This window comes from Halichoeres trimaculatus, unplaced genomic scaffold, assembly GCF_033239565.1.
Source record: "Halichoeres trimaculatus isolate MK-OKI-2021-1 unplaced genomic scaffold, fHalTri1.1 fHalTri1_scaffold_18, whole genome shotgun sequence".
Lineage (NCBI taxonomy): Eukaryota > Metazoa > Chordata > Actinopteri > Labriformes > Labridae > Halichoeres > Halichoeres trimaculatus.
The window spans coordinates 28,877,006-29,021,184 of NW_027437196.1; the positions used below are offsets into that span (position 1 = coordinate 28,877,006).

General features: G+C 41.6%; 1 protein-coding gene across 1 annotated transcript; it reads left to right on the forward strand.

Annotated features, from left to right (window-relative positions):
- The first annotated feature begins 8,914 nt into the window (after positions 1–8,914).
- tgfbr1b (transforming growth factor, beta receptor 1 b) lies at positions 8,915–115,408 on the forward strand. Its single transcript, XM_074693031.1, has 9 exons — positions 8,915–9,013; positions 64,299–64,550; positions 75,292–75,561; positions 81,672–81,902; positions 85,588–85,755; positions 88,617–88,773; positions 95,480–95,604; positions 95,824–95,954; positions 108,553–115,408. Exons 1-9 carry the CDS (start codon positions 8,950–8,952, stop codon positions 108,676–108,678), a joined length of 1,524 nt encoding a protein of 507 aa, XP_074549132.1. The 5' UTR covers positions 8,915–8,949; the 3' UTR covers positions 108,679–115,408.
- The last annotated feature ends 28,771 nt before the right edge of the window (positions 115,409–144,179 follow it).

The following is a 144,179-nucleotide window of genomic DNA, read 5'->3' on the forward strand; positions in this document are numbered from 1 at the left end:
TTTTAAAGAATTGAGCAAACGGTTGATTTTCTGCACATTTTCAAAAAGGACGTGTGAATAAACGAGACATGGACTGTATCACTCTCGCTTCCCCCCAGTTTAAAGCATGTTGCTGACGTCAGGTGTGATACATTCAGGGACCGTCAGAAATGTGAAAATCTGACGAGAACACCACTTTTTCCAAGTAGGATAAACGGTTTGTAAATGCCCGACATTAAAAATAAGTGGGCTTTTGAACGCCCCACGGGTTTGGAATCCAGATTAATCTGTGTTAATTTTTATAACGCGTTAATTTGCGGTGTAATTAATTAATCTAATTAACGCGTTAAAATGACAGACCTAATCCTGACATTTATTTGTTCCTAATTTCAATACCAGGGGAACACACAATGCAAAACCTGAAAGCTACGAAAGCCCCTGGATGATTCAATTTACAGTATACCGTGGATTGACCCAAGTCACTGACATGTCTGACTCCTAGCCCCTGTTACAGGTTTCAAACAAAACAACAACAAAGAAATAACACCTCTGCTTGTTGATGGTCTTGTTTGATATTTCAGGTCACAAGCAGGCTCCAATATTCATTCAGCTTAAACCTCCTCACTGGACCTTTAAAGTGTGTGGTTTACAGCTGAACAGACTAGATAGAAATGAAATCTCATATTTATTGTGTATCACCAGAGCTTTTTATCAAACAACCTTCAGTGACAGGAGGAGTAAGCTTTTTATCAGACATCTGGATATCACTGAATATTCTAATGGAAGATAACAGAATTACTCTGATTCATAACCTCCAGACATGAACCCAAAAGTCAATCAGATGTTTTTCTCCAAACAGCTGTTGAGATGTTTCATAACGCACTTTGACCTGCCTCTGAGGAAAAACAAGGTCACTCTCAGTATCACGATCATCCGTTTCAGATTTCAGGCTTTCCTTTCAATTATTGTTGAAATATTTCAGGATTAAGTTCTGAGCCCACCAACACCAGAACCAGACCACTACCATGGATCACACTTTGAAGCCCTGATCCACCAAGCAGTTCAGTTCAGTTTGTCTTGGTACGGCATTTTGTGGCGTTTCCACTGATAACAGTGGCCAGGGGGTGTCAGATGATTTGCAAAAGCTACAACTCGAATGCAAGAGCAAAAACACAAATGCAAAAGCTGAAAATACAATAGAAGTACAGCCACAACCGAAGTTAAAGGTCAGTTATCCTAATGGATATAGAAAGGTTTTAAAAGCAAGTTAATGGATGTCTTTTTTAACTTCATCTATGATAAATATAGCTTCTTTAAATATAGCGTCTCACCTTGTAGTAAAAAATATCCTTCAGAGTATTTGTATCTTTTATTTGCCTGAAAAATATGTCATCTTATATTTAGCTTCATGGATCAATAACGTAAGCAATGAAGCTTTATAGATCAAAGCTTAAGCAGTGGCGTATCCAGGACATTTTTACTTGGGTGGCCAAGATGGGACACAAAGTTGATCTAGGGTGTCCTTGGTATCAGGGAATTATACTCTCTCTTTCTCTCTCTCTCTCTCTCTCTCTCACACACACACACACACACACACACACACAAACACACACACACACACACACACATATATATATATATATATATACAATTTGGTAAATTCATTATTTTACTATCAGTGTTTACTCAAATCAAGTTTTTATTATTAAGTATAACATCTCTGTAAAATCATTCAATTCTCTCCGAAATTGCTACTACTTAACTCTGTTTTAGTCTCCAGTGTTAGATTAAGACATTTGATTGTTTATGCCATCACTTTTGTTACCCTTTGTATTATTTTTCAGCCATTTGCTTGTTAGTGTTAACAGTAATACTGAATACAGATTTTTGTTTTACTGTCAGATCATTTTCTCCCATACGTCTGCCCTCCTTTATGTATCAATTTAATTATTTAATCCCCCACCTTACACACACTCAAACACTGCCACCACATCCTCACGCTTAATTTAACTAATTTACTGCCACGCAAATTGTTGGCTGTTGCAAAGTAGCTTGTTTGTGTTGACATCTTATTCTACGGATGACATGTGGTGGTTAGCTTAATTGCTGGTTCTGCATATTCAGTAGTCCCCTGTATATGAGTTCTCAGATTTGTGTTTGAAGTCGTTGAAGTTGACAGAAACTTTGCCTTGGGTTGGCACAGTAGGCATCTGAACATATAACTTTTCCCTGTTTTTTTTTTTTTTTTTTTTTACAAAAACTCATTTATTTAGGTAGGTGACTGGCTGCTCCTCATCTCCTTCCTTTTCTGCAGACTCTGTGCGACCATATTGTGGTAGTTAAAAGTGTAAAACTGACTCCAGATCAGTCAGTCAGCCATCACCATTGATTGACAGCGTTTCTCTTGTTTCTTGCGTTGACGAACTTGGCCAACTACCCATCAGATCTGAGGTGGCCAAAGGGGTGGCCAATGAGTTTTCAGGGGTGACACCGGCCACCCCAGCCTACTCCCTTCCAGCCCACTTTCACAACATTTCTGTGTCCATTAGAATAACTGGATACTGACTTCTTATCTTCCATTGCATTTTTGCTTTTGCATTCCTGTTGTGGCTTTTGCTTTTGTGTCGTTGCATTTGCAAATTGGCTGACGCCTACCGGCCACCGTAATTTTCTAAGCCTGGGACAGATCCCCAAATAACTGAGACAAACCATCCCACTTTTTGGGAACCCTTCTGTAGGGGGCCAGACTAAACCAATCTGACAGTCCATTGATTGGTGGAAAGAATCATCACTTCCTGTGTAACAGCAGCTGTTCTTTGTAACAAGGAGCCACATGCCAATCACAAAGAGGACAAACTGCTGATTGTCTCATATCATTGCTCTGTGTTTACTGTGTCATGTTTTTTTTATCTTTGCTGGACTTTATTAGAGGGGTACACTGTATCGTGCTGCTATGGCGCTTAACTGTCGCAGCTATCGGCATCCAGCTTACACGCTGCCCACCCTGAGGGGGCAGGGTTGGCTGTGGAAACACAAACATGGTCAGTCTTTACCAATCCAACACGTACCAAACTGTGCTGGTCTAAACCGGCCTGCTTGGTGGAAATGGGGTTCAAGTATCCTCGCATGAAAATGGACCAAAGTGTCAGTTTACTTCACGCTGACCTCAGGCACTCATCCTCCTGCTGGTCCTTTTGTTGTATTCAGTTATTTAGTTTATTTATTTTTGAATAACAGGGGTAGTGTGTTCAGAGTGTGTTCAGAACAACAGGGAAGTGGTGTGTATTTGTTGGCAAAAACACAAATAAATTGTGTGTGTGTGTGTGTGTGTATCTGGCAGTTCCCCTGTAATTGTCAGACACACACTGCTTATTTAACTCAGCACGCTGTCCAGAAATGTACTCTCTCTTCATAATAAAGACGGTAAACTGTAGCAGTCCCCGGCTGTGTTTCATGTTCTCCTTCCAGGCAGAATACAGTCCAGATTTCTCTCTCATACTCTAAAAACTAACCCTGAGGTATTTAACAGCCGTTAAGGACTCAACATGAAGTTGATTGTCTTAAAATACAATTTTAAGAATCTTAAGCTACGTCTTGCACACTCTTTGTGTCACAAATACATTTACTGGAAACATTTTATTAATCATTGATGGACTCAGGGCTTTCTGTGGGCTTGTAAACCCCTAAAGACGGAGCTGCCACTTCTAAATTTAATCCTTTGGTGTACTGGGACTTCTCCAGCACAGGGAGGGACTGCTGCAGCTGCCAGTTCACTTTCCCATCATCCCCATATCACAGTCTCTCCTGAGGATCAATAAGAGAAAAACATTAGCCCTGGCATCCTTTCCCAGGCGTTACGTGTTGCTCACTCGTCTATTTTCTCTGGAATAAGCAAAAAGTTAACAGTAAATAAGAACTCTCTGCTGTGTTGGATGAACAGGGAAAATCAAGGGAAAAGAGAAGGCAACAGATCTGTAGGTCTGGCTTCAAACAATTTGAAAATTAGAAAGAAGAATGATGAGATATGGTGTAAAGCAGTGTTACCTAATCCTGGTTCTGGAGGACCCCTGCCTTGCATGTTTTAGATGTTACCCCACTCCAGCACACCTGATTCAAATGAATGGCTCGTTATCAGGCTGGAGCAGAGCTTGATGACGAGCTGATCATTTGAATCAGGTGTGATGGAGTCAGGAACATAAAAAACATGCAGGGCAGGGGTCCTCCAGGACCAGGATTGGGTAACACTGGTGTAAAGTTTTTTTTTTTTTTTTTTTTTTAGTTTTCTTATGTAAAAAAAAAAGAAGCTGTACTGTAAAACATGTTACTTCTGCAGCTTTCACACCCATGTTGTTTGGGCCAGACTTTCAGACTTTTCTGTGTAGACCAAACTGTTACGTCAGGAATCAAGGGATAGAGACGGCGAACCTTTTTAGGGGACTTTATTCATTGATGTTTTAAATAGACAGACTTTCTTTCAGGCCTATTGGGACTCCAACTGGTCAGGTGGAGTAAGCAGCAGAATGCTCTCAAACACATTAAAAAGTGTATATCTGTCAACACAACACAAACCAAAATGACAGGTGTGAAACCTCCCCTGGACCATGGTGCTGACTTAACAGCTGGACTTAGGTCCCACCATAAGGGGTGGTAATGGTCAGGACAATGCAGGGCCACAGTCTGGTTACTGCCCTGTGTGAAGTAGGACATGACTGCCAGAAAAAGAACAAAAATAACCAGACACTTTTTGATTGTTCTCTGAGAGGATGAAAGACAGAGTATGAGAGGACAGGAGAACAGCGTCAACTAAGGATTAAAAAACTGTGACTGCACAACACAGAAAGCAGGGCTTCGGTGGTTGAAAGGGACACGTTTCCCTACGAAGGATCTTTTTTTAAAGGTGGGAATGATGGTTTCATTCATGCCGGATGCCCGTCAGCCAAATGACCAATCAACGTAAACTACAGAGGCATGTAAAGCATGCAGCTGGTGACGATGTCATGTAAGTTTGTCACGTAAACTCTGTAACTCTGTTTCCAATAATAATGGTGACAAACTGAACCAAATGTAATAATAATATAATAATATAACAAAAATGCAACCACAGACCTTGGGACCATGGATCAGACTTTCAGGTGTGAGAACACCCATAGATCTAACTTTAAAAAAAACTTTAAGGAATCTTTTCAGAAGCAATCCTGAGGAATTTCATGAACTTCTTTGGATTCCAAGTTGGTAAAACTCTGTAATATAGAGTTCACTCCAGGCTAAAAAATTATCTAAATACTATAAGAGGAAAAAAAATGTTTTGTCAAAAAAAAAAAGTCTGCACATGTATCACTGCCAAGTTAATTATATTGAGTTTAAAAGTTGATTTGTGCTTATTTTGGCGATTGATTATTTTATTAATTGATTACTCCATTCTTATTTATTATTTATTTTTTTATTTTTAAACATGATAAGCTCCATATAAATTTAAATTACTCTCATGATTTACTGATTCTTGCACAGAACAGGCATGCCATTAGTGGGCACACCATCAGTGAGGAAGAACTAGTTTCTTCTCCTTTATGTTTGAGACAGTATTCTTATGCAAAATTAGCTTTCTGCAGAAAAAGAATAAAACTAATTGGTGGATGATGATGAAATATTACATCTTAACATCAAACCTACCCGTGACTGAGCAGATAGCTAATCAGAATCTAGGGATTTCATTGTGGCGCCTTTGGAGGAAAGTTGTATATCATAGGGGCATATGTCACCTCTGGCCATCTCTCTGTGCACGCTCCTGTGAAACAGAATTAAACACTAAAAATGATAGAAAAATAACAGAAAAATGAATGTTTTTTTTTTCTTTTTTACATCTGTTAAACAGGCCCTCCATCTGACCAGGGTAATCTTATGCTTTTGCCACAAAGTTAACACAGTGCTAATTATAAGTTTCAAACAACACACGTGGGGGATCAGAGCCAGGTAGAAACAAAAACTGGGATTGCACTTTTTAAAATTCAGCTTTATTACAGAAAAAAATATCCAACCCATTATTAAAGATTTTATCCACTCCACTTCTGAAAGCCAGTGGAGTTGCTTTTCATCATTTTAGCCAGGGGTTGTAAATTTCTACCTTTCCTGGCTTCTGTCCAGTTACTGTGTCTCTGTGGAGTGAAGCAACTAAAAACACATGAATGGACAGATGGGCAGACTCCCACTTCCTCATACACTTCTCTACAGTGTGGATGCAAACTTTTTTTCTAATTAATGCTGTACCAAAAAAAAAAAAAAAATAGATAAATAAAAATAAGTCCAATGCTGCACCTTCAGCAGCACACTTAGGTTGTGTCCTTCAGAGTTTACTGAGTGGGATTTGGGGATTTATGTTTCAGCAATATTTCAAAACTGATTAAAACACATTTTCATCATCACTGGTTTTAAATGGATGACTTAATTAGATTTATGTTGCTTGTTATCTTGAATTTAAAGTCAAAATAATTAAACCCAAATGCACAAAGCATGAAGAGGAGTGAAAGACTCAGGGTTGTTGTATTTGATGTCAGTTTCAGAGAGCATGGTTTCATTTCTTGTCTTGGCAGTGTTATTTCTTTATGCTGTTTTTGTTTGTCAATCACATGTGGTTTGTATTTTAATGCTCCTAACAGAAAGAACTGTCTGGGACCTGGCCTGACCCAGGAGCTGGACCACTCCTGCCTGGGCTTATTATTCAGTTGCAGTGGCTGCCCCTTGCTCTCTGGTCAGATCTCATTTCTTGTGTCTGCCATAGCCTGCTTACTTATTCTTGTTCCACTTAAATTGTCTGAATCCTCCACCGACTGTGACACACCTGCACCTTTAGTTTTCAAGAGGCCACTTGCAGAGCAGGGACAAGTTTGAGTCTTAAACTGAAAATAACTTTCTGAGAACCAGGCGCCAGATAAGAAGTGTTTATCAGGGGAAACAGACCGCTGCAGGTGTGACTGAGTCTTCAGAATATTATTGTGATTGTCACCGTGTGACGTCATTGAAGCTGTGATAGAGTATTGACGGCTGAACTGTGCTGACTCACAGCTCTGAAGGTCACAGGTTGAAGGTTGGGTCTCAGTGAGGGGAGCCTTGGTTCCAGACTAATGGATCAGCACTTTGAATGGCAGCAGATAGTCTCCTGTATGAGAGTGCCAGGGGGAACATATTAAAATGACTAATGAAACCAAGCCTCGGTCGTCTGCTCACTCCCTCCTGTCTGTCTTCATGATAGAGAGACATTTGACCTTCCAAATCCAGACGTCACAACAGGGGGATGGAAATATGTATCCTGAGAGTGTGTTTATCTCCTCCTCTCAATCTCTGATTGTTTTTATTATTCTGAAAAAAAGGAAAACAATCTCTATCTCTGTCCTTCACTTCCTTTTCTTTCACCCCTGTCTTTACTTTTTTTCTTTGCACAGAAATAGATCTTCTCTGACCTTTACACTGCTAACTGTTGTTTGCTTGTACTTTTGTGATTAAATGTCTGAGTTCTTCCTGAATGCGTCAGCCAAATGGCAAAATTGTAAATGTAAATCAGGCAGGTAAAAGCACTTAGACACAAACTACATCTGATTACTGCTAAGAGCAGGTGGTTCCTTGTGTGGGTGTGTGTGTGTGTCCATGAGTGGGGTTAATGGGATGAGCTGTCCAAGTTTGTTTCATATTCAGAAGCATTTTAAAGAGGTAAGCATGAAATTTAGTTAAATTCAAGATGTGATGCCATGGATCTGGCTTTCTTTATCATTACCTGACAATGTGTATCCCCGTACAGTTGATCTGAGATATGATTTAGTATTAACCCACCTAGAGAGGGAGAGATGATGAGTGTGTGTGTGTGTGTGTGTGTGTGTGTGTGTGTGTGTGTGTGTGTGTGTGTGTGTGTGTGTGTGTGTGTGTGTGTGTGTGCGCATGCGTGGCCATGCAGGGCACAGTTGGACATCAAATAATAGGCAATCATCAATCTCTGTCACACTCTCCTGGGAGTAGCTGAGTGCATGTGTGTGTATGCGTGTGTGTGTACGTGTGTATGTGTGTGTGCTAGAGAGAGAGAGGGGACGCAAGGGGTGGGGGAGAGCTGGGCGCAGGTCAAGTGCATGCATGTGTGTGAGCGTGTCCATTCAAGCAATGGAGTAAACGTGGCCAAGACAAAGGGAGGGTTATAGGCTGGAGAACAATGAATGAGGTGTGTGTGTGTGTGTGTGTGTGTGTGTGTGTGTGTGTGTGTGTGTGTGTGTGTGTGTGTGTGTGTGTGTGTGTGTGTGTCTGTGTGTGAAAGACTGACATATGGACGATGCACACGGGTCTAACCACAGCATGTCATTAAGGACATCTTATCAGGGAGGGGTGGCAGCAGAGAGGTTGCTATCTATGTTTGTTTGGTGTTATTATTATGATGATCTGTTCCTTCACTTAGAGCCATGGTGACATGCTCTTTCTGTCTGACAAAGTCACATGAGTGTCACCTTCCTCTCTGTCATACTAAAGGTTTTTTTTTTTTTTGCCCATAAAGATGCACTTTTCTGCTGGATTTCAATATTATACTTTTTCAACATTTCCACGAAGGATTTCCAAAATTCTTTTAAAAATTATTATATGCCAGTAAAAATGAGAGGAGACTTGTTAAAAAGATGATACTGGGAGTGCTGTGACTACTTTTATCTATAACTCTACAGAGAAAAAAGAAACTCTTTTTTATTAAAGATGCATTACGAGTTTAAACTGATAAATGTATATTTTATCACTGTAGTGAATAGCAACAGTGTTTGTTTACAGCAGTGCTAGAGTTGCTCCAGTAGGTTGGAATGTGACAGGTTTCTCAGCCAATCAGCGTCGCCTATTTGACAAGGAAGCGCTCGAGAGGCGGGTCCTGTGAGTCTATTAGCCAATTAGCATCAACCTTTCTCAGCGCTGGGAGAAGTTAGCAATCGGCTGCCAGTCTGGTCCGTAGCCACGATGGATGCAACACCATGCCTTCTGCTCGTCCTCCTGTTCTGGACAAGGATACAAGAAAATACCGGTAAGTACTGTCACATGTCACAGCGTGGAGTTGTTTTGTGTTTTCCGCGTGTTTCTGGAAAGTTGGACCCCCGTGTCTGGAGAAGCTCTTTGTTTAAGAAGCCCGAAGAAGAAGAAGCAGAGTGTGTCTAACTAAGATGGCGCAGGGTCGGTGGCCAGCCTGCTGCTGCCTGTCTGAGGAATGTTTATTGTCTGGGAAGAAAAGGAGCAGGGAGCTAAAAGTCACATTGGACTGAAAAGGACCGACGGGATCAAAGCTGGCTCCTCTTCGGCCAGGTTGAAGTCTCTGGATTCTGCTTTGCCAACAAAGAGTAGAGGAGTCCGTCCCAAGGAGCAGTCCTCAGTTTCGCAAATACAAAGTTGGCAGCATCAGTGAGTGGATGTTTGTCAAACACTGGTTGTTCATTTACTTTGTGGTTGGGCCATGTCCTCTCAGAGTTTGGGTCGGGGCAGTGAGCCTAAGTTGGACTGTAAAAGTTAAGTTGTTGTTATGCTGTTGCTGGCTGTGTGGTTTGGTGTTCGTGCAGGTGACCGTTATCTGTGTTCGCTCTTCATGTCATAGACTTTTTCCTGACAGGGTCGTAGAAAACGGTTTGGAGATGTGTTTGGACTCGGTGACGTGAATCGTAGATATTTGAGTTTTAACGGATTAGTTTAGTCTGGTAACTTGTTAACATCCAAACATCCATCCCAGACACCCCCAGCCTGTTAACTGTCCTGTGTAACTTTAATCTTTCTGTTAACTCACAGTTTGGAGCCCCTCTCTGTCTGTCAGATACTCATCTACTCACAGCACTATCACGCTAGCCTGTTAGCTCGTAGCTGCTCCGCTGAACTAAAACAGAGTTTCGACATTTGTCTCTGTTCCTGTTTGATTCTGTCTAAACGACGACATGTGTAGTCATCACCTGTTTTAATTTGAGTGTGTGATGATATTGTTCTTCTCGGTTCAGCTCTAACTACACAGAGAGGTTTTGTCCCGTAAGATGGGAAACAGTCTCACTTCATCCTCCCCGTTGAGCTGAATGCACCGCGCCCGCATACACCAAACTCCATCCACATGCACCAGTTTAACGCTGCTCTGCTACAACTACGGGGATTTGACAGGTAGCTGGAGACTTTAGTTGACGAAAGCTGTTTGAAAATTCGTCTATTGAAGATAGTTTGGTTCAAAACGTGCAACTGCAGTGGAGGAGGTGCTGTGAAATGTTAAAGAAGACTCTACCAGTGTGTTTTATTAAAGCAGGGGTCTCCTGAGGAGCTTTGAGCCATGTGAAATACAAAATAGGGTGTGTATGATTACTGGTAAGCATTTCTGACTTGCATTCAGCATTAATAGCCCCTCATTAGAGAACTGCACTGATACACGAGTCACCGCGGCTGCTACCAGCCATGCTTTGCTCTTCTTATGCTGAGATTTGTGTTATCATTTTGCAACCGAACAGTATCCTTTGTTTCAGCAGTCAGCACATTTTAAAAGGGGAAGGTCTTTCTCGCTGATACAAACAGCCGATAGTGTTTTTTCCCTGTTGACTTGCGGACTCAACGCGTTTCCTTTGTGTGACATTCCTTTGTGTGCAGGGAGAGAGGCAGAGAGAGCCCGATGATGAGTGGAGGAGCATGCTCTTCAAACAGCATACATAAAGATCTCAGCACAACCCAGTCATGCCAAAAGCTCAAACGTGTCCTCATATACCCCCATCGCTCCCCAACATGCAGGCTGCTTATTAAATTGATATGTTGTCTCAAGGACACACAAGAAGGGAGGGAACCCCGCTTTCTTTGTCCAGCAATAGGATTGTCATGGCGTGAGTCCACGGCCGGAGCAGCATCATTAACATCAGAAAAGAAGCCAATATTTTAGATGCAGATAATCTGGCGCACAGATTAGAAGAAAGAATCAGTGCTCATGCGCTGATTTCTGCTGGAATATCAACGGTGTGCTGTGGGTCTGATGCAAATTCACAAAAGGAGGCATGTGTTGTCATGAGAGCACCTTCTTATACACCTTTACGTGTCACGTTGCTGTGCTGTGTTCACGACCACACCCCTGCAGCTCACACACACTTGCTTTTAACAGTATTCACATGCAGCATTGCACTACTCGCTCCGTGCACATCCCAGTGCTGGCAGTGGGCTAAATTAGATGGTGTCACTATTACTCTCCTCATCCCTGCAGCCTCACTCATCCTCCTGCCTAACAGGATCTGTGCTCATGCTCTGTCACTCATTTCTCTTTTTCTGCCCCTCAGCCCTCCCACCTTCCACTTTCATTTGTCTGCTCTCAGTGCCCCCCCTTCCCCTCCTAGGCATAGTAAGTAAACGGGCAACATTTAGCCAGAGTGGCTCGTACAGAGGATGAGTGTTGTGTCAGCACTCTGAGTCAAATGCAAGCCACCGTCAAGGGAGAGTTCAAATCAATCCCGACTGCCCCTGACGGTTCAGGATGTTATCTAAGCTCTTATTACTCCAGGGTTGCTCGGTCTGGGAGACATGGGATAAAGGGCAAATGCCTTATTTATTTTTCTTTATCAGATCATATTTTCATCATGCTGCTATAATGAATTTTTTACTAATGTTAGCTCCTGTTTAGCTGTGATTATGAGGCTTTATTTGTCTTGTGTGCCTCCTGGTGTAAAGCACGTACACTATGTGTCTGCATACGTTTGAGATGCTAAGTAAAAGGGAAGTGTTGCTTCCTCTTTAGCTTTAGATTCCAGAGAAATATTTGTGTGGGCAGGGTTTACCAGAGACTGGAGGTGACCTGTGAATCATGGACACATGTAAGATCATGTCAGTGTGAACCCAATTTATAAAAAGAGTGGTTCACTATGTTGGCTGTTGGTATTTATTAGCAGGATGCATGCAAACCTTGAAGAACGCTGTAAGTGTCTCACTCCTGGGGAAGTAATCGGTGCTGACATGATGTGCTTATAATCTAGAACTGGTTGATGCTTTTTTCCCAGGTTTATTTGTAAAGAATACTGTTTCCAAACACTGGGGAAAATGCAAAAAATACAATCACAGATTGCAGTAGTGGTGCAACAGACATTTTGTTGAAAGCAGAGCGTGATGTCAGAGTTTCCACCGAAAAATCCAGCTTCTTGTTTACAGGGTTAGCAAACAGTGGCTGCGGCGTTACAGAAAAACTCCACCTAGAGGCTGTTTTCAAGGCAGTGTCCTTGTAAATGAGGAGGGCTGAGCTATTTTATTAATTCTGCAGCATAAATTAATGTTTTTTTTCCTGCAGAAGGTATAGACTTTTCAGCCGAGTGTCAATACATTTAGTCTCATTCTAATCCCTGTTCTGCCTGGCATTCAGCTCGCTGCCCCTCACCCCGATTGCTTTGCAGGAGAAGCGATTAAGTCAGCCAGCCACTGGTGTCGCTTTTACCCATCTAGATACTGTCTTTACTCAGAAGAATCAGTTTTCAGTACGGTGGGAGAAAAAAATTCAAAAATTGGTATATCAGGATTTTTTTTCGACAAATCATAATTCTTTGTAAATTTTTTTTTTTTTCACATTCAAAATTCTTCATTCCAGTCTTTTTTTATAAACTGGATTGAAAAAAAGTTACCACTTTTCTCCAGCAGAGGATGGAATGTGTCTTTCTGACTCAAGTAATGTGCATTTTATGAGAAAATATGGTTCCCGATATAGTCTGTAGACATTATCTCCATCATTTAGCTTTTTTACGTGGTCTGGTGTTAAAAAAGCAAACAAAAAATTGCAAAAAGTAGAAATATCCAAGAATCCCAATTTAAACCGAATCAGCACCCCTAGACTTGTAATGTAATTAAATCATGAGAACAGCACATCGTCCCAGCCCTACATTTTAATTCAATGACAAGTCAATTGAGAAGTCATAAGATGTCACCAAAATCACACTGTCCCTTTAAAATCTTTCAACAATGATGTATTGAATCGTATTGTTGGCTGAGTATGCTGATATGTATTTAGTTTCGTGAGTTGAATATGATGTATCTTGTCGTACCAGAAAATTGGTGTATCGCTACAGCCCTATAAATGAGAGGCTGTAATGCTACAATGCTTTTGCGCTTTAACCCTAGGCCATTGTTGTGAAAACAGCCCCTCAGTTGTCAGAGTGTAGTACCCAAATCAAAAAAGCACTGTTTAAGGGGCTGTTTCCCCACAACGGTTTTAGGCTGAAAGTATTGTTGCGTCTCGGCCACTTGTTTACGCGGAAAACAGAGTTTAAGCTGACGCAAAATGCAAACTTTTGAAAACGGCATCTAAAGTGGGTTTTTCCTTTGCTTTGTAGAAGCCCATAATGTAATAACGAACCATAACGTAATAAAAGTCCTGAACCTATAACTTAATAACTTTTGACCAATAACGCAATAACTTGTTATGTTAATGGCTGTTTATTACGTTATGGGCCTGATGCAAAAAAACCCTCTATAAATGTAATAACTGAGCCGATAACGTAATAACCAGCCAAGAGTGTAACACGTTTGCCCTCTTTGACAATGTTATAGGCAAAACACATACTAACTGACCATAGTAGCGTATAGCGTATCAGTTGGCTCAAAAAAGTACTGATTTTTGTCATGAAAAATGCAATCTTTATTAAAACTCTGTAACAGTTGTTCCTTAAATCTACTATATTTGTTATGGCTAGTGTTCTTCAAAATAAAATGAAACAATAAATAACAAAATTGAGTTAATCCTGAACTGAAGAATAGAACAAAAGAACTGAACATATGTAACCCGAGCACAAAAATAGTGAGGATTACTGTTCCCTTTCTTACATTTAAACATAAAAAAGAATTGAATTGAAATTATTTTCTACATTGAAAAAACACACCAACTTGTCTCTAGCAAACAGCTCTTAAAGACCAGTTATTACATTTTCAAAGGTTTTTTTTGCATGAGGCCCATAACGTTAAAACTGGCCAATGAATTAATAAGTTATTGCGTGATTGGTCAAAAGAGGAGATCTTCAGAGGAGATCTATCAAAAGCCGCCAACACAGTTTTTTTCACTGCGTTTTAGCATTTTGGGATGAAACGTTATTGTGTAAACATAGCCTGACTGCTTTGATAATATGTCACTCTTTGCAGGGAGTGGTGTGTTTTTGGTCTCTGGCACTGACTTGCTTAGATTAGAAGTCAACTCTGTAAAATGATGCAAAAGGTGCCATATGCACATTTTAATGAGGAAAATGGTGAAACCATCATTTTACGTAACCAAACATTGTACTCTGAATGTAACAGAAACTAATATTTGTGTGTTTGTGGGGGTTTGGGATCACATCCCTGAATAAATCACCTAAAAGCCTACCTTGAGAAATAGCTTGTAGATAAATGCATGGAGACTCATTAGAGTAAAATGAGCATGCAAACATAATTTGGTGGTCTAGTTTCCAGCTCTCCACAGAACAGCAGATTTAAATTCACAGAGTGGTTTTCTGAAGCATTCTTAACTTTGTACTTTTCTCCATCATTAACGCAGGTTAAAACTACTCAGAAGTGACCTCTGAGGATCACGGCCATTCACACAGCTCATTCATTTAAAACTGGTCCAGTAAAATTTATCCAAGGCTTCAGAGTTAGAACCATTGAGCGAATGTGCTGAAGCTCCACAGCTTGAATGTGGTTCACAAACAGAGCTCACTCCTGCCACAAATCAGGAAGTAATATTTCACAGTAAGAGAACGGTCATGGGATTTTTCATCAAGGCCACGGTGGGGGCTCTGCTTCCTTCTCTTCTGTAGGGTTCACCAGATACGTTGTGCTGTTTTTTTTCTTTATCTCGCTGTAAAATTCCACAGAGACTGCTGCGAGTCAATATGTAGCTCCCACTTTCATCCTAACTGTATTTTGCCCCCCCTCCCTCCCTTCCCTAGCTGCTGGGGGGCATTTTTTATGTCTGTTGAGAGTTTCTATGAAATGCTTGTGAAGCGTTGTTTTTCTAGGTGCTCTGCGCTGCCGCTGTCAGTACAAGCAGTAGAGGAATGCCAGGCATGCGGGTGACCCTGGACGCCCGTTGTCCTGGCCCAAGGAACCACGACTAATTTGAGAGGTTGTAGCCATGCCAGTGACCATCGGATTCAAAGGCACCAATGCGTTAATGACCAGCCCCCCACTCTGCTCTTCTTCATGGGGAGGCCAGGGAACCCACTCGGCTTTACTGTTGATTCTGTGGTTGGAGGCTGGGTCATAACTGTACACCAGCTTTTCTTCATAAAAGCCTTTGGAAAAGAAAAACTAAGATGTCTTCAGAGGTTTAGACGTGGTGTGGCTGTACAGAAAATCAGAGTTGTGAAATGTCTTAATGCAGGAGATTCCCAGCCCTTTGCTGCTTTTTGAGGGTTGAATGCCATACAGACGGCGCTTGCACTGAGGTGCTGCATCAAAGGGAGCGACTTCAGTCAGGGCTCCACACAAGCACACACTCTGCCTCCAGAAGTATTTCTCTCTTTTTTTACATGATTCATTTTGGCTGGCATGCCACATTCAGGGGGTACTGAGAGGAATGAGGTCAGTGATGTCCAGGCACAGTGCAAAATTACTACTCCCTCTTTAAATCCATATTCAAAATGTTGTTTGTATCAGGCAGGGAGTGGTAGTTTAACCCAACACTTAAAGCTATGGTCTACGATCTGAAACCCTGTTTGGCTGATGAGACAGATTTGAAAAACACAGCCTCACTCACCCCTCCCCTTTGTGTTCCAAGATCCCCCCCCCCCCCCCCCCCAGCTTGTATGGTCCTTCTTCACCTCCTAACAACACGCCCCCTCTGACAGAGCAAGAAGCGGCTGGCAGAGAATGTAACAAACAAGACAGTCATCCTCCTTGTAACACACAGTGGTAGCTTTTTCAATTGGACCGGCGCGATCAAAACCATGAGTTAGCCGGCGAAGCAGGTCTGGCGTTGCCACTGCCAGCTGATCAGAGCAGAGCCGACTGTGGGCGAGGCTTTACCTTTCTTGGCGTGTCTTCACCAGCTCAGTTTACAATGCTAAAGATGTGTGGCTAACTTGTGCTAAAATCTGTTGACAGAGCAGACCCGTTCCGACCAGCAGTGTTCAGTCATTAGCCAGTACAGGCACAGACTAACCAGAGTTATTCAGCTGACATCTCCCACTGTGGTAAACAAAGTCATTACCTGTTGCGGCGAACAGCTGTTTGCCAGCTGATACGTGAAGCGCAGCCTCGGTTTCCCTGTGACGCGCGGAACACACAACCAAACTCCGTCTAAGATTTCTGTGGTTTTTAAGGAAGCACTCACCAGAGCAGGTAGGCACCTGTCTCCACCCTGGAGCGGTCCCGGTGGGTTTTTAAGTCGTTTGGCATGAGTCCGGCTACAGTGGGAGTAGTAGTATCCACTGTTAAAGCTAATTAGTTTGTGTTTAGCCCTATGTATAACTGTTGCGGCGAGCGCGCCCGTCCTGTCAGCTGGTGTGTGTTCATGTTAATTGCTCAGCTGTGTCGAATCAAGCAGGAGGAAAGGAGACGGTAAAAGTGAGCAGGTCAGATCAGTTCAGGTTTCTCATCAAGCTATCTACTGAGCTGTGTGTGTACCAAAATCCAAGAGCTGAACGGACAGCCGGTAAGATCACACTTATTTCTTTTGTGGATACAGCACGGCACTTGTTGTGGTAGTGAGGCACTGTGGCGTGGGGGAGAAATGTTTGTGATTGTGTTGGATCCATGGTGAGGAAGTTAGAGAAAGTGATCATTTTTCTGCCTGAAAGGTCAAGCTGAGTGTTTCAGTGTTCAACAGAAACTCAGCTGTCTCGGAGTGGCACCATGACGCTTCGGTAGCTGAGCAGCTAGCTGACGTGAGAGGGGTAGTGGGGACGGACGAGGTGGGACCATGGGCATGACGGTGCAAAGCGAGGGAGATGGGTTGGATGGACTCACCTATCCAAACCGTGCATGCCATGCTTGGTTCGTACTGGTCAACTAGTATGCAGCTTTGCAGCGGATATACTGAATGGATTTTTTTCATTCTTTTTGGTCTTTATATTGTGTAGATTGGACCATTACAGCCCTATAACCGTATTATTAAGATGTACAAAGCTTCCTAATCGTAGACCATAGCTATAAGAATGTCAACCCTGATATCCCAGATGTCAAAAAGCTTGTTAGTTGCAGTGCTTAGGTGAAATGATGAGAACAGTTACCACATTAAACAGTATCCCCATGATGGTATAGTTTAGAACAGCCCCCTCTACCTTGTCCAGGTGCCATCTTGTAAATGGGCGTATTTACACTTAACACAGTAATCAGTTCATGTCTTTGTGAAACTAGCCTACACTGACTATGGTAGTGTAAAAGCAGTACTCTGTTCCAAACTGATGTGCTGTTTTGTCTCTGTCAAGTTGACGTGCTTTGATTTAAACACAGAGGTGAAGCCGCAGCAGCAGGAGAAAAGGCTAAAGCATTTCTTCTCCACACTTTGGCTTTGTGTCAGAAAAAGAGAGCTGCATCTTAAACATAAAGCCTGCGAGCCTCCACCAGCACCGCCGCGCCTCAGCTCTGATTTTAAACAACCTGCTCACGTTTCTTTCTTTCACAGAGTGACATCATGTAGTTGTACTCGGTGCCTGTGTGGTGCACCAGTTTTAGTGAAGTTCCTGCCTCTTTCTAACAGTCTCTGTGCTGAGGAGCAGACTCTGAGGACACGCAGACACGGAGCCAGTCCATGTACTTCTGTTAGGGCCATCATGTACATGGCGTGTTGTGCCTTCTCTGGCACTGTTGAACTCTGCGACTCAGCGATTTCGGGATCAGTGCGTTTCTGTGCACTAGAGCAGAGCTCAGCAATTGGATGGAAGCAAGGGCCATTTGTTTAATGACCAAGTACAATATTTTCATTGCAGGGCTGAGCCATGGGATACTGTTTGCACACTGCTACACTGTTTTCTGCTTATTGGAGGCTTATTGCAGTAACAGGATTTAAAGATCACGTAATGAGAAACAATTTCATTTGTGTAACAAGTGAAAGTAGAGCTTACCATCTCCCTTTGAATCCTGTTTAAGTCGTGTCCTTTGTGGTTTTATTTCAATCTGGATTGTCACACTGAAACAGTGACTTTTTTATCACTTATCCTTCATTTCCTGTCTCATGTATTTCCACTTTCACTCAAAGGTAAGGGATGAATACAACATTACCTCCTAGTTAACAATTGCAACAGGTTAATTTTTTCTTGCCAAGTAATCCCTGAGAGTTTATATTCTTCCTTAAATATCTGGCTGAGAGTTTGTAAGGTGGACGTCTGAGTCACAGGAAAAGCAAACTGTTCTTGTTGGGAGCTCTGAGAGCTGTACTCTCTTTCTCACGCTCTTATCATTTTCCTGTTATTCATATTTTAAACACAGAGACCCATAAGTGTTTAAAACTGAACAGCCAATTTCTGCGTTAAAGAGATCGAAGTCAGAATCTGCATCAATCCATTTTATTAATAGTACATATATACCAAAAAAACTATTTATAGAAATAGAAAAATTAGAAACACATAAACCTGCTGAAATTTCAATTACCATGGGTGGAATTACCTCCTGTGGTGTTCTGTGGTGCATTTCAGGAGGATAACTATAGGGCTGGGTGATTAATCAGAAAATTAAAAAAAAAAACATTTAGCGCTTGTAAGCACTGTAAAAACTGCTGTGTCAGTTGCTGTACCAGGAAACCAGCAGAAGAACAAGATGGAAGCCATGTGGCACTTTCCCATCCAGTCAGGTACACTCTGTACGTTTACATGCAGAACAAGAAATCAGACCATGAGCTTAGTCAGACTAAGATGGGACTGAGCGTAGCTCCATCAACGTACACAGACAGGAAATTCAAACACTGAGCCGGCAGCCGGCAGCACAACATAAGCAGCTTGTACCCAAAAAGAATTCTGTGTCAGTTGTTTGGACACACTTTGGTGACAGTATCGATGACAACGACCAAATAGTAGTGAAGTCCCTTTTTAAAAGGTGAAAGTAATTTTCTACATTACCACCACAGAATTAAAAGTGATTTGTTTGCTTGCAAAAAATACAGGTTTTTTTTTCCTTTTTTAGTAAAATTTGATTTTTCTTCACAAATCATTTTCATTCCAGCTGATGTGCATCAGTTCCATTATTTCAATAGATAAACCTTAAAGAGGACATATCATGCTGATCCCTGATTTAATACTTACATATAATATAATAAATTTGAAAACAAGACCTTTCACCTCCTGAATTTTCAAAAAATGAGATATTGTATTTTTTCTGATATCCTAGAACGAGATTTGATGCCTCTGAAAATAGGTCATTGCCATTTAGCCACGAGATTTCAAACATCATGACGACACGAGGATCTTTTCTTTTTATTGGAGTAATCTGATAAAGCAGCTCCTCCTCTGTGATGCCAGTTAGTCACACAAGGGATACACCCACCAAGAGCCGAGTATAAATGAAGCTCCCTACCAGCTCTGGCTAACTTGACTGAGTGCTGGATGCAGGGACTCTGCTCTGCTGAGCAGCTCGGCTTTACATGGTGAATTAGCAGTTAAAACACTGTAGTTTTAGCAGACGTGGTAATACTTGTGAGACTGTGATATTTGCATGCTTGTTCTGACATGCACTGTGAACCTGGACCACAATAATGCTGTGGTAATAACATAGTGAGGAACTGATGGTAGAGGAGATCTTAAGACTACACTTTCACACTTGTGGTTGTTTTTAATCTTGTTCGTCCTTGAGTGTCCTGAAAGGCGCTTTTAAATTAAATGCATTATTATTATTATTATTATTATTATTATTATTATTATTATTATTATTATTATTATTATTATTGTTATTATTATTATTATTATTATCATTATTATTATTATTATTATTATTATTATTATTTCAGCATGATGGATAAAAAGGGCTGTGACGTTGCAAGGTTACTTGAGGTTATTCTGGAAACGGAGCGTTTCAACAAGATCTTCAGAATGGCCTAAACTGAGGATATTGAGAACGCTATTGTGGGGCAATGAAGGAACTAAATGACTTGTACTGAGGGCAGAAATGCTTTACAGGCATCCTAGTCTGGCATAGTGAAAAGGAGAAACAAGCATGATATGTTCCCTTTAAATGTTAACCTCTGCATGTTCATTTCAGTTACTCGTTTCAAGATTATACAAATATCAACGGGGTGTTCTGAGTTGGGAGTGGGGTAATGAAGCATGAACTGAAATCTGGTTCAGTTGATCCTGACTTTGATTTTTGCCATACTCACCCAGTCCTAATAAGTCATGCACTGAACATATGGAGAAGATTTATCAGGGGTCATGCAGTGGGTAGGAGACATTGTCCAGGACTGGGTTTATCTCTGACATGGCTGTCAAACAGTCTCCTCACCAGTCGAAGGGGTCTCAGGTTCTTCTGGTAGAGTTGTTTGTACGTTGAATTTGCCCAACTGGAGCCAAAGTCTAACTTTCAGACTGGCCTGGTTTTGTGTTTATGGAGCAGATCACACCTGTTATAACCTGTTTCATTAATTTCAGTCAGGGGAGCTCAGCAGCTGCTCTAAGACAGATCAGTCGGGGTTCGGTTACTTGAAAGAATTTATTACAACAACTCTACTAGACAGAAATCTGGTTAACGCAGATTAATTCAGGGAAAAAAGATATACATTTTTTAAAGTTTGTGCTTTGTAGAATTTATCATTTGTGGGTCATATATCTGCAGTGAGCTGAGTCTGTCATGGACAGGGTTCAGACAGGGTAAGACTCGTGGAGACAGTGGTGCGAAAAGCAGAGCAGTTTAACCTGGTTTCCCCTGTAATTCAATTCAAAGTCCACATTAAGCTAGAAATTAAACTAATAAGACTTAACAGGCTAAGTTCCCTGACAGACTGAGAGTTGTTTGTTGGTGGATAGACACATGCTCCTGCTCTATGTGTGATCTCCTGCTGCAGCTTCTCTCTGGTGGTGAGTCAGCTCCATGGCAGGCCTCACAGACCCAAGCAGGAAATGTGTTTGTTCGCTTTGGAACTGATTTGTTTTGTTTCTGAGCAGAGGAAAACAGAACTGGGTCACCTTTGACCTGACTTTTCCTCTGTAATTGATATGATCTGTGCACCTAACTTTATCCAAAAAGGTACAAAGGTTAGTGAAAAAAAAAACTTTTCACCACATGTTAATTCTGGTCAGTCTGCCTTTCTTCAGGTTTTCTGTTGGCTCTCTGTGTCACAGATTATACCAGAAAGCTCTGTGAGGATGTTTGTGCTGATTTATCCTTTCAGTCTTAGCCAAACAACTTGTCACATTTTTGACATCTGGGATTTGTCAAGTGGGAGCTGATCTTGAGACGTTTTTCATCTCATGAATGAGAGTAACTTAATGGTGTTGCTTGAGGCAAATAGATCTTATCTTCTTAAACCAGTCATGTCAGACAGAATCTGAAAACAGGAGTGTCTGTGTTAAGGCAGAGAGAAAATCATTAAGTCAATCAAAGTTAGAGGAGAAACGTTGGAGAACATTTTGTAGCATTTTAGGCTCAGAGAGTTGTCATTGAGTTTTTACTTAACAGCTGACGGTCACACATTAAACTTTTGAATAAATCAGAAACAGCCATGCCTTTTTGATTTTCTTTGAGTGTGTATTCATTTTTTAGTTTTAAGTAGGAATGTTTGATACCGCTTTTTTCAGACCGATACCAGTACAAGTACTCTCTCTTGCAATTTTTAGTTTGCATTTCTAAAATTAGACCATGTGAAAAAAGTTAAATGGTTATAATATAATATACATATACATATACATATACATATAATATAATTAATTTGAAAACAAGACCTTTCACCCCCTGAATTTTCAAAAAATGAGATATTGTATTTTTTTCTGATATCCTAGAACGAGATTTGATGCCTCTGAAAATAGGTCATTGACAGTTGGCCGTGAGATTTCCACCTTTGTGACGACACGAGGATCCTTTCTTTTTATTGGGGTAATCTGATAAAGCAGCTCCTCCTCTGTGATGTCAGTTAGTCACACAACCACCACCGAAGGATACACCCACCAAGAGCTGAGTTTTTATACAGCTCCCTACCAGCTCTGGCTAACTTGACTGAGTGCTGGATGCAGGGACTCTGCTCTGCTTAGCAGCTCGGCTTTACATGGTGAATTAGCAGTTAAAACACTGTAGTTTTAGCAGACGTGGTAATACTTGTGAGACTGTGATATTTGCATGCTTGTTCTGACATGCACTGTGAACCTGGACCACAATAATGCTGTGGTAATAACATAGTGAGGAACTGACGGTAGAGGCGATCTTTAGACTACACTTTCAGCATGATGGATAAAACAGACAGAGAAAAGTGAAGGAGCAGGATGGAGCCCTGTTATAGAAATAGTTTATTGGTGAAGTCTGCCTATATTTCCACGTATAAACTATACATGTTACAGTACCGCTTTGACTCACCACACTGAAGCGTCCTGAGATGATCTGTGTCCAGGTGGATTTTCTTCCTCCTGAGCTGCAGAACCGTCCGGGTCTGACTCGGGGTCCAATACAAAAGGACATATCTGAGGGCAGAAATGCTTTACAGTCTGGCATAGTGAAAAGGAGAAACAAGCATGATATGTCCCCTTTAACGTGGCGCCTCATACAGTGAACTGAAGTTACAGATGAGCATTTACCACCTGGTATTTCCTTTCACTCTATGACAACAACAATAAAAACAATAATACTATGCGTCAACTGTTAATATTCATGTTAATGAATTTTTACAGTTGATGTAGATGATTATGTTGACTAATCTTTGCAGCCCTAATCAGCAGTAGCCTTCACGAGTACTGATGCCTAAAATAAGACCGGAGTCAGCCCCATACCGGTACCTGGTATCAGAATCCCTTTTGAGGCTGGCTGCAGAAAAGACCAGAAGCCTTATACACACCCAGCCATAAAAACAGAATTTTTCTGCACTAAAAACATATCAACAGCCTGGTTCAAAAAACAGCTTGGTTCTAAAACGCTGATTTTACTATTGGCACACACTGTTCGGTGAGTGAATTGTTTTCTTACTCTCTAACATACAACCAGCGTCATAGTGAATGTGGCTGCGAATTGGCTTCATTTCACTGTTCAGGAACAGACGGGTGATGTTGCAGAGACTACGTCCATGTTTTATAGTCTATGGTACTCGCCCATCCATAGGCCTAAGTAATATTCAGAGGTCAGGGGAAGCCATCAGATTTTCTTTTCTTTTTACTCACCCCCATTGATGTTATATCGTCAGCTGTGGAGATATGTTGCCTCTGATCAAACAGCTGATCCAGTTTGAAAACTACAGCCTAGAGCTGTTTTATTCAACACACACGTCTGTATTCTTGTTCCTGAAACACACCTCAATAATTGTGGTATCTCACACTGCATTTACTTCATGCTGTGGGATTTCTGTGTCACGCTACATTAAGGGTATGACACAGCGGGATGGAGAGTGAATCTAGCAGCAGACACGTTGTGGAGCTGTTCTCCCTCACAGTCTTTCTGCAGGTAGCGCTGCAGCGCTGGAGCCTGTGTTCACAGAGCATGTTGTGGACGTAGCAGCCAAGCAGACAGTCAGCCGGTGGAGTCTGAACCGTGAGTCAGCTGCTTCAAACAGCACTCCCCTCTCTGGCCTTCATTAACGTCCACCCCCACCTTTTCCACTGTCCCTGCACCACACAGGAGGGGGTTCTCTCTCCCTGTGTGTGTGTGTGTGTGTGTGTGTGTGTGCACATCTTGGAAGTGATGTAGTCATTTATCTCAGGCTGCCCTGCTGTTGGTGCTGTCCAGCTCATATCACAGCGTGTAAAAGGAGAAAGGAGCTCTGCTTTGTTAAATTAGGCTACAATAGGGTTTGTGAGGGCTGCAAATTTATCATCTGAACCCACACTTTTCTCTTTTCAGCATTTGGCCACGATGAAATATGATCAAAGATTTTCATTGGGACAAATTTCCAAACTAAAGAGCATCAGGAAGAAACAGCTACACAGAATTGTCTGTCAGTGTAACCCCCCAACTGTAACACCAACTGACTGATGAGGCAGGAGGAAGAAGCTGGCTGCTGAGGATAAACAAAGAGTATATGGAGGTAGAAAAAGTATTTTATTTGTTAAAACTGTAAAAGTCTGAACAAGAATCTGCCCAAAAACTCACTTTGTGCCTTTAAATCTTTATTTATGTCACAGCGACTCACAATAAATGTCATCAAAAGATGAAGCTTTACATAAAGATCAGGTCTGGGTGGCTCTATATTAGAGCCCGGGATTTTTGGGGCTGATACCGATACTGGGGGCAAAAAAAAAGCCGATATCCGATATATCGACCAATGTCCGATATATCGGCTGATATATGATAAATTCATTGATATACACAGGATATATACTGTATATGAACACAAATTATTATAATACCCATGTGATTCAGGACAGAGACAGAACACTATTAAATTAAAGAAGTCAAACTTTAAACACAGTAAGTAGAAAAAAATGTCAAACTGTAAACACACAATGAGCAAATTACACGGCGTTAAAATGCCGTATCATGGTCTTCCATTAGATAATGGTGGAGGTGTGAAATAACAAAATAACAGTATCATTTATATCTGTTTATCTCTCCAAAAAGCAACAAACACAATGTTAAAACATCGTTCTATAGTCTTACTTTACATAATGGTGGACGGAGGGGGCGGGCACTCGGGCAGTGTGCAGCCCAACACACAGACACACAGGAACAGGAGTGACAGAATATCCGCGGAGCAAAATTTTCTTATAATCAGCTACATTTTGGCTGATGTTGATTAATCAGTTACAGGCAAAATCGGCCCGATTAATCGGCCTGATCGATTAATCGGGCCAATTAATCGGTCAGGCTCTAGTTAAAACTGTAAAAGTCTGAACAAGAATCTGTCCAAAAATTCACTCTATACCTTTAAATTTTTATTTATGTCACAGCAACTCACAATAAATGTCATTAAAAAATGAAGCTTTACATAAAGACTAGAGGTGTCCCATGCATGTTTAATACTGATATTGTATCAGATTAATATCGGTATCGACTGGGGATGGGTACCGAATTAGGTACAGACCGAATTCTGTCAAAAGTATCGGGTATCGATTCATGTAAAATCAAAAGGTACCATGTTTAGGTACCTAAATGCATCCTTGTGACTGTGAGGGAGAGGAAGAGTAGGTGATTTTCCATGCTGGACATAAACACAGCACTGCAAGATTATATATTGAAGAATAAAGTTGTTAAATTGAATTTTTTTTATATTTCATTATTCACGAATTGATATTTTTTCCACATAAACAAAAAAATACCGAAACTTGGTACCGTTGAGTACCGGTACCAACTGCCAGGTACCGGGCATCGGGTATCGTTTCAAACGTGAAAGGTACCCATCCCTAGTATCGACCAATACTCAATGCTGCAGTATCTGTATCGTATCGGAAGTGTAAATGTAATATCAGGACATCCCTAATAAAGACCAGGTCTGGGTGGCTCTATATAAAGATTTAATATCAAGATGTGATTCAGTCCCTATTATTTTCAGATCCAATCTTATCTTAATCCTCCTGAGCAGGGCACCGTGCAGTATTCAGGCAGAAACCTCCAACAAGACCAGACTCAAGTTGAACAGACACCAGCTGCTACCATCACAGATAAAGTCAGCTGGTCAACGGAGCCAGGACCTCAGCCACCAGACTTGGCTTTGAAGGTTTCAGACACACACATACACACACACGACCTGTCACAGTCAGACTTATCCGTCACAATTTCAACCAGAACTTTTCCCAGAAACCTCTGTCTGTATGATAAGCACCATCATAAAAAGAAACGAGTGGATGGTTTTCACCCTGATCTCTCTCCATCCATGTGGACCACCTCTTCCCTTTGACTGTGATGATAAGTCAGGGTTTCCTCTCTGCTGGAGTGGACCTATTAAAGCATGCTCTCACTTTAACAGCAGGGCCAGCCTTGCCCTGTCTGACTGCAGACTTCTACCATGAGATGAGATGAGTTGAAGGATGTTTGGAAACCATGGAGGACATTACACAAACGATGTTTATGATTATTTTGTTGGACTTCTTGATTATGGCTCTACCTTGACTCTTTCTAAATAAAGTGACTCTGCATGTGTGTGTGTGTGTGTGTGTGTGTGTGTGTGAGGTTGAACACCGTGTCTGGGATGGAGCAGCTGCCAGGGTGCAGGCTGTCTAACCTTTAGATCAAGCTGCTGCATATTTATAAGACCAGTAGCTCTGACAGATGTACGGCCTTCTCCCCTCCCAGCCCTTTCTGTTTGTCCCTCCATACCTTCCTCTTTGTTTTGGAGGAACAAAAAAGCAGCTTCAGCTGTATTTCATCTCTTGTGGTGGAGCAGGAAGGTTTGTACGCACACAGATTTCATGAGGTCATGTGAAATCTCTGAGACGATGCTGATGTTGACTTGGAATCAAAAATGATAACATTTCCCACAGAGTAGAATCAGATGTGACCAGCTCTGTGTGTTTTTCTCAAAATTCCAAATGAATGCAGATAACATTATTTTTACCCAGTATTAAACACCAGCCAGGTTTTTGGCTTCACTCCTTAAAATGCTTCAAATGAACTTCCTGTTCTCCCAGGTCAAGGACGGCGTGTTGTATCGTTGGTTAACACCCAGTCACAGAGCTGTGGCTCCAGCTTCAACCTGCAAGGACAAACAGTTGGGCAGTGCAGACAGCACTGTTTCTGGTCTGCTGTGTGAGGGGGAGGTTCATCCGGCTGTGGGGCAGTGGGCCCCTTCGCCAAACACACACACATAACAGAGAACACATCTGGTACGGACAAAGAGCCGGCCATAATGGAGCTGGGAGGGTGAAAGGGGGGAAAGGGTGGATGGGGGCGGGTGGGGGCATGACCTATGGAAATGACTCTGGGAGCTAAAAAGTCCTAATGAAATAGGGGGGAATCAACACACACACACACACACACACACACACACACACACACACACAGATCTAAGGAACAGAGTGGGGGCAGGGCAGCATGTGGACGGTGACATGTTGGTCTGTGAGTGTGAGGAGCCGTTTACACAGCGTTACACCTGAAAGCACAAGAAACTGTTAAAAAAAAAATCTGTGTTTACACAGAATACTGCAGGACTGAAAACGCTGCAGTAAGTATGCCAGGCCTGTAGTTGGTGCTATAACTGTATAGTCATTTGGTAGCACTCCTCAGTTGCAGTAAAGATAAGTTGATCACCTGGTGTATATGTTGGACGCGTCTTTGCTGATAGCAGAAATGGAGCAACAGCAGATTTAGCAGCACAAGCACAACACGGTAGTCCATCATTGTTCCTGTTACTGTTTTTTTCACATGGCAGTATATGGGCTTCTTTCCATAATCTGATGGCTTGATAACACTTGGTACATCTATTTCCAGCTGTACTTACATCATATTTTTTCTCTTATTTGCTTATGTACAGATACAGAGGATAAATGACTTCTTCCAGTCAGAGCTGCAGGGTCGGGCAGGGTTAAAGGGAAATATCGTGCTTGTTCCTCCTTTTCACTTTGCCAGACTAGGATGCCTGTAAAGCATTTCTGCTCTCAGTACAAGTCATTCACTTCATTGCCCCACAATGGCGTTCTCAATATCCTAATTTTAGGCCATTCTGAAGATCTGGTTGAAACGCTCCGTTTCCAGAATGACCTCCAGTAACCTCGCAACGTCACAGCCCTTTGTGCTCTGATTGGTCAGTTCTATCAGAGGGGTGGAGGGGGTAGAGCCAGGGGGCGGTTTTTGCAGCATGGCAGTATTTACAAAATCACCATATTGGATGGGGCAGACCGAGCGAGTTTGCTGTTTGTCAAAACTTCACCTTAAGGCATTGATAACACTAATAAAATGGCAGAGTGTAGGATACGTCCTTTTGTATTGGACCCCGAGTCAGACCCGGATGGTTCTGCAGCTCAGGAGGAAGAAAATCCACCTGGACACAGATCATCTCAGGACGCTTCAGTGTGGTGAGTCAAAGCGGTACTGTAACATGTATAGTTTATACGTGGAAATATAGGCAGACTTCACCAATAAACTATTTCTATAACAGGGCTCCATCCTGCTCCTTCACTTTTCTCTGTCTGTTTTATCCATCATGCTGAAAGTGTAGTCTAAAGATCACCTCTACCGTCAGTTCCTCACTATGTTATCACCGCAGCATTATTGTGGTCCTGGTTCACAGTGCATGTCAGAACAAGCATGCAAATATCACAGTCTCACAAGTATTACCACGTCTGCTAAAACTACAGTGTTTTAACTGCTAATTCACCATGTAAAGCCGAGCTGCTCAGCAGAGCAGAGTCCCTGCTGCATCCAGCACTCAGTCAAGTTAGTCAGAGTTAGTAGGGAGCTGTATTTATACATATATATATATATACTGACTAACTGAGATCACAGAGGAGGAGCTGCTTTATCAGATTACTCCAATAAAAAGAAAGGATCCTCGTGTCGTCACAAAGGTGGAAATCTCACGGCCAACTGTCAATGACCTATTTTCAGAGGCATCAAATCTCGTTCTAGGATATCAGAAAAAATACAATATATTGCTTTTTTAAAATTCAGGGGGTGTAAGGTCTTGTTTACAAATGTTTTATATTATATGTAAATATTAAATCAGGCATCAGCATGATATGTCCCCTTTAAGTGAAGCAGGCTCTGCTACAGATGAAGAGAGTACTTGTCTCGTATCTTAACCCGTGAATAATCTTGTTAATTTGTCCCTAGCGGCACACCTTTGTATGGTAAAAAAGGTTTCATCTTTTTACTCTGTGTTGAAGAATCATTTTTGTTGGTTTGAATATGATAATAATAAAACGTTGTTAACAAACAGAGAGCCTCTGAGCCAACAATGAAGCAATCCCTGCAGTGTTACAGTGCAAGCTGGAAATGAAATAAAAACCCATAACCGTAGGATTTTTAAGTGTAGTGTCCTACTGGAGAGCTAATGTCTCTGCTGAGATTGTGGTTGCCATGGTGATAAAAGTAATTAATTCAGCGCACGGCTTGGGTGAGGAGAGAGGTGTGATGTGTTGATGTGACTGCACATTCACTAAGGTGTTGCTTGTAGAGCAGATAATGGTATGCCTGAGGTGAGGTAGATGGCTTCTGGAGGAGGAGGAGGAGGAGGAGGAGACACTACACTCTCTCTGTGTTCACGTCACCAGGATCTTCATTTCAAGTATCCCCTGAATGACTGAAGGAACATCTTATCTGCAGACATTTTCAACTGCAGTTATAGCGTTCCCCTAGAACTATGTGCTTGTCAGTAGCAGGAACTAGGGTCTAAACGTCCCCCTGAAAAGAACCCAGCCTTAGGGGTAATACTTTCCAGATGTACAGAAATCTTTGAGGGCTTGACTTGGTTTATTAACTCTGCAGTGTTCTGGTGTTAACAGTGACCCTGTAAACTGGAGACCTTCAGCTGAATGTGTCGGTGAATATTCAGTTTACAACAGCTGCTGAAACTCACAGGAAGTCCCCCAGTTAAGTTCTGTATATGACTTATACTATAATACAGACCTGTTTGTAAAGTGAAATTTGATGGAATGAGTTAAAATGTTTGAATTTGGTCCTCCAACGCTGCTGCTTCTTGATAATTAACCAAAACACAAATGAGTGATATCCTCTGTTTTGTAGAACAGACTTTGGCTTTTTGACCTCACTGCACACAGCCCAGGTCAGACAGGGAGTGCTGTCAGCACAGGAACGACATGAAACAGTATCAGTATAAAAACATCAAAAGAAAACACCATGTAAGGGCTCATTATCATTCATCCGGTAGCGGAGTGAGTATCTGTCAAAAATGCTCTGGGGTGAAGACGGGGCTGCTCGCGCGTACACACGGAGAGAGCTGAAGCGAGCGTCCTGAGGGGTAAGGAGGAAACACACGCTAATATGAGTGATGACACGAAAGATACGGTTCTTAAGCCGCCTGCCACAGTCCCAGTGTGGGAAAATTTTGTTTTTGAAAATAGTGGCGACAAAGAAGAAGAAGAGGGAGGTGCAGCGGAGCCTTGTTCTTTGACAATCTGCTCTTACTGAGGCTTTTGGTCGGCAAAGTAAGTAGAAATAAAAATGCCAAATGGTGGGCGCTCAAAGACAGCTACATTGCCAAAGAAATGCAGCCCTTCAATATGGTTGAAAGCCAGAAATGTTCAAAATGTTTGACAGACAGTACGGATTGACTGGGAAAAAGGACATGTTACAATTTAGGAACTGTATAAACTCCCTTTTATTTAGCCTATAGTTTTTATTGCTGTTTTTTTTGAGTTTCGTTTTTTCTTTAGAGACAGGGTCTATGCTTTATTGTTTTTGATTGGTATTAATTATTTTCATTGACATGTATTTTTTTCTAAAAGAGAGTCCATTTCATTTTCATTGTATTTTTTTTCTCTTTCTTGTTTGTTAAATTTATATTTTCTGTTTAATTTATTTTATTTAAAAGATCCTGACCTTTTAATTACAGTTAAATACTCTTAAGAAATTAAAGTTTCTTGCTTTTGATATGGTGAACTCACTTTATTATCCCATTTATCATAATTACATCAATGAAAAAATTGGAAAAAAATCAAAGATATATTGACAATAATATTGTTTATCGGCAATAATATTTTGGAAAATTATTGTCTAGCAAAATTTGTTATCGTGACAGGCCTACCTTTGTTTATTTACAGCAATGAAATAAATCCTTCAGATTTCACTAGATGTTAATCAGTCTTCTCCTGTGGAACAGTGATGAAGCAAACATTTTAATTCTGTCACTGTCTGTAAAACTTAGAATTCTGAAACTTAGACATCTGTCAAGACCTAGTCACCCACTGTAGGAATAACAGATCTATATAGTTTGTACTCAAGGTCAGTGAGGGTTCAGAGGAGAGAGAAACAGAGGTGATAAGAAGTGATGAGACATTATCTTCTGATTGATTCAAAGCAGTTAGACTCTAAAAAACTTGAAACCACATCTACAGCCCTAAACATTCAATAAGAAAACTTACTTTGATTCTTTGCCTCTAAAGTCATGTCACTTCCTGCCTGCTGAATGTCTGTTCTTTTATCTGCGAGACAGGAAGTAGTAATGATTTAGCTGGTTTTGACAGAGTGTGGAAGTTTTACTTTCTTTTCATCATCTGCGTTTAAGTTAGCTCAAATACTTTTTTTAATTGTGAATAATTTGACAGGAAATCAGATTTGTTAAAGTAATGAATCATTACTGTACTGTCAGCGTTGCTCAGACTAGTTTTGGCCTTAAGTGTTGCTTTAAAGAAATTGGGTAATCCAACCAGGAGGTTTCATCAGTCTGTCTGTGATGAATAAACTAACAGTGACTCACAGAGAATTGATCCTGAAGCTAATCGTTGAGATTTATCTCTGTTTTGTGTTTTTCAGTATAAGTTTCTGAAGTTTGGTTGTCATCGTTCTGCTTGTTGTATAATTTAGAAATAAAACATTCTGTGCTTTCGTTGCCCTCAGCGGCTAAAGCTTAATTGGCACTAGTTTCATTTACAGAGGACGCCTTCCTCAAATGGTTTGTCAAGTTCACAGGCGTCCCAGCTGCTGTGATGTGAGCATGGTGACAGTACAGGCGGGCCCGTTGTTTAATTCAGGATGCTTGTTTGAAATCTCAGTACTGCTCCTACAGATCCAAGCCAGCAAAGCAGTGAGCGTTTTGATTCTCATTCAAAGTGCTTCATGTCAAACTTGGTCCCTGGTTTTTTGTTTGTGGAGCCTGGAAAAAAAAAGGACTTTGTTCCTGACACAAATTGACACAGACGCCTTGTCTACCTCCAGGGAGCGTGTTTCTCTGCAGACTTGAAAACGTGCAGATTTTGCTGCTTTGAAATTTTAATAATGGTGTCACATTATACAGGTTTGTGATTTAATTTACGCTGTATGTAGGCCCCTTCACATTCACCCTGAGCTCACTCTTCTGACTGTAAATCCTTAATAATACATGCTCCTAAAGCCAAGGTCTGTTTTGGGGTCTGGTTTGTTTTGGCTGACTATGTGGGCCAAGTGGGTGAATCAAGAATGCATGAGATCCCATGAGGAAAGGATGTTGGCCTATTTATTAGACAGCTGGAAACGTTGTCTGTTTGGAAAATAAAGACCTACACCAAGATGAAAACCGTGTTGGATCACGAGAACTTTGGCTTCTTCGGTTTGTGTTACACCGCCATGTTGACAAAGAATCCACAAAACATTTTTGGTTCCTCCAGAAACCTTGGCCTTAGATCCTTACAGGTACCTTTATCTGACAAATGATTGGTTGACTGGAGCAGCAGCACCTTTCCTAACAGCACAGACTGAAATGATTCAGTAGCGCCTGGAGCAGCTTTTAACACACACTAACCACTCTGACAAAGACTGTGGACACGTTACACACTCACACATTGATTGGAAAATATCACACCCTATGGGGCTGACGAATCCTGAGTCGTCATGTGCCTATTATTATCCCCAGCTAGTGTGAACAGGAAATCCTGAAAGACTTTGCACAGGCTTTAGCAATGTGTGCTAGGAAATAGTCATCCGTCAATTTTAGGGATAGACCAATTATCAGCCCGGCCAATTATCAGGGCCCATATTTGGCATTTTGAAGCATATCGGCATTTTGAAGCATATCGGCATCTGCCTTTTTTAAAATATTAAAAAAAAATAAAAAAATTAAAACTGCGATGCTGCAGCTCTGATGCAGCCGCTTCGCTGGCTGCAGTCACTACTCAGTCCCCAACACCCTCCCACCCACAGTACCATCTGATTGGTTACAAGAAGAGCCATGGCTTGGGAAACAGTTATTACAGTTATTGCTGTTACATTGACATTTTGTAAAACTTTATTTACTGTAGAAAACTTTAGCTAGTTTTTTTTTTTTTTTAAGCTATCATTTAACTTTATAAAACATGCTACTAAGCCTCGGAGCTGTTTAATAAACTCATGCTTAAAGTGATTTGAATAAGTAAGTGTTGGAGTTTGTATTGTTCAAAATTTTGACACCAATATTTGCACTTTGGCTACAAATTGACATCAGCTTCAAATATCGGTTATCGGCCTCCTTGAAAATAGTCAGTTATTGGTATCGGCCCCCAAAAATCCATATCGGTCTATATCTAGTAGGCCTGGGTGATATATATCAATTCCTTGCGGACAATTAAAAAAATTAAAAATTCGAATTTTTTCTCTCCACTATTGCGCAGCTTTTATACCGCAGCAAGCGCTGACTCGGCGTGTGTGCAGCGTGATTTAACAGTTCCCTAACAAAACAACAGAAACCTAAATGTCATAAAAATGTTCTTGTGCGTCTTTGAGACCCAGCACCTTGACAGACTCGTGTTCCTTATAGTCTGTATCAAAAGCCCAAAGAGGTTGATATAAACTAGACCTCACGTCAGTGAACGTTCAAATCCCTTTCCTGTAATACTCTGTTTTCTATCTGTCACTTTTCAGGGGTTTGTTTAGATCTTTGACTGAAACATTTACAAAGCTGGGACCCTTTTATGTTCACCTGCAGATTATTGATGATGTGATTGACGCGCAAAACCTGCTGCTCTTTAAAGCTAATACTCTGATCATTTTGAGTCATTACATTAGTTTTTCTCAGAACACCCTCACTCTACCGTAGAAAATCCCCTCTTATGGTGACATGGATGGATCATGATTTGTGAACATAGACTGCGGGGAGGGAGATGGGACAACGATAGGCGATGGAACAGAGCAGTGCGCTGCTCGGACAGATGTGACTGAGAAATTGTTGAACTTTTACCTGGGTAAAGCTGAGTCCCGTCTTTCCCTGCCACTCCCTCTGTTCCACCAACTAAATCCTCCATTCAGCAGTAATCCATCTGCTGACGAGCAGAGCAACATAATGAACGAGCATCAAGGTGCGCTCTTTCAATCAGGGGCGGACCAGACTTTTTAGACTGGGGTGCCCCGACCAGAGCACTGACTTATGCAGGGAGGCATGGATTTTATGAGTCCACACTTGAATAAATAGCATTTATTTTTACACATTTGTTTGTATTAAAATAAAGGATAAACAGGCTACAGCCTTAAGAAAATAAAACTAGACAGAAACAAAGTGTTTTTTTTTATCATTTAAAAGTAGAATATAATTGAATAGTACTGTAGTGCACTGAAACGGTACTGTACACGCTTTTCCTAGCAGTATTTTTAAATTCAAAATGTACAAAACGGTGCAGCTTTCACTGTGAATGTAAATAAGTCTGCCTCCTTTAAAACTACAAAGTGAAGTTACTGAAACAGAAGAAAAGGCTGAAAATTAAATTCCAAGAGTCAAAAAGAAGTTACTTTTATAAAGTTTTTTTTTTTACAAAATTAAAACAAAACTGGTTTTGAGTTATCTCTGTCATTTGTACTTATTGTTTTCTTTAAAAGGAAAAAAAAAAAAACGTCAAAAAAATCGTAAATCCAATTTTTGGTGAAAAAATCTGAGACTTTATTTTTAGGCCATATCACTTAGCCCTAATATCTAGTCATTTTACCTGTAATGCTTTTGCCTTTGCCATTTTTCCCCTCTCTGATGAACAGAAAGCCACACCTGGGCTCAGATAGATACAGGGTACAGAGTGGTGAGCTCAGCAGAGATGAGCCTGAGGTTTCAAAGGGAGTAAATGAGAATGCTCGTTTACCTTGAGACGTCTGTTTCTCAGGGAATAATTGAAGAAGAGGCTGCTAACAGGTTTGTGCTGGTGTTGGTGCATTTTGTTCTAACTTTTTAGAAACTCTAAGTACTTCAGGATGAAGGTTTTGGATGTCCTATTGAACTGTAAGAGTGTTGTTTTACTGCTCCTCAGATCAGCTTTGCTTCAAAAGAGTCATATTAAAGCTTGTTAGACATAATTAATGTGGCACCATAACAGGCTTACACCTTCTACCTGCAGCTTTTACCTGCTGATAGAAACACTATGCCAGTTTTATCATGCATTCACAAATTTCCAATGGTAGGTCTGAAAAACGATTTTTTCCCCTTAAGGGTTGTTTTCCTTTACTTTCTAAAGATTAGCTTCTTCATCTTCTGTCATGGGACCCCCCTTTGGCCCCTGCAGTGTCTTTCCTGCTGGGCTGCTGACAGCACTGGTCCAAAGTGGTTGAGCTATTTTCCCTGACAGTCATGACCAGAGCAGAAAGTGTCCAAGCAGCTAATGGACCAGAGATTTGCAGCCCTGCCTCACACTGGCTGCTGTCACTCTGCGCTGTGTTTCTGTCAGCCCTCTCCACTCCCAGCAGTTAGTCTGATGATTAATGGGGATTTTAGCTCATTTTGTGAAGCTAAAAGCCTTTATTCTTTGTTCTGGATTGCTCTAAACAATGGGTGTTTTTGACCAGAAGGTCCAGAAACTTTTAGCTCCTTTTGAAAACGTTCTCAGAAAGTACATGCCTGTGGCCCATTGTTTGTTAGTGTTTTCACAACTTCGACAAACAAAACATCTGACTGCTCTGCCATCTAAAGCACGACCACATCAGAACATGACTTTTACTAGGCCTGTCACGATAACAAATTTTGCTAGACGATAATTTTCCAAAATATTATTGCAGATAAGCGATATCATTGTCAATGTTATTTTCATTTTTTTCCCATTTTTTCATTGATGTCATTATCATAAATGGGATAATAAAGTGAGTACACCATATCAAAAGCAAGAAACTTTAATTTCTCAAGAGTATTTAACTGTAATTAAAAGGTCAGGATCTTTTAAATAAAATAAATTAAACTAAAAATATAATAAATTTAACAAACAAGAAAGAGAAAAAAATACAAGTCAATGAAAATCATTAATACTAATCAAAAAAAATAAAACATAGACCCTGTCTCTAAAGAAAAAACGAAACTCCAAAAAATAAAAAAACAACAATAAAAACTATAGCCTAAATAAAAGGGAGTTTATACAGTTCCTGAATTGTTTGTAACATGTACTTTTTACCGGTCAATCCGTACTGTCTGTCAAACATTTTGAACATTTCTGGCTTTCAACCGTATTGAAGGGCTGCATTTCTTTGGTAATGTAGCTGTCTTTGAGCGCCCACCATTTGGTGCTTTTATTTCTATTTACTTTGCCGACCAAAAGCCTCAGTAAGAGCGGATTGTCAAAGAACAAGGCTCCGCTGCACCTCCCCTTCCTTTTTCTTCGTCGCCACTATTTTAAAACAAATGCAACATATCAGCTCGTTGGTGTTCATGAGCTCACACTTTGTTCATTCTGATAAAAAACAAAATATTCCCACACTGGGACTGTGGCAGGTGGCTTAAGAACTGTATCTTTCGTGCCATCACTCATATTAGCGTGTGTTTCCTCCTTACCCCTCAGGACGCTTGCTTCAGCTCTCTCCGTGTGTACGCGAGAGCAGCCCCGTCTTCACCCCAAAGATCGCATTTTCGACAGATGCTCACTCTGCTATAAATCCGCTAAATCCGTTATAGAACCTATGCACCCCAATGTTAGGAAAGATAAACGTAGTGAGCCATCTTCTCATTCAGCCTCTTTGGTGGAAAGAGAGGAGGAAAACAAACATGCACGTTTTTATTTATCGTTCGGTTAAACGATTTATTGATTATCGTGACAGGCCTAAAGGGCACCGTTGAGATCTCTGCTGAGCTCCCATAAAACAGGGAGCAGAAACTCCACCATCCTCCTGCTTCCAGCCTGTTGAGACCCCAGACATGTAGGTAACATTTGCCTGGTGGCTGGATAATAAACTGTGGTACAGCTTCTAGCAGACTGAAAACTAAGCCCACACACACTCAGTAAAATGTGTGAGCTCCATTCTGTTTCACTGACAGCACAATTCAGGAGATCATATATCACAGGGACGAGGGAAACTTCCCCAATATCTGTAGCAAATGGCTGAGTCCTGCAGAGAGACAGTGGTGTTGTAGTTTCAAACTTACTTTTTAAAGTTATTTATTGTGTGGTCTGCAGGGTTTATGGAGGGATTACTTTACCAGCTCTGAGCTTATAGAAAAGAGAGTCACGGGCTCCTTAGGTTCTTAAGTTTTCACGCTTTGTTTTCATTTTGCATTAAGAAGTCAGAGGGCTTAATCTAATCTCTTTAAGGAGCTCCATAAGCTGCTCACTTTTATCAGTTTGAAAATCTGAACTTTCCCCTCAGCAGAGCCAATATGTGTGTAATCCATATCTCCTCATTTCCCCCAGCTGTCTAATCAATCCATGTGTCCACCAAAAGGTTGTTCCCTCACTGACGGGCTGGCTCAGTGAGGGAAAGATAAAAAGGTGCACATTCGAGTCATGGGTTCATTACCATCAGTTCAGTTGTCCTGTTTGTTGGGGTTAATAAAGGCTGAACAGGAATTTGAGAAATGTTTCTTTTGGAGCAGAGTCAGGATGAAAGAAGCTGAGAGAGCTGGCCTTCTTCAGGCCTCTGCAGCACTTCATCCTCTCCCTTTGCTGCATAGAGCCTGAGCACTGAACAGTGGATAATTCAATTATTGGACGTTTCAAGGCTGTGTGTGTGTCTATGTGTGTGTGTGTGTGTGTGTGTGTGCAGGTATATGTATCTCTCTTTTTTGTGTTGAGGTTGTGGAATTCAGTTGCTATTGATTTGCTCAATGTGAAGCCATTGTCTTCTGCCATGCCTCCCCCTCCCTCCGCCCTGCTTTCTTCTGTAAGTCGATGTATTAGATTAAACTTTATCCTTGCTTTTCATTTGAAGTGTCCACTGGGGCTTCCTCCCTCATGTTACACCAGAGCCACAAAAAGCCCGACCACAACAATCCGTCTGTCTTTCTTTCACTTTTCTCCCCCTCATCTGGGCAGTGTGATGGAAATGGCTCATCGAGCTATAATCAGATTGCCTGGATGGCATCAGGTTCATTTAGAGGCGTAATGGATGTTCACACTGCACCTTAATGCCTCCAAGGACAAGCTTTGTTTGTGGCTAGAATCACAGCAACCGTGTTTCAATAAATAGTGAGAGGTTAAAGTTAACAGTTTGCTTTGCAGCCTCAGTTCTGCACTGGACTGAACATTCAACTGGATTTCTCATGTGTTGGTGTAACATGTTTTTTGTCCTTTGTCTTTTGGCTTACTCTGGGCTGAAACGACTGGAACTCATGCCCTTTATTTCTTCTCAAAGTATTTTTTAAGCCCTGTTTCCACCAGGCGGTCCGGTATGGATCAGTACACTTTGATACAGGTTGGATAAGACAGCCTTATCCTGTTTGCGTTTCCACAGCCAACCGTGCCCTTCTATGTAGGCAGTTTGTAAGCCAGATGCTGATTGCTGTGTCAGCCACATAAAAGTGTAATGGCATTGCAGTGTAACACAGTGTGCACCGATAATAAAGCCAACAAAGAAGAAAAAAAACTTCTTAGCAACGAGGCACCAATCAATCCCCGCTACGTCATTACTTCTGGATGCTCGCTGGCTGTTGTAGGCAGAGCGACTGTTTCTTCCCTTCCAAGAAAAACACACCTTTACAAACTAATGATAAACCAATGTCAGATCAGGGTGACCAACTCTGAGCAAACAGACTCCACCAGCATGAGCCGCATCACATCAGTGACCAGACAGCTAAGCCATGGAAAGCAAATGTTAAGCAGATGTGACGGTATTTGGAAGCTAAATTATCTGTCTTGTGAATACCGTAGCAGTTGCCTTTCATAGCTTATGTAGCTGATGCAGCTAATCTGTCCAATCACTTATTAAATGCAGCCCACTGCAGTGAAGTCTGTCCGCTGCAAACCCGTCACCCCAGTCAGTTCAAAACATGGCTAATATTAACATGAAGTAGCAAAGAATTGGATATCTGATAAAATATATATATATATATATATATATATATATATATATATATATATATATATATATATATCACTATCTTAGGGAATTTGTCATACCCCTTGGTTTCATTTTAGGTCTTGGTTTGTCTTTGTTTTAAGGGCTGTGTAGCCCTTCACCTTGATCTTATGGAGAAATGGGACGCCCCTTCACTACACGTGTAAGTGCAAAACCAAGAGCTTAGGGGTAGAACTGGGATTGGCCCTTACACTTGGCAGGACTCTGTCAACTCTTACCACCAGTCCACAGACTGTAGTGTTTCTAGCTCCACCCTCTGGGGTTGGCTCACGTTGCGTACCCATCGAAAGCGTTGAGAGCGAATGTATTCGCGGGTCAAGTGAAATTGTGCCGCACTAGACGCCCAAGTTTTGACGCTGGTACAAATATGCAAAAAACGCTCACTGCTCGCCGCAGCTTCGTTGCACAAAAAGTCCGCCATCATCATTTCATCGTTGAACATGGCTGCGATCACCACCATCGCTGCTCTGTACCTGCTGTTGAGAAGTCAGCTGTGGGCTAGGTGCCGATGTCGGTACTGGATGCATACTACCCTACAGAGACTGTGTGAGTTCCACCGTCTCTTGCAGGAGCTGCGTCTGGACGACAGCTGGTTCCAGCGGTACTTCAGGCTGACTGTTGCCCAGTTTGAAGACCTGCTATCCAGGGTTGGTGCCAGGATCTCCCGCCTGGATACCAACTACAGGCGCTCCATTCCAGCTGCGGAGCGCCTGTCCATCGGTGATGATCTCCACGCTGATAGACTGTCCCGGCGCGTCAAGACGCTCAACTTGAAAAGTTCAATTATTTCAATTTGAGCGTCAAGCGTTGAGCGGTGAGCAGCCAGCGTTTCCAGCAAAAAACGCTCGCTGCTCACCGCTCGCCGCTCACCGCTCAACGCTCGCTGCTCAACGCTCAACGCTTGAACACTTGACGCCGCTCTATGCTTGCCCCAACGCAGCGTCAATTCGCGGTTTTAAATTGACTTTATATGTGATATCAACGTGCGAAAAATTCACGACGCTTTCGGTGGGTACACACTGTCAGTATATCTGGCACCCCACATAAGAGCACCAGAAAGTGGGACGGCACGCCAAAAAGTTTGGATACGTGTCGGTAATTTGGGTCCTAGTTTGCACAAAATATGTGACATACTGTGAAGGACCAAACTGAACCACTTGGTGGAAACCTACATCTTTCTCTTGTCTTCCTCCACTAATCTGTGATAACCCGCTCCACTGAGCAGTGTTTTAGTTATGTAATTAATTCAACATCCAAACAGTAAACTGGTTTGATTTGGCTTTTGTTCCATGAGATCCATTAGGATAGGAACCAGCCACATGGAAAGGGTTGGCAGAATCCAAGCAGACATTGCTTTTTGCTAAAACATCAGTTTCCTGCAGCTTAAAGGTCAGAGTTAATAGGTAGTTAATTTATTTTTACAGCAAAATGTCACATATTTGCTTGTTTCAGATTTTGGACAGTTCTCTTTCTTCCTTTGCTTCCAAATCTCTAAAATCTTTCTTGGTTTAAACTGTTGATTGTATCATATTGTGCTATGGAAATTTGACCTTATTACTGTTTTGTGACATTTTATAGTAACAGGACTGTTTGTAGCTTTCTCTATGCATAATTTCTGCTCAGTAATTGCTCTCCAGCAGTTTTGCCAAACCTTAAGTGCCAAATTGCTCTCACACATAACGCACTGTACCGAGCAGCCTGTTCTGTTCAGTAATTAAAGCCATTATGAAGAGGCTGACTTTCAATGCTAGCATGGGGTCCAGTTGTGTTATGGAGAAAGTCTCAGTGGGAGGTGTAATGCACAGGGCAGGTGTACAGGAAAGTTTGTTCTGATTCCAGCCCAGGCTCAGATCTAACTTTTAGAGCTGGTAGCTCTGAACCAAGGGTTTTATCTGAACAATACTGTGTGTTGCTTCCTGCATGTGTGCCAAGTTTCACATCTGGTTGGACTAACGGAGTCGTCATCAACATTTATAAGTCTGATGAATGCACATGTCCCTCACATTGTGCAGTGGACTGTCCAGTTTAAAGAGAGTGATTCTTCATCTTTCATATTCAGCTCACTGAAGTGCCACTGCTGTGCTCAACAGAGCCACTGGGTTAGAATCATTTATTGTGCAAACTAATTCCTTTACATGTTCACCTCCAGGTAAGACACACTCCAGCTCTTATTGTAGCTTTCTGCTTTCTAACAGGTGACTGTCAGGACTGTGAAAGCACAGGATGTGAAGATGACTGTAGACATCACTTCAATCTTTAATTAATTTCACCTCCAGTTCAAATTCTACAAGTTCCACTGGCCTTGTGATTCATCTCGTCTCTGTGGAGGAGCTCTGTGATTGGCTGCCTGCTGACGCTGAGCAGAGAGACCAAGAGAGACGTGAACCAAATGTGGCTCTTTTCTTACAGGCTGTTACAGGGTTTCAGCTCACGCTTTTCCTTCCCTGTAACTCTAAATACCATAACTGACGTGAATCAAGGAGGAGAAACAATGAAGCACTAGTACGTACATAGTCGGTGCATATTCAACTGTAGTTGTCGACCTTGTTCTGGCATTAAACACCAAAGAGCACCCGCTCTCCTTTCAGAATGTCTTTTATTTGGTTGGACCAGTTCCAGCAGCCAGCTTTGTGTACCAAGTTCTGCCTGGAGCTCTTCTACCAGCAAATATGTTTGTTTTCATAGTTTCTTTCAGAATATTCCTGATTTAGACTATTTTTGTTTGCTCTGAGGAGAGTGGGTGAGTGGTTTGTAACCTCTATCAGCTGCAGCTAAGAACAGACATGCACACATACTGTTACACCTATTGTTCATTTTTGATATAACCTCATATCTACCAGGGGCGGTGTTTGCTTTGGGCAACGTGGGCTACCGCAAAGGGTGCAATCTATGTGAGGGTGCATGAACACCCTCCAAAAAACAACCAACCAGACCACCGCTCATTTCTACATCAAGTTAGTGGAGAGGGATGCTATCGTGTAGTCTTTCTGCTGAGAGTCATGTTTAGAGGGGAGGGGGTTGGACGATGCTTAAGTTTCAGTTTCTCTTCTCTACATGCGTTCCCTGCTCACTTGCACTCCGCCCCTCCTCCCCTGTGAGTGTCGCCGCTCAGTCACATTACTCAGCAGCTCTCTGCTGGCTCCATTTGGCAGACAAGATCAATGTATGGTGTTATTTTACAGCTAAATACCAAAATACAGCAAGCTACAATGTTTTCAGGAAACAAATAAGAGTCTGAAGTGACACCACAAAGTGATACAAACATCTAATAAAGCACCAAAAAGAGGACTCTGAGCTGCAAAGTGAACAGAGGGAGGAGGACTTTTTTGATTCATTGGTGGAGAGAGGGAGGTCGCCCAGGGTGTAAAACTAGCCAGGACCACCTCTGGTATCTACAGCTTCTCTGTGTGGTTAAAAACTTCAGGTACTTGGTTACCCCAGCTTTGTGTGGTAACAAGAGCGTTACTGATCTGATATTAATCTGCAGGAGAATCATCAAATTGTTTGACAGGAATGAAAGGAGAGCCACATGCATCGGCAGTTTTTCAAGCTGCAGCACTTTTTTGTATTATATCCTACCACCATTTGAAGAAGTAAGTTCGATGACCACAGTAAGCTCAATTATTTACATCTCTGTGACAAAATTTCAAAGCTCGTCAAAGGCCGGACAGATTTTCTATCGACCAGGACAATTATAACTGACATTTTCACATTCTGAATCACAGAGCTGTCTTACTGCGCACAGATTGCTTTCTAAATATTATCTGAACAGTAACGCACATTTTTCAGTCATGCTTGAGGAAGTCGTCTCAGTAGCATTCAGAGGGAGGACATGTAAATACTTCTAATTAGATTTCATTTATAGACTTTAGCCAGAATGTGAATCACTACATGTACAAAAAGAAGAAACTAAAGCCCAGTAGCTCCAAATGTGACTGCTGTGGGACCTTTAATTTACCCAGTCACAAGTTTCAGGAGGATTAGATGCTTTTAAAGCAGGTTGGTTTTGTAGTCTATATCTGAGTCAGTGTTTTGCTGTTTTTTATGTTGACAAGGTTTGGTTTAAAGAGGGGATATAAGGTTATTTTTTCAGTTAATTTTCTTTGCTTTATATTTTAGGTGTGCACTGTCCCTCTGGTTCCTACATAGTAATTTGACATGATTTATAGCAAAAAAAATTCTCACACTGCAGTTCAAGAAACCCACTATTTCAGCCTCTGACTGAAACACCTTGTTGAGTTAAAGTCTCTTTAAGGCTCCCTGCTCCACAAACCCCCTTCCCTGTGATTGGCCAGCCCTGTGCAGGCCTGTGAGGGGCAGAGCTATGGTCAGGGTGTCATGAACCAGGAGATCCTTCTGTTTTGTTACTAGGGCTGTAGCTATCGTATATTTTAGTATTCGAGTATTCTACTGAAAATCCCATCAATTGATCGAGTAATCAGATAAAATACATTTTTGTTTAGTTAAAGAGCAGTTATTTTTCAAATGAAATTTTTTCTCTTTAGGAAATTGAATTTTCTGATACAGCATGTCAATAAGAGCACTTGCTTTGGTAGCTCCAAAATCTGTAAACACACTTTGACACATTTTTTTGTGCCTTGTACATCTCATCAAATGTTGTGGACCCAAATGGCACCCGTTATGTAGAATGACCCATTAGTCTCCAAACTCCAGAAAAGAAGCTTGATTTGTTGCTAGTTGCTATTTTGTATAAGAGGTAGCTTGAGGGGTCTGAACACTCTCTTAATATGGCCTCAGCTCTATTTGAAATACCACTCTTTGATATTTTTTTAAAATTAAACGATTCCTCGAGGCGGAGGAAATTACTCGAGTATTTTTTGTAATCGAGTACCTCGAATCATTCGAGGAATCGTTTCAGCTCTGTTTGTTACCTCATGATTTCAACAAGGATCCTGGAGCTCTGGTGAAGATCTTGTGAAGAACAAGGTGTTTTGATCAGTTTACAGACAGATTCAGGGATTTGTACAACACGTGAATATGTTGAGGTTTGAACATCAGTACATGCCCAGTCTGAACATCCAGCACTTAATGTTCAAAATATAAGAAAGCAGAATACATTCTCTTTAACTCAGCAGCCTGCTGACTTGGCATGTGGACAGTATTCTACATACCTCCACTGTATGGATGTGAAAACTGGTAGACTTTACTGCTCTCTTTATGCTTATTTCTGTTAACTTTCTAAAAAATATCTCCAACCACAAAAATGTAATTACTCCATTGAGTCGACTGATCTGTTTCTGAGCAGAGGTTTGTGCCTTTTCTGTGGTGCTGCAGATGATTTTTTATCTCTCTCTTCAAATCAAACAGGACTCAAGGCTGGCTTTCTTTAAAGAAAACATTTTTACCCTCAGAAGAGGTCTTCAACCTTTCTGTCTTCAAGAGCCACTCAAAATGTCATTAATTGAGAAAAAATGTGCTCTACCTTATCTAAACAGGAAAGAATTTGACCTAGCATATTCAGCAAGTTAATCCAGAAACCCAAGGATTCGATGCAGTACCATGGAAACAAAAATGGTGAAAATCAAATGAAATAAACAGTTTTCAAACCCTAATTAATACATCACTTAAAAAAGACAACAACAGATGGCTGTTCTGGTTTGCCTGAAGACAAACGTTATCTGATGTTTTATAACTTCAGGGGCTCCTGTCTGGGCTTGGTGCTGGTTCTCTCACCAGGGCCTCCCCTCACATTGGTTCTGCTTCATGCCTGCTGTCCCCACATGATCCTGCCATGACACGGTCTTACCCAAAGCCACAATCCTAGCAGCTGCTATGATTAAAGGGATCAACACTAATATATTCAAGCTCTACCCCCACAGGCAACTCAGCCCCTGAAACTGGGTGGCCGACGATAATGCATGCTGCATAACAAAGACTTCCTCAGCTGTGGGTTCATCATATATGGGAAGAAACTAAGACTTAAAATATGGTTAAACTGTGGAAAAAATGATTCTGGTTTAATTTCTCTGCTGTGTACTCATAACTCTACACCTCAGTTATCAAGGTGTGTTTTTCACTCTTCTGTTAAAGAGGACATATCATGCTGATCCCTGATTTAATACTTACATATAATATATTAAATTTGAAGACAAGACCTTTTACCCCCTAAAATTTCAAAAAAATGAGATATTGTATTTTTTCCGATATCCTAGAACGAGATTTAATGCCTCTGAAAATAGGTCATTGCCAGATGACAGCGAGATTTCAAATGTTGTGACGACACGAAGATCCTTTCTTTTTATTGGAGTAATCTGATAAAGCAGCTCCGCCTCTGTGATGTCAGTTAGTCACACAACTCTTGATACTAAGAGCCGAGTATAAATAAAGCTCCCTACCAGCTCTGGCTAACTGTTAAAACACTGTAGTTTTAGCAGACGTGGTAATACTTGTGAGACTGTGATATTTGCATGCTTGTTCTGACATGCACTGTGAACCTGGACCACAATAATGCTGCGGTGATAACATAGTGAGGAACTGGCGGTAGAGGTGATCTTTAGACTACACTTTCAGCATGATGGATAAAACAGACAGAGAAAAGTGAAGGAGCAGGATGGAGCCCTGTTATAGAAATAGTTTATTGGTGAAGTCTGCCTATATTTCCACGTATAAACTATACATGTTACAGTACCACTTTAACTCACCACACTGAAGCATCCTGAGATGATCTGTGTCCAGGTGGATTTTCTTCCTCCTGAGCTGCAGAACCATCCGGGTCTGACTCGGGGTCCAATACAAAAGGACGTATCCTACACTCTTCCATTTTATTAGTGCTATCAATGCCTTACGGTGAAGTTTTGACAAACAGCAAACTCGCTCGGTCTGCCCCATTCAATATGGCGATTTTGTAAATACTGCCATGCTGCAAAAACCGACCCCTGGCTCTACACCCCTCTACCCCCCCCCCCCCCCCCCCCCCCCTTGATAGAACTGACCAATCAGAGCACAAAGGGCTGTGACGTTGCGAGGTTACTGGAGGTCATTCTGGAAACGGAGCGTTTCAACGAGATCTTCAGAATGGCCTAAACTGAGGATATTGAGAACGCTATTGTGGGGCAATGAAGGAACTAAATGACTTGTACTGAGGGCAGAAATGCTTTACAGGCATCCTAGTCTGGCATAGTGAAAAGGAGAAACAAACATATGTCCCCTTTGAGCTGCAGTAAGGTCCTTGTTCATTATGTAGTGATATGATAAGCAATCATCAACCACATACAATATAGATTAAAACAAGTCATCAGAGCGCCTCTAACACCCTGCTGCAATATGAATGTTGAACAGCAAGTTCATGAAACATCAGGGCATGCATGTTCTGAAATCATCCTGAAAACACTGGAAGTTAATTAGTAAAATGTCTTCATTATACTGTGTCTCAGACAGTTGATGTGTTCCTCTTTGAAGCACTACCTCATGTCTTTGTCTCAAACGTCCTTCTTCAAGCTCCCAGCGCTCACCTGGAGTCCAAGGTCAAATTGTGTGAGAGAAAAAAACACCTACTTGATTTTTCAACAGCAAAAGAACAGATAAATTATGCACATCAAAAAGTTTCAGGTAATGTTGCTGGGATCTGGTCAGCTTCAGCAGGCTGGGAATTATCAGAGACACATGAAGGAATATTGAATAATTTCACTCTTGCTGCAGCAGTTCCAAAGCTAAAGCACTGACTCTTTCAAACACTGAAATCAGAAAAGTTTTGGGCTTGTTTCAGTCACAAATAAAAGTTTTGTTACATGGACACAGGTTTGTTCTGTTTAACTACATGCAAGGTCATCAGTGGAATGTTAATATAGAATCCTGAATTCAATCTGGAAAGATTAACGCTGTGACCGTGGTTGTAGAGTTAGTGTCTTTTTTTAGAGTCAGAGGCCAAAGTAAAATGAAAATATTTTAAATTAAAAAGTTCCAAATGCAGTATAGACGCTGCACCAAGATAAAATATGATGGCTGTTTTTGGTAAAATGTTTTAAATCTCTGGAGATTGTGTTGTATTCAGCAATGTGCAGTTTCTATGCAGATGTGTGCCTCTTTCTTGTACTTCTTGTACTCAGAAGTATGAAATTGAATCTCAAAATGCATCTTGCAAGCTTTCGAGTGGCTGCTAGCATCCTTGAGCTACATGCTCTGGACAAAAAAAAACAACAGCACAATAAAAAACCTCTTTTCTGATGAACTGGTGGCGCCAGTTTTGAGAATGCAACTCACTTTTTAGATGATAAAGAAAAAAGTTAAAAGAGTGCCTTTTTAGGGATTTGTTGGTGTTGCAGTTCATATGTGCCCCATGTACAGAGGCTATTGTTCTTACTGAATGAAAGATTAAATGACCAGAAAGGAATAATAACGTGCTGAATTTTAGATTCATTTTTCTGGCTGCAGCTTTAATTTTTGGTGGTTAAACGATTTAGCAGATTGGGACGTTGTGAAAATCTCTCAAAGTCTGAGGTTTCAGAGACTTGTGAATGATTTCATCAGCACACTTACTGATCCCGATGTATAGTTGAAAGAGATCTCTGACAGTTTTATTTCACATTGTTTCATGAAATCAGCTCAAACAGAAGTGTGTCTGTAGTAGGCGGACACATTCAGAGACATATTGAATCAAATCCTCAGGGGTCACGTGTTTTAATGACTGTCACTAGACCTCCAGTGATACAGAAAGACGAGTATAAAGAGCGACAGGGAGAGATAGGATTAAATCAATTTCTCCCCCGTTCAAGGATTCCTTCTTGAAGATTGAATCCATCGGAGAAACACCGTAATGAATAATTGATAGGAACTTTGATCCAGCAGACTAATTTTGTTCACCCAGCCTGTTTAAACGCCTCAGCCTCTGGCTCTCTCATACATCCTGTGCCGTGCAGCACACGGAGCAGATAGAACCACGCTGAGACATGATAATCGTTAAAGCGCTCTTGAAGTTGCACTGATAAGGCTAATGAAAAGTGTGTGAGGGAAAGCCAGGGGGAGACTCGGCTGGTAAAAGGCTAGATAAGGACAGTCTCTTTCAGAATAATTTGGTTTCAATTCATTGTTTCTTGTAGAGGATGCCATTCCCATGATGCTTCAGTGTGGTCTGAGGTGAACACAAAGCCTCCTCTGCAGTGATGGGAAACTGCGATCGATTAAGATTGGGAGATGGTCTGTAAATGGAGTCATTAGACAGCTTGTTGAGGACAAAGCTATAAAAATGTTTATGAATTGGTGCTAAAGATAGTTGGCTGCTTAATTCTTCTTAATTGAGCTGTGGCTGAGCTGAAGTCCAATCACAGAGCGCCATGTGGAGCAAAGAGGGTTCATTTCGAACACAGCTCAAGTGTGTTTTCAAACCTTCGCTGTGCATATTCATTCGTTGTTGTCGGTGAAGTGTTACCGAGGTGGTTAGAGATACTTTATGCTTTTCTCTTTTTGTTTAAATTGCTGTGCACAGCATGTTCTGTTCTTTCTTTTTGTCCTCGGTGGTAAGAGGAGAGGAATATATCTTCTGTCTGGAGGGCTGGAAACTCGTAAGTCTGCAGTAATTGTCATGTTTGTGTTTATACACAGAGTGATTCTGTGTTTATGTAAAAGTACCCCCTGAGCATCGATCCTAGCTGGCTGTGTGCTCGGCTTGCTCCGTGTAATGGAATACATTTGTTTACAGTTCTGCTCATTTCAAATGCTACTACAGCACCTGTGGGCTGTTATGGGCACTAAGGGTTGATGGGACTGCTGCTATAGGATGGAGAATACTTTCTTAATCATCAGGAGACGTATACTATGAGTTGTTAGTCTTTTGGGGATGTCGCTTGTCATCCCGCCCCTGGGAAAAAACTTCCCTTTTTTTTAACTAAGAGCATTTGTTTCCTGTCTTAAGAGTGACTCTAGTGTGTGGAATTTTCCCCACATATCAACATATGAGACAGACATCTTTCTTTAAAGGATAAGTACGTTTTATACAGCTTTTACATTGTTTGTAGAATGAAGTAGAACAAAATACTCACCCAGAAGGCTTTCCTGATCCAAGCAGTGCTTCGGGAGATATTTAGATCCAAAATCGTGCAGCGGACGTCCGTATAATGGGATCCATCAGGGCATAGACAGCGCCGCTTCTAAAACTGCATTAATCGTCCAAAAACTTGCGTTTTTCGCCAATATTCCATCATGGTCCCCTCCAGGTTAGTCCTCTGCTGCAGTCTGTGTCACTCCAGACAGCGCTCTGAACTGATGAAGACTTTGTTTACGTTTGCCCCTCTGCGCATGCGCAGTACTCTCTGGAGAGCTGACTCCTTTCTTTGAGGGGCAAACATAAACAAAGTCTTCATCATTTCAGAGGTCAGTACAGTAGAATATTGGTGAAAAACATGAGATTTTGGACGATTAATGCAGTTTTAGGAGGTGAAAAGGTGAACTGTCTATTGGGAGCATCAACAGCAGGGGTGGGAAGAAAAATCAGTGTAAAAACGTATCAGGATTATTTTTTCTTTATGGATTTTAAATAGTTTTTTTTCAAGTTTAAATCCTTCATTTTAGTTTTTGTTTATAAGCTGGGCTGAAAAAAAAGAGACTCACATGTGATGGGCTCCTGATAAACCCTGTATACATCTTCATTCAACTTTCTCTCATGGTCTGGAAAATAAATTAAAAATCAGAGATATCGAAAAACCGCAATTTAAATCAAATCTGCACCCGAATCGAGAGAAAAGCTTTTTGTCTCAGCCCTAATCATCAGATCAGCATATGGCTCATGGCACTTTAAACAGTGAACATTGAAGTTCCCTCTTACAAAAATAACAATTTCACATGATACATTTGTTTAAAAAGATAAATAAGATGCTCGAGAAAGTGATGAGTTGAAAGGTACCACTCAGTTTATGTGTATCATCAGGAAAATCCCTAAATATATTTAACTTTATGAACAGCAAAACAAAATCCCTTATGTTTGATGGAATGCTTTATTCATATGATACTGTAGAGAAATAAAACCTCATCAAGAATCAAATCCATTACAACTCCTGGAAGCAGTTTCATGAGCAAACAGTTGAAAGACACACACACACACACACACACACACACACCCTCATATCAGGTTGAAAAGACATCACTTCTACACTCATCACTGACGTATCCGATCCCAATCCTTCCTATCAGCAGTCCACTGAAGATACATCATCTCATTTACTCTGCAGAAGTGCTTATCCACGTCTCATTCACAGCAGAAGGTGATTTGCATTGACTCCAGAGACGCTAACACAGCTGTACACACACACTGTTTCAGTCACACACCGGGCTCAAGTGTAAACACAACTAAAGCCGGGCAGATTACACTGAATTCATTTCATGCTTGTATCCTGAAATATTGACTCGCACAGCCGTGGCTTGTAGATTCCTTTATTTTATTGTGCGCTTCACACTCGCTCAGCGTTTTCCACTCTATTGTTGTAGGAATGAGAGGGAGGAGGGGGGTAAGGGAAGGGGGCCAGAGATTGGAGGAGAGGAGGTTAAAAGGAGAAAAAAAGGGATGAGGAAGGGAGGATGTGACAGGTGGGGGATGCTATTAAGAAAGCAAAGCAAAGGGAGGAACAAAGAGGAGGGGCGCATGGAAGGGGAAAAGTGGTCCAGCCACTTAATGCTGACAGGCGGCTTACTAATGTATTGTCCGTCTGTTGCCAGGCTACTACGCAACCTACAATGCACAATGCCTAATGCATCAAAATGGTGTTTCATGGATCACTGATGCACAGACTGACCAGGAGGGCGCTGTGAAGCCTGCAGATGGCGCTGCAGCTGATTGGTGCATCCTTCAGCGCCCCTGACATTGGGTGGACTCACCCTTTTAGCACATGGATCAGTTTGAGTTCATGTTTTCCACACGCTGAACCAGTGACGCAGAGGTCAGCGGTGTTAAAGACCGTTATCATTCATGCACAGAGTCTAATGGACTGTTACCGCTCAGTGAGGGGATAAAAGCAGTGGTCAGAAATATTCTCATAAGCTCAGAAAAAGGCTGTTTTTCAAAGCCAGGGTACTCTTAGACTCTGACATGCTCTGAGTGCACATTTCCATCCTGCTGTAATATTTCTAAAAAACACCTTTTCCCTTTAGGACTGAGTTCTTAATATGAGTAAGACCTCAGAGCCTTCCTCTAAATCATTTGAAACTCTGTGTTTTACAGTTTAAGAATGAACAAGTGGCCTACTTTCCCCTTCTCCCCACTCCCAATTTTCTCTCTATTCTCTTTTACTGCCTCGTGAACCCAAAGCATGAAATTAGAGAGATCAGCTGACCAAAAATAAAAAAGGCTCAACCAAGGTTGTTGTAAGCTTTTGAGCTGCAGAGTCCTTGATTCAAATAAATTTCACTGTTTAGTCAGTCTGCTAAATGTGGTGGTGGTTCAGCCTGTGTGGGCGGAGGTCTGACATGCAGCACTGTAAGGTGGAGATGGCAGCTTACACTGATAATGCACAACTCTCAGAAATCAAAACACAAGCTCCAATAAAAAAGTTCAGCATCTATTTGAAAACAGACATTAATGAAAACCCATATTTACAAGAAATATTTGACGGTGCCAACACCTAAAACCTTCATTCCTTCTCATTTAGACTCCCATCAGTTTTTCCTCTAGCTATAGCTGCATTTAGTCCACACTGTTATTCTTTTGGAACGGGAATAAAGGACACTAATGCCAGCAAAACAGATGCTCGTGGCCAGGCACTATAGGCAGCTAAATTTGTGCCTGATGATAAATGGCATATTAAAATATAGAATATAAAAACATGCACATCAAGATATTCTTTTTTTTTTTTTTTTTTTTTTTAAAGCAATAGGCCTATAGTAGGCACTAGACATTACATTGATGGTGTCACTATTAGCCACTACTTTGACATCCCTTAAATGGATGGCCATTTCTTTTAAGTTATATTTATTTTAAGCAACTGTTTTGTGCTGTTTGCACTTTGTTTGCACTGGTAATTTTTTTGCCTAAATAGCTACCTTATTAAAAAAAAGATTGCACTTTAAATGTGGCAAATGTTAAAAAAAACAACATATTTTTGCGTCAAACATGCAATTTCTTGAATGCAATGTAGCCTAGCCATTTCCATCTACCTAGGACTAAATAATCAAACATGTAATGGATGAATATAAAAATCATTGAAGATTTATGCTGGTTTAATCCATGCAGAGTTTAATAATCTGCATATTTTTTGACATTTACTTAAGGAAGATAAGGTTTCTCTCTTCAGGATATACACATGAGATAAAGTCAGTGACTCAACCCAACAACCTTGTCACTTGTGGTGACTTGAATTAAAAACATTGTGACTTGAGTCGACCTGAATTGAAACATTGTGACTTGAGTCAACTTGAATTAAAAACATTATGACTTTAGTCAACTTGAATTGTAACATTGTGACTCAAGTCAACTTGAATTAAAAACCTTATGACTTTAGACAACTTGAATTGAAACATTGTGACTTGAATCAACTTGAATTTAAAACCTTATGACTTGAGTCGACTTGAATTGAAACATTGTTACTTGAGTCAACTTGAATTAAAAACCTTGTGACTTGAGTTGACCTGAATTGAAACATTGTGACTCGAGTCGACTTGAATTAAAAACCTTGTGACTTGAGTTGACCTGAATTGAAACATTGTGACTCGAGTCGACTTGAATTAAAAACCTTGTGACTTGAGTTGACCTGAATTGAAACCTTGTGACTTGAGTCGACTTGAATTAAAAACCTTGTGACTTGAGACCACTTGAATTAAAAGCACTTGAGTCGACTTGAATTAAAAACTTGTGACTTTAGTTGACTCGAATTAAAATCCTTATGACTTTAGTTGACTTGAATTGAAACATTGTGACTTGAGACAACTTGAATTAAAAACCTTATGACTTGAGTCCACTAGAATTAAAAGCACTTGAGTCAACTTGAATTAAAACCTTCTGACTTGAGACAACTTAAATTAGAAACCTTATGACTTGAGTCAACTTGAATTGAATCATTGTGACTCGAGTCGACTTGAATTAAAAACCTTGTGACTTGAGTTGACTTGAATTGAAACATTGTGACTTGAGACAACTTGAATTAAAAACCTTGTGACTTGAGTCAACTTGAATTAAAAACTTTGTGACTTGAGTCGACCTGTATTGAAACCTTTTGACTTGAGTCGACTTGAAATAAAAGCACTTTAGTCAACTTGAATTAAAACCTTGTGACTTGAGACAACTTGAATTAAAAACCTTATGACTTGAGTCCACTAGAATTAAAAGCACTTGAGTTGACTTGAATTGAAACATTGTGACTTGAGACAACTTGAATTAAAAACCTTATGACTTGAGTCAACTAGAATTAAAAGCACTTGAGTCGACTTGAATTAAAACCTTATGACTTTAGTCAACTTGAATTGAAACATTGTGACTTGACTTGACTTGAATTGAAACATTGTGACTTGAGTCGACTTGAATTAAAAACCTTATGACTTGAGTCAACTTGAATTTAAAACCTTGTGACTTGAGTCTTCTTGAATGAAAGACCTTGTGACTCGACTTGACTTGCCCACAATAGAGAAACTTGAGACTTGCTCGAGACTTAAACCAAATGACTTGAGACTTGCTTGGGACTCGGAGGGACTCGTACAATTGTCTGCTGATCATACATTGAGATGTTATGTCAGTTTCTAGTGTTTCAACATTACTTCACCTCCCCGCTGCACATGTCCCTGTTTCTGTCCAGCTGTTTTAAAAGATGATCAGAAGTGGAGCTGGTACATGATGTCATCATGGTGGCAGCCTCAAGAACACCTCACCTTTAAGTCCTACTGTACAGCACAACACACCTGATGTACTGTGGGCCATGTTGACATTACGCTCCACATTAAAGCCTTGTTTTCCTCATTGTCCTGGTTTCAAAGAGATTTCTGCCTCTCCTCTGGAACAACTGCACCATAAAAAGCCAGTAATATAACTGCTGCAAAGTGATCTGTGTCTTTTCACGCCATGGATAATTAGGAAAAGAAGCAGAATTAATGTGACAGTCAGTTGAATTCACTTAATGTTATTTTCTGGCTCCTCATTAATGCAGAATACTTTTGTCAGGGAATATTTTAATTTCTCTTTCTCTTCTTTTGACATTTTCTTCTCTGGTAGCAGAATAGATCAACACATCCTGACTTTTTGTTCACAGTTTGAGCCCTGCTCTAAAAGCCCCGGTGCTTTGTTTCCCATAGTGCATCTTGATCTTTTTAGCACCTTTCTTCTCTGTAAATGTCGTCTCTTGTTCCGAGCCTTTGCCATGTCTCTGTTAAGTACCTGCAGCTAAAGGACGATATTTGTCTATCGGTTTGTGTTTTGGCAGGCAGATTTCAGCTTTGTTCACTTCTCTTTGCAGGAACTCATTCAAGTGTTTATTTAGATTTTCTAAAATTTACAGACTACTCGCTTTTCATGAATAAGTTGAATACACATTTGCTTCTCCCCTTTTATCTGTATGAATACACACTCTTAGCTTAGACTGGTTAAGAGAGAAGTTCAGGTTTTTACTCCTCATAGTTCAGGGTGAAGGACGGCGGTGGCTCTTCCCCACTATGGTAGAGCTCCCACTGGTGTGGCAGTGGGTCTTCTGTTGCAGCCAGGGTGTGCCATAGCTACATCCTGTGATTACCAGGTGTGATAACACCTTTTCATGCATGAACTCTTGACATTTTCTCTGCAGTTTCCGAGCACTCGAGCCCTGGTATTTTCAGGATTTGACCTTTTCTGCATGCATCGTACAGCAGGAGAATATCTGTCACACGCGCTCTTATAGCCCAGTACACCCCTGCACTTCAGGTGTAGGGAAAGCACCTGTGTAAGCTTATAAGACTAAAGTAATGCTGACTGTTTCAGTATTGTGATCCCTGCAACAATGTTTCTGTAAAGTGAACAGACAAACAGAAAAACTCTGTATGAACCAAACAGCAGCTAAAGCCCACTCACTCACGGTGTTGTGGATTATTACCTGCTGTGTTTACACTTTGACTCAACCTGACCTCAGAGGCTCCATGTACCTCTCTGCCCCATGTTTTGTGCTTGGTTCAAACATATTTCCAGGAAATTAACCAACCTGGTCAAATTATGTTATTCCTGTCAGAGGGTTGTGTTCCAAAGCTGTTTGCTAAGCTAACCACATATCACAACAGGAGAAGAATGGTGACTCTTTCAAATAACAAACAGAGAAAATGTTGTTGAACACATAACAGAAACACAGAACATTGTCCAGACTGACAGTTATAGGTAGATAAGCAGCTAGCTGAAATAAGGTGCATTTTAAGGTGTGTTCAGATCAAAATCAGATCGAACTCTTAAGCCCCATTCCTACCAAGCGGTCCAGTTTGGATCACTACAGTTTTGTTCGGTTTGGATCTGATCCAGTGTGATGGCAAAGCAGCGCAACACAGTGTATCCTGCAAATAAATCCAGGAGAAGACAAACACTAGCCACGTTTACATGGACCCAAATATTCCGCTTGCATTCGGTTTATTTGCTCAAACGGAAAGAATTTAACCTTTGTATACACCTCATTCTGAAAGAAAAGTGCCGATCCAAATGGACATTTAACCGGTTTCACAGGGGTGGAATATTCCTTTCCCCTAACTGATTGAGGTATCATGTATCCACTCAAACAGAAAGTTGTCAGGGTGCGTTCTTTCAGCGCATGCTCAGATATGACGTAAGACGCAACTAGAGACGTTCCTCAACTTTAAAAATGAGCCATGGACTGCTGCGGAAAGTTTGTTGTTATTGCAACACCGTGATAAACAAACTGTCGTCTTCCAGCTTTGATAAATCTCGTGATGTTTACGTTTTTCTGCGCATGCCCCATTGACTATTTTGTTTGATTACAGCGGCGCATGTAGACCAGAGATTGGAATATTCCTTTCCATGTATACTATTGTTTTCAAAAAGTCATTTAGAAAGATTCCATTCGGAAAGACAAAAAAACTCCTCATGTAACCGTGGCTAATGTTTCATTTCAACAGCAGTTTCACGCTGTCTGGTGACACCATTTTCCAAAGAAACCAAAAGTTCTCTTCAGGAAGTTGACTATAGATTTAAACATGGCAGAGTTATGAGTTTTTCTTTCTTACCGCTGTCACACAGGAAGTGCTGATTCTTTCCACCACTCCATGGACTGCAATATTAGCTGGGGTCAGATCAGTATGGCCTTATTTCCACCAAGAGGTTCAGTTTGGTTCGTCTTGGTTTCCACTGACTAACCTTGGGACAGATCCCCAAATAACCGAAATGAGTCGTTCCGTTTTTTGGGACCCTCCCATAGGGGTGCTACACAGACCAATCCAATCCCAGAAGGTGGAGTGAAAAACACAGTCCGTTGATTGGTCAAAAGAATCGCCACTTCTTGTGTGACAGCTGCTGTATTTCTCCTGGCAGCACACAGTCTTCTCTGAAACAAAGCTTGATTGTTCTTTGTGACAAAGAGACACATGAAAATCACAAAGAAGACAAACTGTTGGATGTCTTCATCGTTGCTCTGTGTTTACTGTGTCCTGTTTTTCTTCTTTGAGTTATTTGCAGGGTGCACTGTGACACACCGTCACACTATTAAACTGAAGCAGCTATCAGCATCTGGCTAACACCCTGCCTTCCACAAGGGGGCACGATTGGCTTAATGGGATCAGGCTTAACTGATCCAACCTGTATCAAACTGTACTGATATAAAGTAGGCTGCTTGGTGGAGATAGGGCTTATGTCTGGCACCCCAACAGAAGGGTTCCAAAAAAGGGATGGTACAGGTAGGGATGGGTACCATACACATTTGAAACGATACAGTACCGCTGCCCAGTACCTTGCAATCGGTACTGGTACTCAGCGGTACCAATTTTAGGTATTTTTTTGTGTTTATGTGGTAAAAAAAATATCAATTTGTTTAATAATAAAATATATATTTTTTTCAATTTAACATATGAATTATCCAGTATATAACCTTTCAATGCTATGTTCATGTCCAGTGTGGAAAATCACCTACTCTTCCACTCCCTTATGGTCACAAGGATGCATTTAGGTACCTAAACATGGTACCTTTTGATTTTAGGTGAATCGGTACCCGTTACTTTTGACAGAATTCGGTCTGTAACTTTAAAAGTACTTAATTCAGTACCCATCTCAAGGTACAGGTGGGTAATTTTGGGACCTGTCCTGTTTTAGTCATAGGAAATGCTACAAAATGTGTGCTGTACTAAGACAGACCAAACTGGTGGAGCTGGTGTTTTTGTTGCACCTCAATTCGGTCTGCTTTTTATTATGGACAGTGGTGGGCCATGTTGGCTGTTGGTGTGTGTTCCCAGACTGTGCATGCTCTTACAGTCTGATACGGCATAAGCCACCAGCTATCATCACAGTCTAAGTTTCTGTGTGAAGTGTGACTCACAGCTCTTTCCCTGTGTGTCTGTAGCCAGCTGTGGATTCAGCGTGGCACAGGACTCACAGTCATGTTACTGTCAGAAACTGTTTCACAAGCCTGTTAGTTTGGTGGAATTGAGAGTTCTTGATAATTCCCGTAATGCATTATGATCCACTTGTTTTGTAACCTTTCTTGTAAGAGCACAAAATGTAACCAGTGATTCCAGTCATATGACTCAGAATCCACATATTGCTGGACTTTGTGTCTGACAGACATTCCTGATTTCGAGAGTGTCAGGCTCCACGCTCGTGTGACTCTGTGACCTGATGATGTTTAGAAACTTCTCCCTGATGAGTTCTGTTTTACTATGTCTCTACTCTGTCCAAAGACCTCTTTTTCAGAGAGGAGCACACACACACACACACACACACTGTAAATTTAAATAGGCCAGAGCAGCCTTGGGAGCAGCTCGGCAGGCTATTGGTTCATGTTGTGTGTTTAGTCTGGCTGTCTGCTTGCTGTCACTCTAAACAGTCTCCGCGTAGTCGGTCACATTCTGTCTGACCACATTGTAGGAGCATGCCCTTGTGTCTGTCTGCTTGCTCACACTTCCTCTATCATATCACACACACTGTATCTGTGTCGTGTGTGTGCGCCTGTGTGTGCTGCTCATTCTCTCGCTGTAACTGCTCTTATTTCAATAGAGACATACTTCAACGCCTGTTCTGCTTTTTTAGGATTATTATGGGATTTAATTAGAAGCTCCTTGTCCTCAATACTCATTCTCCATCTCCTCAAACCGAGCTCTCTCAGTCCCTGATGGTTACCGTTTCATGCGACGTGACCTATCACATTATATGTAAACACGCTCAGACGTTCAGCTGCTGCTCTGTTTGTGCGTTATTCATGTTCAGTGGTGAGAGCAAACACAAAACCACATCCATGGAGACAGACAGACAGACAGATGTAAAACAACACTGCTTTTTAACTGTTGGTTCACACACATTCAGCTGTCGGTCTCACTTCCTCTCATATAATCTTTTAAGGCTCTTTTGCTTTCACATTTGTCCAAAGTTTGAAATAATTCTGCATTTGCTGCAACATAATGAGGAAGGATTTAACTCTTTTTTTTCTTTTTTTTGGTACAATTTTTCAAACTAACAAAAGAAAAAGTACCATCTCTAAGAATGTGTGTGCATTAATATGAAAGGAGAAAATGTGTAAAAGACTTGTCATTATTTTGCAGAGCACAGGGTGACATCCTTAGATGACTCCACACCGCCTCAGCAATGCAGCAAACCCAGCAGTCTGTTTGAAGAAAAAGACACAGGATTAAACTTTTTTGTCTCCTCACTCAAAGAAAGTTTGATTCTTTTTCTTAAAACAAAAAAAAGCACCCTGAAGCCACTGCTGGGTATTTAAATCTCATTCTTTTTAAAAACACTAGCAGCAGCATCTCCACTCAGACACAGTGTGCCTGTTGAATGGTGATTATCCCCAACTTGCAATAAAACTTTCTCCTGAAGAAACATGTTTTTTTAGCACTAAAACAAAATAATAATCAGTCCTATTCAGGAACTGTTATAAAAAACGCATGTTTTTGTAGAATATGTGAGAAATGTGACTGAATGCACTCATGTCTGCCAAACTGACCCAAACACTCTCATACAGAGTGTTTTCATCACTCTGTGTCAATCATAAAGTTTCTTTTTGCTGTGATTCCTTGAAATAAATATCTTGATGCATCATATGTTCCTGAGTGCTTTGCTGCTAAGAGGCAGAGGAAGGAGCCGGCAGCAGCCTCAGAGGACGGGGTTGAGAGCGCAACATTATTATTTAGTTTCAGAAATAACATTTAGTTTTTTGTTTACCACTGCAGGGCATCACAATTTTAAAATCCCTGCAGGTGACAGCTTTTCAATAAAGTTAGTGTCACACTCTGACACCCGGGTCAGGCGAGCTGCACCGTGCATTTTTTATCAGTGCATGTGTAATAATAGAAGTAAGGGGTGTGTTTGTTTGTTTCCTCTGTCTGTCTCTGACTCATCTGTCTGCATGTTGAGACGTGTGTGTGTGTCTGCTGAGCCTTTTTCCTCCCTCCACACACTGATTCATAATCAGCTGATACCCAGTCTCAAGTTTGGTCCAAAAATGATCACATTACCCTAAATATCTTCATACCAGAGCTGAGTGATAACCAGGGATTGAGGGTCAGCTTGTACAACTTTGTAGTTCTTATCGTAAGTGTTAGTTTTTGTGTACACACAGTTTTGAGTGTGCACCTACTGAAGGGTGTGTATTCAACTAAAGCTGCAGCTATTGAATATTTTAGTATTCGAGTATCCTACTGAAAATCCCATGGATTAATCGAGTAATCGGATAAAATACATTTTTGTTTAGTTAAAGAGCAGTTATTTTTCAAATGAAAATTTTTCTCTTTAAGAAATACAATTTTCTGATACAGCACGTCAATAAGAGCACTTGCTTTGGTAGCTCCAAAATCTTGAAATACCACTCTTTGATCTTTTTTAAAATTAAACGATTCCTCGAGACGGAGAAAATTACTCGAGTAATTTTTGTAATCGAGTACTTCGAATCATTCGAGGAATCGTTTCAGCTCTATATTCAACAATAAAAGTTGCTCCACTAGCAGAAAGATGGTGGCAGATTTTAAATTTAGAGTGTTCACTTTGCTTAGATCCATCTTTTAAGTCCCAACACTGATCAGATCTGATACCACTCTTAATTTGCCGACCCCTATTCCTTCATGTGGGGATGGATTAACTTTTATCTTTTGGCGACTCAAGCTTTTCTAACCGGAGCTGAATGGATGAGCCCTACAGAGCCACTCAGTATCAGATCTGGCTTTTTGAGTCTGTATCAGACTTTTACACCATACCAGGGTCAGATCAGCACATCCCTAGAGAGCGTGTCACAGAAGTCAGACCCCTCAACACTGAAAAAACAGGAGTTAACATTTTAAAACTTCAGAGAAAAGTCAAATAAAGTTATGACACCAAATATTTCATACAATCATTTAAGAGCTCTAAAGTGATCCTGCTCTCAAGTAAACTTACAATGACAGCTTAGCGAAATAAGTGCCTCACACACCTTACAGATCTGCCCTGACACTTTCATTTAATGAGTTCACCGACAAAAAGTTAAATACCTGAAAACAACACCAAAAAATGTAAGACTTTACCCTGAACTGGCCCAACACTGGAAGTTTAACACCAGAAGAGTTGCTATGCAGTATGGACTAGGGATGGGTACCTTTCACATCTGAAACGATACGGTACCGATGCCCGGTACCTGGCAAACGGTACTGGTACTCAACGGTACCAAGTTTCGGTACTTTTTTGCGTTTATGTGGTAAAAAAAACATCAATTTGTTTAATAATGAAATATATAAAAAAAAAACAATGTAACATATTTATTCTTCAATATATTACCTTGCAATGCTGTGTTCATGTCCAGCATGGAAAATCACCTACTCTTCCACTCCCTCACAGTCACAAGGATGCATTTAGGTACCCTAATATGGTACCTTTTGGTTTTACATGAATCGATACCTGGTACTTTTGACAGAATTCGGTTGGTACCTATAAAAGTACTTAATTCAGTACCCATCCCTAGTATGGACTGCTTTCTCTGTAAAACTATGACATTATTGCAGAAAATTACACCATGTTTGAAGTGACTTTGGAGTAAAATTGAATGTCTTATAATGAAGATTTCACAGGTTAACAATGCTGTTGGAAATAGCATTGTGCTCATGCTAATTCAGCAAAGAAAAGCTGTTGATGATACTTATCTTAGATGTTTTTTTTTGTAAATAAGAAGGGTTTAAAACCGTAACATTGTCAGGTTCTTCTGTAATGCTGTTTATATTGTAAAAATTTTTTTTTACGATATTTCTCTGGTAATCACTGTTGCCAGTTTTTTTTTACCGTAAAAACTACAGTTTTTTTTGTTTTTTTACAGTGTAGATAACTGTATCTGTTAAACCTGCTTCTGGCACGTTTTCATGAACTGGGGTAAAATCTTCTCCTCCTGGCTTGTCTATTTCCAACATCTGGACTCTTCCAGTACTTTTGGTTGTCTAGACATCTGGGCCGTGTCTCACTGATAGTGATTGTTGGTGTGTGTTTTAGGACAGACTCGTCAGACTCGTGTGTTCTGTGGCTGAGTCACCAGTGTCAGCTGGCTCTTATTTATCTGTCTCCTGTCAGCCGTTACTTGATCCTTTTTTTATTTCCTTTCTTAAGAAGTATAACCACATGCATTATACACACGCACACACACATACACACACATACCCTCATGCGCACACAGTCTTTGTTGTTTAGTGTGTTGTTGTTTAGTAATTATATTCCCCTCCCTGACTTTGTCTGGAATTCACCTCCAGACAGTTCCTGAAATTCCTCTGGGGACAAAGCCTCCTGTTACATTAAATGTTGGATGATATCAGAGCATTCCCAGACTGGACGTGTATTCCCTCCTTTTTTACCCGGATGTTTGAACTGGGATCATTTCCCTTCCTAACAGTGCAGTTGTAGCTCCACAGGACAGATTTGCTCTGCTGTACCTTTCACACTGTTGCTACCATCTGCCTGTGTGTCCGTGTCAGGCTCCCTCAGCGCCTCTACTCCTCTGACTCTGGCCTGCCGTGTTAATTATTCAAAGATCTTGTCGTGGGAGGTGTGTGTTGCTTTAACCTGGCCAGCCATGCATGATGTGTGTCTGAGCTGCATAATGATACTAGACTCTGGGCTCTGTGTCTGCCCTGTGTTTGGGGGCAAGGACACTGAGGAGAGACGGAGAATGAAGGAGCGACCTGGTTTATTCATAGCTCTCATAACACCATTACGAATGGTTCCCAGCCTGAGGGATTGCTAAGCAGACTTCTCTACATTAAGCACATTCCTGACTCGGAGGGTGTCTGCCTCACCGTTTCCTGGTGTTAAACAGTCTTTGACTCTGACCAGCTCTGGTACACCCTGAACACAAAAATGTCTCTGAACCAGCTCCACGGTGTTTAGCACTGTTGTAGAGAAACTGATCTTTGATTACATATTAACCTCTGAAAATCTGCCGTACCAACTAACACCCGGAAGGCATATCAAAACATAACGTGTCTGGGTTTTTTCTGACTTGGAGTTAGCTTGAATCAGATAAATAAGTCTTCTGCCTGATGCATAATGCAGTATCAGATTAATTTATGAACTGTAGTTTCTTTCCTCTGAGCCAATTTCCTCCATCGTATCATCGGGTAACAAAGTGAAATAGTTTTATAAATCAGGGTGCTGCTCAATAAATTGAGTTAACCCTTTTTCCCCTTTTCACAGCTCATGTTGAACAGAACTCCAGACTAATGAGAGTTTAGGAATGATGATGTCAATAAACAGCACAGATGGAGACGGACAAAAAAAGGCCAGCTTATTTATTACACCAAGTGAATGTACCATATTAGGCCCAAGTGAGCCCAACATATTGATGTTTGTGACATTTACTTTTACAGACAGGAAACAAAGTTTTTGAGGATTTAAAAACAGTTTATCCGGCCTGGCTTACTGCCACTCTATAAAACTAGAATTAGTTTAAATCTAGAATTATGCTTTTTATTCTTATATCAGGATGGTCAAAGAGAAGCAGCCTCCCTTACTTCCAGAGTAGCTTTGATCAGACCAGTTTAAATGAAACAGTCTCAATTCATAACTGCTCACAATCTACACAGGTAGAATAGAATAGAGTAGAACAAAATAGAATAAATAGAATAGAATATACTTGTTTTTTTCAAATTTATTTAAAGGTGAAGTTCTTCCAATGTGGCAATCGTGTCCAGTGTTAGCTCTTTTAGCCATGTCTGTGAATAGCATATTGCTACTCTGCCCTCTGCTATTCCCTCTGGTGCTGGGTTAGCACGGCTAGCTCGTCAATCTTGATGGGGATAGATCTTTTCCCATAACAATGGAAGGACAGGTCGAGGTTGTCCCCTCCTTCTTCTCAGCTCGTGGAGAAAATTGGTCCTAGCACTGATTAGCATCATCATGCAGGCTGCTAACAGCTGAAATCTTGTGTGTAAACAATGTGACTGGCTACATGTAAGATCTCTGGACACATGCAGGAGCAAAATAAAAAGTAAAAATACCACTGCAGACGCAGTTTGGTGTCAACGATCAACAAATGAGACAAAAAAGTGATGACAGACACCTTGTTCGTTGTTCTCCAAAGGCTAAGAGAAATAAAAAGAACAGTGAAGAGAGAACTGTTGCAACACACTGCAACTCGAGCAGGGCTTAGCCGCTTTCAACAATAATCATCAGTTTGTCTGACTGACTCATAACTCTCCAGCAGATAGCAGGTTAACAAGGTAAACCAAAGGCATGTGTCCTTATTCATAAATCTTTTTTTTGGGGGGGGGCTTGTGACACAGATGAAAGAATTTAGACGTTTCTGTTTCAACAAACAGCTGTCAGGACTGGAGAGAAAACGATTACATTCCCAGCATTTTCCTTAGGTTTACCTCTCGCTGAACTGCAGCTGTCTTCTTTTTGTGTGTGTGTGTGTGTGTGTGTGTCAGTCTGTCTCTCTCATACGTGAAGAGTGCCAGCGACAAAGCAAACATTTGGAGAAAAATGAGTCAGTAAGTTTGTGTGCGTAAAGTATGACTGGAGTGATGTAACGTCTCTCATTCCCTAGGGGAGAGTTCCTTTCCAAGTACCCAAACACCACACACACACACACACACACACACACACACACACACACACACACACACACACACACACACACACAGGCACAGGCACAGGCACATAGGCACAGTGTAGATAGGAAGTGGGTTTCAGAAACCGAAAAGGAATGATTGTGTTGAAGTTTCATAAAAAGGAGCTCAGAGAGTGAAAGTTATTATTAGTGCAGTCATTAAGTTTGCTGTTGTTGCCGTTCAGGAATCTGAGAAAACATGTTGTTGTTTCCACTCAGGTGGTGAAAAAAAGTCCAGCTCTAAGTGTAAAACATTCTTTCTTTTTCTTCCAGCTCTCCAGTGTTACTGTGACCGCTGCAGTGCCAACTCCAGCTGCACTACCGATGGCGTCTGCTATGTCGCCATCCGTAAGTCAGGAACCCGACTAACCATCGAGCGACGCCAGTGTGTACATGAGAATGAACTGATCCCACGAGACCGGCCCTTCTTCTGCGCCCCGTCAGTCAAACACGACGAGGGCATTTACCCCATGTGCTGTACCGAGGACTACTGCAACAAAGAGCCCGACCTGGAGATCTTTCCTGGTAAGAACACACACAGTGTTTTCACACTGGGTAACACGCAAGGACACACTCTCTACATCACCTCAGATGGAACAAGGCATATTGTATTATTTATACTGCTGCATGATTTTAATACAAACTCAATCTAAAGAGTCCAGGGAGATGTGGACACAGATTTGTCCAACAGGTCTGTTTGTTTGTCACTTTCCACCTGCTGCATGGGAAAAGGACATGAGAAAACATAAAGGACTTAGAGCAGGAGCTAATACACGAGGTAAACTGTGCTAATGCTCATTCCAACCTAAATGCAGAAAACTCAAACTTAGGTGTGAATGATTTTATCTGTGCGTACAAAACTCAGGTAGTAAGACGACAAGACAGCAGCCACACTTCATGGACAGTAAGCTGAGAGCCTGTATACAGGTCCGACCTAGGCCTGGGGGAATAATCAATAAATCAATTAATCACATAGTTAAAAAAATCAACTCAATGGGCTCTAATTTCGTAGACCAGGCGCAAGCGCAGGCGAACCTGCACTGCGCCGGCCTTCGCAGCGCGGACAGGGCGTGACTGGCGCACTTTGCAAGTTTCCTGCAGTGCCAAGAGAGGCGCAGTACAGGCGCAGAGGAGTGCAGAGGTGCGCGTTCACACCTCCCTCCGCGCAAATGGCAGAGAGGGAGGAGAAAAGCCGTGAGTGGGTTTAACACAGCCGAGCGCTGTTTTCACCAATCAAATGAGCGCCTCTCCTCGCCTTTAAATACTGTTGTGGGCCAGCTCCCGGGACAGATGTAATCTGTTCCTTTGTCATTAAAAGGAGTAAAAAATGAAGAGACAGTTACACAGCTGGCTTATCCATTCAGAATACTTTTGATCCACCTGCACTCCTGGTTTGTCATCGCCAGATAGCAGAACCTTTGGTGATATACTGTATACTCTCCCGGTGTCTCCACCTCATCCTCCTTACAATAATGTACTCCATCTTTTTAGATCACTTTAAAAATAAAGACTAAAACTGAGAAATATGGGAAATCACAGGTAAATCCTGAGTGACATACATTTATTTTGTCTCTTTTTTTCTTCGTCTTTTCTCTCCCTCTTTTCTTTGAATTAAATGAAATGAGAGAACCAGATATACTCAGTATCAGATGTTAAGGCTGTTTATTGTTTAATTGTAAGATGTGCATCAAACTTCCAGCTGCCGTCAGGTTAACTTTCCATTATGACAAACGGCTTTAATCTGACATCAGATGTGACGGGACAGTTAATATAGATATAAATGTATATGCTGGTTCAGACAGTTACATTAAATAGTGATTGCTGTGATTGTTTACTGCATTAAATTGTGCCTGACACTCTGGAAACCTGCCTCTGAGGCTTTGATGACATGTGCGCACATGTGCGACTTTCACCAAATTACAGCTGCGTGGGGTGCGCTCCGCCTTGCGCCAGGGATAGACCAGGTTGGAGCTGGCGAGCTGTCAGCACACTTTTTTGGCACTAAATTGTCACTGCGCCAACATGAATCTGCTGACACCTCCCCCTGGTGCGCTGTCAACTCCCCCTGGCGGGCCGTCACACCCATCTCTGCGCTGACGGTCTACAAAAATTGTCAAATTGGCAGCGCACGGTGGTGCGCCGCACGAATATAAGGGTGCGCCAGGCTTGCACCCCCTGCGCCACGAAATTACAGCCCAATATCTCAACATGTGCATGTGTGTTTTTGTTTTCCACGTCTCATTTCCAAACAAGCTGGATAACAAAAGGGGTCACTGTGCATTGCTCTCAGCACCTGGGCGTGTTTGTTCCGTAGTGAAATGAACAAATCTTGTCGCTGTGGGGTACAGTGGCTGGTTGGTGTCAGCCGATTTGAAAAAGCATCAACATGAATGAAAAGCCACAACACAACGGAAGTGCAGCCACAACAGAAGTTAAGAGGACAGGTTTCCTAACAGACACAGAAAAGTGGTGAAAGTTAACAAATGATTGTTTTCATTTTGACTTCAGGTATGATAAATATACCTGTAATGCTAACATAATGACATGACTGATTCATAAAGCTACATATAAGATGATGTATTACCTGTTAATAAAGAAATATATAGGCACTAAGTTAATACAGACAGAACAGCGCAAGATGGTGTGCACTCAAAACCGAGACAACCAGACCGTTGAGAGCAGGGATCTCCAACTCCTACCCTGGAGGGCCGAGAGGCTGCAGGTTTTCTTTCCAGCCAAAAACTTCACCAGCTGATTTTACTGATTAGTCCCTGCTCTCTGCTTGTAGGTGAGGTAATCAGTGAAATCAGCTGGTGGAGTTTTTGGCTGGAAAGAAAACCTGCAGCCTCTCGGCCCTCCAGGGTAGGAGTTGGAGATCCCTGGTTTAGAGTTTGGGATGAAGCTGTTGAAGCCTCATGGATGAGCGGAGAAACATCCTCACAAACTCAGAAAGAGTAGTTTGCTACATCACAGAAGTAACACTGCACTTTAATACTGTTTTTTTTTTAATTGAAGTGCATGTTTTGCTACTAGAGACAGTCTATTTTTTTATGTTTTTTTTGTTTGTTTTATTTAGATATTTGAAAGTTATTGACATTCCATTTTAAATGGTAAAGACTACTCATGAGAAATAAACATTTATTGCATTTGAACGGGTGTATTTTATCATTATGATATATTATCTTTACATAAGTGGTTAATTTGGTCTCAAATTAATGTTGACAAAATTGTTTATTGGCAATAATTTGTGGGACAGTATATCTTCCAGTAAAATTTGTCACAGGCCTAGTCAGACGTCAGCTCAGTGAAAAGTCAAAGGCCAAACAGAAATGTGTGAAGCAGATGAGACGTCTCTGATGTTCCTCCACTGCAGTCAGCCCTCAAACAGCATGGTTTTAGCATGACGTTACTGCCAGGCCACATTTAGAGGCAAATTCATCTCGCAAGAAAATGGCTTTATAAATACAGATGTCAGCCTGAGAGGGAGATGGAGCCTGAAGGCTTTTCCTGTAAACACAATGCGTAAAAAGCTGATTATGTGAACCGTAGTCCTGCACTGAGGGAGCATCTCTGGCTCCACTGTCACCATGTGTTACCATAGAGCACATGATGCTACAGCTCCTCTTTGAGTTTTAATAAAAGAAAAGGTTGCTAACATATACCACCAGATTCTCTCCTTTTGATGTTGGATTTATTTTAGGCTAACTGAGAATAGTTCTGCTGCAGTGTGTCAGAGAAAAGGAGCCACTAAACAGGTGTGGTCTCATTTCTGGTTTTCTTTTGTCTTGGCTCTCAAACCGCTGTTTACTGAAGAGATCACTCAGGCCAAACAGAGATGTTTTAAATGCTGCTCATATCATGTGCTGTGATCCTTTCAGGAGGAGATCTAATCCCTCCAGTATTTCCTCCAGTCTTCTGAAGTGGGTACTGACAAACTTTTAAAGAGGTTTCATCAGATAACCCTCAGGTTTCCCCCTCAGCAGTGCCCCCAGAGTGTTCAGAGCCTAAGCCCTGCTTTAAGTTTGAAGTGGCTTCATCGTCGCCTTAAATACAAGACAGAGGATAACAGCTTTCCAGGGTCAACATTATTAATGTCCTGTTAATTCAACAGTGGCAACCTGCCAAGCTATTAAATGTGTAGGAAATAATGTCCTGATAGGAAGCCTCAGAGCAGGGGTTCCCAAACTGTTCAGTCCCTGACTCCCAGAATAGCAGCACTAAAGACCAGCATCCCCCCTGCTGCCACTGATCCTGGCTGAGTCACCTTAGGGGGCTTCCAAACACATCAAACACTTTCTGTACGCATGATTTCAGATCAAATTAACCTCCTGTTTTATGTTTTTACCATAATGGACGGGAAAGTCCTTTGGGTTTTAAAGCCATTTGGTGACATCCACAGGGGGTCCTAACCCCAACTTAAGCGAGCTGTGTTTCCACCAAGCAGTCCGAGTCGGTTCAGTACAGTTCGGGACGGTTTGGTACAGTTAAGCCTGATCCCATTTGCGTTTCCACAGCAAACTGTGCCCTCTAGTGGTGGGCGGCGTGTAAGCCGGAAGTCGGAAGCAGCAGCTGTTAAACAATAGCGTGACGCCGTAGAAGCTTACCCCGCTATTAAATCCAACAAAGAAGAAAAACGCAACACAGTAAACAAAGCGCACGGATGGAAGACATGCAGCATTTTGTCCTCTCTGTGATTGTCATGTAGCTCTCTGTTACAAAGTGAAATAAGTTTATGTTTCAGAGAAGTCTATGTGCCACCAGGAGACATGCAGCCGCTGTCTAAGCAGAGTAAGTTAGGATTCTTTTGACCAATCAACGGTCTGCAGTGTTGTAGCTCCACTTTCTGAGAGCAGATCGGTTCAGTCTGGCACGCATATGGAAGGGTCCCAAAAAAGTGGGACGGCTCGTCTCAGTTTTTAGGGATCTGTCCCTGGATTAGTCAGTGGAAACGCAGCAAAATGCGTGCCATACGGAGACGAACTGAACCGGTCTACTTGGTGGAAAAGCAGCTTTTGAGAACCTCAGGCTTAGAGGATGTGACACTACCTGCCTCTATAGAGTTGGTATGCCAGGATGTGATCTTAGGGGCCGTTTACACAAGAATAGTTTTAGGTTGAAAGCCGCTCCTTTACATGAAAACAGCATTTTAGCCAAAACTCAAACTTTTGAAAACAGTCTTCAGAGTGGATTTTTTCTGAAACCCTGCAGCCACCGTTGCCATGTAAACAGTAAGCCCTGGAAACACTGATGTCACACTCCGCTCCACGCAAGCAGATACAACAATAAAAGGGTTGTTACAACCGTCGTGGCTGCGTTTTTGCATTTTCAGATGAAACATTGTGTAAACAGGGCCTTAGTTTATTTATTTTGGGGGGTACAGTTCCTGAGAACTATGGGATGCACTGACTGTATAAATAAGGATGTAGTCTCCTATATTGTTAGTGAAGGTAGGTTTTGAAGCCACATTATGGCTTCCAAACCACCAAACTTCCAAAAGCACTTTTTTAAGTCTTTCTGGTCTCACTCACATTCACACACTGCTTTGGCAGGGGAGCATCAGTATCCACCCATCCACATTCACACAGTGGGAGAAACTTGGTGTTCAGTGTCTTGCTAAAGGATACTTGAACATTTGACTGCAAGAGCTGGGATCAAACCCCAGACTGATTTCTGACAGCACAGAGCCTGACCTACCAGTTCGAACCCAGTTTAATTCTGCAGTAAATGATGAGCCTTGGTGTCTTTTCAAGCCAATGTGAAGTGAACATATAGTGACTTCACATTTCTGAACCTCACATTAGCAGTAGACGTCAGTGTCCCCCCCTGGTGGACATCCATCAGTGTCTTATTGTTATGCCATGACTACTCCTAAACCATAGAAAACACACCTGCTACTAGTTTTTGCTTTTGGAAACACAAAACATGAAAAAACACCTTTATAAGAACACACAGAGATAAATGACTGCCTTATCTGATTTTCTGAATTCTTACACATTTGGAGTCTTTACGGGTATTTATTTTTTTGAAACATAGTTATTTTCAGCCTTGAAAAGAGTTTTTGTTTGGGTTAAGCACTGAAAATTTAGTTTTCAATTTGAAATCAACCTAGGAGGCTTTGTCAGCTTTTTTAAACATGGTGTGTTTTATTGAGCGGAGGGTTAAATAAATATGCTGTTTAATTTGCTCTGCCATGATTGTGCTCACTTTAAGATAGCAGCACAAAGACCTTAACAGCTGAGCAGTGTGTTCAAAGGGTTTGAACTTGAGTCCCAGGCCTGGATGAGGTCATTAATAACATCAAGGAGAGAAAAAGCAGGGGGAAAGTGAAACCCCACTCAGGTGGTTTGGTACATTCCTGGTTTGTTATTGAGGCAGACACCTGTTTTACAGAGCACAGATATTTTCATTAAGTTCTTCCCACAAAAAGACCAACCAAGACTAGCATATGGAGCATCAAGTACCCCATCTGCTTTACGATAACTGACAGCTGTTTACACGCCCAGAAACAGAGAGCTGTAATGATGCCTTCCAGTTACCAACAATGATCCAACTCTTTTCCTGCTGTGTGCCCACCCAGTCAGAAAACAGTCACTTTTGTTCAGATGTGTTTGATCTTTTCCATTTTAGTCGGTTTCTGCGTCAAGCCTGTTTTTGGCTCTTCCTCATGCCCTCTGTGCTGGCATCACTGCACCGTTATTATCAGCTGTGGTCCATCACAGAGCAGCCCCGTGGCTAAAGCCGTGAACCAGTTGATCCTGTTATTCCCTCGCTGCCCCGCACCCCGGCTCGGGGAGACTGAATCACCCAAACAAGTCAACAAGAGCCTGTGTGGAAGCTCTGCATATTAACTGGAAGGATGATGATGAAAGTTATTATGATGCAGGCCTGTGCTCCAGAGTCTGTGGGTACTGAATGGTGTTACAGTGTATTCATTGCAAAAAACAAACAAACAAAAAACCCTGTGTTTTGAGAAACAAAGTGCATACTGAAGCTTTAATTACAGTGGTTCAAGTGTTTGCAAATAAACATAAATACTCGTTAATAACACACTCCTAAATCAGACATTCTTTATCTGTGTGAGCTTTTGAAACACCTTTTTTTAATTTTGTTTTGCTTTGTGGTGTTCAGAAGGCAGAAATAAAGACAAATTGCAGGGTTTGAATGTATGCTGAATTTAGTTTCCTAAAAGCATAATTTCTGAATGAGTAGGACATTTTCTGCTAACCTGCAACGGGTGAAGAAATCAGACAGTTTTTGTTTTGCTTACGCCATCTGTCTCCTTGCCTCAGGATTGATGCTTACAGCAAAAAATTGGTCATAAAACAGAGACATACACTTATAGTTTATGATAGTTAGTATACATTATTTAAAATTGTACAATAGAAAACCATAAAATGTTAAATTGTATGTGTTTCTCTGTTCTCTCACTCAGTAAGTACATGCTGTAAGAATACTATGGCTCTTGTTCACAATCAACCATTAATCCTATATTTCTGAACCTATCATATGCGATACATCAGTTACAAAGACCTTTACCTCATCAACATCAACAATAGTTTCCTTAAAAACCTTTTAAAATTGTGTTCTGCCACCTAGAGGATAATCATCCTACTACGGACACATAAATGCTCTCTCATCCTTACAGTTGTTTTCATGAAAATCATTGATAATTTTCAAGAAGTTGAGGTGAGAAGAACACCAAAATTATTACTCATCTCACTCATTTTTACTCATAATTAAGTATTGAAAGAATGTGTATTTACTGAACACTCAAGTTTAAAAAAAATTGCCAAAACCACACAATTTATCAAATGTGACACAAAAAAAATGGCATCGGCAAGGAATCGATCAGTGTCAGGACCAGGAAAGATGGCTCGGTGCATTCACAATCCTCCACAACCTTGTTTGCAGGCAGCTTTCAATTAAATTAAACCAGACCACTCCAAAACAGTCCTGATGAACCAGATCAGCTGGGTTTATGTCTATCAAGGTCAGAATGAATAAAACCAAAATTCCGTTCTGCACTCTAATTTAGTATTTATGGTGAGGTTAGCCATCAACGGCCTCCTGGTTTAGTTTGGATATTATTCAGGGGTTTTCCAACCCCGCCCCTTAAAGTGATACTCCGGGATGGAACAAGTTGGGTCCTATCACAAGGTTAAGGGCAGAAATGACCCCTACAGCAGTGTTTTTGTGCAGCAGAAGCCCAGAGTGCACGCACCAAACACCCTTCCCTGCTCCTCTGCAGGTTTCCTCTGCACTCAGACGGGGCCATATTTTACTTGACCAAAAACACAAATAAACGGACTCCTACCGAAAAAAGCTGATATCGGTCTGCATTCACGCTTTATTCAGAGAATTTTCTAAATAAGGCTCTAGTTCTCATCGTGTCGTAAAACGGTGCTACCTTCACTGCAGAGCCACAGCTGGCTACGAGGCGCTCGCTGCTTAGTGTATCAGTCAGCGCAGCGTGCCAGATATAAACAAACACAGGTAGTCTGCCAGGACGAAAAAGACACGATGAGAACTAGAGCCTTATTTAGCGGTGTTTTTGTGTGAAAGTAACGTGCTGAAAATTCTCTAAATAAAGAGTGAATGCAGACCGATATCAGATTTTTTTGGTGGGAGTCCGTTTATTTGTGTGTTTGGTCAAGTAGAATATGGCCCCATCTGAGTCCAGAGGAAACTGGCAGAGGAGCAGGGAGGGGGTGTTTGGTGTGAGCGCCCTGGGCTTCTGCTGCACAAAATCACTGCTGTAGGGGTAATTTCTGCCCTGAACCTTGTGATAGGACCCAACTTGTTCCATTCCGGAGTATCACTTTAAGCCTGGTCCTGTTTGCGTTTTCACAGCTAACCATGCCCCCTTGTGGTAGGTGGGATGTAAGCTCAATGCTGATAGCCAAATCAGTTACACGATAGTGTGAAGCCATAGCAGCACAACACAGTGTACCCTGCTAATAAATCCAACGAAGAAAAACGTGACACAGTATTAAAAAAAAGAGCAATGATGGGGACATCCAGCAATTTAAGAAGGCTGTGTGCCACCAGGAGAAATACAGCAGCATTTGTCACACAGGAAGTGACAATTCTCTTGATCAGTCAACGGACTGCAGTGTTGTAGCTCCACCTTCGGGGGTCAGATCAGTTAAGTCTGGCACTCACGGAAGGGTCCCAAAAAGTGAGACCTCTTGTCTTGGTTGGGGATCTGTCCATGGATCAGTCAAAGGAAACGCCGTAAAATGTGTGCCGTGCTGATACAAACTGAACTGAACCTCCTGGTGGATACAGGGCTATAGTTACCAAACTTTTAACAGACAGGCAGTATATCTGAGGGATGAAACATTCATATGTGGCTGCTTTTCATTGTCATATGGTCTTAATTATGTTGCACAAGGGGCAGCAGCCAGCAGAATGTAAGCATCATTAGATTCAGTACATATTACCATTCACCATTACATCCATTTTTACTGCTTTTTTGCATATATTCTCAGCTAAATGCTTCTCAGCTTACAAGCAAAAAGAAGTGAAGTTAGGCCCCGTTTACATGACGCCGAAAACGGTCGATTCCGCAAACATTTCGTTGCATTTTGGCCTTCCGTTTAGACGAGACCACGTTGCGTTTTCAGTGAAAACGCAAACTTTTGAAAACGCTCCCCAGAGTGGAAAGATCTGAATCCGCTCCTCCATCCAGCTTCGTGTAAACACAGAGCGGAGCGTCTCAGGGTGAAACGCTGACGTCACCGCATGCGCACTCGCAGTTTCAGGTGAAGGCTCCGCGCTCAGCCACATTTCCAGTTGAGCCAGTAGGTGGCGGTAATGCGCGCTACGGTTGGATTGCCGACCATCTCACACAACAAAACGGCAGAAAAAGAAAGAACAGAAGAAGTGACTTGTCCTCCTGGAGTTGTATGAACGCGGATCATTTTCACGCCGTCCTCATGTAAACGCGGGTGGCTTTTGAAAACACAAAGGAAGAATCGTTGCGGGAGTCTCCGTGTAAACAGGGCCTTAGTGTGACCAACAAAGACCCAGTCATTTTCATAAAGCCTGGCCCCATCAGATCATAGAATAAATCCAACTTTTAACATTGAGAGCAATCTCTGAATAACTGTGGAGCGGAAGTTGTAATTAATTTGAAGTTAAGAAAAAAACCAACACAAAATCAATTTAAATTCCATCACTCTGTAACGTTATTTACCATCCGCTCTTCCTCTCCTGCAGTCTACATTAACCTAATGGAGACATTTGTTTGAATGCCAAAAAGCCATTTCTGTGATGAATACAGCAGATGAAGCAGGCGACGTTACAGATCCCATACCGGGAATCAGAGTTGATAGATAACATCAAGTCTCAATGTCACTAAAGGGAAATTGGCCATACATAGCAGAATGCTTGTATGTTTGATTAGTTTTGAAAGGTGATGGATAAATCAAAGATATGAGCCTGCTTGTGTCTGGATACCGAGCAGCTACAGGAGGAATTATGAAGCTCTGCTCAAACTGTTTGCATCAATTTACGTAAGCGTGTAGTCGCTGACACTCTTACACTTATGACTTTCCTTCAGCCGCCCGCCTTCATACATCACACAGACAGTAATGAACTATTCACTGAAGCTTTGCTCACCTCTTAAAGAAAATTGATGTTCATCCCCAGCCCCCTCCTCTGATGTTTATAATAAAGAAGAAGATGGTTTTAGGGATTGTCCTGGACTGATAAACACACATTTTGACTGAGATTAGCGGTTGAAATGATGAGAAAGTCGAAGAGTTTACATGTTTGTGTTGCTAATGTTTCTCTGAGGATAATTTAGGACAGGCAAACTGAAACAGGAATATATTCAGCATGCAGTGGGTCGGAGACAAAGATTTACTCTGACAGACAAGGACATTTAAAAATACAGATGATTCAGGCTTTCTGGGTCATCTGTCACTTCTCGGTTCACTTTCTTTCATCTTTATTCACTTTAGAGGATGGATAAAGACAATGGAGCTGCTTCTTTGTACCATGTTGCACCAGTGTGTATGTGTGTTTATGTTTATGTGTGTGTGTGTACTACAGGCCAAATCTCCCATCACTCGGGCAGATGGAATGTGCCCCCACACCACTTGGCCTGTTAGCTTCCTGGCTGCCGTGCAGCACTGTGGAGTGTCATGTGCCAGCCATCAGTATGCTTGATATGAACCTTTTAAAGAGTGTGTGGCCTCATATGTTTGCCACAGGTCACGTTTCTAACAGTCTCTCTCTGTCTCTCTTTCCTGTCCCACAGTCCCCACAGCCAGGACCCCCCCTCTGGGCCCTGTGGCCCTTGCAGCAGTGATCGCTGGCCCTGTCTGTTTGCTCTGCCTGTTGCTGGTCTTGGTGTTTTATGTGTGCCACAGCCATAGAGGTCTCGGGGCAGGGGGTGCTGGAGCCCATCATCACCATCACCACCGGGTGCCCAATGAAGAGGACCCCTCCATGGACCACCCCTTCATCACTGTGGGAACCACACTGAAGGACCTCATCTATGACATGACCACCTCGGGCTCTGGATCAGGTACTATCACTCTGTCTGTTTATCAGATATCAACCCACTGATGTATCACAGGGCCCAGGTGAGACCACTTTTGCTATGGTTCATTTATAAACTCTATTTGCTCCTTCTTAAAGGTTAGACTCTCTTTGTGCTACAGTTCAGCTCAGCAGTGATCACAGTCTCAGAGATCAGCTCAAGGAAATTACAGGTTCAAGTTTCAGGTTCAGTTTTTGTCTCACAGAGCAGTGACTGAGATTGAAGCGTTGTGCAGCAGTCCTCACAGGCACAATCAGTTCCCTGTATCCTTGACCTTTCCTTATGAGAGGCAATGGAAGGGTCCAAACATCTGTCTGTTTTTGAAATGCTGCTGCTCGCTGCTCAGTGTGCCAGCCATGTTAAAATGGAGCCTTTTATTCTGAATACAATCTCTTTACACAATAAGAGCACTCCACAGAGATCCATCTGACCAGAGGAAAGATCCCACAGACAGCAGATTGGTGGTTCTGCTCGACAGATGGGAAATGTAAGTGTGGGAGCTTTGCTGGACCAGCTGATTGGAAAAGGTGATTCTTGGGCCAGTGACCTTTACATGAGAAGAGGAAAAAAGTAGGCATGCAAATAATATGTATAATATTTTTGGCATGCAGAATAAATTTATTTTTATAAAAACTTGAGAGCTTCAGGAGCAGAAGAAGGCCTCCGATGACAAAGCTTTACGAGATCAGGCTGCTTTCAAATCTCCACAAGCCGATCACAGCGCCCTGCGCCAGAAAGACAACGGAAGCCATGACCAGAGAACACAACACCCTGCGTCAAAAGATGGCAGGAGAGAGCCAGACCTAACAGGCTAATCTCAAGTACGCTGGAAAGGTGCAACAGGCACTACAATGTGAGCTTCAACAGAAGGAAGGTTACAATGCTTCCAAGAACCAGTCAGCCATCAAGTTTTTAAACGCTGAACATCAAGCCACCTGCCAGAGGATGGCGCAGGAGATGACTGCCCTGAAGCACTTTGAAGCCCACAGAGAGCAGGTGTTCCTACAAGAGATGGAGAAGCTAAAAACTCAGCTTCAGGCCAAGAACAAGGTTCAAAAAGACTACGAGGAGCTTCAAGCCAGGACCAGGGCCCCTGAAGAAGAGTTCAAAGCCACCATACTCAAGCAGAGGAAGAAGAACGGCGCCATCACGCATGAGATAGAGATTTATAAATCAGCTCATCGGGGGCTCACAGAGAGGCAAATGCTCCTCTTCCACAACTTAAACCAATCCAGAGGCAATCGGGACCCCCTGCAAGTGACACAGCCACAGAGGTCCCCTCCTCCCCTCTCCACCTTCCCAAATCCATGTCCCATTCCCCAGACCGGTTCCACTGAACGTATTCTAGGATGACAAAGCACCTCAACCCAAAGTACCTGCAGCTGAATGCTACCCACTGCACTTCCTCCCTCATGTGGCAGTCTGAGTGGCATGTGAGGGTTCTTCCCAAACATCCCCCCAAAAAAAGCATAAAAAAATGATTAACTAAAAACTGAAAAAAAAAAGAGGCATTAAATGGTTGATTCAAATTCCATGTAGGGAATGTTTCCATGTTGTTGAGTGAGGTGTTAAAAAACTAACTAAAGCGCTGTGACCTTACTTAAATTCTAAAGTCTTCAAAAAGGAAACGTAGTTCAGCCTATATTTAGCTGATGACATTACCATAATGTCCACACTCTGTTAGCTCCATACCTGCTATAAACCTGTTTGGTCTGCAGCAAAGCTCCTTTCTGCACACATCAGGGTTAACTACCATTAGACGAAAGCTCTGACTCGTCATACATGTCTCATAATCATGTCAATACATGTCACATTTCGGAGCAATGAAAAACAGAGAAACCAACACTTCTTTCCAACAATTCAATTTGAATTTTATCATTCATGTGATCATGTGCTCCAAAACAGCGCCTCAGTGCCAACCTGTTGGGCAGAGAGGGGGACTGCAAGTACAGGAAAAAAAAATGTTTACATAGTCACATCAGGATCAAAAGTGATAAAAATATAGTGTATCATAGGGGTTTATTGCTGTTGGTTACAAAAACTACAGGCGCAGTTCACCTGTTAAACTGTGTGAAACTGTAACTGTGCTCAGCCGAGAGGGTCAGAGCACAAGCAGCGCTGACACACATACACATACGCAGCATGCAGAACCAAGAACCATACGCAGCATGCAGAACCAAGAGTCTAATGTGTCAGAGGGATGAAGAACGAATGAAGGATGAAGGACGAATATCCAAAACATTTTTCAGTGACAATGTAAGAAGGGTACATACTTAGAGGAGCCCACCATGTAACTGTGTAACAGGGGGTGCAGCCAAAGTGCACTGAGTTCAAAGGGGAGCTGAGCAGCCTGCATAAAGAGTGCATGGAAGGGGAATTATATGAGAAATGACAGTTAACCAGTGTTGTTAACATCCATACTGTCATCAAGCTGTCCGTCAGTATACACGCTAGGGCTGAACAATTAATCCAATTTAAACCGACATCGCAATGTAATAGAGTGCAATTTTCAAATCGCAAAGGCTGCAATTAAAAAAAAAAAAAAAAAGAATTTTAAAGTGCATTTCCTTAAGTTTGTGTTTTGTTACTGATTAGAGAGCAGTAAGATTTTAATACAATTATATTTATGTTCACACAGTGTTTCTTTTTCATTTTATAAAAAAGTGCATTCTACATGTTGACATATTTCAGTGATTGAGCCAGAGATTTGGTCCTATTTAAATTTCTGTACTTTACTTGGTGTGATATTCTTAGAAGAGAGGATTCATATTTATTGTTCATATTATTATTCATACCAGGCCTCTTGTTCTGTAGAGCTTTGTTCCTTTCTCTGATTTTATTTTAGGTAATTAATGATGATTTTATTACATGTCTACAAGGCTTGAAGTTGAATCAGTCAATATTCTACTGTGATTGTAGTAGTTAAAGATATGTTATTTGTCTCATTTCATGCATCAGTTCATCTCATTTCATTATAACATGTGGGCCTGGCACAAAGGAAGAAATGTTTGTAGGTTGACAGCATCATACTATGACAGGTCATACTATAGAGCGTTTTTTGCTTGTGTCCACTGAATAATGTAGACGATACACACCCCACCCCACCCCACCCCAAAATCACATGCTAAATCGCAATCGCAATATTGGTTCAAAAATAACGCAATTAGATTATTTTCCGAAATCGTTCAGCCCTAGTATACGCCCAGCTCTACATCCAATAGCTGCTGCCTGTTGTAATACAGCGGTCAATGCACCAGATAGTGAAAGTGTTTGAATGTGCGTTTGAAAACACTTGTTTCATTTGGATGCTTAGAGCCACCAGTGTTTTATGCATTGGTTTTAAAATAAAATGCGTATAGGAATATAGAAAATGGAACCAAATACAAACAAATGTAATATATGTGAATGTGTGTGTGTGTTTCTGTGTGTAGATGCCTTTTAAAGACATGAGAGTGCACACTGGGTACAGCAGTAAAAGCCTGCAGCTGCTCATATCTTAAAGTAAAGGTTGATCATAATGACTGGCTGGCTCAGATCTAAGCTGAGTTGCTGCATAAACACACGTGTACGCTCACACTCAGAAACGCACACACTCACACACATTGGCAAAAGCTGTTCTTTATCCCTGCCATAAATTAGCACCTCTCTGTGGAGACTGGCACCTCCAGCACTCTGCCAAGGAGAGTCTTGGATTCAGTTTTTCGAGCTATTTGCACCATATTGCACAATATGCAACTGTGTGTGTGCATTTGTGTTTCTTGTCTGTGTGTTTTGCCAGATCTGCCTGGGCTGATATAATCACTCTGCTGAGTCAGAATTTGTTTTTGGTGTAAAATGGATGAGCATTTTCACTCCACTATCATTTTCTGTTTCCTTATCAGTAATTTCATAGATATGGTTCCTGCTGTATTTCAGGTATTTCTCATCTAAAATTCAACGAAATGCACTTTTTTCAAGCAGAGAAAACTTTTAGAGCAGCCAACTTATACATTAAATAAACTACAAATGTTTTCTGTTACCTGAGAGAAGGTACACAGAAAATAAAGCAGTAGAGGTCGAAACAAAGTAGCTTCAAGTGAAGAGTGTCTTCATCGCTCTAACTGATGGGCTTGGATTAATTCACATCAGGACAGAGGGCATAACTGTTTGCTTGGTTGGAAGTTTCACATAGCTGCATGATGTGGATCTACCAACTCACAGGAGTCTGCAGGATGTGCAGGTTTCATTCAAGCAAACATTCATTGAGCACTGTTATTATTGTAATCACCATCATTATTTCTCTAGAATAAAAGATAAACACTCCATGTGTTTGTAGACACATCCTGTAATTCCTGATTGCAAAAAAAAAAACAAAAAAAAAACACCAATGTCATTTTTTTCCTAAAATCATTCAGCCCTGAATTACATCTTTTGCTAACAGTCTGAGTTAATTCAGGTCATAGTTTTCACACCCACTGCAGCTAAATTGCTGTGCCCTATGGACAAATGAAACAAAATCTTAACAAGCCATCCTTGAAAAGAAACACAGCATCGCATTTAACCAAGCATTAAAATGGCGAGCAACCAGAGATCTGTGTTTTTATCTGGATCACTGCCTGATCCATTAATTAGGCCTTAAGAAGACTCAAACTTGTCTGCTGAAGACAGTCAGGGGAAAAGATGGAGCACTTAATGCTGCTCTTAAATAATAAAAAAAAAAAAACAGCTGTAATGGAAAAAGAAAATGATGCAATGTTATGACCCACAGACATCTATACTGGAGCAAGTGAGATTAGCATTTTCATATTAGCAGATGAAGAGTGTAGACTGAGTGTTCAGAGAACAGCTCTCAACATGTCTCCAATGACATGAAACTGAAGAGCAAATGATCTTATTAACCTGTGTGTGTTTTATTTTCATGTTTGTCATGTTCATGTGTTGTTACAGTAGTGTATCTTTTAATCATGTCTTTATCTCATCTTTCCCACCTCTCCATTCTTATTTTCCTACTGATTCTTTGAATTGAATTGAAAACTTACATGCAAAAGGAAAAGGAAAAGAAAGAAAAACAAACAGTAAAAGTCATAAACAACACATACGTCCACAAAAAAAACAAGCCAAATCGGCAAAAACGGCCCACAGTATCCTACATGTGTTCAGGTCATGCTTAAAGGATTGGACAAAAGAGACTTATTTGGTCATACCCTTTTAGGTGACACATTATAGGGTTAATAGTACTTCATTTTTCATATAAATATAATTCTCTTTATATAGCAATAGACATAATAAAACCAGGATATATATCACTTGATTTCTTTGTATAATTTTCATTTAAATTAGTTGCTTAATATACCAATATACACATATTACCCCTTTATATAATTCTTATTTTCTTTACATATATCATTCATATAGCTGTTTCTATACAAATCTGCTCATATTATAACCAAAATATATATAATTACCTATTTCGTTTTGTGCACGTTTTGTGCATTTAATGGGACAATATGGCTCCTGATTTAGTCTGTAGACATTACCATTTAGTATTTTTTCACATAGTCTGGGGTTAAAAAACTAAACTTTTGTAAAAATCTTAAATCGCAAAAATCAGAATTATCGAAGAATCGCAATGTAAATCAAATTGGCACCCCAAGAAACTCAATAGAATCAAATTTTAAAAATCACAACATCGTCCCGGCCCTATTAATTCACATGTGCAGTTTTTGCTTTCTTAAATTCATTTTTAAACTCAAGCTGATGCAACAGTTTCAGTTTTTGAAGCTTGGTCTTTAGCCTCCCACTCAACAATATAGAGATGAGTTTAACAATGCCCTGTTATCTCTGAGTGTTATATTTTCATCATCCTCCCTCCTTCATCGCCCTGCTTCTACATTTCATCATGCTCCACTCTCAGCTTTTAGGGACTCTCCATTTTTAACATATTAACTAGGGGTGCACTGATCACAATTTTCTGGCTGATCACCGATCTTTGAAATAACCTCACCTGCTGGTACCGATTTGGACCGATACCGTTTTTTGTTCTTTATTTTTCATGACTGACATCATATACCGTCAATGTTCACATCAAGTATTAACGTGTATATGTTTTTTTCCAGGCCTGCCACTGCTGGTTCAGAGAACCATCGCCAGGACCATCATTCTTCAAGAGAGCATTGGAAAGGGGCGTTTTGGCGAGGTGTGGCGAGGAAAATGGCGTGGTGAGGAGGTGGCTGTGAAGATCTTCTCCTCCCGAGAGGAGCGCTCCTGGTTCCGTGAGGCTGAGATTTATCAGACTGTCATGCTCCGACACGAGAACATCCTGGGCTTCATCGCTGCAGACAACAAAGGTAAGAGACCTGTAGGAGTCCGACTGAGACGAGGCTGCACTTTTAGTGGTGGGCAAAGGGTTCGACTTCACACACAAAGAGCAAGAGTGAAACACACAGCAGAGCAGAGCCAGGAGGGAAACACGAGGCTAACGTGACAAAAAGCAGGAAGAATAGAGAAAAAGTCATTGGGCTTTAATCAGAGACGTCAATGCCAACCTGTGAAAAGATCTTGATCAGGCTGATGGTCTGAGGATAACAGTGTGGGCCGCTGTGTTTACTCTGAACCTTGAGCTGTCAGGGCAGTGATACAGCCCCGCTGAAGTTAAAGTCTGTGCATGCGAGTGTTCAATGTGAACAGACAGGCTGGGAGACAGTGTGGGGGAGTAACAGTTCACAATGAAGGCCAAGCACACATTACACAGTCTAACAGCTCCAGCAGCACACACACACATCACACACACACACAGAAACCCCAGATCCTTATGCCCCGGGAGCAAATGGATTTTTTCTGTCCACCACAGCTTCACTGACTGGAGGTTGGGTAGGTCTGTAAGCTCTGTGGTATGTAGGATATGAAACATTCATGTGAAGCTCGGTTTGCTCTGTCCCAGTGATTTGTCCTCACAAACAGCTCCACGGAAACAAAAACTCCTTTTAACAATGAAAACAGATGGAGCAGAGATTTCACTCAGATTGATGTAGCTTAAACAGAATGTCGCACTTTGCTTTTTGCTTCTCAGCCAGAACAAAACACACAGTTATACGATATAAACTGCTCCCTCACAGTTTAAACCAGTCTGATTCTGTCAGAGCTAAGAATGTGAAATTCAGCTCAGATATCATTGAACAAAAGTTTAACTTAGATTTCCTCATATAACCGTTTCCTTGCCTTGATGCTCAGTACTTGGCAATCAGCATCAGGAATAAACAGTACCAATTTTCAGTGCTGTTGTCTGTGTGTGTAAGTGGCAATGAGTACTAAGGATGGGCAATGATTTTCAAATATTCAAATAGTCGTTAACATCAAAGAAGTTGAATAGTTCATGTGACAATGGCTTTATCCTGTCTGCGGCAGATCGCAGTTTTATGCAGGATGCTAGAGCTGTTACAAAACAGTCAATTCCACAAAAAGCAGGTCGAGTGGGACAGGAAGTTGTGCACCAAAACATCTAAAATACACAATGACTTTCAAAATAAAACACTGTGTCCAACCAGATTGTGTTTAACTTGACCACGGCAATAAACAGGCCAGAAATGAACAGGTTGGAGGATTTACAGCCATGACAAGAACAAGGAGATGCTCAAAAATGGATTGGGGAGTGTGAGAGCGTGTTCGAAAAAATGTAGGAAAATGAGGTACAGCAAAGTTAGGCTAGCATATCACAGGTTGTTAACAACTGTGCACAGCCATGTGAGAGCAAAGCATGCAGCGAAAGTACAGCGTTCGGCTTTGTCACCCATAGAAGTAAGTTTCATGATCGACGTGCAGAGCATAACAGCCCTCTCCATCTTTGTCAAATGATTTGAAATGCCCATCCCTTATGAATATTAACTTTGTTTTGATTTGTCAACGTTTTATTTTACATATTTATTCTCAACTCATAATGCTGTGTTCATGCCCAACATGGAAAATTATCTTCTTTTCCACTCTCATACAGTCACAAGGATGTGTTTAGGTACCTGAACATGGTACTGTTTGATTTTATGTGAATTGATGCTCAGTAGTATAGATGAGGCTCTAATTTCATAGACCAGGTGCAAGCGCAGGCGCACCTGCCCTGAGCCAGCCTTCGCCGCGCAGACAGGGCGTGACTGGTGCACTTTGCAAGTTTCTTGCAGTGCCAAGAGAGGCGCAGTCAAGGCACAGAGGAGTGCAGAGCTGCGCGTCCACACCTCCCTCCGCGCAAATGGCAGAGAGGGAGGAGAAAAGCCGTGAGTGGGTTTAACACAGCCGAGCGCTGTTTTCACCAATCAAATGAGCGCCTCTCCTCGCCTTCAAATGCCCTGCGGCTGAGGCGCAGTGTCTGATTGGTCTGAGTGATCCCAAGCACCCTGGAGACAGTGTGCTCGAAAGACCCGGTAGCGGAGACGGTCAGAGCCGCTGTCCCTGCAGCAGGAGAATGGACAGGGGGGCGCATCAGAGGACACGACGCGCGTCACCATGTGGGCCAGCTCCCGGGACAGATTTGATCTGTTCCTTTGTCATTAATAGGAGTACAAAATTAAGAGACTGTTACACAGCTGGCTTATCCACTCAGAATACTTTTGATCCACCATATACTCAGTATCAGATGTTAAGGCTGTTTATTGTTTAATTGTAAGATGTGCATCAAACTTCCAGCTGCCGTCAGGTTAACTTTCCATTATGACAAACAGCTTTAATCTGACATCAGATGTGACGGGACAGTTAATATAGATACAAATGTATATGCTGGTTCAGATGGTTACATTAAATAGTGATTGCTGTGAGTGTTAATTGCATTAAAATGTGCCTGACACTCTGGAAACCTGCCTCTGAGGCTTTGTTGACATGTGCGTACATGTGCGCCTGTCACCAAATTACAGCTGCGGAGGGTGCGCTCGGCTTTGAGCCGAGGATAGACCAGGTTGGAGCTGGTGAGCTTTCAGTGCACTTTCTGCACTGTTTGTGGCACAAAATTGTCACTGCGCCAACATGAATCTGCCGACACCTCCCCCTGATGCACCGTCTACTCCCCCCTGGTGCGCCGTCACACCCATCTCTGCGCAGACGGTCTACCAAATTGTCAAATTGGCAGCGCACGGGGGTGCGCCGCACGAAATGAACACTGTGCAGGGTGCGCCAGGCTTGCGCCCCCTGTGCTGCACCACAAAATTAGAGCCCGTGGAGTTTGGTAGGTATTAAGAAACGTACCTAATTTGGTACCCATCCCTACAAAGGCACTGTCAAGTTTTTCTGCATTACTCAGACTGAGCGTGGGACACAGTTTCACAGTGTTCCTTAGGTGGTAGAAAGGTGGCATTATGGATCCACCTTTAATACATATAATCAGGCCACAGGCTGTTGTGTCAGTGGGATTATGATAGATCTTTTGGCTGCTTGTGTGAGTCCCTGGATGCAGGTAAAAAAAAAGATTCTCAAAGCTGTTTTATTTCCTCAGATGTCACCAGAGGAGCTCCATACATATCACATAAAACTTTATCCTTACATTACTCCTTAATCACATGTTTAATCATATGTTTGGAGCACAGGATAACTTTCTGTGTGTTAACCTGTTACACTAAAGACAGTAACTCAAAAATAAATCATCTCAATGAACTTTATGTTTTCCACTTTTGTTTATCAAAGTAGCATTAACTGAAAAGATGATAGCTGGTGCAGATTCAAAGAAAAGTATATAATATTGGTTTAAAGAACAGGGCTTGTGTAACCTATGCTCCCTGTTTCCATGGTAAAATGATGTCTCTTGTTCAGCACCTTAAATGAACCTCCTTGAGTTTGACGTTTAGTGTCTACTAAGGTAAAAAGGATATAGTGTATCTGTGCTGCCTATGGTCGAGTATCTTGCATGCAGACCTGAAGTGTGTCGTGACGACTGTCCTAAGATTGCATCAGTGAGGCACCCTGATTATACATTGATCTTTATTTCTGGAGCAGAACAGGGACTGAGTCACCTTCATCTTTAACCCTTTATCTCCCCGCTCTTCTTCCTGCCGCGTGTAGATAACGGGACATGGACTCAGCTGTGGCTGGTGTCAGATTACCACGAGCACGGCTCCCTGTTTGACTACCTGAACCGCTACACAGTCACTGTGGAGGGCATGATCAAGCTGTCCCTGTCCACGGCCAGCGGCCTCGCCCACCTTCACATGGAGATAGTGGGCACGCAAGGTGAGAAGACACACACAGACATTTACCTTCACACAAACCTACTGAGTGTATTTCTAACTTTCATTCTTTTATATCACAACATACTTGTTTTTATCACTTTATATCTCAACTCAAACTTTATTTATTGAGTACATTTAAAACAACTGGAGTTGACTGAAGCGCTGTTCAGATTAAAAGCAGCAAAAATAACTGAATACAATACTAAGACACATAAAAACATAAAACCGAAGCAAATATAAAATGAAATAAAATAGAATAAAATAAATTAAGATTTAATTAAAAAAATATATTAAAGATCTATTTATTGACCTGTTCTGGACCAAATTATGTCTTTACAAAGCAAACCAGGGAAAAAAAGTGCCTCCAATAAAATCTGTTCCCATAAAGATAAAAAAGCATTCAGAAGCAGACACAGGCTCTAATGCTACCAGAGCTGCTGTTAAAGTGCATTTTTCATTCTAAAGCAACTCTCAGAGGCAGCAAAGACAACAAATCCAGCTGTAAGATGCAAATAGAGGCGAACACATCCACCCTCTGCCCCAGACGGAGTTTGAACCAAGGTCTGCTGGAGTTAGAAACTGTCAAGAAAAATTTAAGATGCTTTTCCTGAGTTGTTAAGATGCACAGGAAGAAGGGAAATAAATGGAAACACAGTCCCTTTAAGTGTTGTCAGAGGTCTGAGCAGGCAGTACTTGAAGTCCCTGGGTAATCCTACATTGCATACATACGGCTGGAGATGTATATCCTACTGTATATGCATGAGGTAGCTGTTGGCTAGTATCAGATAATTGTCAGTGCAAACAAGAGCTGCATTATTATCTGAGATGGACTGGTGCCAAAAGCAGAACAGGGGTGACTCTAAAAAACCACGCAACACTCGTTTTATTAAGTTAGTCATGTTTAAAGCCATTACACACTCAGTATCAGGGGACGTTAGGGATTCTCTTTGTCTTTCTGGTCGCCACAACAAGGTCTGTCTAGGCAGGCTACTAAGGCACAAAGTAAAGCAAGTAACTAAGTAACATTTATCAAGACTAGATCTATCAATAGGCAAGGCAATGTATTTATATAGCTCATTTTGGCAGCAAGGCAGCTCAAAGTGCTTCAGAGGGATACAAATAAACATTGAAAAGGTCAGCAAAAAATATGAATAGAAAATAATTCAAATCATTTAAAGAGCAAAATAAAATACTATACAATAAATAAAATGAAATGACTAAGAAGAAAGTTAAAGTATGTTAAAACAGCTTTTAACATACGGTGCTGAGGTGCACAAAATAATAGATATCAAAATGATTTGTTAAGTAACATGTGGAGCTAAAGACACAACACGTTCTTATCTTGTAGTGGAGCAAGCTGCCACTGAACTCATGGCCCTTGTGTTTGAAGAATTCACTAAATTCAGGTGTAAATCATTTCAAATAGGAATATGTCTGAAATGAACAGTTACATAGAGAATGCTGCCTCACAAACAGCATGAAATGAACATACTCATCAGTAAGCTTGATTGGCTGTTTGTTTTTTTTTCTGTAGAATACACTTTAAGTGTCTACCTTTTCAATCCAATGTAAATTTGAAGCCTCTGCCTGAGACTGAGTGTACTTGAAGTCTTTTTTTGTCAACACTTTTATTATCAGTTGTACTTGTTCAGAGTTGAACTGCACAGGCAGATTAAATCTGTTCAAAAATGTACTTTTTGGCTTTAATGCTCCATTGTTCCTTTTTTGAAGGACATTTTTTTTTTCTTTCCTTTTTTTTTTTTATTAAATAAGTAAATTAGTTTGGTTCGTACCAATCAGTAACTTGTGAAAATAGTCTCAGTGTACACACATGTACGAGTTAATCACCTCCTGGCCTTAAAATGTAGATTTGTTTTTTGTTTAAAATTGTATAATTTTCAGGAACAAGTACTGCAGCTGAAGACAGCCAAACAACCCTTTACAAATACAAAACATGACAATTACAAAATATGACAAATACAAAAAATAATAAGTGCAAAACTTAACAATGACATTTTGACATTATCGTACCAAGATCAATACTCAGCCATGAAACGTCACATGACGTATAGTTAACAGAGGTAGTGTAAAGCCCCGTTGCCACCAAGCAGTCCGGTTCTTGGTACAGGTTTCTCTCCATTTAGCTTGGTCTTATTTGCGTTTCCACTGCCAACCCTGCCCCATCATGGTAGGCGTGTATAAGCTGGATGCCCATAGCCTCATGTAGCGCAACACCATAGCAGCACAACACAGTGTACCCTGCTAATAAATCCAACACAAAAAGAAAAACATGACACAGTAAACAAAGACCGTAGATAGACGACATCCAGAATTTCATTCTCTGTGATTAGCATGTGGCTCTTTGATACAAAGAACAATCAAGCTTTGTTTCAGAGAAGACTGTGTGACACCAGGAGAAATGCAGCCTTTGTCCCACAGTAAGTGACGATTCTACTGACGAATCGACAGTCTACAGTGTTGTAGCTCCACCTCCGGACAGCGAATCTGTTCAGTCTGGCACCCATACAAAAAGTGGGACAGCTTATCTTGGTTATTTGGGGATCTGTCCCGGGATAAGTCAGTGAAAACGCCACAGTATACGCACTGTACTGAGATGAACCGAACCAGACTGCTTGGTGAAACGCGGCTTATCAACACACTCACTCTAAGAAAAGAAATCTGCAGTATTGTAATATACCACTTTGTGCAAAGAACTTTTTACTCAAGAAGCACACAAAATAAATGAATAGATATAATCAGTAGAAATTTTAAATAAGAGAAGGAAATGTGTTTTATAAAATGTTTTACTGTAGCTCTCAGAGCGTGGAGGTCTGTACTGAAAGCACGATGCTCTGTCTGCAGGTAAGCCAGCTATCGCCCACAGAGACCTGAAGTCAAAGAACATCCTGGTGAAGAAGAACGGGACTTGCTGTATCGCTGACCTGGGTCTGGCTGTTCGCCACGACTCAGCCACCGACACTATCGACATCGCTCCAAACCACAGAGTGGGAACCAAAAGGTGAGTTCATGACACATGGACCCACTTCTTCATGAATAAACCGATTTTAGTCATATTTCAGGATGAAATCCTCTCTGCCATCTGTATCGGTGTGCTTTGTAGAGCTGACCGGGAGAAGAGCGATCCTCTGGCTTAGCCGCCTCTTTGGCCGTCTTTCATAATGACTGTGGTGTCCTTAGAGACTGTCACTGTGAGGAGAGTTGGTGTTTCACAGCATCCACCATAGAGGGTTGGGGTGTGGATAGAGGAGTCAGACCTTTAAAAATTCAGGCCCTCTGCCCTCCGTTTGGACTCCGAGAGGTGACTTTAGATTTATCAGGCCTTCATCTCAGATCAGATCAATCCTGTCCCTTTTGGCTACCCTCATCGTGTCATTGGTGCTCAAACAAGCAGTGTTTACATGGACAGATTGTGAAACTCAGGACCTGAGGACATTATGGACCTTGGAATGAATCCTTTGCTAACTTCCCAAACTCTGTTTCAGGGGAACTAAAAACTGTCCTTAAGGCTCTGGCTCTCTGCCTCCGACCTGATAAACCTTATTGAAATAATCCTGTAGTGATCCCAGAGATGTGATGGTGATTTCTGTTGGTTAGTTACAGATGCAGTGCTGCAGGAGACAAAGGGATGTGCTGGCATACGATTCACCACGGCAGATTTGATTAGTTCTGGTCCTAATTAAGTTTCTCTCCACTGACGGGAAATGAATCAGCAACAACTTGGGAGATTATTAAACAGTGTCTCCAAATTGATCTATGAAGAATCTCTTATTTTTTCATTTATGAATGAAAATAACCGCTGTCCAAACCTTCTGTTGGCAAAATGATGGAAACTGCATAAAATTGACATTTCATCAAAGAGAGAGAAAAAAACAGCAGCTTAGCCCCTCATTAGTTGACCTCATGCAGTTAAAGCAGCAGCAAGTTGTGTTTAAGGCAATGATTCAAGCTGCTGGAGCAACAACAGAAGTGTGTCCGTACAAGAAGAGAGGCTGTGAGAGTGTGTACGGAGAGCTGTGGACACTCAAAGAAACTTCAGTTTTCCTTTTAATGTTACACATCAGTGTGTGTGTGAGGAAAGGCGTCTCAGGTCCACACACAGCCTGATGTACTGTGATGTTGTATGTCGGAGTGTGACGGATTGGTTGGTTTCAACAGAATCTGACTTGAATAGATCTGAAGTTCCTGACTTCTCCAAGCGAAAGCTGATAGAGAGCTTTTGTGTTGAAGCAGCCACACACACTCATTCTTCGCTCCCACCCATTCCACCTAGCTTATAATTCTCCAGACTGCAGGTGGCTCTCACTGTCACTCTTCTTTTGTGTTCCTGTGTGTGTGTGTGTGTGTGTGTGTGCCTTGTGCTGTTATGCAGACTTGTCTAGCTGCAGGGCTGGAATCCTCCTTTTTCACTTTCAGCCCGCTGCTCCGTCTCTTTAAGCACTCTTTCCTTTCTCCTACCAACACAGGCACAGAGTTCATCTTCTCTCCTTTGTTTTATCCTTGTTTACCACTCCTCCTCCTCCTCCTCCTTCTCCTCCTTCTTCTTCTTCTTCTTCCTCCCTCCGTGTGGTGGTTTGATGCTGCCGGCGTATCACAGGGCCACTAAATGATTCAGTAAGCCCTGGGGTCAGTGCGCACAGACGCTCTGGCCTTGGCTGAAATTCATGCTACATACTGATGATCTGATCCAGGGAGTGTGTGTGTGTGTGTGTTTTTTTAAACTTTCCAGTGAGATGCCAAACTTCCAGCTCAGAGAAAGTTCAACTTCAAGTTTAATTGACTTTGACAGTTTGTTGTTGGGTTGAAAAGTAAATGCTTCGTGCCTTTATTTAACATGAGCATTTAGGGATGTTTGAGTTCATGTTCCAAGAATAGTGAAAGACATTCAGTCTACTGGTGAAAGCCTCCTCTTTAGATTCTCAGAATCCCATTAAGCCGATGCTTATCAGAAGCTTATACAAAGCTCAATGAAATCAAGGTTGTACACGATGCTTGGAAATGTTGAAAGAGAAATGAACTGCATGGCTTTTTAATTCTCCAGTCACTGAAAGTGCTCTTACTCTGCACGTCAGACTCACCTGTTCACTCATCGTGCTTTAATGACAGGGGGCTACAATGCTAACTGCTAATCTGCCCGTCAGGAGTTTACGGGGTGTGTTCAAACACATTCACACTCAAAGCTGTGCCTCCAGGAGGAATCTGGGTCTCGGCTTCTTGCCCAGGTGCCCGAGGCTGCAGAAGCCAGAGGTTATATCTGGCTTCCTGAATAAGAAAAGCATCAGTCCATCACTGAGATCTGCAGCCTGAACCCAACAGAGCTGAACCAAAGACGATCCCTGAGTGCCTTTTCTGTCTGTTAATCTTAAAAGATTGTTAATTTAAAGACTGTTGGCTTATTAAATTACCTCTTCTCCCCATGTCTGCTGCATACTCCCTCTCTCTTCTTCCTCTGAGTTTGTAACTAACTGTAAATTAACTGAAGCAGCATTAACAGTTCACAAACAGATGCTCTTAAAACCACCATTTTTCCTCTTCTCCTCCAAGAGCTCTCTGTTCTTTTCTCTCCACTGTTGAATCAACCTCACAACAGGTTATTAGACACTCTGTGCCCAGGGGCTCAGCTGTCATAGATGGATCTGTGTTGTCAAAAACAGACCTGGTATGCAATAGGGATGAAATGATCCATCAATATACATCGATACATCGATTGGTTAAGCAATGATCCAATCACATCGATGGAAAGTTGAAAACATCGATCAACATCGTGGTCTTTAATGTACGCCTTTATTTTGAAATCCCGACCGGACACGCATGTCCGTTTCCGGCCAACCACTGTACTGTTTAGCGCCCACTGAGTCACACCGCTGTAGGCGAACATGTAGCAAGACGCTGTTAGCATCACAGAGCTAAAAGGGAGCCGGACATACGGCCAATCATAAAATAGCTCTCCTGTATCCGGGTAAGATGCGGTCGACCTGACTGCAGAGGATGCATGCTGCACAGACGACAGGAGTGCATCATCACACGACTGCAGTGAGTTATCTCATAATTTGATTTTGTAGCCACTGATTCATGAAATTTCATAAAGTTAAAAAGTAAAACGGCGAGAGCTTAGTGTCATTCCTCCTCCACATCAACTATTACACAGTGAAACAAAGTCTGATCACACTGACATACAAACTGTGGTTATCAGGCATCACAGTAAAAAAAAACTATCAATGTTAAGTTAGTTAAGTTGATAGTTCTAATTTTGAACAATAGAAATGTTTGGGTTTAATTAAAATCAAAGCTTCACATTTTTTGGTTTGATAGAAAATGGTCAAATGTTGGAGGTCAATAATAAAGTTTATGTAATCAGTAGTTTTTAATTATAGTGTTGCATCATTACTTGATATAATAATCAAACATTACAGTATAACAGTAAGACCCATAAGGTCATTGTGGGGCAAAAAAGCACCTTACCTGGATTTAAGCAGTTTTAATTTTAAAACATAATTAGATCATACAGATGGCTATAATCCTCTACAAACTGTCATACCCAAAGGTCAGCACATCGTTCCACATTTCAGTAATAAACTATCAAAATTGTTTTGTATTTCTTTCTTTCCTCAGGTGAAATGTTGCTGATTGTGTTAAGTGAGGACATTATATCGTCTTAAATTGATCGAAGGCCCCTGAATTGTATCGTATCGTATCGTAGCGTGACAGACTTTGTGATATTGGCATATATCATATCGTTGTCCAAAAAATCGATATTGTATCGTAACATCATGAAACTGGTGATTTACACCCCTAGTGATGCAGATCGGGGGTCAGAAATGTAGAAGTTCTCGCCTGTTCTTGTAACCTGGTTTCAATTCACTTGGTTCAGTTAGGGAGTCAGAATAGACCACTTAGTGTAATGGGTCAGGACCACAGTGTGGCACTTCTCACTTTGTAGGCGGACTGATCTCATCACTAATCTTGTCTGCCTTCAGATGGCTGCAGGGATTTGACAGAACGTCTTACTTATTTAGGGCAGAAAGCCTCTGCTGTGAATGGTAATGTCCAATCTGAGATACATTTATAGACTCTGTGATATCATTACGCTGCCCCCTGTCTGAACGTCTGATGGCTCCTCAATCTGTGTGACTCTTTCCCCTCACAGAAACTAGAAGACAGTCGGTCCTGTCATTAGCTTTCATCAGGTTTGTTTTTAATTAAAGCTAATTAAGAAGTCAGTGGATGGGTTAGGTTGATGGAGCACAGGCACTGACCCCTTATCTCTGGGGTTTAATTACAGAGGAGGAACGTGTTCTCCAGCGTAGCACACACATGCTCAGCTTCTCAGGGTTTGCTGCAAATGATGCCACAGATTACACTAAACAACTTCAAACCTGTGAAAAATGAGTATTTCATAGTCGCTGCTCACTCAAACTCACCTTCATTGAAGTGCTGAGACGATACACTTTTCTCCCAATTTAATTGTTTCATGATTTTTGCGGTATTAATTCAATTAAAATTGTAATTCTTCAATATTCCAGATTTTTGTGATTTTTAGTTTGCTTTTTTTCCACAACAGATCATGTAAAAAAGTTTAATGATGATGGTGATGTCTACAGACTGTATCAGGAGGCACACTTTCACATAAAATGTACACCACATATGAGTCAGTTTTTAGGATTCTTTCAGGGGATCTAACGTCTCAACTTTTTTCCAGTCCAGCTTATAACAAAGACTAAAATAAAGGATTTAAATTTGAGAAGTGCTATCAATTTTTTAACAAAAAATCCTGATACTACGATACATCTTTTTTTCTGTCTTTAACCCCAATTATCAATCTAGCCTTTTTCTGACAGTCAAACATGTGGCCCTAAGAGCTTCAGACAAGAGAAGAGAAACCATAAAAAGACAATGGGTGAGACGAGTTATATAAAATCCTTAAAAGTAAAAATAAGATCAGTGAAATGAAATCCGAAATGATCTGATAAACTTTGTAGACCGAGTAAAATAAACGAATAAAATCAATTAAAGTGGACTGAGTCAAAAGAAAATGAATAAAAATGAACAATTTAAAATTTGATCAGGGAAAATTGGTGATAACTTGTTGGAGTAACCAGCCAAAAAACAGTTCAGAACTACAAGATGTTAAATAAAATTTCAGGGTTTTTATGAGTTGACATGATTAAATGGAATTAATGTAATTTATATGAGTGGAAGCAAAATTGAATAGTTTAAAATAATAAAAAAGAAAAATAAATGAATTCAATTTAATTGAAATGATTTAAATGAACTTCTATATTTAAGGTTAAATAGAGAAAAATGTTGGGATAGAGGTAGCATGTAATGACTGAAATAGAGCTGAAACGATTCCTCGAATGATTCTAGGTACTCGATTACAAAAATTACTCGAGTAATTTCCTCCGCCTCGAGGAATCGTTTCAATTTTAAAAAGATCAAAGAGTGGTATTTGAAATACAGCTGAGGCCATATTAAGAGAGTTTTCATACCCCTCAAGCTACCTCTTAAACAAAATAGCAACTAGCAACAAATCAAGCTTCTTTTCTGGAGTTTGGAGACTAATGGGTCATTCTACCAAACGGGTGCCATTTGGGTCCACAACATTTGATGAGATGTACAAGGCACAAAAAATGAAGTGTGTTTACAAATTTTGGAGCAACCAAAGCAAGTGCTCTTATTGACATGCTGTATCAGAAAATTATATTTCTTAAAGAGAAAAATTTTCATTTGAAAAATAACTGCTCTTTAACTAAACATAAATGTATTTTATCCGATTCCTCGATTAATCGATGTGATTTTCAGGAGAATACTCAAATACTAAAATATTCAATAGCTGCAGCCCTCAGCTGAAATTCCACATAGTGTATGAAGAGAAATGAAGAGCCAGCAGAGCTGCAGGCTCTCTGATCTCCAAACCATCACCCTGTAAAGAAAACTTAAAAAAATAAAAAATAATAATTAATGAATAAAAAGTAAGCGCTGCGAGTACAGGTAATAAGTGAGGAGGTTATTTAGTTTCTCTACCTACATGCTAAACACACAGAGACAACAGACTGTAACTGGAGGGACATAATCATATCAGCAGCTCATTCAGCCCCAGTGTTCGCTCTTTCAATGAAACCTGATGCTCAACCAATCATTAAAACCTTCACTGTGAGAAGGAACCTCCCATCATCCTAACATGAAGGTTCAGGTAGAATAAAAGGTACACAGTCTAATAGACTCCACCTTTGTCCATCACTGTGATTATTACTGTCTGAATGATGGGAATGCATCATGACCAGCTGAGCAGTAAAAGAGTTTGGAACAGTCCAGGTAAACAAAAGCAATGAGAGCTGATCCAAAGCATGTAACCTGTTGGTCCTGCAGGTTCAGAGCTTTGTGTGATGGTAGGAGAGAGCAGAGGCTCTAATGTACCCTGACTTCCCTGACTTAATCAAAGACTTTAATGAAAGGTTTGTAAAATGGATTTTATCATCACTAAAGAGGCTTTCAGGGAAATGCAGCAGCGCCCTGGCTGCACGTCAAGACTGGGATCCAACCTATTCCTGCACACCAACATTTCACTTCACTTCACTTCCCCTCCTCAGCTGATGGCAGCATCTTCTGCTCTACTGGCCAGGGTCTTTAATAATGTGATTACACCTTTACGCCACATGCACAGAGCAATATCATGTTCTCTAACAGCCAATCGTCTCTCTGCTCAGGTATATGGCTCCAGAGGTCCTGGACGACTCCATAAACATGAAACACTTTGAGTCTTTCAAGCGGGCAGACATCTATGCCATGGGCCTGGTCTTCTGGGAGATCGCCAGCCGCTGCTCCATGGGAGGTAAGGATGAAACCAGCTGGATGGAGGAAGATGGATGGCTGATGTCTGGATAAAGAGCCTCTCATGAAGCTGTTTCTACTTTAGTGTCTGTGTGGATCTGACTGTGTGTTTATGTGTGTGTGTGTGCTGGTCCGTCTGATCATGAAGAAGACAGACTCATTTCAAAGCATCAAACCATCCTAGCTATGAAACAGAATCCTGAATCTGTGTCTCTGACAGGCATCCACGAGGACTATCAGCTGCCCTACTACGACCTGGTTCAGTCAGATCCATCGGTGGAGGAGATGAGGAAGGTTGTTTGTGAGCAGAAGCTCCGGCCCAACATTCCCAACCGCTGGCAGAGCTGTGAGGTAGGTCACATGTCAGCTGAGGACTGTAAGACTCACCATGGGGGCTGTACCCAAACCTTTTAGGTCAGTTTGGCTTCTGCTGGTCAGTCCAAGGTTAGGACAAAATCCTTCCTTTCTCAGCTCAATACTACACTTAAGTCCAGAATAAGCCTACACTACATGTTTTTCAAAACCTACAAATATCAGTTTATTGACAGAATATATCAGGTGTGTTTAAAGTCATAGACTGTAGAAAAAGATATATGACATGACAGCTCCTCAAAAGTGAAACCAAAAGCTTTAGTGTTCAGATCAGGGTCTCTAGCAGGCAGCTTGCTGGCCCCCAGAAGTAGCTCACCAAGCAAAGAATCAACACAAACTGTCTACCTACTACATGTCCCTGTGTTCTCTTCCTGGGCTGGAAACAATTTTGGAAAAAAAAAGAGTGTAGTGGAAAAATTAAGTTTTGGTGTTATTTAAATTAGCTGCCAGCCTCCACAGTGCAATAAAACTATTTTTAAAAAGATTCTTCTACAGAACGATGTCAAAAATTGTTCCTCTAAACGAGCCGTCCTCGGCGCTGGGGGACTTTCTTTGGCCTTTACAGAGCAGCTCTTGTTTGAGTGAAACTTCTGCAGATTGCAACAGCGATAAAATATGAGACAGAAATATGAAATGACTTCACCCAAAGGTGTCGCTCCATCAAAACCATTTTACACATGTGATCCCATGTTTTTCAGATCCGATGTTTTAGATCTTCTGTGCGCCCAGCAGCCATGTAGAGTAACAAGTTTGATCTAATGAATTCATGACTGTATTCTCATACATTTATGAGATTAATCTGTAAATTTACTTTTTTTCTTTAACCTGACCCTAACCCTTCATCATCAATTTTCCAATTAATTGTGAACAGAATTATTTTAATAACTTTGTATTTTATTTCACTGTGACTAAAGCTCTAGTGTCCTGTTTGAAGATAAAGAATGACTGAACCAGATCCATCCAAAAAACATTCAAATTATAAGGCTGTGTTCAACAGCCAACAGGCATCAAATTAAAGTTAAAGGATAGGTTCAGTTTATACAGCTTCTACACTGTTTATAGAATGAAGTAGAACTAAATACTCACCCAGAAGGTTTTCCTGATCCAAGCAGTGCTTTGGGAGATATTTAGATCAGAAATTGTGCAGCGGACGTCTGTATAATGGGATCCATCGGGGCATAGACAGCGCCGCTCCTAAAACTGCATTAATTGATGAAAAACTTGTGTTTTTCACCAATATTCCATCATGGTCCACTCTGAGATAGTCCTCTGCGTCAGTCTGTGTCACTCCTGACAGCGCTGTGTGGCTGTACTGACCTCTGAACTGACAAAGACTTTGTTTACGTTTGTCCCTCAAAGAAAGGAGGAAGTGGAGTCAGCTCTCCACAGAGTACTGTGCATGCGCAGAGGGGCAAACGTAAACAAAGTCTTCATCAGTCAAGAGGTCATTACAGCCACACAGCGCTGTCTGGAGTGACACAGACTGCAGCAGAGGACTAACCCGGAGTGGACCATGATGGAATATTGGTGAAAAACATGAGTTTTTGGACGATTAATGCAGTTTTAGGAGCGGCGCTGTCTATGCCCCGATGGATCCCATTTTAAGGACGTCCACTGCATGATTTTGGATCTAAATATTGTTTATTGTTTATTTCAAGGATAACTCCTTGAGATGCTCATCTCATTTTTGAGGGGGTCCTTACAACACATGATATGATCATCAGTATTACAAAATCATAATTAGAGATAAATATATCTCCTGAAGCACTGCTTGGATCAGGAAAGCCTTCTGGGTGAGTATTTTGTTCTACGTCATTCTATAAACAATGTAAAAGCTGTATAAACCCAAACTTATCCTTTAAGCCCATTATAAGGTTCAGAATTTATACCAAGCAAAAAATAAACGAGGAAAAAAACTCAAGGTAGCTCACGACTTGTTTTCCTGTTGAAAGAAGCTCTCATCCTAAAACTGGTTGGAGACCCCTGTTCTAGCACCAGGGAGGACAAGGTGGAAAAATTATTATGTTTTATGATGTGCAAAGCAAACCACCAGTAGCAACTCCATACTGTGAGAAGAAGTGGAGAAGGAGGGAGGTGTTGTTCAGATACTGTCTGTGGTTTTGTGGCTGAATTGCAAACTAGATATGCCGGTTGTTTCTTAACCTCCAACTCCTGGAGTCCTTCTCAATAACACTGCTAAATCATTTGACTTACACACAGACACACACACACACACACTCACTCACTCACTCACTTACACACACACTCAGGAGAAACTCAGGCAGACTTATTTTCCCACAGTCCCCAGAGAGGAAACATCCACTCAGCCGTTGGAGGAGAAAGTGTGTGTATGTGTGTGTGTGTTGTATCCATGCAGTCTCTGGTTTCAGAGTGAGCAGTGTTTTCACAGACTCGGGCTCACACACACACACACACACACACACACACACACACACACACTTGTGGTATTGGTTTGTTTACTGGATCAGAGTCTATTGAATTGGAGCTGATTCAGTTAAATGAAATCCTCTGCAGCGTGAAGGCAGAGCCGTGTCCGTCCGTCAGGTTGGAGGATGTCTGCAGATCAGCTCAGATCATCTCTCTGATCTGTCCCTGTCTTAACTCTTTGGTGCTGATTGAAGCTGCTTGATTGTGGACCTAACTTCAGCTCTCATCAGTTCACTTTGTGGGAGCCAGAACTGACTCTCTTCATCTCAGCAGCTCTGAACAGACGTTTTTTTTAAAGCAGCCTTGCCCTGAGCAGACAACTCTGCGCCCACACACACTTTGTGAGCTGGATGTGAATGCACACATCACATAATATCAGAACTCATGTATATTTTGACCTTAACTGTCTTTTTGTCTGGCAGCCTCTAGATAACTGATATTTTCTGATCAGGAGAATATTGTGCTGGTCTTTAAATCTGAACAGCTCTTGATCTTTTTCCAAATTGTGGTTTACATGAGGTGTGTGTGTGTCTTTATAATCAAGTGATCACACCTCTGGGAAATTGCCCTCTAAGATCAGCTAATGAAACCTTTCTCAACCACAGGCGGCGTGATTGATTCTGTTTTCCCCGCTCAGTGAGTGGAGAAACATCATTACCTTGTGTTTTAATCAAACAATGGAGCCTTTCTTCCTCTAAAAGTTTAATCGTCTCTATCTCAGGGAACGCATGAAACATCCTCGTCTCCTGTCTCAATAGAGAGCTGCTGTTCAGGGTTCACTCTGCTTTTACATCTCTCAGCGTCTTTTGTAGCTCAACAGAGCTCAGTGCTGTGGTTTGAAATGTATTGACCAGCGATGCAGCAGAATATGAAAACAGCATTGATGTCTTTTGTACCACTGGGTCTTTTCTCAGAAGCATTACTCAAACTCTATTTACGTGTGCCGGCTATATTACAGCTCTAAGTTTTCAGAGAAGCATGAGCTCTGAGGAACTTCTGGTTATCAATCCAGAAAATGTCTCCTCTGCATCAAGCGGACTGATTTGAATACTTTGAGTGTTGATGTAAACACCAGCTCAGACCACAGAGCAGCTCTTCTTCAATTTAAACTCTAACACCAGTTTTCATACACCTACTGCAGTAAACGTAAAGACCAGAGCTGCATGAAATCCACTTCCTTGATACACACAATTGACCTCTGGCTAAGCCCCGCCCCCTCCACTCACCCCAGTTGTCACAGTAGGAGACATTTCACAGGATACTGTTGATGATTTTTGGAGACAAAGATCACAGATCATCTTCAGTCACCAAAAGTCTCTGAAGTCCTCATTGGAGGGAAATATGAATCATTTTATTGTTGAGAAGGTTGATAAAAAGCTTCAGTTACAGACTAAATGTACAGCTCCCAAAGCAAACCTGATAAACTGCATCTGGTTAGCATCAGAATCTCAGACAACAAGACAGAGGATCAGCATTGGTCAGGACAAAAATATAACCTCCTTTTTACCATCTTTACCAAGAGTGAGTCTCTGTTAGTTTGGAGCTACAGGATTTACACTGAATCATTCAGCACAAAGTTTGACAACCTTTGTTATCTCAGCTATTACAGATAAGCTAATGAAGCAAAGCTTCAGAAGCTAACGTTAGTTAGTGATGGGTACCGAATTAGGTACTTTTATAGGTACCGACTGAATTCTGTCAAAAGTACCAGGTACCGATTCACATAAAAACAAAAGGTACCATGTTTAGGTACCTAAATGCATCCTTGTGACTGTGAGGGAGTGGAAGAGTAGGCGATTTCCCATACTGGACATGAACACAGCATTGCAAGATTATATACTGAAGAATAAATATGCTTAGTTGAAAAAAATCTAAATTTTATTATGAAACAAATTTAGATTTTTTACCACATAAACACAAAAAAGTATCAAAAATTGGTACCGTTGAGTACCGATGCCAATTGCCAGGTACCGGGCATCGGTACCATATCATTTCAAATGTGAAAGGTAACCATCCCTTACGTTAGTTTAACATGAGTCCTTTGGACAACAGCTAATAATGATGTATGATCACCAAAGTACAAAAACTAGAACAAAAAAGGCCAATGAACTCTCAACAAACAAAGAGAAATGATGAACAACACAGCTAGGAGCTAACGTTACGCTAACTTTAGCTAACGTTAGAGAAAATCCCAAAGTGTTCGTCAATATTTTTGAGCCAATATTGGCCAATATCGATAACCTGCCGATAATATTGTGCATCCTTACTTAAAGTCTCAGAAAACCTTCATAAAACCAAATGAAAACCGACCTTCTGCATTTCAATGGACGTCAGGCAGAGGTTGTCTGAGTGCATTGTACATAGAAATGGCTGTAGGCACTGTGATTGGATCAGTGTGTTTGAGGGCGGGACTTAGCCATAGGTCAATTGTCATGCAGAACACTTTTAAGCAGCATTTTCTTGCTGTAAGAGTGACATGAAATGTGTGCTGCACCTGTGTGTCTCCTGTCTTTGCTCTTACATTAGATGTAGCCTCAGGTTTTCTGTCACTTTCTGCTCTGAGGAGAAACATTAGACTGTGCTGAAGGAATGAACATTTCTCCAACACAGAAGTGAAAGAGAAAAACTTTCAGCAGGTGAGATGAAGACGGCACCTGTCAGTGATGAAGTGTTTGTGAGCCAGGAGCAGTTCTTTATTAGCATAAACAAAGCTTAGAGGAGAAAGCTGATGTGGCCCTGTCTTAAAAATCCAGCGCTGTCTGTTGTGTTTCTGGTCCCTTACTTCTCTTAGAACAGTTTTAGCTTTTGAGTTGTGTTTTGTCAAGTGTTAAGTTGTTTTGCACCACATTGTTTGGTGCTACAAAGAATTCAGTCCTTCGGCAGGAACATGTTTCATTGCTCACTGGGCTTCAAATGTAAGAGAAATCCAAAGCCTGTTTTATTCATTTTGAGACATTATTACTGCGTCCTGAAGCACTCACCTGCATTTGAAATCAGTCCCAGAAAGATTTCTGTTCTTGTTGACTGGACCCTGCATTTCGTGTTTTGTGAGTGTGTGAATGAGGAGCACAAACTTCAGTATTTCTTTGTGTTGTTTTTCAAAGACTTCGTATCCAAAAAGGTGCAAAACTAGATTAAATCCTTTATCTGAGCCCTGAGAGCTGAAAACACTGGCTGCAGCTACACGACCCCTGCTGTCTGCAACAACAGTGTGTTCCCAACACAGCATACAGATGTTTATGGATGAGAGGAGGGAGTAGAGCTGGACATCTTTGCTGCCTGCTCTTCCTCTGAGCAGAGACTAAACATCACTTGACTTGTATAATCGCTGACAATAATAACACACTGATGGAGTCCAAAAACCTGAGCAAAGCAGGAATTCACTGAGACAAGGAAAAACCAGTACAGGAGCACTTGACCAATCTGTCAGACTGTTCAATGTAAAAGCAATGTTGAAATACCTCATCCGGAGTCTGTGTGGATTTGAGCTCTGAAGCCTTTTGTTGAGACGGGGCCGTGGAACATTTGGTGCTGCCTAAATGTTTAGAGCCAAAGCTCAATGAGGAGAAGACAAAATTTAAGACAGTTTTTTTTTTTTTTGGTGACCAAAAAGGTCCAATCCAAGGTTCAAAATTGTTGGTTTAAGTGCTTTACACAGATTGAACCCACTGCTGAAATACTCTTAAAGAAGAAGAAGGACAGGAACAAGTCTAGGGTCATTGAACCCGTTGGAATAGTTCTGTGAATCTGATGTTTTAGTCATGCTTTTCTTAAGAAACGCTTTCACTTCCTTTTGCACGTTTATATGCACTCACTGAACTTTATAGATGCAGTGGTGGAAAAAAAAAAATTGATCAGTGATTTTTTTTTTTGACAAGGAAAACTAAAAAACTAGATTCTTGAAGGTTTTAATCTGTCAGTTTTCAACATTGCCAGTGTCAGTCAGTCAACAAAAAACAGGGAATGTGTTCAAACTGAACAGAAAATTAATAAACCATCTCATCATCACATTGATGTTCCGTGGTCCTGCCATCAGCACACAGCAGAGCTCTGATCCTGACATGTTCCCACCAGACTTGGCACTTCTGAGAGCTCATCTTGCCCAGTTCCTCTTGAATTGCTGCTGTAATTCTTCTAAAATCTTTGGTTCATGCTTTGAAAGGGACCTTTAGATAATCCACCACAGATTTTCAGTGGGGCTCATGTCCTGGGATTGAGCTGGTCACTCTGAGACCTGGATCCTACACTCTAGTGGCCAAGTTCCCCTGGACCATTAACTTGTCAAAACATCCAGTTTGGACCTGTACAGAGCAGAGCACATGCAGAATGATGCATGTGTGTTTGGAGAAAGGCTCAGTCCTTGTCAGGGTTCAATCAGCTGTCACAAACGATGAGAGAACCACCAACAGCAGCAGCTCTCATGAACCCCCAAACCATGATCCTGCTCCACCACGCTGACAGTAGGTCCTGAACCTGCTGGAGAAGATGCTTGACCTGGTCTTCTGGGTCCCCTCATATCAGCAGGAGAAAGATGAAGCTGGAAACTGGACCCATCTGACCCCACGGTCTTCTTCCTGTTCCTGGTGGTCCACTTCCTGTGTGCTTGGGGCTAACCTCTGTCTCTTGTGGATCAAGGCTTCTTAAAGCCTTGTAGGACTTGAACCTGTGATTTAAAGTGGGCCACGTACAGTGTGGGGGATCACTGGACACCAGTTTACTGCTGAAGCTCCTGTGATGTCATGTGGTGGTCTTCCCTGCACATGTGGATCAGGATGTGGTCTTTCCTTGCTGAAGAAACCCTTGAACACCCATATCGTGGTTTGTCCTAGAACTAGGGTTGGGTACCTTTCACATTTGAAACGATATACTTCTGATGCCCGGTACTTGGCAATCGGTACAGGTACTCAACGGTACCAATTTTTGGTACTTTTTTGTGTTTGTGTGGTAAAAAATGTCATTTTTTAATGATCAAGTATAAAAAGTTTTTCAATTTAATATATTTATTCCTCAGTATGTAACCTTGCCATGCTGTGTTCATGTCTAGGATGGAAAATCACCTACTCTTCCACTCCCTCACTGTCACAGGGATGCATTTAGGTACCTAAACATGGTACCTTTTGTTTTTATGTGAATCGGTACTCGGTACTTTTGACAGAATTCGGTCGGTACCTATAAAAGTACCTATTTCGGTACCCATCCCTACCTTGAACTGCTTTAGGTCTCTACCTAAACTTCCTGTCTGAGAATCTCTATCTTGAGGCTTGTTTCCTGCGTAAGCTTCATTGTTTTAAACATTTCTATCTCTGAAGAACTTTCAAATGAGCTGGATTTATCCAGACACCAAGCGCAGCCACAAAAATGTGTCTTGTAATGAAAAGCACGATCCTTATCGGTGGACCTCTGGTACCAAAATGACTTAACTTCAGGTTGTTCTCCCAGATTAGGTTGCACCAACAGCCAGCCAGTAAAGAATCATTGCAAATGGTATAGAACAACCTTACTTCACTTGATGAGGATGTCAGAAGGCTTGCACACCTCAAACCCATGCTTGATCAAGTGTTGTGTGTGAGCTTGTTTACACTCACGGTTGCACACTGACCTTAGAGAGACATTCAGTGAGTGTTCAGTTCCTCCTGAGAGCTGCAGGTTGTTTGCTTGATGATCAGTATACCAAAGGAGAGCTAAGTAAGAATGATGAGTGACACTTCTTTTCTTGAGCATACCCTTACACCGTAAAACCACTTGTACAAGTCAACCCTGATGACTCAAATGTTTCCACATCAACCTCTCAGTGAGGTCATGTCTGAAAGCTCTTACATAAGAAAAAAGGCACCTTCAAGCTCTGCAGAAGGAAATACTATTCACAGTTTATGTTTGTGCTAAAGCAGTGAAGAGTTTGCACCAACACACTTAATGAACTGCTGGAACGCGTGGCTCTCTATAGGAGCGGTGTAGGAAGTCTCAGTGAGGAAGCAGACAGACACTGAGGCTGAGAAACACACACAGACGTGTTGACTCATACATACCAGATGCTGTTTACTGCCCCGCCAAGAGAGACATGAAGGAATTTGTGTAAACTCTGGAGGCTGTATCCCTTAATCAAAGTCTTCTCACAAAGTCTTGTCAACAATCTCCACTTTAATTAGGCAAGAGGAAAGACTCCATGCTGCAGAAAGTTTGATTTGACCAAATTTGTCACAAAGAGATGTAATTTAATAAGGGAATGATCAACATCATATCAAATATATCTGTTTGTGGTGTGTAGAAGGAACCAAAAGCAGAAGTTTCATAACTTTGACGTATCAAGGGTTGGATCAGAAGTCTTTGAAAGGATTCCCAGAAGTGGACTACAGAAACAAATCGATGGACTGTTGCCAGGCTGATAAAGATTTCGAAACATAAAGACTTTCCTCATTTCATCTCAGAGTGAACTCTCAAGACAACCCAAAAGCTCTCTCTGTTTTCTCATATAAAAAAGAATAATCTACAAAAGCACCAAAATAACCCAGCAGAGTGAATATTCTATGAGGCAGCTGAAGCAGCTCAGCATATTTGATGAAGATGATCTACGTGCATGATTCTTCAGTTCTGGGATTGTTTCCACATGGTTGGATGCAGTTTCTGAGTCGCTTCGGATAAGTCTCAGCTGAATGAAAGTTATGTAATGTAACACTGTGTGTTATGATATCCCGTGTCCCATCAGCAGAAGGTAACTTCCTGTGAGCAGCGGCTTGAATTCTTGTTTAGATTAAAGGTTCAAACGCTGGTGAGCGTTAATATTTAATTTACAGAAGGTTCAGCTCGGGTTTTCTCCGTGGTCTCACATGTGTAGACTGTATATATTAAAGTTTACCTATACTTTAAAAGAGATCAGGCGCTGTAAGGCTCTTTGAGTATGGAGCAGCCCAGAGAGCAGCTCAGCATGCTAAAGAGGACTTACTCAGACTCACAGTCTCCCAAACAGAAGATGAAGCCAAGTTCATAATGAGACAAATTTGTAACATCTGTGGACACTGGGGAAGCAGCTGCTGTCCCTGAGCCAGCTGATCAGCACCCACATGATATGTAAACACAGTCCAGTGAAAGCAGGGCGACAAACAAGACAGATCACAAGGACTTGTTAATACTTGGAGCAGAATAAAGCTTAAAAAGTTGATGAACTGGGAATAAGGGAAGAGCATGCTGAGCTAAAATACCATTTGAGAGTCACTGGCATCCACTCAGCGTTGGTAGACTACCAATTGTTTAATAGATTTAGGTTCTGCAGCCTGATTCTGTTTACATTTTACAGTTTTGCTCGGTCTCTGCAATGTTCTGTTTCCTAATCCAAGCACTACAGCCCCTACTTCCAGCAATGCTTGCTGATGTTTTCTTTTTCTTTTGCTGTTTGATGCATGCACCATTCTTCTTCTCCTGTTATTTAATGAGTGATTAGTGCATCATGACCAGGTACCTGGGTAGAGAATGAGAAAATGTAATTATTTAAAGAGATATCATTCATAATATTTGTTCATCACCCATCTTGGAGTTTTTTTTCTGTCCATAAAGCATGTGCATTGTAAATGTAAGTGGACCAGGACAGGGGCCTTGGGGAGTGCCAGACGAGAGTTTTACCCTCAGGAACTTTCTCCTGTGGCTACCTGTTTTTCATTTATAGGTTTAGTACCTCCTAACCTCCTTTGAGCCTGCAAGTGTGAAAGTGTCTCTGTCAGCTCCTGGTGTTTCAGTTTAAAGAGTGACCCTGTAAACTGGAGACCTTCAGCTGAACATGTCTGTGGAGATCCAGTTTACAATGGCTGTTCAAATACAGAGGAAGTCCTGGGGAAGTGAACCTAGTTTAGTTTGAAACACCTATAAATGTGTCAAAATGTCAGATATTCTTAACATATGAGAAGGATGCATCTCGCTGAAAGTTGTCAGTCATCAAGGTCATTTTTTAAGCTGAAACATGGCTCCGTCTCTTCCTCTCTGCTGTCGTCATGTGTTAGAAAGCAGAGAGGAACGTTGTTTCACCTGTTGAAGCTGTTCCAGGCTCTGACGCTTCAGGCCAATCCAAAAGCTGTTTATTAGCTGTCTATCCATTCATGAAATACACTTTATTGTAGTGAAGTCCATTTGCTGTAAATTGTATCACCCTGGTCTAACATCGGTGTAGCTATTGTTAGCAGTAGTTGCCGCTATGGCAGTTTTAGCTAGATCACTATAATGAGCGAATTTAAAATGCAACTAACAAATCAAAACAGGCTGATGTTTATGTGGAGTAGCAAAGGATTGGATATCTGTTAAAAACAGGAGTATCATTTTTCCCTGCAGTTTTGGTTTCATGGGAAATGTCTCATACCCCTTCCTTTCAAGTGATGTCCTGGCTTTTCTTTGTTTCTAGGGCTGTGTAGCCCTTACCTTTAGCCGTCCAGAGAATCTGGACACCCTTTCACTAGATGTGATGATACATTTGGGATTGGCCTTTAATCTTGTCTCCTCCTGAAGGCCCATTTCTCCTCCCTTTATGTACAAGAATGTATATGTCCCTTTCAAACAATGGCCACTGTGGAAGAGGTATTGCTAAAGTGACTTTAACATAAAAGACCAAAATGGAGGCAGCAATGTTGGAGGCGGTGGTTAGTGAGGCTGTTGAATACATAGAAAAAGTTCTGCAATTGTTATTTCTTCTTCATGTCTCACTTAAAGTGATACTCCGGGATGGAACAAGTTGGGTCCTATCACAAGGTTTAGGGCAGAAATGACCCCTACAGCAGTTTTTTTGTGCAGCAGAAGCCCAGGGCGCTCACACCAAACACCCCCTCCCTGCTCCTCTGCTGGTTTCCTCTGCACTCAGACGGGGCCATATTTTACTTGACCAAAAACACAAATAAACGGACTCCCACCGAAAAAATCTGATATCAGTCTGCATTAACGCTTAAGTTAGAGAATTTTTAGCGCGTAACTTTCACACAAAAACACAGCTAAAAAAGGCTCTAGTTCTCATCGTGTCTCTTCGTCCTGGCAGACTAGCTGCGTTTGTTTATATCTGGCACGCCGGGCGTGCGGACTGATAAACTAAGCGGCGAGCGTCTCGAAGCCAGCTGTGGCTCTGCAGTGGAGGTAGCGCCGTTTTACGACACAATGAGAACTAGAGCCTTATTTAGCGGTGTTTTTGTAAAAATTGTATAAGTAAAAATTGGCCCCGTCTGAATGCAGAGGAAACCTTCTGACGGGCAGGAAGGGGGTGTTTGGTGCGTGCGCTCTGGGCTTCTGCTGCACAAAAACACTGCTGTAGGGGTAATTTCTGCCTCAAACCTTGTGATAGGACCCAACTTGTTCCATCCCGGAGTATCACTTTAAGCTACATACCTGGTAGTAACAGCAACACTGCCCCCATGGTTTCTGGTGGTACTGCTCTGTTTGGTCTGTATCTGTAAGCTACATGGAAATGTGCATTAATAGGGACAAAATGAACACAGAGTCAGACAGAAGGCTCTGTCTGTATCTAGAGCCATATGTAAGGTTGAGCTTGAGTGGGCCTTCAGTGTCAACAAATCCTTCAGTAGTAAAATAAAGCACCTCCAAAACCAGCACAGGCTGAGTATCCTTCATGCTAACGGCTAACTGTAGTGTTGCACATAGCCACACCTGTCTTTCTTTTTTATTTTTGTGGATTAGTTTTACCTGAATGGGCTCTGCGGTTGTCGTCTTCCTGCCCTCTCATGGTCTGGTGGTGTTTTGCGATAACCTTTTTTTCTTCCGTAGATCATTGAGCTGACTCATAATCTCACCTGGGTCCTCTGCCCATGGTGGACAAACATTTGGCTACAGGAACCAGGTAGTTCCTGGGGATGCTGTATGGTCTGGTTTAAAAACACCTGTATGTGAGCAGTGTGCTATAGGAACCAATCGATTACATGATCCTCGTTCTGCGTATGCCGGAACAAATATCCGCTGTTTCTGTGTGTATCAGATCAATCAGTCAGTTCCTGTTTATTTGGCGCTGAATCATAACAGACGTCCCCTCTGGACACTTTCTCGAGTCATTAACAGGTCTCACCAGTTATCGTTAATAACAGAGAACCTCCCAGGGCATCGTGTTGTGATTAACTTGAATTAACGTGTGTCGTCTGTCTCTCCTCTGCAGGCCTTGCGGGTGATGGCGAAGATAATGAGGGAGTGTTGGTATGCCAACAGCGCCGCCCGACTCACCGCCCTGCGAATCAAGAAAACGCTGTCTCAGCTCAGCCAACAGGAGGGGATCAAGATGTAGACACCACCACAGAAGACACAGACGGACAAACACACACTCACACACACATTAAGACTGTCATCCATATCGTTAGCATTAAAGCATCATCATCATCATCATCATCATCATTATCATTACTCATCCAGTGATCCTCCCCTTTGGCTGTGAAGGGATGTAAGGACGTTTTCCCCTCTTGTGCTCTATTTCGTATCCCATTACATTCACAGACAAACTGCTGAGTCCTGTGTGTGTGTGTGAATGTGTGTGTGTGTGTGTGAGAGTCGCTCTGCCCCCACACTTACACACACACCACTGATGGAGTGATTGATGGCTGTGCCTGAACGGGGATAAGAGAGATACAACAGGAAGCCTCCACTCTTTTTCCACCATCTTCCATATTCATCACATGAAGTTTCTGAAGACCCGCTGAGAGACCCGAGGGTCTAACGTAGAGTCCCAGACCGACTGCTCATTACACACCAAACCTGTGAGAGCTCAGACCGCGTTAGGTCAACTAAAGGCCAGGGCAGGGAATCACCTGAGGAACCTCTGAGCTGCCGGAGCTTCGCTTTCATCTCCTCTCATCTTCCTCATCGCCCCCTCATCTGTAAATTAGCATTCAGAGTTCTCTTCAGAGAGTACGCCGCTCGTCAGTGGGGCTGCAAGTGGAAATGAATCAAAACAAACGTACTCAAACTGTAAAATGACCCGGTGATGACATCTGTTACTGCACGGTACATTCTGACATGAATGTAGTGACGTGCACGCCTCCTGTAACACTAATCTACTGCATCTGTCTTTACAAACAGAAGAATAATTTGGAATAATTTGGAAGTACTTGATCCTGATTGGTCAGTTTCTGCTTTCTAAGGTCTGCTATGTGTCATCAGCAGACCACCACAGAGGATCAGGAGGACTCCAGACTCCTGATGATCTGCTCTGTTCAAATCACTGAAGAGAAAGAAATCAAAACTTAAGTTAAAGAAGTTCCAGCTGTTAACGTTAGGAACCTGTTTCTAAAATAATCATCACAGGAGGAAAATCTGTCTGAGTTCATGGATCCAGAGTCAGGATTCTCGCTGCATCAGCCTCTGATCAGAGTTGATGAGTGAGCCACTGAAAGGTGGTGTTTGCAGCCCTACTCCTGAGTGGTGTTACAGTAGCATTGGGAGCGTGGACCTGGGGGTCATGGGACATTGTGTAAGTCGCTCTGCGTGGTTTCAGACAAACATCAGCTTCATCTGCTCTCCATGGAGCAGAATCTCATCTCTGCAATGTTTTTGCACCTGTTTTTTTTTTCTTTCGTTACTGTTGTGTTTCCCGCCTCCCTCTGGAGCTGGACAGGTCAGTTTAACTTATTGTGTTTTATAATTTTCTTTCTGGTGGCAGGGGATTTTTTTTTTCTTTTGCAAAACAAAACTGGACATGATGACCTCATTCATTTTTGGCAACATGCTGCAACATATGCAATATACAGTAGATAAATGTGTCTATTTTCTATACTCTGCTCTGCTAAAACCACAAAACAGCAACAACAACAACAACAATCAGCTGCCACCATGCCTTCCAAGCCAGCGGTTACCGGAAAGTGCCAGTGCTTTAACAACCCAACTCCTCTCACGTCGGTGGCTGTGGAGTGTGTTTGCTCTCTGGAGTATGCAGCTCAGTGCACGTGTGTGCGCCACAGGTCGTCTGGAGGAGCCATACCGAGCACACAGCAAGCTCGTACTATGCACACCCAAGAAGGAGGGAGGACACTTCAGAAAGGGCGCACGCTGCACGTCTCACAGCACCCACAACCCAGCCGACTCTCTGGTGCCATTTCATCAAACCCTCACACCTGAACACCGGACCACCTCAGCAGCAACTCATCGAACAGCTTCTCCTCCTCGCGGACAGTCTGAAACTGAGCTCCAGCACCTCAAACTGTGTTTAGTTGGAAAACAAAAACAAGCCGCAGCGAGCTGATGGCGGTTTGGAAAAGAGACACAGAGACTCGTTAAGCATTACTGATGTTGCCCTATAAATGTAAACTCTTGGATTTCTGATTCTGTTTCTTCTTACGTGTTTGCGCCGTCATCGACTGCGCGGCAGTGCGGATCAACCTTTCAAGCATTTTCTCTTCTTTGTAGGATAATCAACAAAAATTGAGGTACATTCATTTAAATATAGCAAACAAATACTTACTAAGCCATAGGTTTTTCCAGGTTATGTATTATTTTTTTCTTTTTCTGTGGCAAGGTCTTTTTCTACCAGAATGTACATTTATGAAAAACAAAACTTTAAAAAAAGAAAAAAAAAGGTAAATTTGACAACTTTGTCATTTCAGCTTAGCAAGCCTTAAGGGACCAACGCATAAGAGTCGATCTGCTCTTATTGTTTCTTCTTCTTTCTTTTGTTTTGATTGAAAAAAAGATGATATATATTATTGATTCATATGGTAAAAGTAGTGTCATTATTATATCGAAAGGACAAAAAATATATGTAGCACCTGATTTTAAGGTTTGTTTCAGTCAAGTGTTGGTCCTTTGGCCAAATTGCTGCACATCTAAACCCGCTCTGTGTCATTTTGCAGACTAGCTGGTGTCTCATCAGAAGCACTTCAGCTCAGATCCTCTCCATTCGAACAGTCGACCTGCACCAAGCTTCAATAAGCCAAACATTCAGTTAATCTGAGTCAAAAGAAAAACCCCGGAGTCTCTTGATTGTTCAGCAATAAGTGCACTTCTGAACCCCTGCTGGGTTTACCTGTGTGGCAATTTGTGCGTCTGTGCGTCTGCCTGTCTTCATACGTTTCTTTATGGATACATAATGTATTGATGTGCTGCTACTTAGTTGTCCACCTCGCTTTGGAGAGTGGAGGTGAGAGCTGCCGTTGGATGTAAAAACCTCCTCAGATTGCCTGAATCTGATCTGATCAGTGTGCCATGTTGCTTTGAAGCAGATCCAGCCCATCGTCATACGGTTGGCAGTCCTCTTTTAGGTCCTCAGTGAAAGAGTTGTCTTCGGCTGACGTCCGTGAAGTGCAGGAGTCCGCTCTGCTGAGCGCTGTGGCGGCTTGTTCCACCGAACAGCTCTTCAAAGTGCCGCTCGGTTCAATCAGCCGCTCTCGGGCTCTCAGAGCGGGCGCCGCAGCCTTCAGGGGCTCTGCTGAAAACCGAGGTGCCAATCTTATCAATGGGCACTTGAGTCGCTACTTCTCTCCACTTTAATGCCCACACACAAAACACAGCTGGAAAAGCTTTTAGACATATTTTCCTCTACTTGAAGGCCAAGTGTAGAGGAGGAGGAGGGGGAATTTATTTGGAGGTTGTTCCAGAGAAAACGCGCTCTGTTGACGCCCTGAGAGCAACTGATGATGTAAGACAAGATGGATAATGTCACACATTATCCCTCAACATGTGACTCAGTCTGCACAGACGGTTTCTGATTGATTTCCAGACCAGGACTCTGCAGGTGTTAAATTTAGCTCATTGATCGGCTTCATTTAAAAATAATCTTCAGCGCTAAATTAAAGAATGTATCACCAGCAATACCATAATTGATCTATTTACGACGTGTGTCCATGAAAACTACATGAGCAGTTGCTTCAGGCTCGTGGTCCTCTCAGAAAACTAAGAGGAGGATAAAAATCAGATTGTGTTGTATCCAGCCGGACTGTTCAGAGTTGTCCCCGTGAATGAAGTATTCTTAGGTATTTAGAAACAGTCGGCAGTGGCAGAAGCAATGTGTCAGCCTTGTAAATATCTTGTGGAGTAAACTAAAAAGAAAGCTATCCTGATATCTGGAGAAAATGAAGTGGATATCGCTGCTATGTGAAATACAAAAAGGGGTGACGGACTATGCTGAATTTAGTGTTCAATGTGTGCTATTGTGGTCAGACTCAGAGAGAGCAGGGCTGTCAGGACAGAGCAGATCCATAACGCTAAGCCATGTGGGAGTGGGGAGCCCAGGTCTTCATTAGTCTACCTTTAAAGGAGCCCTGGCTGGCCCTGTATGGATCCAGACTGTACAGTGTGTGTAATCCACAAGCAGCATCATTCTCTGGGACATAAACAACAACAAAAGCTCAACTCAACAGCACCTCTGGTATGCCTCAACAAGGACAACCTTCATTCTGTCTTAAAGTCACCAGCAGCCTTGTACTTTTTCTTTTCTAACCCGAGATGACTTAACTGTAAAAAGACATGTTTGCACCCAGCTCTTTTTCTCTCGTGCTCTTTATACAGCTTTCTATCTCTCTGTCTTTGATTCTTGCCTTCCTCTCTTGTCATTCCATGTTATCTAATTGACCTAACAGATATCTCTAAGCTACAAGGGCCACGTGTCACTGCAGCCGGTCTCTGTGGCTTCACAGCTCCATATCACATCGAACCAACTCAAAACCATCCCCGACGACAGCCTGGGGTGAAAACTTAGACCTGAAACATTAAAAACATTAGGCAACAGCCTGACTCTCAGACAGTCTCTCCACAAGGAGGTTTTAAAAAAAGCCCCATTTCCACCAAGCAGTCCGGTTTAGATCAGTACCAGAAGGCTGTGTGCCACCAGGAGAAATACAGCAGCCACTGTCATACAGGAAGTGACCATTCTTTCAACCAACCAATGGACTCCTGTGTTGTAGCCACACCTTCCAAGATCGGATCCGTTTTGTCTGGCACCCCCACAAAAGGGTGCCAAAAAGTGGGACGGCTCATCTCGGTTATTTGGGAATCTGTCCTGGGATTAGTCAGTGGAAACACCATAAAACCAATGCTCTGCTGAGACGAACTAAACTGAACCGCTTGGTGGAAACAGGGCTTAAGTTTGCGTATCCAAAGTTGCTGGTTTATTTCTCAAGCTTCCCGTGATGCTAAAAGTGACGTCTATCTTTGTGGAGAAACTGTGAGAACATGACTCTGACATGCGTAGAACGTAGAACAACAGCTTTGTTTCACCCTCTCCTAAGGCCGACCCTCACCTGGCCTCAGGCTCGTCTTCAGATGTTGCTCGTCGTCTGTTCTGAACATACGTCAGCCCTGTAGCTCGTCCTTTTGTCTGAATGTTCAGTATTGAACCTGTAAATGATGTCGTTCCTCCCTTTTATTTGACACTTCTGTGGGTTTGGCAAACTTTTACTGGCCGAGGTATCTCTGAAAACCTGCTGTACCTCACCTTTGAGAATCCTACCTTTGCCTTCTTCGTCCTAAGCTCAGAATAAAACGGGGGGGAGGTCATTGTACCCTGATGATGAACAGCCACCATGAAATTTAAACCTAAAGGTTGCGTAAAGAAGCAGCGATGCTCCTGAGCCATTTGGTGACCCATGAGTCGACTGCTCGGTAAAATACGGCGCCGTGTCGTACACGTCTGATCCACGGAAGGGTTGGGGACGAAGACAACCTTTTCCTTCTGCTCTGTTAGCATCTACGGAGAGCAAAAACAGGGAGGTGACAAAACTATGCCAGCAGCTCTACAGCTCCAAACCACGCACTGAGTAATCCCCACAGCTGTGAATGTATCGGCCCTCTCAGAGTCTCCACCAATCTGAGCACAGCCTGCGTAAACTCAGCCCAAAGGTCACGGCAGCAACTTTGTCAACATGCAACTTTCCACCGCACGGGTCTCTCTCTGTCTTTCTCTCACTCTGCCTCTCTGTCTTTATCCTCTTCTTCTTGTTATGCAAAGCCTGGGCCAACGCGTGCGCCCGCTCAGTCGTCCCTCTGGATCACACAGGTTCAAAGACCAATCTATGCTAGCATGATCCACTCACTGTGATGAGGAGCGTGTTAGGGTCGAAGGGTTGTCACCACCTGCCTCTCCAGAGAACCGCTCCGCCCTGGTCTGTGCTGGACTCGCCGTTTCGGTTTCTGCTCGACGGGTTTGGGTCACCAAAGGGTTCAGGTTCTGCTGGGTTCCACACCTTTCCTGTCCGATGCTGCAGTGAGGCCTTTGTGGCGACAAAGGGTAGCAGAAAGCTTTATCACATTTTTATTTGGTGCCTCAGTTTGACAAGACTTCTTTTACTTTCACCTCGAATGACAAGACTGCATGTGATTGTGTCTGCATTGGTGTCTGCATTACCTGCTTTATAGATGTCATCCAAAAGCTGAGAAGTATCTAAAAAAAGCATAATTAACATATTAAAAAGGTCACTTAATCAAAAAGAAAATACCTCCTTTAAAGACCAATGTGTTTTACCTCACTGTATATATCTTCTCGATTTGTTTACTCCAGTTGATCTTTCTCTTTTGTTTCTATGAAATGCTTAAACAGTTGAAGAGAAGACGTTTCTTTTCTTTTCAATGGTACTTTTTGTCAGATGGCATTGTATTGTGTTTGTGTTGTGCCCAAGCAGTATACTATTCCTCTTTTACCATGCTCTGTATATGACCTGTTGGTTGTGTTCTGCGTGAGCTGTACAGTCAAAGCGCTTTACAAATGTCCAAGCCCCCTTCTGAGCTCTGGTACAAATGCCTTGTTAGATATGTTCTTTTTGTTTAATGACATTAAAAAAAAGCAGAAAAAAGGAGTCAGACGGGAGGTCGGAGGAGGAGGTCGGGGGAGGAGGTGGGAGGAGGCTGGAAGTGAGGGGAGGGACTGTAAAGCAAAAACCCCTCCACAACTGTTGAACCCTCCTCACCTGGTGACCCTCCTGGATTTCTAAACATATTATAATCATGACTTTTTTATATAGTGTGTACAGATGAATGAGATCGACATAGGAACTAGAGGATTGACACTTATGTTAACTTCTAACATAGCTGGAGTAGAAAATGGTGTGAATAAAGAAACCAAGTTTCACTACAACATCCGTCTCTGTCTGCTTCATTCCTCCTTAAAAATAACTTCCACTCACACATCTGTCAGACTATAGATTTTAAAAAATGATTAAAATTAATCTTATTTTGCTCTATCTTCATTTTTATACTATAATTTCCTTCCTCATCAGCCTGATCCTGATTGGTTCAAAGTAGAGTTGTCAGGCGATTAAAAAAATTAATCTAATTAATTACAGGATTTGTAATTAATTAATCCAATTAATCGCATTTTAATCTCATATCTGCTTAAGGTCCCAAAATAAAGAATTTGAATTCCAGGACATTAAAATTACATTAAAAGACATTAAAAACCTTTAAAAATAAGGAGGGAATATGTACAACACATTTTTAGGTACCCTGAGGCATAAGGAACACATGAAAAAAGTTTTATGGTTCTATCTTTACAAAATCTACACAGTCCTGCACCTAAGATAAGCTGATGTGATTTTAGGACGGTTTTTGCTTCTGTCACATTTTTACTCGATGTGGACTCAATTTTCACTGCAATATGAACTTCTATACTTCTATGAGGTCAGGAGAACCAGGGCTAAAGGCTAAAAACTGTGAGGAACTATGTACAAAACACTTTTTTCAAGTCTTGGATCAAAGAAGAGTGAAGTATTTTCAGTTTAACATGCTCGGAACACACAAACTGTTGCTGATTGGTGCAGAGCAGCCCCAAGCTGAAACATGACACCAGGAAGATGAACGGAAATTTTCAAAGAATTCTTTAGATTTAAATACAGGACAAATATCAATCACTCAGGGCTTGTTTAATGTTGTAAATAATGTAGAATTATCTGTTTTTTACAGAATTGAGCCAGAGCAAACGGTTGATTTTCTGCAGATTTTCAAAAAGGACATGTGAATAAACGAGTTGTGGACGGCAGTCCCCCAAAAATCACTCTCGCTCCCCCCCCCCCTTTAAAGCATGTTGCTGACGTCATGTGTGAGACATTCAGGGACTGTCTGAAATTTGAAAACTTAGCAAGAACACCACTTTTTCCATGTAGGACAAACGGTTTGTAAATGCCAGACATTTGAAAATAGGTGCGTCTTTCAACCCCCTGCGGGTTTGGGATCCAGAATAATCTGCGTTAATTTTCAGAACACGTTAATTTGTGGTGTAATTAATTAATCTAATTAACGCATTAAAATGACAGCCCTAGTTCAAAGCCGTTAAAGCTGTTCTTCATCTTCGAAGACGACCTGATCCATTGTGTTAATGAGTCCAGCTTGTTGACACTGTGACAAAAACATGTTAGCTTCTCTTAGCATCATCGCAAGAGATGTTTTCACCGTTACATCTCATTTATCTGGAGAGGGCTGAAAATAAAAGGGGAGAAAAAAAAAACATATAAATGACAACAGGCTGATTTACAGAGACAGGGACGTATCAGGCTGTTCATGAGACATGGTGAAACAGACTCTGTCTCCCTAATCATGTATGTAATATCATGTAATACTTGTGTCCTTTTACTTCCTGTTTTGAGTGCTTAGCCACACTGACAGTTTGGGAAAACACAGTGCACTTTGATTTCTCAGCTGGCGTGCCCGACATGGTCAGAAGGTTGAGTGTGTAGCACTGGACACTTCTAACACTCAGTTGTCACCATAATGGTTACATAGAGGAAGGGGCGGGACCAGATCAAATATGGTTGATGAGTGTAATCAATGAAAAGCTGAGGAACAACTGTGAACAGTTGTGAAATGTGGCTGTAGTTTCCAGTAAGTGTAAAGCTGCAGTGTTTGAGTTGGGACAACACCACCCCGTAAGATTTCACGCTCTGTTCCAGTAAGAGCAGAGACATACAGTGCTCTTCATGTAATTGAGCATACAGGAGTGCGCTGTGTGGGACTCAGCAAAGTGACAGGAGCCTTCCTGAAGGCCATGAGGTGACTGTGCAGAGGAAGTTAAAACTTTGAAGCTCTGCAACATTTTCTCCATCGTTCTGTAATAATGAGGTCGTTTAAAGATCAGTTTTTGAATTTGAATTTTTTGAGGTTTTGTTTGAAACATAAAACAATAAAACATTTTACATAAAAAAACACAATACAATCAGACAAAATAAACAATACAAGTAAACAGCTCTCCCACTAACCAACCCATTCAACCCAAAATTCAATTTAACTAAAAATAGATTAATAGATAAAATATCAGTTAAAAAAAACAACAGGATATAAATGTCACATTGTCCTTATTTCCAAACAATCTGTCAACACTGTTTTAGTCGGAAACAAAAATTTGATGAGCTTAAACTTTTTAATGGTGTGATGAAGTGAGAGCTTCCAACTCTGGACTGGATAAAAAGTAACCTCACTGTTGCTTATTTGATTGTCATAAGTCTTTTTTGGCTCATTATAGAACTGTTCCTGAGGATATTTCATGTCCTGAGAAAGGGCAGAAAGGCCTGACAAATACAACACCCCCTTGTAGAACAGCAGAACAGCACTTTACTGTCACTAATGTGACCAGTGAACAGAAAGATAGATAGAAGATAGAAAATACTTTATTTATCTCTGAGGGGAAGTCCAGGAGTCACAGCAGCAATCAAGAAAACAAAAGTAAGAAAGTGTAGAGAAAGTGCAAAAAGGTCCACAAGAAAATAGATGACTACAGCCCATTCACCACTCTCCAGCCCAGCCAGTCTCCACCTCCACAGGGTCCAGGACTGAGCCTCCCCAGCAGTCTGTTCAGTCTCTGTCTCCTGGATCCTGTCTGCTCACAGCAGGCGAAGCTCCTCCAATGTGGCGCCGGCGTCCGATGTCAGCTCCGTCAGCCACGTCCGTGAACAGCACGATGCCGCTAGGTTAGCACAGCTGGCTAGTCCATCCCACTGGAGATAGATCCCATGTTCCCAACAACTATGGATGGAAGGACAGGTCCATGTCATCACCTCCAAGCTCACACCCGAGAACCAGCACGTTGTCCTCACCTCCTCCTCCTCACCTTGAGAGAAATCATCAAGCCCTACACTAGTTAGCATTGACATGCTACAGGCTGCTAACAGCTAATTTCGCATATAACCAATGCAGCCATGGTTACATGTAAGATCTCAAGACAAACACAGGAGAAAAGTAGTAAAATTATCACTGAAGACACAAAAAGTTTGGTGTCCATGACCAACAATGAACCATACAAAGTAATGATCCACTCCAAATACAAAGATGAGGAAAAAAAAGAGACGAAAACAATTACAAGAAACGGACAAAGAAGAGAGAGCTGCTGCAAAAGGCAGCTACTTGGGCAGCGCCTAGCAACGATAGCAGGAACGAAAAGGACAGAAAGGCAGTTTAGTGTTTTTTACAACAGCAGCAGTTTAAAAATGGAGAAACGAATAAAATAAAACAAAGTGAGAAGTGGATTTTTACCTGACTGGGGTCACTGTGCTCTCAGCTTTGTGGGTAGAAGCTGTTTTTCAGTCTGTTTGTGTCTGATCTGGCTCTCTGTAGTCTGACAGAGTAAACAGCACTGAGGGGGTTAGTGAAGCCCTGATGACCTGCTCTGCTGCCCTCTCCTCCTGTTGGAGGTCTCTCCTGGTCTCTGGGGTGCAGCAGGCGCTCAGGAGGGTCAACAGGTGTGGAAGGAGGTGGGTCTGCTTGAGTTTCCTTCACCTCCTCTTCACCTCCTTTCCCTGAGTGAAAAGGGGAGTATGTCAGTTGGTTAGTTAGTTTTGGTTATTCACATACATTATCACAATGCAAGTGTGTTATTGATATACCTGTACATATTTACACATATAAATATATACAGTTCATGTTTTCCAAGAACTCGATGTGTGAAAGGCTGAACCCAAAGAAGCTGTTTGAAGATTTTAGCAGGGGCCCAGGGTTCTGAGGGCTTAGTTCTCCCGAGGTCCATGATTAAGCATCATTAACTATTGTTGAATCATAATTAGAAAAAAAAAAAAAGATCCAGGTTGTGATGTGAGATTCCAAATTTATTTATTTATTTATTTATTTATTTATTTATTTATTTATTTATTTATTTATTTATTTATTTTCAACTTGTCCTCCAACGTCACAACAACAGAATTATGGTCTGGCTGCTGTATTGTGCAGAACACATTTACTTTTCCAAGGGGAGCCATTTGTGCATTAGGCTTCCCTTAGGTGTTAAAATGACGCTCTTTATTAGTGTTTTGGAATATTTTTTTCCCCCATATATTGCATAGTGTAGAGTGTAGAGAGAGAAGAGACTAGACAGACAGGGAGAGAGAAATAACAAAACAACAGTAGAGAGCAACCATAAGAACTGAACAAATGACTACAGACAGGAGAAATAAACAACCAGCTGCTGAGCCTGAAAAGAGACAGTATCCTGAGGTCTTTGACATCATAATCACTAGAAGCACCTGTGGAGAGATGAACTGGATAAATCATGAGTAACAGTGAGCACATCAACGACCATTGTAGAAAAATATGTATACGTGTATAAAAATATACACAGAAGCATGTACTCACCTACACATATACTCACCTGGGTGAGAGTGCAGAATATTGAGGGTTAGTTTTGATTTGGGTCAGGTGATCATGACAAGGTGTGATCATGCAGATGTGGCCCTGCTGACCCCAGAGGCCAGACGCTCATTGAAATGGCCCTCAACTCCGGGCATCCAGCAGCCACAACAGAGCACAGAGCCCATACAGTCCACCACGGAGACAGCAGCACGCCAACCTAGGAGTAGGCAAGGAGAGGGTGCCCCAGGAAGGCAAGAGGCAGGCCCCCAACACTGCAGAGTGAGGGCCCCAGGGGGCCAAGGACTGAGGCCCACAGGCCTCGCTAGAAGCTAGGCCCCTGATCAAGTGGATGGGGCCGGACCCGGAGCCCCCTGTGCCCAAGGGCCACCCACACCAAAGAGAAAGCCTGGGGGGACGGACCCAGCCCAGACCACCACCCACCGTGAGTCAGTACCAGCCCCCAGCGCACCCAGCCAGACTCAGGAGACCACAGAGATCTTCTACCCAAGACCATGTGTCCTCGAACATAACCCCCCATCCCAACCTACCCCTATCCCCCTCCCATCTGTACCCCAGCTCACCAGCCCTCCCCCATGGTCCTAGCCCTCATCTGCCCCCCCTGAGCAAGCCAGAGTGAGAGTCCAAACTATGAGAAACAAGGTGCCAACAAAATTAAGTGAAATAATGCTTAAGAAAAATAAGACTGGTTTAAAAAGTTCATTTCTTGTTATTTTGACTTTTTAATCACCATAAATATAACAGACTTTCTTATAGTTCAGACTTTTCGTGTCCTTATTTTTACTTTATAGTAAATGCTGAACTTATATCTCAAAATAATAAAGATGTGTTTGGGAGTTGTCTTTTTCAGTGGGTAAATGTCAACAAGACACTGTTCACATGCCCTGCAGAGCAGTCTGTGTCATCAGGGGGTTAATGTGAACATGTGAATCTGCAGACAGGAGGAGGAGGAGCTTTGAACACAGTCCATCTCTGTATGTACTGGAGGTTTTAAGTCTAAAGCTGAATTCGTTTCCTGATGTTGCTCGCTGCAGTTTCTCATAATGTGAAACGGATCAGGGCCAGAACTTTAATCACGCATCACATTTTAGAAAAAAGACACTTTATTCAGTGTTTCTATAACACTTTTCTGTAAATCGTTACCAAGTGTTCCAGAGAAAAGCAAAAATAACTTTAAACAAAGGAAAAGGAATGAGAGGGAGAGCAGCTGTGAATGGAGTGAAGAACACTGACGCTCTGATCCAGTCAACGAGTCAATGAGCGCGCTCAGAAATGTAATAAAACCTGAAAGACTTCACAAAATGAAGTTTATAAAGAGAGTGAAAACAAGCTGAAGAATTAAAGCTGGAGCTCACACACACACACACACACACACACACACACACACACACACACACACACACACACACACACACACACACACACACACACACACACACACACACACACACTGTTATTGAAGGAGAAATGAAATTGAAAGCTAACATTGAGGTGAGCTCAGAGCAGTGATATCTGTGTCTGTAATGAGCGGGGCTGCAGCATTTGCTCCACCAAACAGCAGAAAAACCTCCACAGGCTTCATTTTAACAAGCCGGCACACACTGAGCCTTCTCCATTATAAATACATCGATTAATTCTCAATAATGGAGGAGTTATTCTCATTCCTGCGTGCTGACCTGCCTGCCAGGCCCTGACTTAATGACAGGATTACAGTCTGGAGATGTTTCTAAGGTTTGTGAGAGTTCCTGCAGTAATTTCTCTGCCGTGTTCTCTGTGAAGCTCTGCCAAGCAGCTGCATACGTACCTCCACAGAAAGACCTAATGAAAAGTTAATGAAGGACAAACAGCGCGTTATGGATGAAACAAACAGAGCAGGTTTTATTTTCTGATTGGATGGTCCTGCCAGCCGTCCTGCAGCTGGATCAGCTCTTAAAGCTTCACACAGTCAGAGGAAACACAGCCCTCTGTGAGAGAGATGATTAGATCTGAGCTATCAGGGGGGCTTTAGGCTTAATGAGCCTAATTAAAGCTCAGTCAGACGGCCAAATCCTGACTAATATCATTTTTCCTAAAATATGAATTTTTCATAGATGTGAGGAAAACACTTAAAAACACTGGAAAGAGCTTTTTAAAGGAGCCTGTTGTGTGTGCACTGCTTTCTGTGTGTGTGTGTGTGTATAGCTTTGAAGAGAAAATACAGTCTGTTCAGATTGAGTCCTGTTAGCAGAGAAAACCTTCATCACTCTTTTCTGAGGAGCTGCTTCAAAGCTTCCTCTTCTTTAGTGATAGATGTGTGCGAGCAGCGTGATGGGGTGAAGTAACCTGAGCGCAAACATGAAGATCCATATCAGAGAGAAATGAGCAGATAGTGGTAAACACAGGGGCACGTCACAGACACATGATCACTGAGCTTATCAAATATCAGCAAGTTCTGTATTAATAAATCAAAACTCTTTGTTTTTCTCTGGTGTGACGTGTGTTTCAGTGTCTAGGTCAGTGAGTCAGTGAGTCAGTGGGCGGGGCTTCAGCCTCACCGTTTTTTTCACTGATATACTGCAGAATCATAAACTACATGATAAATGGATGTAGTCTGTGACATCACTAGTCTGTTCCTGATACAGAGTTTTGAAGCAGATTGTTGGTGGGAGTTGTATTTGAAATGAATTGGGCTTTGAACCTCCACACTAACAGCAATGCTCCATGTCATCACAGAAATAAGCAGGCATTTTTCAACAGAAGCTGCATGTAGCAATAACTCAGACGAGCCATCAATCTTTAAACACTGAATTCAAGCTGTAAGCAAAATGTCTGGTTGTTCTGTGGTCAGTTGTCAGAAATGATACACCATGGAGTCAACTTCTGTTGAGTTCTGACCAAAGACTGTATATAGAGTGGACAGCGTGGCTCCTTTTACCATGTACAGTTTTGAAGCCAAAAAAAAAACCCTGTCACAGGTGCAGCCACTAGAACACTGCAAAAACTGAAATCTTATCAAGTGTTTTTGTCTTATTTTCAGTAGAAAATTCCTTTTTAGACTCAATATGAGCCAAATTCCCATGACCAATCCAGGAAAATGTCTTTTTTAAAGTTATTCAAGGACAAAAATGAGGTCTAAATTGCTCGTAACCAGTAAAAAAATTTGCCAATGGAACAAGAGAAAAGTTACTTGTATTAAGACATTGTTCTAGTCTCAAGGAAATTTTCAAGCAATTTTTTCTTGTTCCATTGGCAGATTTTTTTTACTGGTTACAAGCGATTCAAACCTTATTTTTGTACTCTGATAACTTGAAACAAGACATTTTTCTGGATTGATAAGTTGAAAGTGGCTCATATCGAGTATAATAAGACAATTTTTACTTAAAAAAAGACAAAAACACTTGATAAGATTTCAGTTTTTTGCAGTGTAGCAGTTGTGCAGCCAGAGTCTGTGCAGTAGAGGCAATAAGGTTTTTTTTTTCTTTCTGGAGTCTAATCTCTTCTTGGCTCTCCCTCCTGACATATATTACTGTTTCTGAAAAAAACAACACAAGAACTTCAGCTGTCAGTCATTGTTAAACATGACATGAAACCCAAATTTTAACCTCTAATCGACAAGACTTGTCTGCAAGGACCCAGGCGCACTTCTTGTGAAAGCTTGAAGGATTCATTGGAATGATTCTTGGAACAAAAATTAGCAAATAACTCAGAACAAAATTGAACAAAAACCTCAGCAGGTGCTGGAAAAGCAGTTACAAATAACTAAAAATCTCAGGAGCGCCTGGCCTTAACAAACTTGAAAACAAAAAGCACAACACAGAAACATCGGCAGAACTACCTGTCAGGACCAAACAAACAGACACAGGACAAAGGGAGACTCTGGCTGTTTTCGAATCTGCATACTATACTAGCAGTGCCTACTGATTCGACCAAAATGCAGTATGCAGTATGCAGTAGGCGAACAAATGTCAGAGTTGTAGTATCAGAAAAACACCCAGATGACGTACTGAATCGGGAAAAATCCACAGTATGCATCGGACCAGTCTGCTTCGCCTACTGTTACCCACAATGCAACGCGCCTGGTCCCATGTCAGAAGTGAAAATGGCAGAGCGGAGCAACAACAACCGGAGTAGCAGAGGAATATAAATGTAAGAGCCATTTCTTTTTTTATCTTTAAATCCTCATAATCTCCACCACTGAAAGTTACTATAAAATGCTCTCTCTGGCAATATATTTGCAGATAAGTTACTCGTTGTTTATTTTCTACATTTTCAATAAAGATTTTTTGGGAAAAAAAGTCAGCCGTAGCCAACTTCTGTTTTCTTCGAACTGAAAACCAGCGTAGCATACTACAAAAATTAACCCAACTGAACAGTCATACTACATACTGCTTATGAAAGTAGTATGTAGTAGGCACTGCAAAGAAACTCTTAAAGAAAGAGAACTTGAACACAACACAGCCAAATATAAAACATTTCTACCTATGGTATTTTTTTTTTTATGTCTGACCACAGTTCAACTGGAATGACTGGGGGAACTGGGAAGTTTTTGACCAATGCTGCAGCGAGCCACCGAGGGGGAGCAGTTTTTGTGGAGGCCTCTCTTCAGGCAAAGCAAGATGACGACCATTTTTATTCAGCGGTCTATGGTTCTGACTGTTACAGAGCTACAGGCGTTCTGGAACAAAGAGTGACTATGCTAACTGGTGACGCTCAGCCGAACATGTCAGTGATGGTCGGGTGATGAGTCACCAGTTAACAGGGTCACACTTTACACTAAAACACCAGTGATGTCTGTGCCTGTGTTATTAAATGTGTCTTTATCTAACCTCAGTTAACCAGGTTAACAAAACACTACCTGCTGATATTCTAAATCCAGTTTTTATTTTGTGTATTTAATGAAAAAGTTGGTTTGGAGTTAAGGTTCTGACCAAACATGGACTCACTGTGGCAAGTAAAAAATAAAGGAAGCTATAAATTAAGATTAACAGAAACAGATCCATCCATTTTACATACCGCTTATCCTGTTCAGGGTGGCGGGTGGCTGGAGCCTATCCTAGCTGTCATTGGGCGAGAGGCGGGGTTTGGGAGAGTTTTTAGTTAATTGACACAAGTTCATGTCTTCTTGCGTCACGGTCTGGTGAGTGTCCATGGATAATGCAGTCATGAGCATCGAGTGACTTGTGTGTTTAAACTCTTCTTTGGGGTACACACTGGATTTCCCCACTAAAAACGTCCGTCCACTGAATGTCTGTTCCATCCACTCACTGATTCCTCACCAACCTGTGAGTGGTTTACCATCCCTCAAATTGTTGTTATTTAAGAAAAAAAACAGGATTTTTGGTGATGCTCATCTTACTCAACCAACCATTGTACTTGTAATGGACAAAACGTATTATCTTAATAAGTTCTAAAAAAAAAACAAGAAAAAAAAAACCCAAACAAACAACAACAAAAAAACGTGTGTTATAAAGAAGTCCCCCTCAGTGCGGTGTGTGTTGATGAAAGAATGAATTTCAGACCTTGTTTCCTGAACCAGGCTGTAAATATCATCTTTTTTGTCTCGTAGAGTTTGTGGTTTCTGGTGTTTCTGCAGCCTGCCTCAAGTGGACACATGAAGAACTGCAGTTTTTAACCCTTCATCATGGGCTTCATATTTTAAACCCATGTGGATATTTATCTTTACGCTCTACTTACATTAATATTCAGTGAACTTGACATTAAAAGAATAACTCCAGTCAGACAGACGTCACTTCTTCCACAGGATCAGGACAATATGTGGTGTTTAGCCAGGCTCACAGTTTCTCTTTGTCCCGTCACTCTCAGTACAGCATCCAGAGCAGCAGATGGAGAGATATCAATACAGCTCCCCCATGGGGGATGCAGGCAACACAGCCTTCAGGTGAGAAGAAGAGGAATCCCTCCAGGCAACCCAAACAGCAGAAGAGCACTTTAGCCAGAAGTCATCAACAGGCCAACCAGTCTGTACAGAGACAGAGGGGGAGAGTTTAGGTACCAGATCACACCACCATGACCACTCTCTGCCTCAGAGGATCTGACTGATTCAACTGAAAACTTCCTTAATGAACCAAAGTTTGACTGTGACTCGTTTTGGTTGCCAGTGTTGCTTCAACGCTTCCAGAGATCTAAACCTGCTCAGAGGACGCTGAAAACCCTGTGACTGAGAAGCACGCAGCGCCTCCTGTGAGTGGATCAGACTGCAGGTTGTTCTTGTGTTGATCAGGCCTCATTTCTTCTCTTGTTTCAGTGACAGAGCTGATGAAGAGCGCCGCTGACAGCTCAGACTCACAGAGAGGAGGATGAGACTGAAACAGTTTGTGGTCTTCTTTTGGTCTTTTGAAATCATCCTTATTTTTAGCTCTCTGTTGCTATTTCTGTAAACCCTGTGTTCTTTTTTTGGCTGCCGTGCCTTAATTCTCTGACACCATGTGAGAAGCTAAAATTACCTCTTCATTTGTTCTCTTCAAACAACCCTGCACATGATTCATGTGTCGTGTGCCTCTTTAAACTCCTCCTGGGTACAGCTCTGGGTATGTACATTGGTATTGACATGGGTTTTCAAACTAACAGCTAATGCACTAAAATTGTCTACCTGAAGGTTTCAGAATTTACAGAATGAAGTTCAGATTCATTCCTTTTTGGACTCAGAGTGAATTATCTCCACACTGGGTGGAGTCAAACGCTTCTTTAACCCGCTCTATCTGCGTACCACACACCCCGCCAAAGGAGGAGTCTGTTTGCCTTTTAAATCACTGCTTCCCAGCAGGAGGCTATCTCTGAAACCACCCAGGACACTCTCTAATTTCTGAGCTTGAAAGTTTAAACACTGTTTGAAAGTCTCCTCTGCAGCCAGGAATTAAACTCTGCCTGTTGGAGAGGACCCAAGTCTCAAAACTCTGGAGTTAACCCAAGAGATGTGCTTTTATGGCTGAGGAGTAATCTGCAGCTAAATGTGGAGCTGAAACACTTTTTAACATTTAAGTAAGGAGCTTCTTCTTATTTAGTCAGGGACCAACAGGATTAGAGTGCTGACTCAGCAGCCACGTCATCAGGTCAGAGGAACTCATGGTCATGTTGAGGAAACCAGTCTGAGATGATTCCAGCTTTATGACATGGAGCGTTACCCTGCTGGAAGTCTCCATCAGAAGATGGTACACTGTGCTCATAAAGGGATGGACATGGTCAGCAACAATTCTCAGGTAGGCTGTGGACTTTAAACCATGCTCAGTTGGTACTAAGGGGCCCAAAGTGAGCCAAGAAAATATCCCCCACACCATCACACCAGCAGCAGCAGCCTGAACCATTGATACAAGGCAGGATGGATCCATGCTTTCATGTTGTTTCCTCCAAATTCTGACCCTACCATCTGAATGTGGAGCAGAAATCCAGACTCATCAGACCAGGAGATGGTTTTCGGTCTTCTCTGGTCCAGTTTTGGTGTTGCTGTGTGAATTGTAGTCTCAGTTTCCTGTTCTTAGCTGACAGGAGGGTCACCCGGTGTGGTCTTCTGCTGCTGTAGCCCATCTGCCTCAAGGTTGGACGTGTTGTGTGTTCAGAGATACTCTTCTGCAGACCTCGGTTGGAACCAGTGGTTATTTGAGTTACTGTTGTCTTTCTATCAGCTCCAACCAGTCTGTTCATTCTCCTCTGACCTCTGGCATCAACAAGGCATTTAGTCCTACAGAACTGCTGCTCTTTGTTTGGGACCACTCTCTGTTAACAAGAGGGGGTTGTGGGTTAAAATCCCAGTAGATCGGCAGTTTCTGAAATACTAGGACCAACAACCACCTAACTTACTTTACTTCTCCATTCTGATGGAGCTAATCTCCACCCTGTCTACATAAATGAATATTGCAGAGTTGCTGTCATGTGACTGGCTGATTAGATGTTTGTATTAATGAACAGGTATACATGTATATTATGTTAGTCTGCAGCCAGAGGGCAGGGTGCAGGTTGATACTTCCTGATGGCGTCCATAGTCTCACAGTAAACATTCAGCAAAGGTGAAAGAGACAATAGATTACATTGCGTGGAATTGTTCAGTATGGTGGAGTAAAGTAGAGTATATTATAGCACTGGATAGTATAAAATAATATAGTATAATAAAGGGTGGTAAAATATAGTTCAGTATTGTACAGTATAGCATCCCAAATTATAGTATAGTATAGTATAGTATAATATAGTATAGTATAGTATAGTATAGTATAGTACAGTATAGTATAGTATAGTATAGTATAGTATAGTATAGTATAGTATAGTATAGTATAGTATTGCATAGAATATTAAAGAATGGCAGAGTATAGTATAGTATTGCATAGAATATTAAAGAATGGCAGAGTATAGTAAAGTGAAAAATAGTACTGGATAGTATAAAATAATATAGTATAAAATAGAATAGTTGAGTATAGTTGAGTACAGTACAGTTTAGTATAGCAAAGTGTGGTATGGTATAGTATAATATTGTATAGTTTAGTATAGTACGCTATAGTATAGTTAAGTAGAGTATAGTATAGTGTAGTATAGTATATTATAGTATAGTAAAGTACAGTTAAGTAAATTTTTGCATAGAATCATAAAGTTTGTTTGAGTATAGTAAAGTTTATTATAGTTCTTGATAGTATAAAATAACAAAGTATAATAAAGGATAGTACAGTATTGTTTAGTATAGTACAGTCTAGCATCCAAAAGTGTAGTTTGGTACAGTTTAAATAAAGTTTAGTATAGTCTAGTCTAGTCTAGTCTAGTCTAGTCTAGTCTAGTATAGTATAGTTCAGTATAGTATAGTAAAGTATAGTATAGTATAGTATAGTATAGTATAGTATAGTATAGTATAGTATAGTATAGTATAGTATAGTATAGTATAGCTCAGTATAGTTCAGTATAGTATTGAATTACAGTATAGTGTACAGTACAGTATAGTGAAGTATAGTTTAGTTTGGTTTGGTTTAGTTTAGTTTAATTTTATATAGTACAATATAGTTTAGTATAGTATATTAAAGTATTGTAAAGTATAGGTAAGTATAGTAAAGTAGGATAGGGTATTTAGTAGTTTAGTTTAGTATTGTACATCACAATATTGTAGAGTAAACAAAACTAAACTTTACTCAACTATACTTAAATGCACTATACTATATTAAATTATACTATACTATACTATACTATACTATACTATACTGTACTATACTATACTGTACTGTACTCCACTATACTATACTATACTATACTATACTATACTATACTATACTATACTATACTTTGCTATTATATGCTGTTCTATACTATTGTAAACAAAATTTCACCAAACTACACTTTTCTATACTATTCTGTACGACCATATTATACTATTCCAAACTATTCTATGCTTTACTGTACTATACTGTTCTATACTATTCCAAACTATACTATACTATACTATACTATACTATACTATACTATACTATACTATACTATACTATACTAAACTATACTATACTTCAATACAGTGTTACCTTATCCTGGTCCTGGAGGACCCCCTGCCCTGCGTGTTTTTTATGTTCCCAACTCCAACACCTGATTCAAATGATCAGCTTGTCATCAAGCTCTGCTGGAGCCTGATAACGAGCCATTCATTTGAATCAGATGTGCTGGAGTGAGGTAACATCTAAAACATGCAGGGTTAGATTATCTGCAACACGCCTACCAATAACATATGAAATTTTGAGTTTGTACAAGCAATTTAGCACTCGTTATTTGAGATCTTAGTAGATCAGGCCCTGAAAATACAGCGTGCCCTTGGGTCTGTTGTACATTTCACTGCTTGGTAAAAGGTACTTGTTCATCTGTCTTGAGCATCCAGCCTGGGCTGTTCGTTTCAAAGAGATGTGTTTCCCTCCTTCCCCATGGTCCTAAAATCAGAGGACCAGAGGATGGGGTAGATGAAGAGGAGGGGTAAAAAGTAACATGTGAGAAAACATGCAGTACATCGGTTTTGAAATGCATAATGGGAAATCTAAGTTAGTATAAAAATGTGATGATGAACTTATTGCTGATTATTATCAACAACAATGCTTCAGTGTTGTTCTTTCTCTGCACCTTTTCGTGTGATGTTAAGGTTTTGAATAAGCCTCAGCTTCAACCTTCACTCTTTCAGTTACTTTGGTAATCCAGAAATTTCCCTTTGAGCTCAGAAAATAGTTTCTTGTTGAAGTGAACTGAAATAAATGTCTCCCATTCATTCAAGTTAAATACAGATACCTGAAAACTGCTGCTTCGTGTTTGTGATGTATTCCTCTTTGTGGGCTGCTGTCTGCTTGAAAAGTACACCCTGTATGAACCAAGGCTACGTCCTCGCTCCAGCAGCCCTGAGTCCAGCTCCAGCCCCCGGCCGCTCATTAAATTTTATCCTCTGGTTTGTTTTCCCGTATCGTCCAGCTCCTCTATCAAACAGACGATTTTAAAAGAAATATCTGATCTTTAGCATTTGTTCTGAACTTGATGGCCTCTCTGCCAGAGCTGTTAGTGAAGCCATCATCCAGGGTCAGAGAGCCCTCCAGGGGTGAGATCGCCTGCCTTGGCTTTTTGTTGAGTCTCCTCCTGTCAGGAGGGGCGGAGATACAGCTAAAGAGATGAGACTGCACCATGTCAGAGGTCGCTTTTTACTGCTTTCTGTTGCTCCTCACCTTCACCAATAAACCAGAGCTCAAAGAAACACAAAGCAGACCCTCAGCTCAATGAAACGCTGCTTCAAGTGTCCTTATAAAACATGACTTTGAGCTTTTCTCAAACAGAAGTTAAAAAATAAGAACATAAACCTCTTAAGGAGGGAAAACTGGAGCAGGAGCCTTTTTCTTTTTTGTTTGAGACCTTTGTTGAATCCAACAGCTTCTGCGGGCGAGTACCTAAAACTTTATATAGTGTATCCCTCTCTCCCTCCCTGCCTCCTCTGCTCTCGGAGTGTGTTTCGGGGTGTGTGTCACGCTTGAGTCTCAGAGCAAGCAGTGGAAATGAAAGGTCAATAACAAAATGAGAAAATCAATGCAGTGAATCATTAAGCGAGCTGCTGCTTCTGCTGCCTGCAACTACACACACTCCACACACACGCACACACACACCGCAGTGCTGCGGTGTGACGCCCTGCCCGCCAACCTGCAGCACTTCCTCTTCTTTTAAAACTAACTGCAGCAGAGCCAGAAGGCAGGGGGAGCATATGCAGTCTCATATAGAATCTGTGCAGGGTGTGTGTTAGGTTGCAGGGGCTACACAGATTTCCCAGGAGAGGAGGTAAAACTGTGCTGCAGCAGGTTTCCTCCTGAGCACGGTGTGCATTAAGATAGAAAAACACAAACACACATCTTCATCCTGCTGCATGCATGCGTGTGTGTGTGTGTGTGTGTTTGAAATGACCATATGTGATGCTGCATCCACTTCCTCCACCATCCTACAGTAAATCCAAGCGTTCGAAGCCGTGGCTGCAGAAAAACAGCCATAAATCTTTCACAAAGGCTCTGATTAGAGCTCTGACACGCTGAATCACTGCTGCCTCTCCTCTGCGCCTTTGGTAATGATGATATTTCAGCCGCATTGCTTTGCTACTCTAAACACTCCTCAGGGGGAGGGAAGGGACTTTGGGAAGTTGCCCGTGAAGCAGTGCGTGGTACAGTATTTTGCTCGTCTGTGGTTTTGTGTGCAGTCTAATAATAGCCTGATGGGCACAGATGGACAGTGATGTATGGATGTTTGCAGGATGCTGCTGCTGCTGATGCTTCACACTCAGAAAGTGCAGCATCTGGCAGCAGGAGAATCTGAGAAGTCTCTTTGCAACAGTTATAAAAAATGAATGTGGTTTTTAAAGTCTGTGTTAGCACAGCCCATGTATTAGTAATCTCTTTAAACGAATAGATTATTCAATAATGTCAGAAAGATGCTCTCAGAGAGAAACAAACACGTTACAGAGACCCTGCTCGGTATATTCTTCAGGCTTCTGCTCATTATGTTAAACATATTCTGTTCTTTCCTCTAGTTTCAGGCTGCTCCCTGTTTAAAGGATTTCCCTACAGAGTGAAATCAATGAGCGAACTCTGGTGTTGTCCAATCAGTCTGAATATTTATAGCTGTCTGTCACATGAGGGATCCAGTGTAAGTGCAAACTCATTAAAAAGTCTGCTCTGCATTATCTCTCACTGATAACTCACTTCGTCAGAGTTAGTGTACTCACATCATCTTCAGGAAGTTTGAAAAGTTGAGCTTACGTAAGCCGCACATACACTGTTAAGGCCTCTGTGAGGAGTTTTTATCTGCTTATGAAACAGACTGAAGGTAAGAGTTATGATTATTTTATATCCATTAAAAAAGGAATACAACACCATCAGCAGCACCAGTGACAGGGTTTATGCAGCAGCTTCAGACGCTGAGGGAGGGGGTGCCAAATATATGGAGGCCCTGAAGTGCAAAACACTCAACTCTAATCTCCTACACAATCTAAAGGTCTTTGTCCACTGAGTCTGCTATTTTCAGATGATTTTTTTTTCATCTATAATCTGGAAAAAGATCACACAGATACCCTGCACACTGAATCTAATGTGTTATTTCTGCATCAATTGTGAAAGTTTGCAGGAAAAGAAAAATGGAATTTTCATCTAAACTTTGCCCGACATGACAGAGAATGTGTTGTGCTCTAATTGGTCAAACTACCCTGGAAAAAGAAAAAAACATTTCCTGAAAAAAAATATTGACAGACAACAGTTTTGGTGTACGCATTTAAACATGATTGACAAAACACTATATTGTTTTTTTTTTCTTTGGGGGGGAAAACATTTTTATTTCCAATAAAATGAAATACAAGAAAACACAAATGTCTATCCTGATACAATTAGTGATGAAATGACTTGTTCAGTTTTTCTTTTTAACCCACATCCTTGAACCAACCCCACTCCCAACCCCAAGGAAAAGAAAAGAAAAGAAAAGAAAAGAAAAGAAAAGAAAAGAAAAGAAAAGAAAAAAAGAAAGAGAATGAAAAGAAAAGAAGGACAAAATGCAAATAGAATACGGAAAAAACAATGATAATTCCAAGAAGATCAAAAGAAAATAAAAAGAAAGTAAAAACACATGAAGTGAATGAGTGAAAAAGTAGTAACATAACTTCACTGACATCAGTAGGTTAATAGCACGTTGTTTGCACAAATATACATATGTAGTCTCACTCTGTTGACATATCAGATACCCATAAATCATATATACATACAGGCAACAGCTATCTGTGATGTTAAAGGGATAGTTCAGTTTTTTTGAAGTGGGGTTGTATGAGCTCTGTGTGACCACTAAGGACATTAGATACAGTAGAAAGTTGTCTCCTCTCCCTCAGTAAGACACAAACTTTAATCGATGGTGACGAGGAAATAGGTGCTAACAGGGAAATACTGTACCAAATTCAAAGGCTATTTTCTCTGCCTACAAGAACTAAAATCAAAAAGTAATTCCAAATATTTTTTAAGTGCATTAAGTCTTCGGAAATATAAACATTTATCCAGACCTAACTAACTGCTCATGTATCCTTCCGCGCAGCACTAGTGCGCTCCGTCCCTCCTCCTCCTTTCAGCTGTAGGGAATGTAAACAAGCTATGCTTCGGGCGCCGGTTGTAGCCTCGTGTAAGTTTGATCAAGTATTGTAATTCTTTTGTTTGTACTCTAAGGATTGTGAGGCAGCGTAGGAAATTCAAAATGAGTGACTATGACAGCGACGATGAAGTTCCATTCACTTTGGAACCAAAAGGATACCTGTATGAACCGGAGTACACAGAGCTGCTACAGATGTAGACTGAAAGGAATATAGAGGAAACATCAGCGGTACGGTCTCTCCCTGTTAGCACCTATTTCCTCGTCACCATCGATTACAGTCTGTGTCTTAATGAGGGAGAGGAGACAACTTTCTACTGTATCTAATGTCCTTAGTGGTCACATAGAGCTCATACAACCCCACTTCAAAAAAATGGAACTACCCCTTTAAGGTCTACCTGGCCTTTCGGTGCATAGATTTGGGATCGGACACCCACTTAATGGCCTCCTTTAAAATATTTCTCTAGACCCAAAATTAGTGGAGACTAAAATTCTTGAAAAATATTACCATGATCATATTTTTCACTCAATAAATAAAATCTTTTTTTTTTTCTTTTTCAACACGCATCAATTTTGGACTGTACAAATTCAAATTTAAAATAAGCTTTATTGGCATAGAGGGTTTAGAAAAGAAAGTTGCCAAAGCCAGTGCTCAAATAAAAGGATTAAAAGAAAACATATCAACAAGAAAAATAAAAAAAAATGACTTAGTGTGCAAAGATCATTACAGTTTAAGAACGCCACATTGTAAAAAAAAAAAAAAAAAAAAAGCAATGGTGGTGAACTTGAAAAAGAAAGGTAAGGTTACCCAAAACTGAAAATAATGAACATTTCTTATTATGCAGAAAGGCCCTTTAACAACGTCCAGTTGCTAAAGCATTGGAGATGGGTCGAGCCCTGGTAGCTGGTGCTCCCGTCTCCTCCAGGTGATTCCTGCCGACCACCTCTGTGTGAATAACAGTGTGGGACCAGACCCTCAGGGTGAGCTTAAGTGAACAGTACTGCCCTACAAAGGCAAAGAGCAGTAACTACATATTTGGTCAAAATTGAGTTAAGATGTAAAATGTACTCTGTAACATTCCCTTTATCTTCTGACAAACTTTCCTGTTTTAACTGTATACCGTTTCAGAAATAAATGGATGTAAAAATTGCAGCAATGACAAAATTCAGACAAAAACAAAGCCAGAGAGCAGTAACTTAACATACTGCGCTCTGTCTTTGTATGACAAGTAAGCTACAACACTGTATTACAAAGCCAGAGTGCAGTAACTTCACTAACTGCGCTCTGGCTTTGAACAGCAACACCGTAACACACTACTGTACAAAGCCAAACAGCAGTAACTCCACTTGCCGCGCTGCAACTTTTTTTTCCGGTTCGTTCATTTATGCCACTTCTGGCTTGGTAATTTGTTATTGAAATATTTTGAGGACAGTATAAAGATCAACAATCACTCATGGCACAATCTCGGGGGAAGCGGATGGTTGAGCTCGCGTAGAAATGCAAATATCCTGAGATCGGTAAGAAAGAGGGCAAGCCAAACTATGAGCAGCGATGTAACTTTGTAAACAATTAGCCTCTGTTTAGCTTCAAAGACGCTAACATACGTAAATCACAGTCAGTCAGACAGACATTCATTCACGATTTCAGCCTACCTGCTTCCTTGAAGTCAATATCCAGCCCATTTAGTCCCGTTAATTCCTTTAGTCTGTTTACAGTTTCTGTACTGTGACATCTCTCCATTAGCCGAATATTAACATATTAGTAAAATATTAACATATTTGCATGGTAGATACTGCACTTTGGCTTTGTAGAAGCTATAGAGTTGCTACAGGTGTTCCAACGGTAGAAAGCAGTATCTGTATTTTTGGGGTCATAAGTCACATTATAGGGATAGTTCTTGTACATAAGAATTATCTTTAGGAAAAGGCATCAAATGTATACATTTACACTGATCTACCAACAACAGATTTTGTTTTTGTAGGGCAGAGTACTGTTCAGCAGAAAGCCGTGTGGAGCTCTAAAAATACGAGGTGATCTTAAAATTTTACAGGTAGTGTGCAAGCTTAACTGAAGTCCTTCTAAATGAATCAGGTAAAGATATTTATCTACAGTTTAAAAAAAGTGTTGATAAAAAGTTGCATGAGCTTTTGTTCATCTGAGGTCACACTTTTTAGGCTGTTTTGGTGCCCTGCACTCAAATATTCTCTGATTACATTAAATCAGTGTTACCCAACCCTGGTCCTGGAGGACCCCTGCCCTTCATGTTTTAGATGTTACCTACTCCAACACACCTGGTTCAAATGAATGGCTCCTTATCAGGCTCGAGCAGAGCTTGATGACGAGCTGATCATTTCAGGGTTGGGTAACACTGCATTAAACCAAGTTTGAAAGTATTTCCTTTGAGTCTAACAGACAGACTCTTTGTCCAATCAGCAACAGATCTAGTCGCCCACATGTACGCACCTTTTCAGGTACAATCCACTGTTGTTGTGTATGACCGTGAGGGTTTGACTGGTAAAACAGAAGCAGGATGAGCTTGTTTGTTAGAAAGCTTGACTTACATGTCACCAGAACACGTTACACACTTGTCCACAGGGGGTGCCAAATTGAGACAGATATCAAAGCTCCTCACAGAAGCTCTAACATATATTAGAGTACAGCAATTACCAATAACTTTGGCTTTACCTGTGCCCATATTGATTAAAAAATGAGGATTTCCAGTCACAGCTTCATTGAACAACTGTCCTCAGATCTTTTAGTTTTACTTTAGCCTCCCTGTGTTTGGTAGTTTGGGGAAAATTCTGTTCACATGAAGATATGAGACTGAACACAGAGAAATAAATCTGTTTTAAAAATGTGTTCATGAGAGAAATTAAGCAGTAAAGACTTTTTAGAAATGGTACCACCTGATGTTAAGATACCTGGACTCACTTTAATATCCCATCAATAGCACCACTGTTCATGTCTTTGTTTGGACTCATTGTTGCTGTAACTTTTGTACGTGATTTCTTGTAAATTATGAAATTTGACAATCTCTTATTATATTATTGCGAGCCGCACTTTGTTTCTGTCTTTATTTGAGCTGCAACAAAAGAACTTTCCCCATTGGGGGATCAACACAATGATATTCTATTCTATTCTATTCTATTCTATTCTATTCTATTCTATTCTATTCTATTCTATTCTATTCTATTCCTGTGGATCTTGGTGTAAGTTTGATGTTTTTTACTGTTAAAGTAAAATCTTTCTACAACTTCAGAGAGAAACTCAGCAGCAGTTTCAGAAAACTTTAAATTAGACATTTTTTTCTGTCATTGTCAGATTGTGTTTCTGTCTCTGAGGTCAAACTGGAATTAAAGGTTGGTTTCAGTTTTAATGAGTGTTTTTAAGAGCCATCATAACTGCAGTAATGACCCTGTATTTTTAATGAGGGCTGGTTAATCGTCGCAGGTTTGTTTCCTGAAACAGATCCACAGATCTGACAGCTGAAGGAACATTTGTTCATACAGGACGTGTGTTTGCTGCTTCTCCTGTCTGTCCGTTTCTCTTTGAGGTTCCCTTTCAGACAGACTCCCTCTGATTCTGCTCCAAACATAGAGATCAGACCTGAAACGAAGTCAGAACATTTCAGACAGGGGAACAGAGCGGGGGAGGGAGGGAGAACAGAGGAGGTGAGAGCGAGGGAGCATGAAATGAATTTATTGGTAATTACCAAGTAGAAGCTGAAGCCCAGCTTTGTTTGGTCTGAACAGAAATGTAATCTAAATTTTAGATTTGTTGAAACTCTCTCAGCAGCAGAGCTCTGAGGACCCAGACGGACTTTTTGGAGAAGGTGATGATGAGTTTAATGGAGGCAATGATGGAGCAGCCTCAAATGATTTAGAATTAACTCACAATGAATATTTCATTATGATGAGTCCTGATTTTTCTTCTTGGTGCAGATTCATAGTCCGGGGGCTGGGACACCCTGCTGTTATGGATCCTGGGAGTTTAGTGACCCTGTAGCCCGGGACACTGAGGACATGGTCACACTGGCAAACCGTGCTTCAGCCCTAAAGCATGTTTGGAATGGCCAGTGTGATCGCAACCGTGCTGTGCTTGAGCACGATTCTCTTCTCTGCTTTGGCACACTTTACTTCGTGCACAAGCATAAGCCCACAGACGGCTTGTGATCCATGACGTATGATCACCACAAGTGCATCTCTCGACAAATGTTTTAAATAAAGCAGGGTTGTTTGAGGGCTGTGTCAGACCAAAACAACTCAACATAAGTTTAAAAAGTCTCTAAAGTTGTAGCAGTGCTCTCTGTGTCCCATTGCACTGACTCTGATGAGATTGTGCTTTGTGCAAACAGACGCCTTGTGATGACGTAGGCGGGCCGTGTGCGTGTGTGACAACTGCTAAAAGTAATACTGGAGTATTGTGACCGCTGGTCGTACTGTCCCACGAAAGGAAAGGCACTGCGGGGTCCACGGCCTGGATGGCCAGTGTGGCCCTCAAACCTCAAATCCAAAACAGAATGGTTCAACTTTTGGTACCAGGAACTTTCCTTGATTATCGTCATCACTGCAGATAGTTCCTCCTTAAGGTAATCAGCAAGCAAAGAAAAAAAAAACCATCACAAATTCAGCTCTTTACTGTCCTCTGTTTGATGGTACCAGACTTCTTTACAGGAACACAGCATCACGGCGTCTACTGAGGAGAGCCATGTATTTGACTGCTTCACCAACCACTGCCTCCTACAGCTCTGCCTCTGTTTTTGTCTTTTATGCAAAAGCAACATTTGCAAAACGTCACTCAAGTCGCAACATAAGATAAGATAAGATAAGATAAGATAAGATATACTTTATTGATCCCCTAAGGGAAATTCATGTTGTTTGGGCTCTCTTCCAAGGATAGAATTGTACACTCTGATGGCTGCAGGGAGGAACGATCTTTGGTATCTCTCGGTCCTGCAGCGCACAGAGGTAAGACGTCCCCTTCTGCTTTTTCTCTGGACTATGATGTTGTGAAGTGGGTGATCAGAGTGACGGATGATGGCCTCCACTTTCTTCTGTGTATACCTTTCCACCACAGCCTCCAGTGAGTCCAAACTGGATCCAACCACGGAGCTAGCTCTCTTCACCAGTGACACATGGTGACGTACGTAAAACACGATTTTATACTCAAAGGTTTGGTTACGCTTGACAGAACCCTGAGGTCTGCACGGCTCTGTGTGGATTAATGGTGTCATTTTAGCAGCCTCAATCCCTAGCATGGTCCTTTTCAATTTCTATGCGCAGATCTCAAAACTAACTGCAGGATGGAGACATGCATATGAACAGGAGCTCCTAGTGTCCAAAGACAAATCCTGGCATTTATGAGATTCATCACACAGAGATCAAAAGTGAAAAATGTGTGAGGAACAATTCCTGGCATAAAATTTGTTGCTACAATCAGCAGAAAAGAGGAATTCACAAAAATGTTTTGCCATCAGTGTGTAAATGTCTTCTACTCTGGTTTTCGACTACGGTAGACGTGCGTTTACAATACACTGCCCCCTGCAGTTTAGGAACAGACATGTGTTGAAAGTAAAAAAGCCACATGTGTTCTCTCATGTTCTCTCATCCATGCATCTCATTTCAAGTTTGTGCAGAAAGCATAACCCACCTTAAGTTTGGTTCATATTGGGCTAGTGTGGATGCAGGGGAGCAGTGCTGAACCTACTACCTACCACCTACTAATGTAGCTCTAAACAAGCTAGTCGATTCATTTCTCAGAAACACAAAACCCAAAATCCCATCCACCCAGCACAATCACTCACCCACACAATAAATAAAGAGAAAGAGTCCAGAAACCAAAGTTTAATAAGTCCATAAGTCCCAGAATCTCATACACAATTTAACTCAAAGGGCTCTAATTTTGTGGCACAGCGCAAGGGGTGCAAGCCTGGCGCACCCCACGCAGTGTTAATTTCGTGCGGCGCACCGCCAAGCACTGCCAATTTTACAATTTGGTAGACTGTCTGCACAGAGATGGGTTTGACTGCGCGCCAGGGGGAGGTGTCGGCAGATTCATGTTGGCGCAGTGACAATTTTGTGCCGAAAACAGTGCAGAAAGTGCACTGAAAGCTCACCAGCTCAAACCTGGTCTATCCTCGGCGCAAAGTGGAGCACACCCCACGCAGCTGTAATTTGGTGACAAGCGCACATGTGCACATGTCAACAAAGCCTCAGAGGCAGGTTTCCAGAGTGTCAGGCACATTTTAATGCAGTAAACAATCACAGTAATCACTATTTAATGTAACCATCTGAACCAGCATATACATTTATATCTATATTAACTGTCCCGTCACATCTGATGTCAGATTAAAGCCGTTTGTCATAATGGAAAGTTAACCTGACGGCAGCTGGAAGTTTGATGCACATCTTACAATTAAACAATAAACAGCCTTAACATCTGATACTGAGTATATATCTGGTTCTCTCATTTCATTTAATTCAAAGAAAAGAGGGAGAGAAAAGACAAAGAAAAGAGAGACAAAATAAATGTATGTCACTCAGGATTTACCCGTGATTTCCCACATTTCTCTGTTTTAGTCTTTATTTTTAACATGATCTAAAAAGATGGAGTACATTATTGTAAGGAGGATGAGGTGGAGACACCGGGAGAGTATACAGTATATCACCAAAGGTTCTGCTATTTGGTGATGACAAACCAGGAGTGCAGGTGGATCAAAAGTATTCTGAATGGATAAGCCAGCTGTTGAACTGTCACTTCATTTTTTTACTCCTATTAATGACAAAGAAACAGATTACATCTGTCCTGGGAGCTGGCCCACACGGTGACGTGCTTCATGTCCTCCAATGTTCCCCGCTGTCCATTCTCCTGCTGCAGGGACAGCGGCTCTGACCGTCTCCACTATCGGGTCTTTCCACACACTGTTTCTGCAGTGTCGGGATCAGTCAGTCTCGGTCTGTTGCAATTTAACTCCAAATGAACACGGAAAACAAAGTAGGACACATCCAGTGGCTGCTCATCAGCCACACCAACCTGAGGTTACACCCCCCCCCTCTACAGAGAGCTCCTCAGGTTGCTCCAACACTGGCTGAAACCTTGTACATCCCTCCTGATCTGTCTCGCAAAATCCATTCACAGGGGTGTAGTCCACCATGGTCTGCCAAAGTTATGGACCCCACCCTCCATCATAGCACACTTTGACTTTTTCCCCCAACCTTAAATAAACTCCAGTGGGTGTGGTTTCTCACCACCAACATTCAAGACTAGACAAATATTGACGTAGTGATAAAAAAAATACATGCGCACACACACACACACAAATTGAAATGGCCCTATCCCTGTCTTCATACGCTGCAAAAAGCCACTGTGCTGACTACCCCCCTAAACAGAAATAATTCAAAGAAAAATAGATAAATATATATATTCTCCTTTGAATAGGGCCTGTGCAGTGGCTTTACCTCAGTGGGCCTTACTGTGGTGATCTGTATCAGCTCTTGTTGAGTTTCCCTGGTCTCCCCTACGGAGCTTGGGCTGGGCTCTGTCACTCACTCTCACACCTCCACCAGCCTCCACCTGCACACCTGTGTCCTTCCAAGCTGGTCAGGAGGCAGCATGTAAACTCTGCAGAGTGAGGACTGCAGTGCAACAGTATTCCTGCACTAATGTGGTACACTAGCTGCCTCCCCAGTGCTTTAAGTATCAGAAAGTTTCTAGTTATCAGTGTGATTTGATCCTTTGAATACCTGCCACCACCCCGGCTCAACCTCAGCCTCAGCCACGCTGCCCAGCTCTCTGACCTGCTCTCATCTCAGCCTTGATGTGGTCACTCCAGCCCACACAGATCACCCTCACTCTCTGGATTCAGGATTTACCCGTTTTTCACCAACTCCACCATAAAAACCCTTTAAAGCAGGGGTCACCAACCTTTTTGGACAGAGGGCTACCTCACGGCAAATGAGTGGCACGAAGGGCGACTTTTTCTGAACAAAACTGCACAGATCACTTTTTAATTACATTAATCATAGTAGGAGTGGTGATACTATGGGCGTATTCAGACCTGGACTGTTTGGTCCACTTTAAACGGACCAGGGTTCGTTTCCCACGCTGGTTCTGACTTTTCATGCAGGTGTGAATAGACACAAACTTTTGAGGTGGTCTCAGTCCGCCTCCAAACGAACTCTGGTGCAGTTCGTGGTTCTCTGGTGCAGGTCTGAATACAAACCAAGGTCCATCCAAACTAACTACAGGATACATGCACCTTTTGGGCCTATAAAGCCACTGTAACCTAACCGTCTTTGGTTCATACCTGATCCTCAGTCTTCTGTTTAGCCACGCTGTTGCTAGCATGTTGTGGGTCAGGACACGCAGAGCATAGCGTCCCCTTGCTGCGCACATTTGTCTTCGCTGTTCCAAAATTTGAAACAGAGTATTGTTAAGCCTTCTTTGAAGGAGCTGCTCTTGAAACTGAAAATGATTTAGCAGCTCTAATAAGAGCACAAACACACATGTTTATCTCCATTTCTGGGTCTGTATTCTGTGTGCCGCCCTTTGTCAGTGCTGTCCAATGAGAGCACCGATCGTCACACATGGATGTGTTTACAGAATATAGTTCACTTGCAGAAAGTACAATCTGAATACGAACTGCACCATAGGAAAAATATAAAGTCCGCTTTTGGTCCAGACCAAACAAGTGGACCAAAGGACTTTTTTGGTCTGAATACAGCCTAAGTAAAGAGACTGCTCACAGGTTAATGTTAATAATTTCACAATTATTATTAATGTTTTACAGAAGAATGATTGTAGGAAGGAGCTCTGTTGTGACCAGAGTGGGTTTTTGGAACATGCCTCGCGAGCACCACGTTGGTGACCCCTGCTTTAAATGCCTCACTGCCTCAGTCTGCTCTTGGGTCCCAGTTTAATAACCAATCATCCAATCTTAACATTACAATGTAATGACAAAATTATTTTAACCATCGACAGCAAAACCAAGGAGACGATTTACTAGTGTTTAATTAAAAGATGAATTTAGTAAATCAGGTGAAACAAAACTTAGATTGAAAAATCTCTGTCTTTAAAAAGTGTTGTTCAGCTCAGAGGGGAACAGGGTGTGAGAGTTCAGGTTTGTGTCGGGGCCTGTGACATTCAGAGAAAACTTTGTGTTGGTGCCACAGAGGGAGAAGCTGTTGGTGTAACTTTGTTGTGTTTGAGTGTTGGATTTGGCCTCAATGCTGTGGACTTTGTCAGACTGCTGATGATAACTGTTATCTCAGATGTGGATTAAAAGTGTAGAGTTGGATGAGTGAGAGTACTGAGTGTGTGTGTGTGTGTCCATCAGTGTGCTCCTACAGAGCAGTATTTCTGCAGTGAGAATAATGAGGAATATGTGTGTGTGTGTGTGTGTGTGTGTGTGTGTGTGTGTGTGTGTGTGTGTGTGTGTGTGTGTGTGTGTGTGTGTGTGTGTGTGTCTGTCTGTCTGTCTGTCTGTCTGTCTGTCTGTCTGTCTGTCTGTCTGTGGTGTTAACCAGATAACAAATGATTCTTTTTGAGTCTACGTCAAACCTCCTGCTCTGGCTGATAAAAGGACAACGTTTGGTGATGAAAAGGAGAAACCCAAGGATTCCAGTAGGTCAAGGAAAGTCATTCAGGGGAAATGAGACATCAAAGGACCAGAGAAACTCCTTCAAAGCTTTGGTCAGAGCTCCAAACTACCAGGAGGGTCATTCTTTAAATGCGGTGCCTGTTGCATCCCCAGCCTAAATCCAGCTGTATTTTCTGAAAATAAGAGAATTTTAAAGGGGACATATCATGCTGATCCCTGATTTAATACTTACATATAATATAATACATTTGAAAACAAGACCTTTCACCCCCTGAATTTTCAAAAAATGAGATATTGTAATTTTCCTGATATCCTAGAACGAGATTTGATGCCTCTGAAAATAGGTCATTGCCAGTTGGCCGTGAGATTTTGACCTTCTTGACAACACGAGGATCCTTTCTTTTTATTGGAGTAATCTGATAAAGCAGCTCCTCCTCTGTGATGTCAGTTAGTCACACAACCGTCACTGAGGGATACACCCACCAAGAGCTGACTGACTGAGTGCTGGATGCAGGGACTCTGCTCTGCTGAGCAGCTCGGCTTTACATGGTGAATTAGCAGTTAAAACACTGTAGTTTTAGCAGACGTGGTAATACTTGTGAGACTGTGATATTTGCATGCTTGTTCTGACATGCACTGTGAACCTGGACCACAATAATGCTGCGGTAATAACATAGTGAGGAACTGACGGTAGAGGCCATCTTTAGACTACACTTTCAGCATGATGGATAAAACAGACAGAGAAAAGTGAAGGAGCAGGATGGAGCCCTGTTATACAAATAGTTTATTGGTGAAGTCTGCCTATATTTTCACGTAGAAACTACACATGTTACAGTACCGCTTTGACTCACCACACTGAAATGTCCTGAGATGATCTGTGTCCAGGTGGATTTTCTTCCTCCTGAGCTGCAGAACCGTCTGGGTCTGACTCGGGGTCCAATACAAAAGGATGTATCCTACACTCTGCCATTTTATTAGTGCTATCAATGCCTTACGGTGAAGTTTTGGCAAACAGCAAACTCGCTCGGTCTGCTCCATTCAATATGGCCATTTTGTA

What these genes read in the sequence shown, in the direction of transcription:
- tgfbr1b (XM_074693031.1), top strand. Translation starts at nt 8,950, where the DNA reads ATGGATGCAACACCATGCCTTCTGCTCGTCCTCCTGTTCTGGACAAGG. An exon ending in CATCGCTGCAGACAACAAAG is followed by an intron (nt 81,903 to 85,587) that starts GTAAGAGACCTG and finishes TGCCGCGTGTAG; the next exon opens with ATAACGGGACATGGACTCAG. An exon ending in CAGCCGCTGCTCCATGGGAG is followed by an intron (nt 95,605 to 95,823) that starts GTAAGGATGAAA and finishes TGTCTCTGACAG; the next exon opens with GCATCCACGAGGACTATCAG.